The sequence below is a fragment of the Neovison vison genome, chromosome 11 (genome assembly GCF_020171115.1).
Source record: "Neovison vison isolate M4711 chromosome 11, ASM_NN_V1, whole genome shotgun sequence".
NCBI classification, from domain to species: domain Eukaryota; kingdom Metazoa; phylum Chordata; class Mammalia; order Carnivora; family Mustelidae; genus Neogale; species Neogale vison.
In genome coordinates, this window is record NC_058101.1 from 11,391,178 (window position 1) to 11,535,356 (window position 144,179).

The 144,179-nt window shown below is 38.9% G+C and overlaps 3 protein-coding genes and 1 pseudogene across 3 annotated transcripts; 1 reads left to right on the forward strand and 3 right to left on the reverse strand.

The window, feature by feature from the left end:
• Positions 1 to 16,762: 16,762 nt before the first annotated feature.
• AMBN (ameloblastin) lies at positions 16,763 to 25,643 on the reverse strand. Its single transcript, XM_044224899.1, has 9 exons — positions 25,559 to 25,643; positions 24,208 to 24,255; positions 23,597 to 23,707; positions 21,944 to 22,183; positions 21,017 to 21,055; positions 20,693 to 20,752; positions 20,555 to 20,599; positions 20,109 to 20,153; positions 16,763 to 17,777 (listed from the first exon to the last, which is right to left on the reverse strand). Exons 1-9 carry the CDS (start codon positions 25,577 to 25,579, stop codon positions 17,241 to 17,243), a joined length of 1,146 nt encoding a protein of 381 aa, XP_044080834.1. The 5' UTR covers positions 25,580 to 25,643; the 3' UTR covers positions 16,763 to 17,240.
• Positions 25,644 to 41,255: 15,612 nt separating this feature from the next.
• On the reverse strand, positions 41,256 to 81,116 carry AMTN (amelotin). The gene is made up of 8 exons (XM_044225919.1): positions 81,063 to 81,116; positions 79,009 to 79,095; positions 77,180 to 77,245; positions 75,953 to 76,042; positions 72,028 to 72,063; positions 70,510 to 70,536; positions 68,337 to 68,601; positions 41,256 to 41,446 (listed from the first exon to the last, which is right to left on the reverse strand). Exons 1-8 carry the CDS (start codon positions 81,114 to 81,116, stop codon positions 41,256 to 41,258), a joined length of 816 nt encoding a protein of 271 aa, XP_044081854.1.
• On the forward strand, positions 57,429 to 57,556 carry LOC122890663 (annotated as a pseudogene).
• Positions 81,117 to 136,239: 55,123 nt separating the features above from the next.
• Positions 136,240 to 141,704, reverse strand: MUC7 (mucin 7, secreted). Its single transcript, XM_044225768.1, has 2 exons — positions 141,651 to 141,704; positions 136,240 to 136,950 (listed from the first exon to the last, which is right to left on the reverse strand). Exons 1-2 carry the CDS (start codon positions 141,702 to 141,704, stop codon positions 136,240 to 136,242), a joined length of 765 nt encoding a protein of 254 aa, XP_044081703.1.
• Between the last annotated feature and the right edge of the window lie 2,475 nt (positions 141,705 to 144,179).

The window sequence follows — 144,179 nt, forward strand, 5'->3', positions numbered from 1 at the left end:
ATTTGTGTGTTTGGGTGTAAATGCTTTTTTTTTTTTTTTTTTTTTTTCCGTGAAGGAGAACCCATACCCTCCAATGGTCTCTGACCTCCCCACTTTTTGTTTTGTTTTGCCTCCAATTATTAAGATTCTCTCATTGTCCTAGATGTGAAGCCAGTAGGAACAGAAAAGTCTTTTGGTTTCTTACTATAGATATGGTAAAAAGAGGCCAGGTTTTAGAGTTGGCAGGCCTGAGTTTAAACCTTCCACAAATACCCAATTGTTAGTTTCTCCGTTTAGCAAAATGGGGATAATATGTTTCTTCTAAGAAGTAATTAAATAATGCATGCAAAGGGCCTAGCGCTTAGTAGGCACGGAATGATGATCAGTGACTGATCAGTACATGGTTCTACATTATACTTTGTAATTATTTATTTTATTTTATTTATCTTATTTTAATTCTACTATCATTAACATTAACCTTGTAATGATGTACTAAGGACTCAAGGAATAAAGGCAGTCGGAGTTCTCATAGAAAATAGATTGTCCTCTAAGCACTACCGTGGACCTGAAGTTCTATGAATTATTATTAGTAGAACATTCTAACAGTGAAGGATTAGTGAATGAAACACTTGAGATGAATAGAGCTTTAGACATTTGTTACTGGTGTCCAGATAATCTCTAAGTATCCATAACCTTGACTTCTCTCTGGAACGGCTCCTATAGCATACACACAGGCTCTAGACGTGAGACACTCTTCTGTCACAGCAGAAGAGGAGCTGCTGTTGAACTCTTGCAGATTAAATGGCTGACAGTATTTTATTCTACAAACGTTTCCTGAGTGGCCTCTTCATGGGAAACCCCAGCTTAGGTGCCCACTCTTCCCGCACAAGATACCAGGGTGGGAAATTTTCCCAGTCAAAACTCAGCATCGACTCCAAACTTCCGACTTCTATGACTTTCTTGTTTTAAAAAACTTGGTCAAGTGAATTAATCTTTTCTTTTTTTAAAGATTGTATTTATTTATTTGTCAGAGATAGAGAAAGAGCGAGCAAGCACAAGCAGGGGGAGCAGAAGGAGAGTGAGGTTCCCCACAGAGCTAGGAGCCCGATGTGGGATTCGATCCCAGGAGCCTGGGATCATGACTTGGGCCTAAGGCAGCCACTTAAATGACTGAGCCACCCATGTGTCCCTGAATTAATCTAATTAAGCATTAGTTTCTTCATTTGTAAGGTGGAAGCTAATAACAGTGTTTCCTTCATTAGTTTGTTAAGAATTCAATGAGATAATTCCTTGGAAGTTCAAAGCATAGGGGATCCTGGGTGATTCAGTCATTAAGCGTCTGCCTTCGGTGGTCATGATCCCAGGGTCCTGGGATGGAGCCCTGCATGGGGCTTAAGTCTGCTTCTCCCTCTCACACTCCCCCTGCTTGTGTTTCCTCTCTCTCTGTCAATAAATAAATTTAAAAAAATCTTTAAAGTTCATAGCATATAGCTCAAATAAATCTGATAAGTAGATAGATGTTACCCACGATCATGATTAGAGCTTGCTTAATAGCTGTTTTAATACCAACCACTGATACATTTCTTGGAATTTCTGAGGCATGTTTCACCTCACAAGGCTTATTCATTAAAAACAAAGCAAAGGTGGAAAACAAATACGCCCCCTCCCTACCCTTGCTCCCCCCAGAGCAACCAAACATTCATAAATAAATATAGAAAAAAAAATGGGATCGTAAAGTTGACCAGATTTATCCAGTTGAAGTGCAGCTTTTGGCCTTCAAGTACAGGAGTTATTCTGTGATTATCCATGAGTTCCTGCTGGTGGGTGCCTATTTATTTGGACCACACTCTGAGGTAGTGTTTACTTCTTGGAACCCTGAGTCGTAACTGTCTTGTATGTACTCAAGATCAGTTTTAAAATGATTCAGAATCTCGGGGAGACTATCTTGCTCTCCATCATCCCTCTTCACCTGGAGAAGAAAATGTAACCCAGTGGCTAAGAACACAGGCCTCGGTGTTCAAAATACTGCATAATGTCTACACTGTGCTTAAGAACAGCACCTGACTCCTACCCAAATGCTTCATATGGGTTAAATGTTTTTCTACTTCTTATACCTCATTTAAGCTCGTTGTGATCTCGTCTCAGGGTAGAAATAATTTATTTGTCGACCATTTACTGTGTATGTTGAGAGCTGTTTTAAGCACCTTTTATGGATTAACTTATTTATTCCTAACCACATTCCTATGAGATAGCTTCTATTATTACACGCATTTTACTATAAGGAAACCAACATACAGAAGGATCAGAGTTTGTTCATGGTTCCACAGCCAGTCGATGCCTAAAGCCAGATAGTCTGCCTCCAGGGCCCCTGTTCTGTCCTCTACTCTGTGCTGCATTGGCCTGAATTGAAGCGATAATGGGAAGATAGAGATTTTATAGTTTTTCCTTCCAAAACAAAGGTTGCCAGTGTCCTTATTTAGATGTCTCAATGTTAGCTATGGAGAAAAGTCACAGGAAGTCAGACTATCTAGCTTCTAGTTCTTGAGAGATGACTCACCAACCCTGAGACTTTGGGAATGTCATTAGACTTTACAGTGTTTCAGTTTCGTTAGCAAAAACCTATTTGTTTTCCTAAGCATATTGTTCTTTCCCAGTAGAATAGAATATTAGTGGGCTGGACATTCAGTCTAAGAGAATCCTAAAATAGTTGCAGTGCAGTTGTGATGAAATGCCTGATTGAGGAAAGTGGTTTTGGAAAAAGAACTCTCAAGGCTCCTGGAAAGTCCGAGATCTGTCCCTGGATCAATCATACTATCGGTAGCCCATGCTTTTAGATTAGCTTACTCCTTTAAAAAAAATCACCTTCATTAAGTAACACTTACTAAAGCTCACAAATGAGACAGACATAGGAAATATGGCTTTATTGAGTGCCCATGTATGTTGGGCACAGTGCAAGTGAGTGGTGTTAGAATGGTGGGCACCACAGATAGTTTATACCTCCCAGGAGCTGTTTACCCAACAGTAGATCTAGACACTGTATTATCAGGGGGCATACTGCATAACGAGAAATAGAGTTGGGAGATTCCGAGCACATAAGAGCGATTTTATTATGGAAAGCATCCCAGAGGAAGTGAGATATGAGCTGTTACCTGGTCTCTGAGTTGAAGGTGGCCAGAAGAACATAGGAAAGGAGGCAGGGCAGAGAACAGCAATTGGTGAAGTCTGGAGGAAGAGAGAGAGAGCTGAAACACAACTGAGGGACCACAAGAGTCAAAAGAAACAGCAGTTTCAGCTAATCTTGTGCAAGTTTAAAAAAACGCTCAGGGTCATGTGAACACATTGCCTGGGCCCCTCTAAGGGGGGAACGGCCCTGTGCTTCATAAATGTAATGGTGAAACCACCTGTGACCCGATGTTGAGCCTGTCTGTACTTCCTTTCTGCTTGTGTCTAGACCTTCTAATTTTACTAACCTTCCTACTATTTCTTGCTGTTGTCTAAAGTATCTTTTGAGAAGAGACAGTTATAAAAATTTAATTCATGAGATAAAATAGTGACCACAAACCCAGCCTACTTACCATTCTTTTATAGTAATAAAACTTTGGAATAGAGATAAGAGTAATCACTTCACTGACTACGTGCTGAGCACAGTGCTAAGTGCTTTAGATGATTTTTCTTATCTAATATTCACAAAAACCCTCTGAGATAACGACTATGATCCTCCCACCAAGAGTTCACCATTGAAAAAATGAAATCTTAATGAAATTAACTCACTGCCGCAAGACTAAGTGGTAGAATGGGGATTTGAACCCAGCTCTGCCTGTGGTTAACCCTGTCACTCTAAATATAGTATAGACTTACACAGTATGCGTGTTTTCACCCATGGTGTCAAGACACCAGGACCAAGATTTTATAAAGGACTTGTCTGGAGAAATGAAGTGGGGTGTGAACTTAAATGAAGTGGGTTTGTGAAGTTTCAATCTCAAATACCAACACAAATTATGGCCTTTTAAAGTTCAATTGCATGGAAAGTAAACAAACAAACAAACAAACAAGCAAAAACAAAACAACAACAACCAAAAAACCCCTTCTCTTGACAGCAAGAGTCTGTCTCTTTGCATTGGGAATGTAGTGCATGATGAGCGAGATGAATCAGCTTTTAAATGAGCAGTTGGAGCAGACTAGATAATTGAGTTAAGTTGAAGCTTATTGAGTCTATCACATCATTTCTTACCAGACATCATCTAATCACTTTTTCCAGAAAATGCTAGCATTTACACGGACACGACTACATTGAAACGGTGCGTATCTTTCAAACTCTTCTCCCTAAACTGGCTCGTATATATGGGGTGCAGCCCTCTGTTCGTGGCTTTTGTATAGTGTGGGTTCCCTTCCCACCCATCACCACCCACATTCACCCACCTGTTCACAGTGAAATGAATCTCAGAAGCCCACCCACAGGATGTTAGATCAGCTCCTTGGATCCCAAGGGGTTGACACTCGTTTGTTTGGTATGGGACTTAGGGATCAATTATGTACTTCAGATATACTGTTTTCTGCTCAAACTCTGAATGGTAGATACTTAAGATTACAGGGACTGAGGCTCAGGGTGATTAAGTAACAAACATGAGCTGAGGCTCCACAGACAGAGCGTCGGTTTTTCACGGAGGTCGGTCTGTCCCCATTTTCCATTTGTCATGAACCATCATCCCAGGGCTGGGCAAACGGCAGCACAAGGGGCACCACTAGAATGAGGCCACCAGAGTTGGTAAGTATTATCCGCAGGCAACTTCCCCCTGGCCTTAGGCCTATCTTGGTTCTTTTACTTTCTTCTTCTGATGATGAGATCATTCTAGGTCCAGTAGCAATTCAATACTTGCCATATCTACAAGAAATGTAGGGACCCAGTATCGTTTAGTGTTCACAAGATAAGTAACTAGAAAAGACTGGGGTTCTAAACAATGGATATTTTCCTTTTATTATTGTTAAAGAAAGGCTTTTGCCACAGTTTTTTTTATTATAAGGCTTTCTGAAGAGAGAAAATAATTTTAAAAAGATATCATCTATTTTCAGTTTTTTAAGAACTAGTTTCTAGTTGAATGGTAGTTTCCAACCGCAGAAAAAAGAGAAGAAGCGTCTCCAAATCATAGAGTTTCAGAGTCAGAAGATACTTTAGAATCACCTGCAGGGATGTGTCTGCATCTTTCTAGTTTCACAAACCTAAAACCTTGGGGTCATCCTTGACCCTTCTCCAAGTCCTGGAGAAATCCTGTCAGCTCTACCTTCAAACTAGATCCAGAATCAGACATTTTGTACCACCCCCTCCTCTCTGGCCAGGTCTAACCACCTTAGCAGTTGCTCTGCTTCTTGCTCCCTTTCAGTTTGTTCTCAAACCAACAGCCAGAGTGACGCATTACGTATGTAAGTCAGGTCATGACTCTCCTTATCGTAGCCTGCATTAAAGATAGTCCTACATGGCTACAAGTTCTCATGTGATCTGATCTCACTGGATGTCCATCTCCCCTAGTCTTCTATCCTTCCTCTGCTCTAGCCATCCTGGTCTTGTTACTTTATCATGCTACAGGTGTGCTTCTGCCTCAGGACCTTTGCACTAGCAAACCCTTTGGTTGCAATGCTTTTTCCCAGAGTTGACATGGCTCACACTCTTGCTTCCTTTAGGTCTTTCACACAAATGCTACCTTCTCAGTGATGGTTTATCTAATGAAAACTGTCATCCCATCACCTTCCCTAATTCCCTTTCTGATTTATTTTTTTCTATTGTACTTATCGTCAATTCACTCATATTTTCCTAACTTAAATTTTGTTGTCTGTCTTTCCTTTACGATAAAGGCAGGGACCTTTGTCTGTTTTTCCATTACTAAATCCCTGGCACCTAGAACATAGCAGGCCCTCAGTAGATACTTGTGGAATTAAATAAAATCTAGTAATGTATCCCCATTATCGACCAGATGAAGGAACTAAAACCTAGAGAGACTACGTGATTTTTCCAGGGTTTCATTGCAGGTTGGTCTCAGTGTTTGGGTGCATTGACTTTCAATGTGGTGCCCATTTCACCACATGATATTTTGTTTTGAGCAACTCCTAGCAACTGATGCTATATTCTGTGTTTGAGCCTCAATACATCAAATAATGACAATGGGAGAGACAGAGCGATGGAGAGAGAGAGCAAGAGAGGGAGAGAGAGAGAATGAGAGAAAGCAGAGAGCCAAAGAAAGCAAGAAGCAAAGAGAGGTATACAACCCAGGCTTTGTACACGAACACACTCAGCAGTGCACATTAGGAAGACAGAGAGACCACAGACAGGAAGAAAGACTCAGAGGACAGAACAACCCTAACTGGATATGTGCCTCCAGCCATGCCCCATCCAAGGACACCTCCGCCTCCCACCCAACTACCAGGGTGCATTTCACTCAAGCCTGTTCCTGTCGTATAACACCCTTCTCTGGGAGCTATAGAACAAAATAAAAACTCCTTAGCTTAGCATAAAAGTCACCATCTGCCTTTTCCTGTTTTTCCTAACATAGCACAGCAGAATTTTTCCTGACATCATGATCCTTCTTGCCATATTGTTCTATTTCTTCTCCACAGATTTGCCCATCTGCAAATGTGGTTTCCTGAGCCTAGAGCTCCTGCTTTTCTCCCTCCACTTGGAAAACTGTATCTTTCCAAAGCCAGCTGAAAAATCCCCTCCTCTGTGAAACTTCCCTTTTCTCTCCCAGCAGGGTCAACTTTTTTGTCCTTTGAGTCCTTTTTCTAGATCGGAACGTTTCCCACAGCATCCCACAGCGTCTTGGTGCCATTGCATCTCTAGGGGCTAGACAGAGTGCCAGGGCCGAGAAGGTGCTCAGAACATCTTAGCTGAATGGATTTAGAACATTGCAGCAGCTTAACTAAGCTTGCTTCTTCTGATACGTGGTTGTGGGGAATATGAAGTAGGGGCCACATAGACGAAGCTGCTTGTGTAAAGTAAAGCCAGGCTATGGCCTACTTAAAGCCCTCTCTTGTGACAACAAATAACAAGTTCTACACTGAAGCCTCATCCAGTCAAAGTGGGATTTGGCAGCTTTTCCTGGCAAAAGTCTCATCCGCTTTACTTCCTTTCCAATGACTATGGTAATTGTGCATTTTAAACTCATTAATTTATTCAGTATATGCTTATTGAGCACATTCTGAGTCAGGTACTGTTCTGGGTCTGGGAACACTGAGGGAAAAAGACAAATATAGTCCTGCCACCAGAGAGCTTATCCAGCAGAGAGTTAGCAGGGGAGGCAGATTTTAAACAAATATGAAGCACATAGTTCATCGTTCTAGTAGTCATGATAGATGATATTATATACATCAGCAGTTCTAAAAAGCACAGCAATACCTAATATTTATTGGGTTCCTAATATGCAAGTCATTACCTCTTTTACCCTTGAGTGTTTTGTTTTCAATAAGGAAGTTGTGGCACAGAGAGGTTAAGTAGTGGGGTCACGGTCGGGAAGGACAGAATTGGGATTTAGACTACTATGTTCTATTGCTGTATAGTATTTGTAAGAACTAATGTTTTCAAGTTCAGATGAAATCCAGGCATAAAGTGAGGGTTAATCTATGTGTTTTCTTTCCTCTGTATAACGCCCAGACTAGGAAGGTGCCCTAGACTGTGGTAGAAGGTAGCGGAGGGTACCAGACTGGAAATGCTTCCTTCAGGCTCGCTTCCAACTGTGGGTCCCTAGTCTTCTCTGTGTCACCTTGAGCAAGTGACTCAGCTTCTTTAGAATTCAGTGTTCTATTTTTAAGACTTTAGAAGTGTGTGTTTGACTAGTTTTTCTCTAAGGACCTTTCAGTTTTGAAACCATGGCATTCAAATGTTACCTCCTCAGGGAGCGCTCCCCGACCACCCTGTCTTCCCTTCTTCCTCTTTCTTCCCTCCCCCTGCTTTGGCTTTCATCACGAGGCTTGTCATTGCTTGACACTGTATCACACGTTGGACCTTCTGCTCACTGCTGTTTTCCTAATGCCTAGAACAGGGCTTCATGCATGGTGTTCGCTGGAAGCTTCGTGGAGCAAACATGTTTTCCAGAAGACTGGGCTACGGTACAGTCCTTCGACCTGCTGTGGTGTCATCCACAAAAATGTATGCTTTGTGCTAACGTTTCTAAAACTGAAAAAAGAAAAAAAAAGCAAATACTATGCTTTTGAGAATCTGCTGTTAAAGGGAAAAGTACATTTCATAAACTTGGCTTGAAAGTAGCTCACTTGGCGTATTCGTGCATTGGGCGGATACGAAAGAAAGCCCTAGAAATCCCAGACAGAGAGACCCTCTCCGTCAGGGTTTCTTCCTCCCTCTCTCCATCCCTTCCTTTTCTCCTTCCCTCCTTCCTTCCTTTTTCCCTCCCTCCCTCCCATTCTCTCTTTCTCTGTGTCCCTCTTTCCTTCCTTCTCTCTTTCCCTCTTCCTTTCTGTCTTGCATTTTGGCCAGGGCTGCTGCCTGTGTCGCTGCCCTAGCTTTGGTTCTCCGGGACGCAACCCTCCTCGCTGCACAGAGACCGCATAGCCCTAGACGGTCGTGTTGAAATGATGTGCAGAGTGTGCCAGACACTTAACTCTAGGGTTGACCTTTTTTATGTCAGTTTCTCCAAACCCATCTTTAAATATCACCTGCACCTTTCTAGTGTGTGAATAAATTAGAATGTAAATCCCCATCCACTCTGGGAAACCCACACTCATTTCCTTCCCGCGCTCGCTGCAGCTAATCTTTAAGTCATTTTCAACCCTGTTGTTAGGTGGGTCTCTGGGCCGAAAGCTGCTGAAGCCTGGGGAAAGATCAAAGTGCAGCGCAAAGCTGAAGGCATCAGCAAGCGTGTTATGACCAACGGCCCCATAATGACCGTTTCTCAGTGCTTGGGGACTGTGTTTCTAACGTCTGGCTTCCGAGCCATGTGGTTGCCGTGGGGGGACTTCTGCTTTCTCTCCAGTCTCTAGTGCTTATGGAAGAAAGAATTGTTTAAACTTCTGGTTTGGTTTCCTGCTTTGCCAAACCCAGCACCGTCTGTGTTGACATCATTTGGCCGGTCGCCGCACGTTGTCTGTACGAGGCAACCCTTTAGTGCTGAGCAGTTTCAGATGGAAGCGGGATGTGTTTAGGGATTCAAAGCTTTTCTGTATTGGAGATTTATTTTCCCAAAGAGAAGTATGTTCAAGTTCTAAAGACATTCAGATTGTGAGTCTGGGGCAGTGGGAGTTTTCGCTTCTGCTCATGCACTACCATGTACTGGTGGGTATTTGAATGATTACACTTTGGGCTATCGGAGTAATCACTGAAATTTTTGGCAGAATTTTACGTACTCTTTCCATTTACTTTTTTTTTTTTTCCTAAAGGAAAGGTGTCTCATATCTCTTGTTAGATTCTCAAATGAATGCTCAGCTGCTCTGAGGGGTGTGTGGGGGAGAACCCTGAAGGGAGCTTCTGAGGCCTGGGTTCTTTGGCCTCTAATAGCAACTAAAACTTGAAAAGAAAACATTACTCTTCTGGGCACCGAGTCTTCTCATCCATAGGTGAGAAGAGTGAATTAAATCAGTGTTTTCCCAAACTTCATTCATGTACGTAGTCATTTATGTACTGCCTCTGTGATTATTATGTCTTATTATAACCTGTGCTATCTACTCAATATTTTTATTTGAACACTGAAACAATTTATTTTTAAAGGAACCTCATTTTTGCATCTGTGAATGGGAAACCAGTATCGCTTGATCTAAGTAAAAATGAAGTTATTTATGCACTATGTAAAAATTATTATTATGTATTTACTACATAAATATTTTACCATTGGTAGGCATGTGACCCCTGAGACACACAGGCACCGTGGATCTGTCATGTTTACCTCTCCAGATGAGCTCTCCTCCCTTCTCTCCCCAGGAAGTGCCAGAAAACACTTCCTTCCCTAAGGCATAATGAAGACCTCTGTGGTTTTTTCCTCTGGAGGGTGGATGCGTGGATGGCGGAATGCTGCTTTGGGAGTCTCAATGCGAAATATAGGATTCTGGGACAGGAGGGGCCAGGTGAGGGTGATGGGATTATCACAAGAGGCCACAGGCTGGAATGGGAATCAGGGTTCTTTGATCAACAGCTCGTGATGATGACTAGTAGATGATGGGTTTCTAGGTAAAACTAGATGGACATTCATTAAAATATTACTTGATGTGAAAAGACAAAAGGATATTATTCACTGAGCCTAACTCAAATCACCTGGTAGGATTCATGGTGTCTTATTTAGTTCCCAATCCCTCACCTGAGGGGACACCGGGTCTCTGTGAGAAAAGACTACATATATATGCCATGGAAGATTCCCTAAGCCTCCTCCAGAACCTGAAGCAGTTTCCTAGGGTGTGTGGGATGGGGGCGGGGGGGAGAGGGAAAATACCCAAACTGCAAACAGGTTATTAAATGGTAGTTCTGAACCTGCAATGCCTTCATAGTTTATCAATACAAGCTTAAAGAAGTCAGATGACAGATGGAATCTTAGTCCATATCCATCTGGCAGTGGATCCAATGGATCTATCTTATAATTATTTTTCCAGTCCCAGAATGTACAGTGAGAATAGGTGTATGTGATCACTGGCAGAATTCCACATAGTTTCCTACATCAATGGAATGAAAGCTATAATGGTAAGAAGGAAGCTCCTGGAACTGTCCCCCTTCTTGCAATGACCCCAACAAGACAATAAGTCCTGTAGGGGAAGTTGCAGAGATTAGTGTCACCACTGAAGACTCAAGGGGTACAGGGAAGGTATCTCTCCACATCCCCATTTAATTCACTTGTTTGGCTCTTGCAAAAGGTTTGTGGGTCATGGGAAATCATTGCAGATTATTGCAAACTCGGTTGGTGATGATGCTAGTTGTAGCTGGCTGTAGATATGACACCTTTATTGGAGAAAATCAGCATAATCAATGGCATCTAGTATGTAGTTATTGATCTGGCAGATGCTTTCTTTCTGTTGCAATCAGTAAAAAAAATCAGAAGCAGTTTGTTTTTAAAAGTCAGGGACAATATCACAAAAGCCATATATAAACAGCCCACAGTGAATACCATTCTCAATGGGAAAAAACTGAGACCTTTTCCTCTAAGGTCAGGAATGCAACAGGGATGGCCACTCTCACCACTGCTGTTCAGCATGGTGCTAGAAGCTCTAGCCTCAACAATCAGGCAACAAAAAGAAATAAAAGGCATCCAAATTGGCAAAGAAGAAGTCAAACTCTCACTCTTTGCAGATGACATGACACTCAACGTGGAAAACCCAAAAGACTCTGTCCCAAAATTGCTAGAACTCATACAGAAATTCAGCAAAGTGGCAGGATAAAGTGCACAGAAATCAGTTGCATTTCTGTACACTAATAATGGACAGGAGAAAGAGAGATTAAGGAGTCAAGCTCATTTGCAATTGCACCAAAAATCACAAGATACCTGGGAATAAACCTAACCAAAGAGGCAAAGGATCTGTACTCTGAAAACTACAGAACACTCATGAAAGGATTTGAGGAAGACACAAAGAAAATGGTAAAATGTTCCATGCTCACGGATTAGAAAACAAGTATATAAATGTCTATGCTACCTAGAGAAATCTATACATTTGGTGAAATCCCAATCAAGATACCATCAACTTTTTTCACAGGGCTAGACCAAATAATCCTAAAATTTGTATGGAGCCATAAAAGAAAAGCCTGAATAGCCAAAGGAATGTTGAAAAAGAAAACCAAAGCTGGAGGCATCACAATTCCAGACTTCAAGCTCTATTACAAAGCTGTAATCATCAAGATGGTATGGTACTGGCAAAAACACAGACACAGATCAATGGAACAGAATAGACAGCTCAGAAATGGACCCTAAACTCTATGGTCAACTAGTCTTCAACAAAGCAGGAGAGAATGTCCAGTGGAAAAAAGACAGTCTCTTCAACAGATGGTGATGGGGAAATTAGACAACCGCATACAGAAGAATCAAATTGGACCATTTTCTTACACCACACAGAAAAATAGACTCAAAATGAATAAAAGAGCTAAAGGTGAGACAGGAATCCATCAAAATCTTTGAGGAGAACACAGTCAGGAACCCCTTTGGCTTCACCCAGAGCAACTTCTTATTAGACATGTGTCCAAAGCCAAGGGAAACAAAGGCAAAAATGAACTATAGGGACTTCATCCAGCTAAAAAGTTTTTACACAGCAAAGGAAATAGTCAACAAAACCAAAAGATAGCTGAAAGAATGGGAGAAGATATTTGCAAATGACACATCAGATAAAGGGCTAGTATTTTAAATCTATAAAGAAGTTATCAAACTCAACACCCAAAGAACAAATAACCCAATCAAGAAATGGGCAGAAGACATGAACAGACATTTCTGCAAAGACCTCCAAATGGCCAACAGACACATGAAAAAGTGTTCAATATCACTCGGCATCAGGGAAATACAAATCAAAGCCCCAATGAGATCCCACTTCACACCAGTCAAAATGGTTAAAATTAGCAATTCAGGAAATGACAGTTGTTGGAGAGGATGTGGAGAAAGGGGAACACTCCTACACTGTTGGTGGGAATGCAAGCTGGCGCAGCCACTCTGGAAAACAGAATGGAGTTTCCTCAAAAAGTTGAAAATAGAGCTACCCTATGACTCAGCAATCGTCTTATTGGATATTTACCTTAAAGATACAAATGTAGTGATCCAAAGGGGCACGTGCACCCGAATGTTTATAGCAGCAATGTCACAATAGCCAAACTATGGAAAGAGCCCAGATGTCCATCAACAGTTGAATGAATAAAGAAGATGTGGTGTATCTATACAATGGAATACAACTCAGCCATCAAAAAGATGAAATCTTGCCACTTGCAACTATGTGGATGGAACTAGAGGTTATTATACTAAGTGAAATAAGTCAATCAGAGAAAGACAAATACCATATGATTTCACTCATATGTCGAATTTAAGAGACAAGACAGAAGATCATGGGGGACGGATTGAAAAATAAAGCAAGGCAAAGTCAGAGAGGGAGACAAACCATAAGAGACTCTTAATCATAGGAAACAAACTGAGGGTTGCTGGAGGGGCGGCGGGTGGGGGGATGGGGTAACTGGGTGATGGACATTAAGGAGGGCACATGATGTAACAAGCCCTGGGTATTATATAAGACTGATGAACCACTGAGCTCTACCTCTGAAACTAATAATACACTACGTGTTAATAAATTAAATTTAAACTTAAAAAATTATACATTTACAAAGCCAAAAAACAAAAGTCAGGGACAACACAGACTTTTACTGTGTTGCCTCAGGACTGTGTCACTTTTCTTACAGTCTGTCATAACACAGTCCTAAGGTCGCTGGACCATCTTTTTATCCCATAGGAGCCATGCTAGTCCCTGACACTGAAGGCACAGCTCATCAGGTTCTGGTTGGCATAAACCACAAGCCAGAAGGTGGGAGATAAATATGGCACAACTTCACAAGGATGCTGACATTTCTGGAGGTCGGGTTGTCTGGGCCATGTCAGGAGATCTAAAGTGGAGAGCAAGCTGCCGCTGCTTCCACCACCCTGCATGGAGAGAAACCAGAGTGCTTGTTGGACTTCTTTGTGTTTCGAAGATAACACATATCACTTGAAAGTCTGCCAGTTTTGTGCAGAACTTAGCGCAAGAAAGGGGTCCATGCCATAGCCTAGGTGTCCCTGTCCCTGGGGCATTGTGACTCAGGAACCCACATGGATGGGAACTGTCAGTGGCTGTAGGGAATTTTCTGCCCTGGCAGGGGAGTAACAGCACAGAACTTCGGAGTTTTCTTTGTGAAAAGAAGTTCTTGCCTTGCTGCTGGACCCTGATCGAGACAGTCTGCCTGACTATGGGAGGCCAAAGTGATAATGTTAAGTTGCTTGTTGAACTGGGTGGTGTATGTTCCACTGAAACCGTAAAACAGAATACGGGCAGCAGCATCCCTGGTACGTGGAGATGGTGGATATGATGCCAGGTTTCAGCAGGCTCTGGAAGGCTCTGGCAAATTGCACAAGCAAGTGAGTCAGACTTCGAGTATTTCCTCTTTAGGACCTTGATGCCTTTCCCTCAATGCACACCGCTAGCTTCATGGGGATTCCATAAGACAGACAAACCAAAACAAAATAAAGACCTGAAAACAGGCGTCCTGCTTTGCCCTAGGTAGTACTGGTTTATACCTGCTGTCAGCATTCATTTATCATTCATGACACCACTTTTCTTTCTTTCTTTTTTTAAAAATGATTTTATATATTCCCTTGACAGAGAGACAGAGAGAGACATAAAGAGCGAGTGCACAAGCATGGGGAGTGTCAGGCAGAGGGAGAGAGAGAAGCAGGCTGCCCGCTGAGCAGGGAGCCCAGTGTGGGCTCCATCCCAGGACCATGACCATGACCTGAGCTGAAGGCTGATGCCCAGGGACTCGGCCATCCAGGTGTCCTATGACACGTCTTTTCATTATCAAAAGTATCCCAGTTTGGAGAATGAATTTCATGGCTTCCCCATCGACGATCGGTTACTGGAGAGGAAAAAGTGTGGCCCTGGTTTGTGGATTTCTTTTTTTTTAAAAAGATTTTATTTATTTATTTGACAGACAGAAATCACAAGTAGATGGAGAGGCAGGCAGAGAGAGAGGGAAGCAGGCTCCCTGCTGAGCAGAGAGCCCGATGCGGGACTCGATCCCAGGACCCTGAGATCGTGATCTGAGCCGAAGGCAGTGGATTAACCCACTGAGCCACCCAGGTGCCCGGTTTGTGGATTTCTGCATGGGATTCTAGCATCAGCTGCAAGTGCGCGGTCAGGGCGCCACCATCCTGCTCGTGGGCAGGACACTGAAAGGTATGTCTGGTTGTCTATTTTGTTTGGAAGGAGAGATGGCCTGAGACAGATTCATCCTGCCTCAGCCTCAGTGCCATATTGGTCAGCGCGTTAGGGCCTTGAAGAGTAAAATTGGAAAATTGGCCATAAGGAGGTCTAGACGGCAAGCTATCAGCATGGGCCTCCCGCGATGGGATGTATCATGGAAATATTTGTTTCTCATATAAATGTCTGATAGAGGGGAGCCACCGTGGAGGAATTCTCAATAATTAGGGTGGCTCCTGTGGGTGACATGTAGCCTCTATCCTTGGCCAACTTGGTGTTTGCTCACTGGACCCGTGTTTGAGGTGGACGTGGTGGCAGGGAGAGAGGTTATTCAAGGGCTCAGGAACACTGTATCCCCCCGGTCAAAGCTGATCTACCTATCAGCGCTGTTCAGTGCCCGGCCTGCCAAAAGGGAGACCTTGGTATGACAACATCCACCAGGGAAACCAGCGTGTACGATCTCACAAATGCTCACTCTCAACTGCAAAGAAGCAGCCGGTGGTATGCGGAGTTTCCGTGGAAAAGCCCACTTCATCAGAGAACGGGAACAATTCGGTTCCCTTCTCATTGTTGCTCTCTTGCACGGTTCTCTTCGTGAGAAGGACCAGTAGGAAAAGGAGGAAACTGCTGGGACTCAGCGATTTTCAATGAGAACTTCATGTCCTAGAGTTCTCACAACAACCTTGGGAGGTGGGTTGGGTCCTAGCTCCATTACAGAAATGAAAACACAGGATCAGAGAAGTAAGTCTCACTTCCAAAGGCTCATAGATGAAGGTCGAACCCAGATCCGTCCGTACGTCTTTTACCGCACTCTTGGTCGGAGAACGTCTAGCTTGCTGGCTCATGTGGACCTCGTTTTCCTACCCTCGCGCCTCTGCCGGAGCTGCTACAAGGCACACACTGAACTGTAATCTGCAGGTCTCCCGCCACAGAGTGGGGGTGAGCGGAGCTCTGCCTGAAAAGAGGGAGACAACAGGGGGTGCCTTGTGCTCCTGCTAAAACTCCTGAAGTGTCCAAGGTCTGGAGGCCTCAGAGCGCCTTTCCTGGACTGTATCCCCAGAACCCATAGGGGATAGAGGGGGGTCTGAGTTCTGTAGAGTCTAAGAGCTGGCCAGGCAACTGGGGAGGAGGTGGACAGAATGGGGCAGGAGGCTACTTTCCACAGGCGACCAGATCTGGTCTCAGAACCTCTTCATTTAGGCCAATGGTCCTGACTGACCCATACCTAGCTTCGGTGACAAGTAACAATCATTTTCTGGTTCCCTTTTTATCCAGAACACTTCACAGGAATGAGCTCATTCTCACACGGCACCCACATGATTCTTCTTGGGTTTCTTCCTCCTGGAGGCCTTGTTCTGCAAATGCTTTCAATACTGTCTGAGAAAACTCATCTGACCCGTCCCAGGCCCTCCAAGGCTTCTTAGGCTTCTATGGCTTCGGGGACACCCAGGGCTTGGCATTGTCATAGCATTTTTCACACGTGCTGTGGGTTTGGGAATATCTACCTTGCAGTGTTGTTGTGAGATAATATATGTTAAGTAGGTGATTTCGTCCAGAGTGGCCGTTTCTATAGCAGAACAAATTGCGATTGTCCGCTGTTCAAACATTCCCACTATAAGCACTAGGGAAGGGGCTGTGTCCCTGTTGCCTAGCCAGGGCCCGGGACATTGGTAGTTACTCAGTAAACTTTCCATGAAAGAATGAACAAATCAAATAAAATGGGCTGAAGAGTAGCATGGAGAGGGAATGCATATGCCTTTCTTAACCATTTGAATATATGTAAATAATGAACATATAATTCCTGATATTTTCCAATGAGAAAAATTCTTTATTTAAAACAGGCTAAGTATTTTTACTAGATTAAATAAAATGCTCTACAAATGAGAATTTTAAATCCAATATACCAAACTCAGTAATACCAGTCAGGGATTGCTCACCAATCCCTGTTTAATAATGTTTGAATAATATATCTCATAATTCTGCAAATATGTGCCTTGGCCTAGAGAAACATGTTGAAGCAATGTCACATTTCCTGGATATAACAGTGTCATGCTAGTTAGAGAAATTCTGTAATACCAAAGACAGCTGAGAAACAGTGATTTTCCAATGCAGAGACCCATAGACTTGCTCTAATATCATTAATAGTGATTCTAAATCATAGAGATGGTCGATACATTTTACTTCAGTAAGAGAGTGAAAGCAAGAAGGGGACCTACACTATTTCTAGCCACTTATATTTATTAATATATGCTTAGCATTTTCAATGCCTTTGCTGCGGAAGGGTAGTGTGTTAGCAGAAAGATACACTATGGGGACAAAGCTGGGGAGCTTGTGCATACAGAAGGAAGCTGATAATCTCCAGGCTCTCAGGGCTCTTGGAAACGCCACACATCGTGCATAACCTGAGGCTGCTGTGCGTTGTTTTCTGGCATCAACGTTTGCTGAGTGTCCGGGCTCGCTGTGGTATCCGTGGGCGTTTCTTCCAGAGGTGTGGTCACATCAGCACCGTAATTCTCATAAATATCAGCCAATCCAGGGGTCATCAGTGGGTCAGCGTCTGCTGGGGTGACCCTGAGGGGTCCCCCACTCTGCCCAGCTGGGCCTCTTGCCATGTTGGGGTCGTTGCCCTTTGGATGAGCAAGAAGCCCTCCCAGGGCTCCAGGTGCTACCTCTGGCAGGAGAGCTGGGCTTTCTGGATTGGCTGGGTCGAGCTCGGTCAAAGGGGAGCCTTGGGCACCGCCTTCTCCCTTCTCAGGGCCTTTGGTTCCGGCGACTGGGGAGTCAAATTCCAGAGTAAAGTCTCCACCCATAGCTGGATTGCGGGGCATCCCTCCAAGGTGAGGCCTCATGCCTCCAAATCCTGGGAAGATGGCTCCATAGGCCATGGGGCTTCCTCGGCCTCCCTGGGGAAAAACCATTGACCGAAGACACCATGATCACATATGATGAAGTATACTATGCAATCGCACGTGGTCAGCTTCGCCGAGAAACCACAAAAAGCTGATAGGAAACAAGGAGTTGACTGAGACTTTGCGTGAGCACACTTCTCACCAAAATGGCTTTGACGTAGAAAGGAGAGGGCCTTGGACTTTTCTGGTTGCTCACTTCTGTGAAAGATAGGGGGACACCCTTTGCCATGCCTGGATGAAAGCGGGAGAAGGAGACATGCGGGGAAGCAGGGCAGAAGCAAGGCTATAGGCAAATGTGCTTTTGGGTAAATTGGAAGGGGAGATGAACCATGAGAGACTATGGACTCTGAAAAACAATCTGAGGGGTTTGAAGTGGCGGGGGCGTGGGAGGTTGGGGTACCAGGTGGTGGGTATTATAGAGGGCACAGCTTGCATGGAGCACTGGGTGTGGTGAAAAAATAATGAATACTGTTTTTCTGAAAATAAATAAATTGGAAAAAAAAAGAAAAAAAAAGAAAAAATATGTAAAAAATATGAAATATGTAAAAATAAAAATATGTAAAAAAAAGAGAGTTTGAATTTAATGTTAAGAATACAATAAGCAGGCAAAATAGACAATACCATCATAAAACACAGAAAAATGGATCCGTTGCTGAGTTTGTTGAGGGATGTTTTAGAGAACTAGGTCAACATCATTTCTAAAATAATTGAAGCCTCTCATAAGATTTCCTTCTTTCCTTCCTTCCTCTCTCTCTCTCTTCCTTTCTCCCTCTCTTTTTCTTTCTTTCTTTCTGAACATGTGGAGAAAAAGAAGCTTGATGTCTCCGGAGGGGTGGAAATATTTTCTTCCTCTGGACAGTTAGAATTGTAGAACTGACCATATTTCCTTTTTCTGCCTTTGCTGTTAAAAATGCCCAACCCAACATCTTGGGCTATTTACAGTATCTGTGCAGAATCTTAAAACTTGCATTTTTGTAATCTCTCTTACAATTTTGACTCATTTAAAATTTTATCTTCAATTTTTGGTTATATTTATTGTGTTTTTTTTTTCATAAGCTGCAGCAAAATCTTTTGAGCAGACTATAAACTGAGGCAAACTATAAATTAATTAAGATTATAAGATGATAATTAACACTCGCTTGAATTTTTGGCCAGTTGAGTTGGTGGTATGTGGATCCAGTATTCTTTGTTCCTACCTTCCCCTGGATCTCCACTGTCTACATCTCCCCTCTCATATCATCTCCTGGAGCCCCTAGGCTGGGCTAACTTCCTCTCCCTCCTCCCTCTCTCATAGCCCTGTTGCCCTTTATCCCATCATTTTGACACTATCTGCCCTTATATCTACATTTTCTGTTGGTGAGACAGGAAGCTCCTTGCAAACAGAAACCTTATCTAATTTGTGTTGTCTCTGTAGCGTCTTTCTCTGCATCTCGTTCACAGAAGGCCCTCCAGAATGTTGGGATGCCAGTGTTCTGTCACTGATAGCGTGTATCTGTATTTATTCATTTGATAGGACTGTAGTGGATAATGACTTAATTTAGTATGGTGCTTGTCTTGATTTGTGTTCTAACAGATGTAACTGGTAGAAATCGCTGAGGGAAAATATAAAATTGTGCAAGTCTATCGGTCTCAAATTTCAAAGTGGTCATATGCATGGATAGTAGAAAAGGAATATGCTCACATGAACTCATTCATGCACTTGGGTTTTATACTAATCACTTTTTAAATTTTGTTGGTTTTCTTTTCTTTTTTTTTTTCTTCCAATCTGAATATAGTTGACACCCAATGTCACGTTAGTTTCATGTATATGACATTGTGAAGTGTTGTATGGTGACAGATGGGGAACTACACTTGTACTGAACATGACATAATTACATAAACTTGTTCATTTTCTTCTTCTTTTTGACCTCTTGATTTTGAGGTCTAAATGACTTGCAATGCTGTTGAATTGTCGTCTCGAGGGGTTAATAGTCCAAGAGGAAGCAGGAATTCTGTACTAATGATAAATCTCTTCTTTTGGTTTGAGCATATGCTATTCAGTGATAATGGCTTTTCAAGAGTGGTTTCTCCCCTGCTCATATTCAAGAAATGGGGCAAATCCCATGTTCTAGAATGGTCATTGCTCAGAAATGATGATATGGGAAACATGGGGAAATCTTTGCATGTTGCATAAGAATCAAGTTTTTGGTTTTGGAGTCAAACCATCTGGAGTCCTGTGCAGTATATTATTCAATGACATTCATGGCTAATGCCTCTTGCAGGAAGTCATCTGTGACTGCTCTCCCCAGACCACTATTTTAATAAGAATTTGAAGACATTACTCACCGCCATTTCTTCTGAACTCATGATGCCAAGTCTGGCAGGAGCGTTCTGTTCAAAAAGAAACAGGCATCAATAGCAGATTCCTATTATCCTATTAGCTACTCAAGACAAAGTTAAAAGTCACTTAGCTTTTCCTGAAGACTTAATGTTAATGCCGTGCCCAGAAGCAGAGTCAAGTGGAGAGATGAGTCATTATTGAATAAATGTGGCCAATTTGGATAATTCAGATAGAAAATGTACCTTTTCTTTAATGCTACTACGTGTGTGCGTGTGCGCGCGTGTGTCTGGCCAGAGTTATTAAAATAGAAAGTGTGGCTCCAGCTATTTCAGTTGCCCATTTAGGCATTCAGAGAATACGGGCTCTTTTGTGTGAGGCCTAGATTTTATAATTTTAGCTCTTAAGATAACATTTAATTTACAATGGTATTTTTTGTAGGATACAGACTTACCAGTTGATTTGCTCCATAGGACATGTAAAATATTCCCGGATAAAGCTAAATATAAATGCAATAATCATTATAAAATGCATTTTCCAAGATAAAATTTAAAGTAAATTGTAGACAAAGACATCTTTTTAAAAAACTTACTGGCGATGGTTTATTTTGTGGCATTGGTCCCCGAGATATCAAACGGGCTATTTGGAACACCTTTAAGTGGTAGAAATCAGAATCAGTAATTGATTTTTGCTATAACTTAGGAAAGCCTCCCATTATGGCCATTTCTAAGAGTTACAGAAAATAGCATTTTCTGGCTCATTAGCATACCAAATAAGTATTTAATATTTAAGAAAACAAAGGAAAGCATTATACTTCACATTCATGGATAAATGGGGCAATGAACATTTTGCACTCTTCTTTCTTGAAGTATAGATATTTCCCCCAAGAAAGCGTCTCACTGAGATCTGTACTTACCGATGGACCTTGCAGATCCGCAAAATCCATTCCTGGTAGCTGTATTACAGATAAACATGAAAGTTACTAACCCATAAAAATAGAACTGGATACACTCTTATCTTATTTATGACTATGAGAAAACAATCTAAAATGAGTTTCCTGATTTTCACTTTCATTTAGTCTTGGACAGTACACCCAAGAGATAACAACTGGGTTTTACTGTCATGTCTCAAGTGCACGGGCCGGGAGACAGGGCTTGTCTACCACGAATTTGCTTTGTTTTGCAGAGTAGAAAGCAATGAGTTTGGGAATCAGAGCATGCCAGGTTGGTTTGAATCCTGGTGCGGCCACTGAATTATTTGGTAATACCGGGAACATTTTATAACTTGTCAAAGTCTTCTTTTTAAAAGGGATGATAATATCTATCTTTATAAGAATATCATCAGGATAATATGGGAACTGTCAAACACCTGCCACATACTTGTTACATGGTACCTTCCTTTCTTCCCACTGCTCTGGTCTCTACGTTATTACATGATCACCTTCTCGCTACGAGACAGAGAAATAATAATCCCAAATGCTACTTGCAATGCTGTGGGATCAATCACTTCTTTCAGTCCTTCCAACAAAGAAAAACATCCCGATGATAGGAAGAGCGGGCTTCTCTGGGCTGCCCTATTTCCTCTGAAAGCTTTCATCTTTTTGCAGCTAAGGAACGATCTTCTAGGCACGGTATCTTTTAGGATCCATGCCTTGTCTCTGATGACAGAGGACAGGAATGGAAATTTCTGTACTACTCCCAGATATGTCAGCTGCTTAAAAACATATCTGTATTGTCGTACATTATGCCTGGAAGTTCCGATTATTGAAACGGGCTCCGCAAATCAGTTTTCCTTCTCTGAGTTAGTGGGGAAGCCTGATTTGACTTCAGAGAAGGGGAATTACCTCGGCTTTTGGTGGCTTGTCTGTCGGCGCCACCTGCTGTTCGAGCATCGGCCCTTCTGCCTGCTGCAAGGGCGGTTGTCCCTGGTAAGCCGGAGGCTGAGGTCCTCCCTTCTGCGGGGCGGTGTCCTGGACGTCGGTCACAAGAGCGGACTGGAGGAAGGGTTTCTGTCCTGGCTGCTGAGGCTGCAGGGATGGCTGCGATGGGAGAGGTGGGGGATGCACAGGCAAAGAATATTCATACTGCAGAGAAATTTGAGAGGCGTGTCAGGAAGGGAGCGCTCTCTGAGCTGTGGTATTTAGAAGTTCTAAAGCAAAGGGCTTGAGAAAAGTTCTGCTTGCAGGAGAGTCTCGGGGAATTGTCTTGGAGCTATGTTTATGTAGGAAGCACCGATTTATGTGCAGGCAGGGTTATGGGGGGGAGGGGGGTCTGCTCTGTCTCCCTGGCTTCCTCTGGGACTACCTGAGCTCAAGAACACGGAGAACTATTGGACTTCCCGGTGGAGTCGTCATTTCCTCCTCCGAGTTCCTACAGGCGTGTCTGTTCTACCACTTTCTCACTGGATCCAGGGATTTGTTAGTTATCTCTGCCCCCAGTCCACTGAGACACAATAATATGTGTTTCTTGTCTTTTTGGCCTTGGACTTAACACGGTTCATAACAAATGCCTGGCATAGGATAAATAATATATATTTTTCTGTTAATGAAAGGAGAATCAATTATTAAATAAAATGCCAAGTTCCTGCATCATGGAGTCCATTCTGGAAACAAGCAAGTGGAGAAACAGTCACTATTAGCATAATTTATGGTCCCGTGAAATGTGGATTAGTGAGTAATGCTGCTTGTCACAGAAGGCCTTCTGGAATCAAAGGTTCTGGTTAAAACAACCGTGTTTATTTGTTCCTTTTTGAAATTAACTGTGGTGAAGGGCTCCTTGTTATTTTTAAATCCTTTGCAAGATCCTCGAAGTGTCCTGGAAGTCTCTCCTTAATCTGGCTCTGCTCTGCCTCTCCAGCTACTACGTATCTTGAAACGCCCACGGCTTTTATTACTTATTCCTCACAATTTGGCACCTTGTCCTACAGGGTCTTGTCTTATCCCCCAGGCGGATGTGAAACTTCATGGACCTTGGAGCCATTCTTAAATGTTTTCCCTTTCACTTCCACTCTACAGTTGGGCGCATGCGTTTCTCAGTCACCTAACAACTAACGGTGAACTGAAGGATGTATTTTTGATGGCTCCAGGGTCTGTGGTATTTTACCCAGGGATTTGGCATCATTTTAAGCACAGTTTTGAATAATTATCTGGGGAATCTTGACTAAAATGAGAGTTGTCCAAGCCATCGTCTGCTTCCACCTTGAAGACAGTTTATCTGTTGTTATTGTTCGTGTTGTTAATGTAAGTCTCTTACTATATTTTGGAGGCCGTATCTTCCTATGTGAAGTAAATGTATAAATAGGTCGAAAGTTTGGGCCACTTTATTTAAAAATTTCCTAAGTACTAAAAACAATTATAGGATTTGATCTATTAATATTTGGATCACTTTCTGTTCATTAGTATGATCTGTCTGTAGCTAGTTTATGACAATTTAGAGAAGACCAAGAGGGGAATATTTTAAAGCTTGAAGTGTCAAGCACATCGATGTAAGTAACCTACCTGTTGAGTTTCATGTTCCCTTGGTCTCATCCATGGGAAGGAAGAATGTGGTGGGAGGAGACCATGCATCCACAAAGAATTAAATGATTTTCCAAAACCAAATCTTGAATACTAAAGGCATGCAGGGAAAAAAAAAAAAAACCACATGCTTTTATTTCAGTATTGGCTTAAACTTGGTTATCATTTTCTATAAAATCCACGGAAAGTGTAGAGATAGCAAAAGTAAGCGTGGCATCAGTGAATTTCGTATGGGTGGGTAAATATTCTCTTCCAACAGACTTCCCTTCCATTCTGAGCCAGACTGCAACATTTCCATAAACTTACTTAAGATTTAGCTTTTTGAGCCCCCTTATTTTGGACTGTTTAATAAAACTAATGGCACAAAATTTGAGCTTTTTTTCTTACTCAAGAAAATTCCATATTGTTTTACCTACCATCCCATCCCAGGATCTTATTTTGTTTTAGATTATTTCAGTTAGTCATTTTTTCTTCCAAAATTTAGGATAATGTCTACTCACTAACACATTTTAAGAGTTATGATGTTGTTGTTAATATCACTACCGCCACCTCCATTAATTCTTGCAATAAGAGATATTTGAAACGCGGTTTACCTGAGAAAGCATGTTTAGTCCCTGCAAACTTCCCAGCTGTCTCATTGTCTAACAAGAAAAAAAGTGGGTTAGTGTTTGCCACATATATTTTCTGTATGATACAACTATTTTGTCAACATATGGTATTATTAGCACAAAGTTTGTGGTGGGTCATTTTGAATAAAATAAAAATAGACACAAATCATTATTGAGAAGTAGAAATGTTAAATGTGGTTTTGCTATTGTTGTTGTTCTTGCCATTAAATTAGTAAGCTTGCTTTTTAAATCACTAATCAAATAAGAGAAAAAGTATCATTTAAGTGGGGCTCTCATTGAAACATTGGAAAATAGCTCATTCAATTGAAATAGAAATTTAACTGCAAGAATATTGTTTCGTTGACTCCCTCCCACTTAATTTATTTTGCCTTTTATAAATCCAGCCCCCAAAGAGGAAAAAAAAAAAAAAGACAAATCAAAATGAAACAAAACAAACCCTTCCTCCTTTCCAAATAAAAAAGGCCTCAAAATAATGAATACAAAAAATCTTGGGGAAAATGGTGACCATCTGGATAGATGACCAAGAATGTTGACAATTCAACGAAAAGTCAATCTCAATTTAATGGGAAGAGATTTAGAGGGCTTTAAGTTGATTTTTAAGCTAGAAAGTGAGAAAAAAAATAACTCAATGAAATTAGCTTCCTTTCAGAATAAGCTTCTAGCCTATGTAAGTATTGATTCCCCCAGATTGTCATGCTACAAATAAATTCTGCTAGGTCTTATGGAAAATTTGTGATCTCATAAATATTTTTCTACTCAGAACTGTCAATATTTTCTATTGATTTGGTCAAATATTTCTATCATGTTGAGATTTTTCTAAGCACTATTATTAGTTATGAGAACTACAGGAAGGTAGACACAGTAGGAAACAGGTACTATAGAACTATAGAACAAGGTTAGTGTGATCCATTGGAGTTCTTATAAACAGCTACATTTTGTAAGGTAAATTTTCTTCATGGGAATATTTTCATATAAAATACCATGAGGTGATGGAATTAAATATAAACCATGTGTGGCTTCAGGACAATGTTTTAATTAATGTAGTAATTATGTTAATATAGTTATTAAGTAGATATAATATATATTAGGTATTAAATATTAGTATTGTTCTGATTCACACACAGATGACATTCCTAAGATACCTGAGAGTTTAAAATTGCAGTAAAATGATAATATGAGGCTCTAATAAATGTCATACACTTCTCTGAAGTTTCTCTAGAAAAGTCCTGACTTCCAGCTAGGAAAACAGAACCAGCCCATGGTGTTTCTCTTTCTAGGACTATACAATTAAATGTAATACTCTGACAATACATACCTCCAGGCTCAAACTAGCCATGCCTGGTGTCCCAGGTTGCTGAGGAAACACCTAGATGGAAAAAAGAATAATTTTGAGATCTCTGTTGAGAACCTTTTTTAAATGCACTCTGGGAATACAAAGCTAACCCAGTGCATAGAGGTCAGCTGAGGGCTTTTGACTTGAGCCTTTAAGTAGGAGAAAGAGGAATTTAAATCATTTGGGAAATTCACACCATACTTAATAATTTTGTTTCCACATGAACCATCTATCCTTTGTCTGTATCTTAATGTAGCAAAATTTGATTTAGTTGGAGGTTACATTGAAAACAAGAAATAAAATAAAACTACAAAATAGAATACCAAGAGTACTTTGTATTCTAAAAATTTATCCCATGGAAAAACAAAAGGGACAAACTTAAGCTTAAGTTTCTTGCACATTTGGCAAACTTACCTGCTTCTGGTTAATGGAATGTGGCTGAGATCATGGTATTCAGCAAAACCAAATGCAAAACCTAACTTGCCACCCATTCAAGGGGATTCAACAATCATCTGTCATCTTTCATGAAAGTTTATTTTATGTAAAAATCTATTGATCTGTGTTTGTATTTTGGGGTTCATATCCAAGATACAATTTTTAAAATAAATTTTAAGTAAAATTTTAAAAATTCTAGTTATCAAGTGTCATTATACTTAATGTGCTCATTTAAAAGTTTTTAAAAGTTGTTAAAAATACAGTTATACTTACACATTTTTTAAAGTGGGAGACATTTTTCTTTCTAAGGCAATCCTTAGTAATACACACAAATATTGGTAGAAAAACATGAAGAATGGAGGAGTAAGAATTAGAGTACATTTTGACGGTCTCTGGTTCTTTGGAAATCCTTATTATTGAGAGTCACAAGTTCTTAACTCCTTCCTTCCTCCATTTATACCCCAAATGCTGACAGAGTGTCCACTAAATATATTGGGATTATTTATTTTTTATGAGTAAGAAGTTCGGGGTTAGATTCTTGAGTATCTTATCTATACTCCACCTTTTGCTTTTTTATACAGATAAAACCTCACCCTCTGGTGCAAATTTCTCCAAAGAATTCAGTTTTAGCAATGGATCATGGGAAAGGAATTATAAATGTGCAACAAATACTCCAGGCAGAGAAAAAGATCAGGTGTGTAGACAGGAAGAGTGATGTGTGTGTTTGTGGCGGGGACGTGAGCAGGTTGTTCAGCATTTGAGAGGACTGCGAGAGGAAAGTCTTCCATCCTCTCACTGGCCAGTACACAAATAGGGTACCCTGGACAGATCCAGCTACAGGGCAAAGTCTACTTTGCTTTCCATTTGCTCCAAGTCAGGATTCAGACAATATTTACATGAATGTAAACGGACAGAGGATACATTTCCAACAAGGAAGTCAAAGGAGAACACCTAACTTGACAGGCAATCAGTTGGCAATCCCAAGCAATTGTGTCCCTTGGGGGTACACCTGATTGACACGGGTGTGGACCAGCATAGGTTTCAGAGGTGTCAAAGGAATCAAAGTATTCGACAGATAGTTGATGGCTGAGACTGACCCCGATGTCAGTATCACAGAAAAGCAAGCTAGGGTGGCGGCTTCAATTTTTCTTTCACTTCAGGTTCATGTTGGGTAATAGAATAGAGCTCTTTTTATTTGTAGAATTGAGATTTTCATCCTTGTAACCAGTTTTATCCCTTTCCTCCCAGACATTTAACTTTAAGAAACCCAAGGAGCTAAGCTCTTTTCTCAGGGAACTGGAATAGTTTAAAGTTCATTGGAGTCCAACTATGAGTTAGTTCCTCAAGACGGGGAGACCACGTCATATGTACCTTCATCCCTCCAGTGCCCAGCACATTGCTAGGTACACGGCAAGTGCTCAATCAGTATCAGCCACATGCACATAGAAGCTGAAGAAAGTCTTCATGAACACAGAAACACATACTACTGGCAGAGTACTTCAGGACTTAGAGGACTGCATTCGTAGGAGATCAGATCAATAAGTGATAGAGTGAACCCAGCGTAGGACTGTAACAAACAATTAGCCCCATTGCCGTGGCACGTTTTGACTTAAGAAACTTAAGCTGTCAGTCACACAGTATCTCCCCCATAAAACAAATCTGTTGATTAATTACTAGATTCAAATGGATCTCTTTAGCTCTGTTTAGGATCATCATAACTTGGCTAATATTCTTTTAAGAATGAAGAAAACATACTTCGCTTTTGTGGAGGAATTTCTTCTCCATTTCAATCACATAAAGGTAGCAAGTAGTTGACAATGAAAGGGTGCCTTGGCCCTGTGGAGGCTACGGAAGTCCTTTATCTTTGAATGAATGGAGTAAGACTTCAAAATTGCCTTTGGAATATTATAATATCTTTTTGAATAGAAAAGTTATATATTTGAATTAGTCCTTTTGGATGGTAAGACTGATGTCTGGGCAACTATGACTGACTCAGTAGGAAGTCTGCCACTGGGTTAATTCAGATGAGTTCATGCACGGACTTCAGGCCACGTCCTTCAGCACTGCCTAGGATCCAACAATGTCCCTCTTAGGGCGCAGTCTAAAAAACTTTGACTTACCGGCACAGCAGAACTCATTTCCAGGACGCATAAGATCAGTATCAGGTCCTTCATTTTGAAAAGTGGGATCTGAAACGGAGTTAAGTTGGAGAATTAAATCAGATGCATTTTTATTTCAGAGTGGTTAAAAGACAATATTTCAAATGAACCGCATCTCTGTTCTGCTGCCACGACAGTTTCAAAAAACAAAACAAAAAATACAACTAAATGTTTCTAAACAGCTTGTTTGTATTTGCTAGTTTTTGGAATGAATTGGCAATCAATTAAGAAAATCTTAGTAATTTTTTTTTAAATATTTTATTTATTTGTCAGAGAGAGGAGAGAGAGCGAGCACAGGCAGACAGAGTGGCAGGCAGAGGCAGAGGGAAAAGCAGGCTCCCTGCTGAGCAAGGAGCCCGATGTGGGACTCGATCCCAGGACGCTGGGATCATGACCTGAGCCGAAGGCAGCCGCTTAACCAACTGAGCCACCTAGTAATTTTTTTTAATGGAGCTGCAATCTAAATGAACCTGAGGAACAACCGTGCTGTGCTCTTTTTTTTTTTTTTTAAAGATTTTATTTATTTATTTGAGAGAGAGAGACAGTGAGAGAGAGAATGAGCGAGGAGAAGGTCAGAGAGCGAAGCAGACTCCCCATGGAGCTGGGAGCCTGATGCGGGACTCGATCCCGGGACTCCAGGATCACGCCCTGAGCCGAAGGCAGTCGTCCAACCAACTGAGCCACCCAGGCGTCCCCGTGCTGTGCTCTTTAAATGTTGTATTTCCATTTTGTAAAATGAATTATGATTTTGAAAACCGTTTCCACTATGTGAAATTTTGGTCTATTAAATATCATCCATGTACTTTCTTTCCAGAGTAAATTTTGAAATGCATTCAAAATATAATACAACCAATTATTTTAAAGCAAACTTTTATTTGCAGGTATGTTAGAGCATCTGACTCTAGGCTTCAGTTACCAGATAACCACGCCAAATCTATCTTTTTGAAAATAAGAATACACTGATTTTTTAAGTAGCCTTTGACATCAGTGGGAAATATGTCTCAAAACTGAGCTTTTCTCTTTCTTTTTATTTTTCAGAAGATTTTTTTTTTAATCTATGAAAGAGAGAGTGAGAGAGAGCAGGAGAGAGAGTACAAGCAAGTAGGAGCAGAGGGAGAAGCGGGGTCCCCCCCAATGCGGGGGTCCCAGGACCCTGGGATCATGATCTGAGCTGAAGGCAGATGCTTAGCCAACTGAAACACCCAGGTACCCTGACTTTTCCTCTTTCTAAAATGAATTATCTCTTGAAGTTTATTCTGTAAGTTGAAAGCCTCTTTACTCTTACACAAACAGAAATCTGACTAGCCAAGAGATTTGCTCATTCTTTTAATACCTTTCTAAATTAGGCCCTCTCACTAATAATAACAGTTAAAAAAAAAAGTCTATAGATTTGTTTTCCTTAGCTGATAGGGTATAAAGGACATGTCTTTTCTGGAATATGCTAATGGTTTACAATAAACTATTATTCAGCTTCTAGTGACATATAAAAATTCTCTTTATAAAAGCTACCTAGAGATAGAAAAAAAGAATGTATAAGAATCACATGGAAATCATAAAAATCACATTTTACCTTCAATGCTGACATGCACTGTGTTCTCAGGGCCTGGTGATGCCAACCAAGACAGTTCTAAGAAGATTAAATTTTTTTCTGGACTGTGCCTAGGACTCGCTCTGTATCTCTCATTCTGGGAAGACCAGAAACCTTTATTTAAAGTGCCAATCCACCAATCAAAGTGGAGAGAAACAGGGAAAAAACCAAACTCTGCTCCTGTAATTAGCCCACACCCTTTTATTGCATGCAAGGACATTGGCCCCGTGGAAGCTCATTATTTTTAACTGTAAACCAACCCTTGTATATATTCAGGGAACTCAACTGCAAGCAAGACAGTAAAGGAATCATGGACATAAGTTCTGAAGACAATCATTTTGGTGAGCTGAAGGGAATATATACAAAAAATAGGTGTAAAATTAACCATTATCCGTTTGTGCAGGTTTTTATCTGCAGATAAAGCTAGTGAACCTGCGCCTGTTTTCAAGATGTTCACCCTCATATTTGTTGTCATCGTAAAAGTATCCTCCCTCCCTTACCCTAACACACACATAGTCTAGAAGGAAACATAAAATAACGTTCTGAGCTTGAAGGAGAACATGGAAATATTAGACGGATAATGAATACATTGCGATTTTTTCTTCAGATTTTCCTAGACAGTTTTATATCTGAAGATACTAGAGGAGAATTAGCAGGCTTTTTTTTTTTTAAGATTGTATTTACTTATTTGACAAAGAAAGAGAGAGATCCAAGGAAGCAGAGAGGCAGGCAGAGAGAGAGGGGGAAGGAGGCTCCCCACTGAGCAAAGGACGATGTGGGGCTTGATCCCAGGACCCTGAGATCATGACCTGAGCTGAAGGCAGAGACTTAGCCCACTGAGCCACCCAGGCGCCCTAGCCAGGCTTTTGTAAGAAATTTTAACTAGATCCTCTGAGGGTATCACTTCAGGTAAACCTTTGGTGCATGTTCTTTGCAGGGAGAGGGTATACATCAAAACATTCTCCAGGAAACAGTCAAGGCAATGGGCACTCATCTGACCTCACTCATCTTCAGACAGACCCACTTCCACACATTCAGCAGGAAGCCGGTTCGTCAGATTTGTGTCACTTAACAGGCTAACATCAACTTGGATGGGTTTTTCTTCATGAGCAGATAAGAATGTCTTGGATGTGGATTGAACTTTAACTTCTTTTGTTATTTCTCTGCCCCTCCTGATCTTTCCAAAGCTGTGATTTCAGATATGGTAGGGATACGAATTTAAGATTCGTTTCTTAAGAAGGGATGAGTCAGTACAGTCTTTAGGGAAGTAGGGATGTTGCCAATTACAGGGAACACTGCAGAAGCTGGTATTTTGGGAGAAAGATGTCTTCATACCTAAGTGTAGTCCTAACATCTTCAAATAATGTTATCCAAGAAATTGTCCCTGAAAAACCCCATCTCTTAGTGATAACAGAATTATTTTTGGGATGCAAAGAAATAAGGAATGTGGATATGCTTTGTAAAGAGCAAAGTGCTATTGAAATAAAAAGTGTTATTTTTGACCCCATCCTCCCCTTCTCTTTATTCTGGTTATGGTGCTTAATCAAATCCTTTAATCTTTCTGAGCCCTCGTTTCTTCCTCTGTAATATAAAGACGATCATTTACTACCATTGGTTTGTTTTGAAGATTTGGTGAGATGATAAAGGTATAGTAGTTGCCACACAGTGGGTCCTCAGTAAATGGGTCATTGTCCTTTGCATGGGAGAAGCTACATGAAACATGGGACCACAAGACAACGTTCGGTGTGTGTGTGTGTGTGTGTGTGTGTGTGTGTGTGTGTGTGTTAAAGGAGAAGCAGTGGCAGTTAGGTCTATGAGCTCTAAGAAGAGTAGAGAAGGGACCTGATGGAAGGCATTTCCCCTGCAGAGGTGATGTAAATTCATGGGACTAAGATTCCTAGTTTTTGATTAACCAGGGAGATGGGATGTGTGTGTATATATCTTTTACGGTTTATGAGCATGATCGTGACATGCTAATAATCATGTTTTGGTAGAATTCACGTATTCTGCCTTTCTCTTAAGCCAGGTATCTGATATATTATAAATGATGTTGCTTTTACCAAAAATGACCTTCACACTCAGTCCTAGATTATTGTGTTCCAGATGTTTACTTGTTAGTTTCTTTCTCCTCCAATTTCCTGTATAACCAACTTACCTCCCTAAAATATTGGTTTCAGCATTTCACAGCTCCACTCAAAGACTTTTTAAGATTCCTAAAGCTATAATGTAAAGTTTGCCCTCTGTAACTAGACAGCCAAATTAACATTTCAATTCAGTTCTCCAATATTATCTCCCATTTTACATGAGACTATACATGGGTATATATACATATAATCATGATTGTTGTTATCAGTTGAAGTTGGTTTCATTTTGCATCTAGTTAGCAGTTTTTTATTTTTGGTTTATGTTACAGGAAAGTTAGCAAATATAAAATATAATCCCATTACATCTTATGTTGTAATTAAAAATTTTAAATATTTTAGTTACAAAGAAATATGGATTTTATTATCAGCATATGAATGAGTGACAGTGATTGTAGACATTAAGGAAATACCACAGCTGACGAAAGCTATGTTATGCTGATCAAGACCGTAACTGTATAAAGAAAAATGAGAGCACCAATTAGAAAAATGCCGTGTCCAGCATTAGGCAAAAATAAGAAAGCTCAGAATGACAGAAGATCTAAGATACATAAGGGTGCATGTACCACAGAAAAAGTTATAAAGAAAATGCCAGAGAGAGAATATCCTGTGGAAAATGTCAGTACAGTAGCTGAAGCACAGCTTTTGAAGCCTTTATGTGACACTGATCATGTCACATTGGGTGAGCTACTCAACTTGAATATATATAGTATTTTCATATAATTATTTAATATGTGAAATGTGGTCTACCATAGGATGGCATTGATTTAATTTAATTTATTTAAGTTAACCACACTGATGAATGCTCAGCATGCTATCTGATATGCAGAAAATATTCAGCCACCATGAGTTATTATTGTTCTTGTTGAAAGAAATAGATGTTGCAGATCTGCTTCATATTGGACTACGGGTCGTGCCACAAATATTTTAGTCACCAAGGGCAATTATAACAACTAACTAAAATGTGTAAGAATGATTTTGATTGCTAATGAGCATGTCAATTGCATGGGACAAAACATGGACTTGGAATTTTGCTTTGTTCTCACACATGGTCCATTTCTTTCTTTTTTAAATTTTAAATTCAATTAACAAATAGTGTATTATTTGTTTCAGAGGTAGAGTTCTGTGATTCATCAGTCTTATATAATAGCCAGTGCTCATCACATCACATGTCCTGCTTAATGTCCATTACCCAATTACCCCTTCTCCCTACCCCTTCCCCTCCAACAACCCTCAGTTTGTTTCCCATGAGTAAGAGTCTTTTATGGTTTGTCTCCCTCTCTGATTTTGTCCTTTTTTATTTTTCCCTTCCCTTCCCCTATGATCCTCTGTTTTTTTTCTTAAATTCCATATATGAGTGAGAATATGTGATAATTGTCTTTCTCTGATTGACTTTTTTCACTCAGCATAATACCCTCTAGATCCATCCATGTCATTGCAAATGACAAGATTTCATTTTTTGATGACTGAGTAATATTTCATTGTGTGTGTGTGTCTGTGTATACATATATATACACCCCACATCTTCTTTATCCATTCATCTGTTGATGGACATCTGGGCTCTTTCTATAGTTTGGCTGTTGTGGACACTGCTGCTATAAATATTGGGGTGCAGGTACCCCTTCAGATCACTACGTTTGCATCCTTGGGATAAATATCCAGTAGTGCAATTGCTGGGTCATAGATTAGCTCTATTTTCAACTTTTTGAGGAACGTCCATACTGTTTTCCAGAGTGGCTGCACCAGCTTGCATTCCCACCAATAGTGTAGGAGGGTTCCCCTTTCTCTGCATCCTCGCCGGCATCTGTTGTTTCCTAACTTACTAATTTTAGCCTTTCTGACTGGTGTGAGACTATCAACTATCACCTGATAGTTGAGCAATGTGAACATTTCACATGGTCCTTTTCAACCTTCTACTGCAGCCAGACTTGTTTGTTCACTCTGTCTAGAATATGACATGATGTTTCCCTTTTTGAGTTTTTGATTGAACCTTTCTCTCCTAAACTCTTTTCTTACCTCTTCACAAATGGTTTTCAAAGTTCCAGTCAAATTCTACCTCTTTTGTGACTCCTTCCCCCGCCCATTCTATTCCACTGTGATTTTCCCTTCTCTGATACCAAATATTTTTTTAGTCATTTGGCCATCATTCATACACTACATTTTGACAAACTGCTTGTTACAGATCACTTTTTGCATGTGATCCTCTAATTTTTTGGATAGATTCTCGTATTTTGTACGCCATATCAAACATTCTTGTGGGAACAGAAATCACTCATTCCACTAAATTGCATCCTTTGACTTTATATGTACATTATAATAGGTAATATTCAGATAGTGTTTACTGTGGGCAGGCATTACTTTAGTGTTTTACAGATATTAATTTATTTAATCCTCTCAATGAATTTATGAAGAAGATACTATTCTCTTTTTATGCATGATAAAACTGATCTATAGAGATGTGAGCTAACTTGCCCCAAGTGATGGTCAGTGAGTGGTGGAACCAGGATGTAGACACAACCATCTCACTCTTATGCACCATGTCAAAATGAATGAGTCATCCAATAGCAGGCGACACTGACCATTCAATCATTGGCAGATGCAGTGAAGTACAGTATAGTGCGCCTGTCTGTAGGGGATTTATCAGCTATTTACTCAAAGAAGAGAGATTTACAAAAAACAGTTAATGAAAATATGGCACACCAACAATAACTTCATTAAAAATCATATATTATATCAAAAGGCACAATCCCACATGGATTAACTGCTAAAATACGAATGCTACAGAACAGTGATTCTCAATCAGGGATGGTTTTGCCCCAGCAGGGAAGATTTAGAAATGTCTGGGAGATAAAGGGATATTTCTGGTTCTCGCAGTTGGCTGGCAGTGAAGGCGGGGGAGGGATTGGCTATTAGCATCTAGTGAGTAGAGACCAGAGATGCTGCAAAACATCCTATGATGTACAGGATAGTCCCTCATGAAAGTAACTATCCAGCCTGAATCATCAATAGTGCTGAGGTTGGGAAACTGCCATAAAATTTTTGAGGTTGGAGAAATCCTTTGGATGCTTTGGGGTCAGGCATGAGGGACAAAGGTTCATGCTGAGCCCTGAAGGAAGGATATTTGTCAAAATGCTCAATCAATAGCTGATAACTGAGTGAACTGATAAGAATTAAGTTTTCCAGGGAAAGAATCTGACGGCGCGTCACGCATTAAGCTTTATTGGAATGGAACAAGGAGCGGCGAGTAGCCTCATGTCAGGGAAGGCCAATTTTTAAAGTTGATTTTTATATGTTAGAATAATAAGAGGAATAATAGAGGTTTCATGGATCTTCTGCTAAAGTCTACTATATTTTCTATTAATGGCTTATTTTATTGACAAGTTACCATGTGCCACATGCTGTGCTTTATATTCTTTCTCTTACTTCATTCTCATGAACCACCTCATGAGATAAGTTCTGCGAAAACAGGAATTTGGGAAGGGTACTCCCCTTCTAACTCAGTCCTTCAGAGTTAATAGCACGGCTGGCGGTCCATCTCCAAAGACGGTGCTCCTGACTCAAGGCCACCACACTGACAGGTATTACTTAATGTTTTGCAGAACGCATTATCATGTTGTTTTGGGCTAATGTTTATGTCTGATTTTTAATCTTACAAAATATGGATAATAAGGTTTTGTGAAATCTATTGATACTTTGTTACCATATGGTCTTATAGGAGTCAAATTTGAATTATTTTTGCCAGCTAGTCAAAGTTATTTTGAAAGTTGCAGACAATAATAGAAATTTGTATTTTTATGGGCTTCTATTTATTTCATAATCAAGGACAATAACCAGAAAAATAACATGATGATGGTAATAATTATATATATATAAAACAAAGACATATTAGATAGGATTTTACTACCTCACCACCTGATTTCATTTTTTTCCTCTGACATTACTTACACATCTTACATTCATATTTAGCATAGTTACAATGATAGTGTAAGTATAGTTTTATATCAGGAGTTATGCTCTATAAATACTAACTAGCTACAGAGATAAATCTTATATTTTAAGTTGTCTGAGTAAGAGCTCTTTAAACTGATGCTCAAGATTCCTTTTTTTTTTAAAAGATTTTATTTATTTATTCATAAGACACAGAGAGACAGGCAGAGGCAGAGACAGAGGGAGAACCAGGCTCTCCACAGAGCAGGGTGTCCAATGTGGGACTAGGTCCCAGGAACCTGGGATCATGACCAGAGCTGAAGGCAGATGGTTAACCGACTAAGCCACCCAGGTGCCCAAGACTCCTGTTTTTTGATTTTTGATCATTTCTGATTTTTCACCATAAGTAAAAATTAGTAGATACTTTAAAAATTATATTTTGAATTAATTTCTTAGTATAATTTACCATGAATATGGTTCCCTGTTAAACACATGCATATTTATATGAATCTTAGTAAGTATTGCTGAATTGTCCATGTTGATATACTACCAATGATTTACGCAGAGCAGTTCACTTGTCAGAATTTGTTCATCTAATTGATTTTTCCCATAATTTAATAGGTTAACACAGTTTTTATTTTTTTTAACTTTCTTTGTTTTGCTCTTTTTGTAGATGTTGATTGAGGTATAATTGATATGGGACATTATATTAGTTTCAGGTATAATATATAATGATTTGACATTGCAACTGATCATGATAAATTAGCATCTGTTACCATAGTTACATAATTTTTCCTTGTGATGATGACTTGGTGTTTTAATATATATTTATTTGATCATTATCAAGTTTAAATATTTTCCTCACATATTTGTTTACTACCATATTTCCACTTTTTAAATTGTTCATGTTTTTGCCTATTAACCAGAGGGAAACTGATAGTCTTATTAACTTGTATGTGTTTCCGTATATCATTGAGCATTTATTATAAAACATTTTATATAACAAATTGATCTCTTGCCATGTTTGATATAAATTTCTTGATAGACCTTTAAAAAATATGTAAGTTAAAATGCATTCCATATAAAGGCTTTGTATTTCGCAGTCATTTCTCACTAGTTAATTTCAAATATACTTACTAGAGTCAAGTTGAGCTCATTTTCCATTCCTTTTGCCTTCTTTGCATAGTGGATTCCAAAGTCACTTACCTGGAAACTCTTACAGTGAGTAAATTTGGCATTGGTCCTTTGCAAACAAGGGAGCTTAAAGCAGAAATATGTATAACAGCCGCAGTAGTTCTTGGCAGCTTGCCAAGTAACACACCTGCTTGCTTTGTATATTAGAATGATGATTCATTTGTTTCTCTTCTGGATTATTATCTGCCAGTTGACAACAATTATAAACCCACTTCAGAAGGATTTTTGGAAGAATGAGAGAGGTGACCACAAGCCAATACAGAATGACTTCAGCTCTTCAAAACTTGACCTTGCCTGATGACATCAGAGTCAGTTTTCCCACAGAAATGGCAATTTTTTTTACCCTGCCCGAAGAAGTCTCTGGCAGATCATTGGAAAACAAGTCAGGAAAATGTTCTGTGCTGGTCACTTAGTTGCTGAATTTGTTAAAGAACATTTATTAAAGTCTCACTATGAACAGACTGTCACATTAAATTCAGTGACAATAAAGAGACACCCAAGCTCTGTTCCTCAAAAATAGTTATAGTCCAGTTGAAGAAACCATACTTGACAGTGATCCATGAATTAGCATGAGCCTTATTATGAAAGGTCTTATCATGTAAGAGGAAATAAGTTACAAAGTGCTTAATTGCAAAGAATGTGGGCTCTGGTGTTGGACTGGTGAAACTGGGTTAGAGCTTCATGATTCTGTAGCTGTGTGTCTTGGGCAAGTTACTTCAACGTTATGTGGCCCAGTTTCCTCAACCGTGAAAGACTGTCAGTAAAGGAATTGACACAGGAGAAAATGAACAGTGTCTGATAGATTGCAAACATGCAATTAATGCAAATTATTCCTGATGTAGCATAAATATTAAAGGAATGTCATATAAGGATGTTATTAGAGCGGGAGAGACTTATAGATGCATTTTTGCGGAGTAAACATCTAATATTTGGATACACACATGATAAAAATTAATGCATACAAAGATAATAGATTATATTTATTAAGTCTTTTCCATGTCCAAGGCCCTGGACATTTATTTCATTTGTACTTACAACAACTCCATTAGGCAGGTGCTGTTGTTGTCAACATTTTGCAGATGAGGAAACTGAGTTGAGTGGGATTAAGTAATCTGCCCAAAGTCACACAGTGAGTATGTGGCAGTTCGGATGCAGTCCATAGCTGTCTGATACTGGTGCCGAACTGCACCAAAACATTTAAAACTTCTCAGTGAAAAAGAGCTGAATATAAAAGATGAATTATTATTAATTGGATGCTTGAATTCCATTGCAACTTCAATGAGAGGTTGAAATCGCTCACTTACACATTCAACCACTGAGCATCTAACGTGTACCAGGCAGTGTTCTGGGCACAGAATGACCAAGTCCAGCAAAAACCCCTCACAGAGCTCACCTGTTAGGGGGTCAGTCATACAATCGGATAAGTGTCAACAAGAAAGAATTAGATGTTAAGCAGGAAAGGAGCATAAACATTGCTAAGAGTGTGTTGGCATTTTAGGTAGGGTGGCCATGGAAGGTCTCCATGTGAGGAGGCCATCTGAGGAAGAAATGAGGAAGAAGGAAATGAGAGAGAAGTCCATTCTAGGCAGAGGAACAGCCTGTGCACAGAGCGATTTTTCCAGGTGTGTTTAAAGATGGGTGACAGAGGCCAATGTTGGTTGAGTTGAGAAAGAGTCGCAACAGAGAAAGTCATGTAGGACCTCATAGGTCATGGGCTTTGCCTATTACTCTGAGTGAAGTAGGAAACCATGGGAGGTTTTGCGCAGACGAGGGGCGTGGTCTGCCATCAGATTGGGACTGTTCTGGCCAGGTTCAATAGACAAAGGCAGAGGCACAGAGAGAGGGTAGGAGCGATTGCAGTAATCCAGGCGAGAGCTGGTGGTGGCTTGGGTCACAGTCGTAGCTGTGGAGGTGGTGAAACATGGCTAGGCTCTGGATATTTTTCAAGGTAAACCTTACAGAATTCTCTGTTGGAGTGTATGTAGGGTGTGAGAAAATGAAAGGAATCAAGCAAAGGGTAGCGTGATATTTATCCAGTGAAATCATATCTCACTAACTCAAGCATCTTTTTTATCTTTAAATGTAACTATCTATAACATATTCAAGAACGGAGAAATAAACAGAAAATTCTTCAAAGCCACCAAAACAGAGAGCACGTAGTGCTAAAGCCCATGTACTTACGAGACATTTTGTTGGCTCCTTTTATCCTAATTTGAGTTACAGTTCCAATACAGGTCACCATTTTATCATGTTTAGATCGTAAGAAAATCAGAAGGGATGGAGAGGTATTTCTAGTTTTAGAGACACTCAGAGTCACCAGAAATAATAGCTGAGACCAACAACGAAGATAAAAAACAGACAAAACGAAAACATAAAAACACAGCCCAGGGACACCTGATACAGAGTCTACTGTTTCTTTTTTTTTTTTTTAAGATTTTTTATTTATTTATTTGAGAGAGAGAGACAGTGAGAGAGAGCCTGAGCGAGGAGAAGGTCAGAGAATGAAGCAGACTCCCCATGGAGCTGGGAGCCTGATGTGGGACTCGATCCCGAGACTCTAGGATCACGACCTGAGCCGAAGGCAGTCGTCCAACCAACTGCGCCACCCAGGCATCCCTGATACAGAGTCTACTGTTTCTTAATGCTTGAGAAGCCCCTGTTGAAACAGGAACACGTGTTTGTAATCGTCACTGTGACGTACAATTAGGTTAGATAGTATTTTTATTTTTTGGTCTAGGAAGCAGAGAGGTAGAATTATAGATGTTTTGCCTCTAAAATAGTGGAATGTGTTGGAGTTCTTATCCATTTCAAGGGCAACCACTAGCAACATTCGCGTAGATAAAAAGAGCTTGGGCCTCCAGTTACGATCTCTTTTCCAACCCCGGCTGGCTTAACAGACCAGAAGAAGGTGATGAGACACTTTTAACTCCCCCTTTCTTTAAAATTGGAACTTGGAGCAAGCAGATCAGTGAATTCCTTGTTTCCTTTGTTCTGCGTCCCTTACGGACACCTTCTAAAGGACTGCACATGCCCCAGAGACTCGTAAGACTAAGTTCTTTAAAATCTTTCAGTTTTGGGTCAATAACTATAGACGAATATGTCACAGAAATTTCCAGCTTGAAACACCTCTTTTTTCAGCCTGTCTACACTGCTCTGAATTTGGAATGTCACGTTTGCCCCTCTTCCCCCATGTCTGCATTTTCTTCTCCATTTTCTAGAACTCACTTCTGAATAAGTTGGGGTGAGTGGAGCAGGAAGTGGGACCACTGTAAATTCCATTTATTTGAAAACACACTCATGTGACATAACTCCCTCTCTGATAAGCTTAAGGAATGCAGCATTCCTGGTTCTGTGATGTATATGAGAACTTGCGTTTCACAAGATGATTTACTCCAGATTTAATTTTAATTTAAATTAAAGAGAAGTACATTTCTGAGAAGTGACTTCAACTATTTCCAGACAGATATGGATTACGGTAGTGATTCAGGAATCTTATCCTGACTCTGAGACACTATATTTCACAGCATGTATGAAATGTTGGGTTAAATGTCATTAAAAAAAAATTTTTTTTTTTTTTAATTTCTTGACCATAGGAGTCCCAGGGATGAAGAGTTTGGAGGATTTTATTGAATTGTAGATAGAGATAGGTAATGTTTGGTTGATATTGGTAAACGTGTTGGCCCCGAAACCGATTGACCTTCAAGTGTAAGAATGAATTTTTCCAGAGGGCAACTAGGGTTTTGTATTCAGACAAGACCGAGATCCTGTTGCTTTCCTTCTGTTGTCTCAGCGTTTCTGGCTGAAACACAGAAGTGCAGAGAGATACAAAACTGCCAGCAAAAATAATAGAGGAAGTACACAGTTTGAATCACATGTATTTGCTCCTTAAACCACAGGATGTGTTTATCCCTGACCCGTTGTTCTGTGCTTCCCAGGACGTTACAAAATCTAGCATCAAGTGAGGGGGGCAGGGGAAGACTCTCTGTTAGATTTGACTTCCACTCTTCGCCCCGTACTGTCCCTATATTATTATATTCGTTCTTCACGAGAACCCCAGGAGACAGTATTATTATGGTCCTTGTTTAGATATAGAAATAAGCATCAAGGAGCTCAAGGCCATGCAGATAAATTATAGAATCAAATTGCTGATTCATCTGGGTCCGAAGCCCACAGCTCTCTCACTGTAGATATGTAGCAGTGACTTAATAGGGCTTGATATTTGTTAAATAAATGATTTAGCCAATAAATAAACTAATATCTGGCCACTCTGGCTGCTGCAGACAGATCTGCCTCAGATGAAGGGGCGGCAAGGCATCAGGGCGAAGGTCCTTCCCCTTCATCCTCAGCTTTCTGTCTAAGGACGTTCCGGTCACTTCTCCTGTGTCGTCACCTGTGCGTGTGCAACCGGGTTGATCCTTGCATTGCACTGGGGGAAGGGGGGATAGAAACGAGAAAAAGTACCACTTGTTAAATGTCTGCTCAATGATGGAAAGTGGACAGGTGCTTTCCTAGGTTATTTCGTGTAATTCTCATACTGGCTCTCTAATAAGTAAGAGAGTAAGTAAGTTAAGTTAAGTAAGTAAGTTAAGCTCTCTCTAAGTAAGCCTTATTTTCCCCAGCCTTAGAGATGGCAACATGGGCTCTGAGAGGTTAAGGACTTTCTAAAGATACATTATCTGATAAGCATGTCAGAATTCGAATCCAGGTCAGTCGGACTCCCAAATTCACACGGTGCTGTTGCCCCAGAGGAAACTGGACCTCAAGAGGTTATATTAATGCAGCATTATTTACGTTGAGACTTTAACATGCTTTGGAGGTGTTGTATATTAATTCATAATGTTAATTCACAATATGAATTCATCGTAGTTATTAAAACAGAAGGAAGCCTAGGGCATTTGACTGAATTACTTTCATTTTGGTAATGGGCTCCTCCTTTTTTCCTTTCTTTTCTTCTCTTCTTTTAAGAAAACAAGGCAAAAGCAGGCAGTTTCTACCACACTAATGCGTGGAGTTGCAGGTGATGGCATAGAGGTCTGCAGGTGTGGACTCTGTGTTGACATACTAGTGTTACAGGTATGGGCTCCTTGTCCATTTCCTCCTTTCTTTTTAAAAAGATTTTATGTATTTATTTGACAGAGAGAGAGATCACACACAGGCAGAGAGGCGGGGTTGGTGGGGGGAGCAGGCTCTCCGCTGAGCAGAGAGCCAGGTGCAGTGCTCGATCCCAGGACCCTGAGATCATGACCTGAGCCGAAGGCAGAGGCTTAACCCACTGAGCCACCCAGGTGCCCCTCCTTGTGCATTTCTTAGCTAAGCTTCATCATTTGTACCTATCATTCAGAGGCAGGAAAATGTACTGGTTTGTTTTGGAAGAGCTGGTCAGAACTGGCCGTCTCTGATTAAAGGCCTAAACCGAGTTGGAAGATCACATTATGTTCAATCCACATTTCTGTCTGGTAGGCAATGTCTGAAGGTGTCTCTGGGGGTAATTACCCGGGGAAAACATAGGCTAGAGAAACCAAGAAATGGATAGGCCATCTTTCCCCAAAAAACCAAAGAAATGGTCATTAACAGAGAGTAAACCAGTAGAGTCAGCACACCTTAAATATTAGGCTTCTTGTGATTCAGTTAAGAAACCCATTAAAACAGGAGCAGTATTTCTCAAAGAGCATGGCCTAAAAATATTTCTGAGATAGACATTAAAGAATTCAAAAATGTACATTTGCCATGTTGTTTCATTTCTCCAGATGATTCCCAGAGAAATGTGGTGGCTGATAATGATTTTAAAGGACATAGAACTATAATGAATATTCATGAGGTCTTGCAATACGCTAGGCAGACGTAGATTGTTGGAAGTTGTAGCAAACAGTGTCTCTCCTTCTGAATGATCGCTCTGACCTAAGATGGGGTGAGGCAGGACAAGCACCTTCCTGTTCCGTCTTCCACCTGGCGGCCTTCTCTCGTGTATGCTACCTATCTTGCCTACAAAGCATTGTGGTTTGTGATGCCTGTTCTAAACCCGAAGAGATGTTCACGGCAGCATGCAGGGTAACTATAGCTAAATTGGTTTGGACTCTCATGGAGCTTGCAGCATAATGTGGCTTACACCGCTGTAAACCATAAGAGCAAAATATGCTTTTTAAAAAAAAATATTTTGTTTATTTATTTGACAGAGAGAGAGATCACAAGTAGGCAGAGAGGCAGGCAGAGGGGGAAGGGGAAGCAGGCTCCCCTCCCTGATGCATGGCTCGATCCCAGGACCCTGAGCCGAAGGCAGAGCCTTTAACCCACTGAGCCACCCCGGTGTCCCCCAAATATGCTTCTTAAGTAATGAAAGCAAAGTAGGAACAGATGTATTTTCAGGGCTCACGGAGATGCGCTGTCATCCTACAGCCTGTGATTGCTCTGGCTTCTGTTGGCAGTTTTAAGACTTTGTGGCACTCTAGCTCTTTCTTCTAGTAGCCGTCACCTGGAGGGAGACACAGCTCTAGTCTGAATGATCTGGCCGCCACCAGCCCTCTCTTTCCAAAGTCTCCAGCGTGGATTTCCTGACAGGACCTGATTCCATGAGTCATCTCTCCATACGGGAGGTCTGCATTGGGCAGAGCTTTTGACTCCAGTTCACTCCATAGATGGCCAGAAAAGGACCCATCCCTAGTCTGATCAGTGCTGCCCCAGGAGGCAGGGAGAAAGAGGGAGGCGCGCCTGATGAAGGAAACTTTTACAGGGGGAGGTAAGCCTGGCAGACATTTTGAAGAAGCGCCCAGAAAGGGTTATGACTGTCAGAATAAACTTGTGCAGACCTTTAGGATTATTATTATTATTGTTTTAAAAGATTTATTTATTTATTTGTTTGAGAGGGAGCAGTGGGAGGGGCAGTGAGAGTGGGGAGAATCTTAAGCAGACTGCCCACTGAACATAGAGCCTCACGCAGCCCTTGATCCCAGGACCCTGAGATCATGACCTGAGCTGAAACCAAGAGTCTGTAGCTCATATGACTGAGCAACCCGGCAACCCTTATGTATTTCTAACACTACAAAATTCAGTTTTACAAAAACTCTACAAAATACATTCTTCTCGTATTCAAATAATGAAAGCTTTCTAACCCGGGGTGGGCTTTTCCTTTTTTTTTTTTTTTTTTAAAGATTTTATTTATTTATTTGACAGAGAGAGATCACAAGTAGGCAGAGAGGCAGGCAGAGAGAGAGGAGGAAGCAGGCTCCCCGCTGAGCAGAGAGCCCGATGTGGGACTCGATCCCAGGACCCTGAGATCATGACCCGAGCCGAAGGCAGCGGCTTAACCCACTGAGCCACCCAGGCGCCCCTCCTTTTTATTTTTATTTTAAAACTCTATTTTCATACTGCACGGAGCACTGGGTGTTATATATGAACAATGAATCTTGGAACACTATATCAAAAACTAATGTATGGTGACTAACGTAACACACACACACACACACACACACACAAAACCCCTCTATTTTCTTTCAGATTTTTTCCGAGGAGTTCCCTTAGAAAATTTCTGCAGAGGAAAGGGCTGAAAATTAGGCATGATATCATGACTAAATGATACTGAATCTAAAAATAAAATTCTGGGAAACTCTATTCTGGAATTTGTTCTGTGGCAGTGACCTTAATTGCATTCATTCCCATTCAGTTGTTTCCACATAATCTAAAATCACGCTGGACTCTGTTTCGTGGACTTAATGAATGCTTCCATCTGGTCATTTGCAAACACTCCCTGGATGGTTTCTACGAACCAGTCAGTGTGTTCTGATGCTGAGTGACTAATGTCATCTCTCAGATCGCTCGTCTCACCTCAGATGCTGAGGTGACGAATCACGGTCCCTTTCCTCAAGGAGCTAGTGAGAGCCCAACATAAAGAACTAATTTGGTCTGGTAAGCCTTACAGCAGAGGGACGTGCCAAGAGCTAAGCTACCACGTACGGTTTAGAAGTTGCTTTATTTACCGAACCAGAACTTATTGAGTTCCAACTTTGTGCAAAATATAGTGCTAGTGGGTGTAGGGAATGGCAATTAATTTTGTCTTCTAGAAGCTAACTGTCTAGTTGGAGAGGTAATAATGCACACGCACATACCAATGATCACAGTTCACAGCAGTGTGAGGTTAAATTCTATTTATTGTAAATAGAACCATAGTGTTTCAGAGGAGAGACCTCCATAAGCAAGAGCAGTTTCAAAAACCTAATTACAAAGCCCCTTGAATGAGCCCTGAAGAACAGATAGGACCGCAGGATGGGGAGGAGGGATAAGGTATCCAAGGGCCAGGGGTGGCAGACAGTGTCCTCTCACTGTTCTCTTCAGACCTGAAGGCCCCTTCCTGTAATAAATATTTCCTTTTCTGAAATTACATTCATTCCGTAACCTATAGGCGTGCAAGTTTAAAAATGACAGTACACTCAATACAAATATAAGGTTCCTACTGTAATTTGAAGGAGAAAGAGAAGTGTGATAAGTGGTATACCTTTTAATGTATCACCCTTGAGCAGGACTCCACAAGTAGCCAAAATGGAGTCGTCAGAGGTTTGCAGCCACTTGTAATGACTAAGAGAGAAGGTAGACGAAGCAAAATTAGAAGCCAGGCTGAGCGAGAAGTGGGGGCAAATGAAAGAGCAGAGGTAGAGTTGACAGAGAATAAAAACTAGTTCTCGGGTAGGTAATGACAGACCAGACCTGTCTCTATAGGATACGAGAAAGAGGGAAATAACCTTAATTGCAGGAGGGATAACACGTCAAGACAAGTCATAGATTGTTGATGTGAGAAAATGAGGAAGTGCGATCCTCTTGCAAATGAGCAGGACCTTACTTATAAGCGTGTGTGTAAATAATTCCCTGTGTTGCGTGCGATGGAGGCGAGACAGAATCTTGAAGTAAATCAGTTCTGTCATGGACCACATGCGGAGGTGTATGTTCTGTCTAGGATATCCAAAGAGACCGCAGAGACCAGATGCTCTGAGAGTCAGTAGGAAATGAGAGATCTGTTGAAAAAAGAAACAGCAATTCAAGCGACAATCCACATGTATTGTGGTGGGTCTCTGGGGCTGTATGTTTGAAAAGAAAGTGAGATCGAAGACAGCAAGCAATTTCAAGAAATTTCAAGTTGCAATTTTCATAACATAAGTAACAAGAAACCATTATCCCCAGAATTAAAGTAATAGACTTATTATTAAATGTGGTGCGGCCTTTACATTTCATGTATTTCTTTCTTTTTTTTTTTTAAGATTTTATTTATTTATTTGACAGACAAAGCTCACAAGTAGGCAGAGAGGCAGGCAGAGAGAGGGGGAGGCAGGCTCCCTGCTGAGCAGAAAGCCTGTTAGGGGGCTGGATCCCAGGACCCTGGAATCATGACCTGAGCTGAAGGCAGAGGCTTAACCCACTGAGCCCCCCAGGCGCCCCCATTTCACGTATTTCAGTGTAATGTAAATATTTGCCTCAAATCATCCCTGTAAAATATTTGTGACCCCCCCCCCCAACTACAAATGCAAATGGTACAAGTGTGGACCTTGGGTTCAAATGCCACGAGTGGCGCTTGTATTTAGGGACAAGATTTCCCACGTGGTTAGCAACCTTGGGACAAATTTGAACAAAAAGGAAGTATACCATTTTCATGCCTAAAAGGAAGCTGCCAGCCTAAAATGGTCTGTGTATGTTAACACTGTGCAAAAAATACATTGTGCTATATATCAAAAAGAGTCGACTCCTAAGCTTAGATATGCAAATTGTTTTATTTACTCCCACGAAAATCTGGTGGGGGGCTGGAAAGTCCTGTAGTATGTGAACATAATCTCCTGTGTTGGGCACGTCCCCACATACTGCGGGACGTCTAGCAGGACTTGTCCCCTGATGCTGCCCAGCAAGAGCAGTTTCAATCGTACGACAGTGAAAAATGCCTGCAAAACTGCCAAAATACCCTCACATTTCCCATCTCCATTACAAGATTCTGTCACTAGACAGCAATGGAAGGGCTTAGGCTGAGTTATGTTATACTTAAAACTAATGCAGTGCAGTGGATTTGAAGGGGAACAAGAAGGCCTTCTGTTGGGTAGCGCCAACTGGGAGAGACTTTAAAAGTCTCCCAAGGCTACAGATTTTATTCAAAAGTCTTGAGCAGTCGGGCGCCTGGGTGGCTCAGTGGGTTGAAGCCTCTGCCTTCGGCTCAGGTCATGATCTCAGGGTCCTGGGATCAACCCTCCCCCCCCCCCCAATAGGTCTCTGCTCAGCAGGGAGCCTGCTTCCTCCTCTCTCTCTGCCTGCCTCTCTGCCTACTTGTAATCTCTGTCTGTCAAATAAATAAATAAAAATCTTAAAAAAAAAAAAGTCTTGAGAAGTTATTGGAATGTTCTAATGCCTTAAGTGGTCTAAAATTCGTTCATCTGTAGTTTTTCACGTTTTTGTAATTATTATAGTATCACAGCTCCAAAGGATCAAACTCCTTGGATAAAAAACAATGAGTTTTCAAGTTCTATTGACTCGCTAATAGATGTATGCAGAGTTCAACGCCCAGCTGTCCGCCATGGGCACCTGTGGCTAAAACATCAGTTGCAGGGAATGTTCATCTCAGGAATGTCGTTCCTACAATATCATGTCTTCTTACCACATCAAATCGATTGCTACCAGCCAGGTAATGAAGGGGTTAAGGAGACAGTGCTAGAACTTTCATTTTGTGAAATTTTATAGCTTTGCAACCATGCAAATATTTATGTCTGAGTTTGGGGAAAAAGAACATACCCAGTTTTTCTTGGGACGACTGAGCACATTTTTACCCCAGCCTTCCATGGTTTGCCATCCCTTCCTTTAGGGTCTAGGTCTTTTACTTCATGCTGACTGCTATCATTTGGAGAAATCGAAGCTTCAGTATTTCCGTACCTTCTAGAGAGTATTGTAGAAGGCGGTCCCTGATTTTCACAGAGATGTAAGTTATTTTCATAGCCCAGCATGAATACATACCAATCTTCCTTTCTAGGCAGAGAATGTTGCTTTTTCTTGAGTCTATGCACAAGAAATCTTCTGGGATTGGTAATTTCTTGGAGAAAAGTATAGGAGGGTTTCAACGACAGGGATTGCAACTTATTATTATTATTATTATTATTATTATTAATGTTTCCAGCACCTAGCTGGTACCTAGTAGGCATTCAATCAGTGTCTTTGGATTGAGTGAATGAGGGAGAAACCTGTAGGGTGGTTAGGGCGCTTTGTGATTTTCCAGGTTTGTTCTCAGTTCCGTCGTCTTCTCCGGTGCCATCTGGCCACCAGAGGGAGTCCAAGATCCATGTCAGGATCAGAATAAAAAGGGGAAAGGAGGACATTTTTAGTATAGGAAAGCAACAGTCAAACAAAGGAAGCATAGTTTGAAGTTCCCAACAGGGGTTAATTGAAATCTTTCAATAATATATCACTCTTAGGGTGCTAAATAATCTTGATACCATGTGGATAATACATTAGAGGAAAATATTATTATCTGATTTTGAAACATGGAGCTCCCAGAGAGTTTAAAGGAGAAAATAAAGATTGCTTAAAACTAATTTTGACTCACATTTAAATGTCTCTGATTTTACCTTTGCTACATACTACATAGAATGTATGCTTCTTAAGGAAAGGGATATTTGTATTATTTCCTGAATTATTCCAAGTGCCTATTAGAATACTGCCTGGCACATATAGGCATTAAATAATTAAGCTGTTGAGTTAATTAACCAGTAATTAAAATTATACTATAATATAGTTGGTATTAAATTGTCCATCAATGGATGGATGAACAAAGAAGATGTGAGATGCACACACACAATGGAATATTATTCACCACGAGAAAGAAGGAAATCCTTCTTACTTGCATTTGCAACAACATGGATGAACGGGAGGGCACTATGCTAAATGAAATAAGCCAGACAGAGAAAGACAAATACTGCATGGTATCACTTATATGTGGGGTCTTAAAAACCCATCAAACTCACAGAAATAGAGGGTAGAAAACTAGTTGCCAAGAGGTAGAGGGAGGGGAAACTAGGAGAGCTTGGTAAAAAGGTTCAAATTTCTAGCTATAAGACGGATAAGGTCTGATGATCTAATGTAAAACATGGTGATTATAGTTAATAACACTGTATAATTGAAATTTGTTAAGAGAGTAAAGGTAACTGTTCTCAAAAAAAGAAAGAAAAAGATAAATATGTGAGGAGATGGATATGCTAATTAACTAGGTGGGGGGAATTCTTTCACAATGTTTGTGTCCACTAAATCACCACAGTGTACGCTTTAAATATCTTACAATTCTATAGGTTAATTCACCTCCATAAAGATGAAAAAAAATCATCTTTATATTGTAAACACTTTCCTACATTATATTTTTATCACCTATATATTTCATTAATTATCCATAGAATCACAATTTTATCTATTCAGCAAAATATTCCTTATCTTTTGGACTGAAAATACTCACTACTGGGGCACCTGGGTGGCTCAGTCAAGTCAAGTTAAGCTTCTGACTCTTGATTTCAGCTCATTGGTGATGTCGGCATTGTGGGCTTCAGTCCCACAGTGGGCTCCCCACTCAGCAGGGAGTCCACTCAAAGATTCTCTCCGACGGCCCCTCCCTCCACTTATGTGTCCTCTTTCTCTCTCTGTCAAATACATAAATAAACCTTAAAAAAAGAAAGAAAGAAAGAAAATACTCACTTCTAGTCTCCATTCCCAGAGATTTTGATTTAATTAGTTTGGAATGGGACCTAGGCATAGATAGTTTGTAAAGTTCACCAGGAACTTTTATTTTTTATTTTATTTTATTTTTTGAAGATTTATTTATTTACCTGAGAGACAGAGAGAGTGAGCAAGGGAGAGAGAGACACACACATGCCTGGGGGAGTGGGAAGCAGAGGGAGAAGCAGGTACCCTGCTGAACAGGGAGCCCAATGCATTCAATCCCAGGTCCCTGAGATTTTGACCCAAGCTGAAGGCAGACTGAGCCACCCAGGTGCCCCTCGCCAGGAAATTTTCATGTACAGCTAGGACCTGGGAAGCATTGCTGTAAGGTACAAAGCCAAACTACTTTCCAAAAAGGTTGTACTGATTTACAACCGAATCAGTGACAAGGAGCACCAGATGCTTCCGCGAGTCCTCATCATTCCGGTTGGAGATGGCCTGAGTGTTCCAAGTGTGGCCCCAGGCTCAGCAGCACTGGCGTCGTTTGGAGGTAATGCAAAGTAGACTCGCTGGTTCTTTCTCTGCCCCAATGAATCAGGATCTAAATTTTAACAAGATCTTCTGGTGATTTGAACACACATTAACGTTTGAGATTCACTGATGTAATATATTTTCTTACTCTGATAAGGCAAAAATAGTAGTTGCTTTTATTTGAACCTGCAGAAATTCAATTTCTGAGGCTAAACTTTCTCTTCCATATGTTTATTGTTCATTTCTAGATCATCATCCTAAATTGTCTGTTTCCATCTTTTGCCTGTTTTTAAATTAGGGCTGTTTTCTTGGATGTTTGGATATATGAAAAAACTGATGACTTAATGAGGGACATGAATGGATTATGAAGTAGAGGTCTATTGGCATTGAAATTTAAATCTAACTAGAAGCGAATGACACCAAAGACAGATAGAGGAGAGTGTCCTGAGTGAGGAAAGAATATTCAAGCTAATCCTTATTTAGGGACCTTAGCATTTGTATCTCTCTTAGCATTCATCAAATACCCAGTCATCCATTCATTCAATACATTTTTTGGATTGTCTTTATTTATTTATTTTTTTACAAGATTTTTATCTATCTATCTACTCACTCATTCATGAGAGAGAGAGGGGAGTGCAGAGGGAGAAGCAGGCTCCTTGAGGAGCAGGGACCCCCACGTGGGAATTGACCCCAGAACCTTGGAATCATGACCTGAGCCAAAGACAGCTGCTTAACTGATTGAGCCACCCAGGTGCCCCTTGGATTATCTTTATATGGTATACTCTACTAATGCTATGAGTCTATGTGGCCATAAAGAAATCTGTCTGATCATCTAGGGCTTTCTAATCTATCTGGTGTGGTTACATGTATGCAAAGTTAACTAACGATAAAAAGTTTTGTTCATTTTGGCTGACTGAGTCTAACTGGATGGTTCAGACATTAGGCTCCTCTGGGCATTCATTAAGGAATGGGTAGTGAAAGGAAGGGGACACACATCCATTGAGTACCTATCATGTTCTTTCTCATTCAGTTCTCACGGTAACTCTGTAAGGTGGTCAGGACATTTGGATCATAAACCATGTGAAGAGTTGAAGGATGATTGCTCTTGGTGACAAACCAAAGTTTATTTTGGGGTAGAAAAGGACAACTTTGCCTTAGGTAAGAATTCTAATTAAAAAAATGGAGAAGAAATGAAGGAAAGAGAAATTCACCATTAGAATCTGACAGTAACCATTGCTGTGGGAAAAATCCACAGATAAATGCTGAAATTAGTGGTCAAAATTTTAAGGGGAAACAGGATATCTGGATAGCTTAAAATAATTTCCCCCAAATATTTAGTAAGGGAAAAATAGTAAATTTATGGTGGAGACACCTAACAGACACAAGTTCAACATCACTTAAGACATATTGATATCATTCATCCCCTGAATAATGCACTGAGAAGGGCACATCACCTCTGTGGCATTCTTCCTCACAATTATAAACTCAATCTGATACCTCAAAAAAATTAAAAATAGAATTAATTACCATATGACCCAGTAATTCCACTATTGGGCATTTATCCAAAGAATGTGAAAACACTAATTTGGAAAGATATATGCACCCCTGTGGTTATTGCAACATTGTTCACAGTAGCCAAAATATGGAAGCTGCCTAAATGTCCATCAGTAGATGGAGAGGTAAAGATGTGGTGTGTATGTATCTGTATATATATATATGTATATATGTATATACTATATTATATTTATATATATATTATTCAGCTATAAAAGAGAATGAAATCTTGCCATTTGCAACAACCTAGATGGATCTAGAGGTTCTAATGCTAAGTGAAATAAGTCAGTCAGAGGAAGAAAAATACCATATGATTTCACTCAGATGTGGAATTTAAGAAACATTATAAATGAACAAAGGGAAAATAGAAGGCAAACAGAACAATGGAGTCTTAAGGATAGAGAAAGTGGTGGTTACAGAGGAGAGTGAGTGGGCATTTGGGTGAGATAGGAGAAGGGGATTAAAGACTAGACCTACTGTCAGGAAAACGAATTAATGTATAGAATTGTTGAATCACTATATTGTACATCTCTAATGAATAAAGTGCTGTATGTTAATTATACTGGAATAACAAAAAGCAAATTAAAAAATTATAATGTCAGTCTAATCATGAGAAAACATCAGAAAAACTCAGTTGAGGGATAGTCTACAAAATATCTACCCATACACAGCAAAAGTTCTTTAAAGGGGCTTAAGGCAAGGAGAGGCTGAAGAATGCACCCATCTACAGAGATCTAAGGAAACAAGGCAACTAAATGAAATGTGGGGTTTGAACTGGATCCTTGATTGGTTTGAATTGAATTGAATTGGAACAGAAAAAGAACGGTAGTAGAAAAACTGGTGAAACCCAAATGAAGTCTGTAGTTTAGTTAATAACGGTGTACTAATGTTAATTTCTTAGTTTTTATAATTGTACCATAGTCACGTAAGGTGTTATGCGGAACTGGTGGATGAGTATTTGGAAACTCACTTTGTGATACTTCTATAAGCCTAAAATTAGTTCTAAAAAAACTTGCAACATAAAAAAACTGTTTATACAACAAAAGAAAAAATGTACGCATCTTCATCTTGATTCAGTTCTCAACCCGTGACTGCGACCCTAACCATCGGTATAAAAAAGAAGAAATAAAAAAATAAATGTGATTAGGTTTGCTTTTTGTGGAGAGTCATCATTTCTGTTACAGAACACAGAGGCCTTGGCTGTATATAGGATCTCCTTCCTGGTCAGGTCTGCAAAGCACTGTTTCCAGGGAACACAAATTATATAATTTACTGAATCAGTCTTGGCATAGGCATTTCCAGAATGTCTCTTTACAATCAATATAGTTGCATCTGGAACATCACATAGTCCAATCTGCTTATTTTCATTTTATAGTTAAAAGAAGAGGATGGAAATAACAAGTATTACCTTATACTTTGAAAAACAGTTTTATATTTATATCTCACTTCATACTCACCAGCTGTAAGCGATAGGGTAATCATTATTAGCATCTCTGCTTAATAGATTTCAGAATAAAGGCTCTATGATGGTCTCTAAGTTCTAAGGCCAAAGTTAGGTATTGGCTGGCACTCTTTTCTACCTCACTGACACTTTCCTATACTGTCCAGAAGTGAAAATGGAGAGTCAACTTCTCTTGCCCATACAGGTCAGAAAACAGTGTAATCCTTAGGCAATCATCATCATTGTTATCCAGACTTAACTGTATTTCTCAAAAGACTTTATTTATTTATTTAGAGAGCATGTGTGAAGAGAGGGGCAGAAGGAGAGGGAGAGAGAGAGAGAGAATCCCAAGCAGATTTGCACTGAACGCAGACCTCCACGCAGGACTCTCCATCTCACGACCCTGAGATCATGACCTGAATGGAAACCAAGAGTCTGGTGCTTAACCAACTGAGTCACCAGGCACCCCCTTTATTACATTCATACGATATGCTAGAGAGTTTGTGGAGTGTTTTCTAAATAGGTAATCTCACGTAATCTTCTTTCTGATTTTTCAAGCAGGTGGAGGCAGATGTACAGAGGGTTGGCATCTGACTGGTTATGATTGGCAGGAGAGGAGGGAAACATAAAGGGTCAGGTTGGTTATCCGCTTTGACCATCTGGAATATGGAGGTACCATTAACAAAAATAGAGGGTGCAAGAAAGAGGAATATGAAATAAGATGATTTCTTTTCTGTATGTCGTATGTGTACTCTGAACTCTACAGTGTGCCCTGATTTGACTTCTTAAAGCACTTAGACTAATTTGTTATGATTCAAAAAATCTAAATGTGCATGCCATTATAATGGTTCAGAGATTTGATCAGATAAGAGAATGTAAGCTCATAACTTCCAGCAAACCCATCTAGTAGCTTCTTGCCTGGCATGGTTTAAAACCTTCCATACGCATGTTTCTGAGGATTGCACTGGTGCAACTAGCTTCAATTAGTCTGGTGAGACATTCCTTTGAGAGGCGCATAAGCCTGCAATTACAGTGTGTGGGGCAGACGGGGCGCGGAGGGGGGAGATGATTGATAATTAACTAGGAAAAGGTTGCTGACACCAAGTCTGATTTGCGCAATGATAAAGAAACGGGTCTATAGTTATTATAGAATATGAGTTTTCTCCCTCGCAACCCACAACTACATCCCTCAGAGTGGGAGAGGGTGGGGAGAGACTGTATGTTACTGAGCAATCCGACATCAGCCAAGAAAGCACATACACAGCCTCCAAAGAATGTACAAAACAGTCCTGGTCAGAGTCAAGTCCTACAACCCACTTGTGTAGTGTGTGGGTTGCAGTCAACACTATTACTCACAGACAAGAGTCCCTCCATATTTTATGGAAATAACTGTTGATGATTCCATATTGCTTTATAGTTGTTTGTAGGAGAGAAAACAAACCTTCCACTTGGACTTAAATCTTTCCTATGGCCTCTAGATTCCTTTTATGTAGGGTTTCACCTTTTTTTGGTCCCAGGTTTGCAGAGCTGTTTGTTAGTTCCATCTGATTCCCCCCCTGGATGGGGGTAATTGAGGGGGGATCTTGTCCCATGGTGAGGGGCTATGAGCCCCTCAGACCTTTCACACTGCCAGAAAGGACCACATCATACTCTGTCTTTCAGTTCATATGATTCCTATTATCGTTCTCCTCTGTTCCCTTTCTTCTCTTACCAAATCCCCACTCTGTTACTCTTCATATGTATAATGTCACATAGGGAAAGGGTGAAGGAGAAAATTCCAACTATCATCCCACTGATAACCAGTGTCAGGTAGGGAGAAGGAGCAAAATGTGCTCACAGTGATAGGGAATTCCAACTCCACTTTTTGTGTAGGTAACAGAGATAATTAAGGATTTTCTTAAGGTACAAAGTCCCTTTAAGAATCTATGGGAACAGAGTATGGGGTTTTGGGGCAAAATAACGATGGGAAAAATATTTATGATATATATGTAAGGGGGGAAAATCATGTTACATAATTGCATAATAGCATATGCTACTGTGGCAAAAACTCAACTTTGTGAAAAAAGTACACCAATATACACAGAGAAAAGTGACTAGAAAATATTCATCAAAGTGTTAATAGCAATAGATGAATGGTAAATTTGAGTGACTTATTTCCTTTTAAAATCCATATATATTTATTTCAAAGTGGAGGAGCACAAGCATGAGCAGGGAGAAGGGCAGCGGAGAAGCAGATCCCTGCTGAGGGCCCTGGGTTCATGATCGGAGCTGAAGGTAGACACTTAACTGACTGAGCCACCCAGGCACCCCTTGAGTGAGTAATTTTCTTATAATTTCTGCATTTGGAAAATTTTCTGTCTGCTTCCACTTAAAAAAACAACAACAAAGTCAATTGGTGACTGGCTGAAAGTATCATCATTGGACAAAGTGCACAAGCTCCAAAACACGGGATATTTTTACAGTCCTGGTATAACTTTTTTAATAACTTTTTTACTTTTAAAATAAAACACACATACATATTGGAAGTAAGCAGAATAACTAGTATAATATTTGGAGTTCAATCTGCACATATACACACGCTCCTTATCAACGTCTTACTAATTTTTTTCTTTCTTCAGGGCAAGAAGGGACCATTAATGTTTAATTTGTGAGAATTCCAGACACATTGTATTTCTAATCAATAATTACTTCTCAATTGGCATCAGATGAGGTACCGTGTGGGGCTTGTTTCTACTTTATCAGAATTAGCAACTAAGCCTCAGTTGAGAACAGGGGCTGAGCATCTACAATTTTGTTTCAGGGAACCATCAGTTACCAGGACCGGCTAGCTACTCCCTTGAGAACTATACACCTTTTTAACTTTTTTTCCAAATTTTTATTTAAATTCTAGTTAGAATTTAACTATACAGTGAACATATATAGTGAACATATAGTGAACATGTAGTGAAATATTGGTTTCAGGAATAGAATTTAGTGATGAATAGAATTCATTACTTACATGTAACACCCAGTGCTCATTGTAACAAGTGCCCTCCTTAGTACCCATCACCATCTAGCCCATCTCCCACCCACCTCCCTCCATCAACCCTCAGTTTGTTCTCTATCATTAAGAGTCTCTTATGGTTTGCTTTCCTCTCTTTTTCCTTTTCCTTGTGTTTGTCTGCTTTGCTTTTTAAATTCCACATATGAGTGAAATCGTATGGTATTTGTCTTTCTCTGACTTATTTTGCTTAGCAGAATACTCTCTAGTTCCATCCATGTCGTAACAAATGGCAAGATTTTATCCTTTTGATGACTGAATGATATTCCATTGTATATATATGCCACATCTTCTTTATCCATTCATCAGTCAGTGGGTATTTGTGCTCTTTCCTTAGTTTGCCTATTGTTGACAATGCTGCTGGAAATGTTGGGGCGTATGTACCCCCTTGAATCTGTATTTTTGTATCTTTTGGGTAAATACCCAGTAGTGCAATTGCTGGGTCATAGGTTGGTTCTATTTTAACTTTTTGAGGAACCTCCATACTGTTTTCTAGAGGGGCTACACCAACTTACATTCCCAACAACAGTCTAAGAGGGTTTGCCTTTTTCCACATCCTTGCCCATATTTCTTGTTTCCCTTGTTAATTTTAGCAATTCTGTCAGGTGTGAGGTGGTCTCTCAACGTGGTTTTGAGTTGTATTTCCCTGATGATGAGTGATGTTGAGCATTTTTCCATGTGGCTATTAGCTATCTGGAAGTCTTCTTTGAAAAAATGTCTATTCATATCTTCTGTGCATTTCTTAACTGGATTATTTGTTTTTTGGGTATTGAGTTTGATAAGATCTTTATAGACTTTGGATACTAACCCTTGATTAGCTGTGTCATTTGCAAGTATCCTGTCCCATTCCATAGGCTGCCTTTTAGTTTTATTTTCTTTCATCGTACTGAAGCTTTTTATCTTGATGAAGTCCTAACAGTTCATTTTTGCTTTTGTTTCTCTTGCCTCTGATAATGTGTCTTGTAAGAAGCTGATGTGACTGAGGTCAAAGGGGGTGCTCCCTGTGTTTACCTCTAGGATTTTGATGGATTCCTATCTCACATTTATGTCTTTCATCCATTTTGAATTTATTTTTGTATATGGTGTAAGAAAGCGGTCCAGTTTCATTCTTCTGTGTGTTATTGTCCAGTTTTCCCATCACCACTTGCTGAAGAAACTGTGTTTTTTCCATTGTATATTCTTTCTTGCTTTGTCAAAGTGGCAGTATCGTAGCCAATGAGGTTTATCCGAGGCGCGATTATTGCTAATTGAAAAGTTAGTTGACCAGATAGCTGTGGGTGCGTTTCTGGGTTTTCTATTCTGTTCTATTGATCTATGTGTCTGTTTTTATGCCAGTCTTGATTACTACAGCTTTGTCATAGAGCTTGAAGCCCAGAATCATGATGCTTCCAGTTTTGCTTTTCTTTTCCAGGATTGCTTTGGATATTCAGGGTGTTTTGTGATTCCATATAAATTTTAGGATTGTTTGTTCTAGCTCTGGAAAAATGCTGGTGGTATTTTGATAGGGATCGCATTAAATGTGTAGATGAGCACTATACACCTTTTGATTATTAGTAGATCTCCCTCCTGCTGAAGATACTGTTGAATGGGTTTGTAATAAAGACTGGAAATGGATTTCTGGTTTCAGTAATGGTAGATTAAGTCATTTGGATAGATTCTCTCTGTTTGAGAAAACTAAAGACATGAATGATATATTACAAAAATTTTAAACCATCAAAGATTTAATTGCATAATGAGGAATTACTAGGTTAAGATCTAGGAAAGGGACGGAAATCTTGTGGGGGGTCCAAGATTTGGAGCCATTTTGCCCTGGGTCTAGTGGCTAATTTAGAAGTGGCTGACCTGCACGTTCAATAGACTGGCTAGGCTAGACAGACAGCAGTCAAAGTCTAGGGCCCACCAAAGCTGGGAGCCCTGGAGAGCTACTGTTTGCTGTTGTAGTGGCCCAGTAGGGGTGAGCTAGAAGGAAGCAAGTCCTAGGAGAATTGAAGTCAAGCTTTCTGTCATTTGAGTGGACCAGAAAAATCTCAAACTCTAAAACTGAACGAAGATGCTCCAAATTGACGTTCCCCTGGAAGCCTGGCAGAAACAAACAAAAATATCCTCTGGCCTTGTTTCTACAAACATTTTTAGAAACAACATTTGACATGCTATCAAAGATAACTTGATTCAACAGGAGGCAAGATCACATGAGTAAGAAAGAGAAGAAAAAATAGGAGAGACCAAATTAGAATCACTATAACTAGGATTATACTTTGTTTTGAAAAAACTAAGACAATACTCAAAGAGATAAAAACAAACCTTGAAAAATCTGTCAAGGAACTAGAAACTATAAGATGGTATAGAGGATTTCAAGAAGAGCCAAACAGAAATTCTATAATTGAAAATGTCAGTTAACGGAATTAGAAAACAATAGACGGGTTTAGCTGCAGATTAGATACACCTAAACAAAACAAAACAAAACAAAACAAAACAACCCAGCCCTAATAAATGAAACATAGGTCAGAGAGTTAGAATGTAGGGTGACATTGAGAGTTTTTAGAAATACACATGGCCATTCAGGAAGTTGCCCCCAGGGTGCTGAGGATACAGCTTGCAACACGAATGCATCCGCCCAGTGGTGACTATCCACCTGGAATGGTGGTGGGAAGGAGTGTAATTATCTGCAGATCACAGAAGGTGATCTGATATGTGCTAACTTCTTTCCATGATTGTCTTTTTTTTTTTTTTTTAAAGATTTTATTTATTTATTTGACAGACAGAGATCACAAGTAGGCAGAGAAGCAGGCAGATAGAGGGGAAGGGAAGCAGGCCCCCTGCTAAGCAGAGAGCCCGATGTGGGACTCGGTCCCAGGACCCTGAGATCATGACCTGAGCCGAAGGCAGCAGCTTAACCCACTGAGCCACCCAGGCGCCCCCATGATTGTCTTCTATGACTTTTCAAATTGTCTTATTCTCAGATACACAGGGACACTAAAATAAAATGGTATAGACTTTTTAGTTTCTAAAAATGTTTAGTAGATTCCAGAAGGACATAAATTCACGGCTTGTTGAGATGTTCTTATTGTGATGTTTTCTTGTGGTTATAAATTTAAAGGAAGTTTAATTCAAACTAGTTTTTTCTTTCTTTTTTTAATGATTGAATTTTAAAAAAAGTTTCATTTAAAGTCCAGTTAATTACTCTACATGTAATATTGGTCTCAGTGTACAAAATAGTGATTCAATGCTAACATACATCACCTGATGCTCATCACAAATGCCTCCTTGGTCCCCATCACCTATCTCACCCATCCCCCCACCCATTTCCTCTTCAGTAACCAACAGTTTGTTCTCTGTATTTAAGCATCTGCTTCTTGGTTTGCTTCTCTCTCTTAAGTTTTAGTCTGAAATAAATAATTGTAATTATTTGTCCTATGTGTTGGTCTAAAATCTATCACACTTTCATTTCATGGAAGGTATATAATTTCAGTTTCACAAATTTTAAGTTTTAATTATATTAATAATTGAAAGTTCAACCTATGCTTGCTTAGTTCTGGTAAGTTTCCTGAATGTGACTTCTAATACCTTAGATTAGATGCTTACAGGTGAGGTCTGCCAATATTTCATTGGGAGAATAAGCCTGAATTTTTATGGCTCTTTTATTTTTTTATTTAAAAATTTTTTCCTATTTATTTATTGTGTTATGGTAGTCACCATTCAATACATCATTAGTTTTTGATGTCGTGTTCCAAGATTCATTGTTTATGCTCTTTTAGTGTGATTTCTTTTCCTGACCTGCAGGGGTCTTCCTACCCAAGGGATATTTAGATAATTGGGGGAGTTATAGAATTTTGTTTCCTCTTTGCCAGGTCACACACATCGTGTTATGCCCAAGTTTTTGCGTCCGAGAGACCACCAAGGAACCAACAGTGATGCGATCACACGAGGGTTTATTTAACAAGCTTAAGCTTGGGCCCAGGTATACCGGACATAGAGGAGTAGGGACTTGGACTCTGAACCAGATTACAGTCAGAGTTTTTATTTTTATTTTTATTTTATTTTATTATTTTTTTTTTTTGTAAAAGATTTTATTTATTTATTTGTCATAGAGAGAGAACCAAGAGCAAGCATAGAGAACCAAGAGCAAACATAGGCAGACAGAGTGGCAGGCAGAGGCAGAGGGAGAAGCAGGTTCCCTGCCAAGCAAGGAGCCCAACATGGGACTCGATCCCAGGACGCTGGGATCATGACCTGAGCCGAAGGCAGCTGCTTAACCAACTGAGCCACCCAGGCGTCCCCAGTCAGAGTTTTTAAAGGCAGAGTAGGGGTGGACTCAGTGTAGATGAGGACAAAGGGGATTAGGGATGATGTAAGTCTCTAAGGAATTTTGGAAGCAAGGTTTCTAGGACCTTGAGGGGCTAGCTATTGTCTGGGGAAAAGATTATTCATTATCAGTAATAAAACCTTCTTGTGAGACCCTTTAGATGTATATCAGTGGGCCATATGCTTGGGAATGATTGTTGACAGTGTCTGGGCAGTTTAGAGATAAAGTTTCCTAAAGGAATTGCTAAAGTAGACTTACAGGACCCTGGTTGGACCTGTTGGAGTAGGGGGTCAGTCAGGCTAGGATTGTCCTTAGCAAAACCTCAAGGTGAGGGCAGTTGAGTCTCCAGGGGAGAGCCACTCTGTCTGTTTCAAGGGCTTATCAGTAGATAAGGAATTTTAATGATTTTCTTCTGCCTCTGTTTCCCACATCATTCCACCCTGAACAATTTTGACCCTTAAATCTTTAAGGTTGTTGAAGGTGGAAGGTCTCATCTTCTCTAACTTCTTCCTGCTGAATAGGAGCGTAGAGTTGTCCCTACCTACTCAGGTCAACACTGGTCAGTTGGGGAGTGTGTAGGGGAGTTGTGAAAGACAGAGGCAGCTGAGTCCAGGGGAGACTGCTCAGGTGATCTTCCCAAACGGAAAGGATCATCTGTGCAAGTTATGACAGCGAAGGAGTTGAAGTCAGGTGAGGAGACATGGGAGAAAATAGCAAAACATGATCAGTGTTACAAAAAGAAAATGAAGCTCACATAAGATTTTTTGCTATTTGACAAAAACCCCTTTTCCAGTCCAGGGTTTTAAATCAATCATTAAAGGAGAGAGGGACTGTTTAAAGTGCTAACCTGAGTAGGTCAGAACCCAAGAAATATTTTGTGATAATCTGGAACATCAAGATGGCTGCACTTACGTCAGGGCTAGACTCAAGGTGGGTACAGCCTTGTTTTTCTTGGCCTCCACAGTGGTATAAGGCATCAATCACTTATTTTGCTCATATATTCTCTGATTTTCGTTAGGTATTGTCTTTCCTCTTCCTTCTTCCTGACTATGTCAGTTCTAACATGGATTTTATGGGTGGTTATCATATTAGAGATTAATTTTTTTTCTAAAAGTGCCTTGTTCCCTAAAAGGGCTATTGGTTACCTACACTTTTAGCTTTTCTGTCTCAGGACCACTAGGGGGAGGTATTTTCTATCTCTTGGCCGGATCATTTCTAGAAAACCATATCAATTTGCAAACCTGTGGGTTAATATCTTAAAATACCAACAAATGTTTTCTTGGTATCTTTAAGACATTGATAGACCCTTTTAAAAGAAGTGGCAGGTTTATGGAGAAACTGAGGATAAAGGACAGAAATTTCCCATTTGTCCTTTTCCACTCACCCCAACCATTAATGTTATTACTAATAACTTACATTGGTGGGTGCATTTGTTACAATTGATGATCCAATACTGATACTTTAAAAAAAATTATTTATTTATTTGAGAGAGAGTGTGTGTGAGGGCAGAAGGAGAGGGAAAATATTTCGAGCCGATTTCCTGCTAAAGCAGGGCTCCTACAGAGCCCAATGTGGGCCTTAATGTTATGACCCTGAGATCATGACCTGAGCTGAAATCAAGAGTTGGTTGCTTAACTGGCTGAGCCACCCAGGGCCTCCGCAATACTGATACATTTTTATTAACTATATTCCATAGTTTACATTAGGGTTCACTTTTTATGTTGTAAATTCCATGGATTTTGACAAATGTCTAATGACATGTATCTATCATCTCTTATGATAAAGAATAGGTTCATTGTCCTAAAAATCCTCTGTGGTCCACCTAGTAATCTCTCCCCTCCTCTGAATCTCTACAATCCCGATCTTTTTACTGTAGCCATCGTTTTGTCTGTTTCAAAATGTCATCTAGCAGGAATCACATGGTATACATTCTTCTCAGACTGGCTTCTTTTACTTAAGTTTCCTTCAGAAGGTTAGCTTTTCATGACTTTATCGCTGAAGAATACTTCATTATATGGATGGTCCACAGTTTGCTTATCAGTCCTCTGCTGAAGGACATCTTGGTTGCTTCTAAGTTTGGTAATTACGAGTAAAGCTGCTATAAACATCTGTATGAAGATTCTTAAGTTTTCAGCTCATTTAAGTAAATACCAAGGAGTGCAATTGCTGGGTCATTTAAGAGTATGCTAAGTTTTGGAAGAAACAACCAACCTATCTTCCAAAGTGGCTATCCCATTTTGCACTCCCACCAGCAATGAATACAATTTCTTGTTGCTTCACATACTTGCCAGTATTTGGTATTATCCATGTTGAGGATTTTAGCCTTCCTAATAAGCATATAGTGCTATCTTACTGCTTTTTGAATTTGTAATTTCATGCATATGATGTTGAGCTTTTCCTGTTTTCATATATTTATTTGGCAAGTGTATACCTTCTTCGATGAAATATCTGTTCAAATTTTTGTCCAGGAAAATATTGGATTGTTGTCTTATTGTTGAATTTTATAAATAGTTTGTATAATTTGGATAACAGTCCTTTATCAATTTTGCTACTATTTTCTCCCAGCCTATCACTTGTCTTTTCATTCTTCTAACATTGTCTTTTGGAGAGCAGAAAATTTTAATTTTAATGAAAGTTCAACTTTCAATGAAAGTTTTATTTAATGTATTTCAACTTTCATTGAAAGTTGAACTTTCAACTCTCTCATGTAGCTCTTTGGGTGTTGTATCTAAAAAAGTCATTACCATACCCAAGGTCACCTAGATTTTCTGCTTTTATATTCTGGGAATTTTATAGTGTTGCATTTTATATTTAAGTATATGAGCCATTTTGAGTTAACTTTTGTGAAAGTTGTAAGGTCAGTGTCTAATTTTTTTTCCTGCTTATGGATAACTTAGTTGCTCCAGCCCCATTGCTGAAAAGATCATCCTTATTTACCTCAGACTTTTTTTGTCTTTAATGTGACGATGATTTTTATAGATGTGACGATGATTTTTTAAAAAAAATTTTTATAGAGAGAATAGAAAGGTGATTTGATCTTTCCTCTAGCATTATAGATGAAATTTTATTTTTGGAAATTAAAAAAATTTCTCTCAACTGTGTAACTTATTATGCAAACCCAAGTTCAAATGTCATCCCCACCAAACGCTAGCTCTTCTGTGACCTTGGATATGTGACGTCTATCAAGCTTTAGATTTCTCATCAGTTAAATGGGAGTTCCACTTTTAACCTGTGGCTCTTTCCTTAAATCTGGACTTGCACTATCCTATATGGTAGCCACTTACCACATGTGGTACTGAGCACTTGAAGTGTAACTAGTTTAAACTGAGATGTAAATGGAAATACTCATCTGGTTATAGAGATTTAGAACCTCCCAAAAGAATCTAAAGTAGATAATTATTTTTTTGTATTTCATGTATGTCAACTTGCAATATTTACATACATTGCATTAAATAAAATGTATTATCAAAATTAATTTCACCTACTTCTTTTTATGTCTTTTATGTGGCTTCTAGAAAATTTAAAATTACATGTATGGCTCGTGTTGTATTTCTATTGGCTGTTATTTCTTTAGACTTTGGTATCCATTATCATGTCAAGAGTAAGTTAGAATTCAGTTTTCTAAAATATGTTGTACTTTCCACATAGAATTCCACATAGTACATATTATTTCCCCCTTCTTTGGGCTCTAAGTAGGATTTGTCAACTAGAACAAGATAGATATTATGATGACAATTTGCCTTTTAATAAGGAGATAAGGAGGATTAATGTAAAAATAACACAAAATACAGGGCAAAGAGGTTGTCTAGATCTGAGTAGAAGTGAGGTAGCAGAGATGTATTTCTGATAGAGGTAATGAAGTTTAAGTTTAAGGTTTAGTGCTCTTCACTTGTGTGGGTTCCTTCCAAGGCCCTAAGAGGATGCGAGTAATATGTTCAGAGGATCTTGTGTTTTGCAGCTCTTGAAACAGCAAGATGTTTTCACCACAACCAGTGAAAACATCAGACCCTCTCGACCTTGGCTTTCCTTTTGTCTTACTCTACCTTCTGTCAAATGGCACCAGGGTGATCACAGGCAATTTTGGGATCTGCCTAAGATAGGTTGATTTAGGGACACACTGAAATTAGGTTTAGCAGGATATACTTATGTGATTTGTGAATAATGAAATTGCTCTGGTTGTTTCATTTCAGAAATGGCTCTTGGGAATACTCCTCACTGCCCCCCTCAAAAGTTGGGACACCAAAGTGAAAGGCAAGAGTTGGTATTGAAATATGAACTTGTCTCGTGGTGCTTGGAAGCATAAGTATGTGGTAGCTGGAGAGAAGAAAGCTCTATATAATATTTAAAGCCAGAAGCTGGTCGGTGGAAAATTCTACCAATCAGACAGTAAAGTTGCAAGTGGAGGTTTCAGTTTTCATTGGTTTCTTGTTTAGAGGGAAGATCTCTTCTGCCAAGAATATATTCTATATTGCAGTGCATACATTTACACATTTACTATAGGTTTTTCTCTCTTTTTTTTGGTGGGAATAGAATGAAAGTGATTGTATCATAATGAATTTGTAGGGCACAGACTGAAGCAATACAATAAGAACAAGAAGGCTTGTCGGAAGTCACACACATGTGACTGATCACCATGTATTTTTAGTATATTTCCAGGGAGAAGTCTTTAAAAAATGGAAGTCTTTAAAAAATGGAAGTGTGGTGAGGATTCTTGGGGGTCCCTGACATAGTTTTGGTGTATCAGTGGATTAAACTACTCTTCTAATAATGTAAAGATCATATATTGCTTTCTCATTCTCATTTCTGAAGCATATACGGTGGAATTTTCCAGCAGCTTGTGATATTGTGATAGGTACAGATTGAATGCAGAAGCATATATGAGAATCCTTTCTTCTATTAAGTCAGACATGAGGGAGAGTTCAAACATAAACCCATTTTTCTCACTAAATTTTGTTAACTAAATTAAGCATTCTCTTTGAATTTTATAAAACAGTATTTTTAATGGAAAAATGTGTTATTTGTATCAACATGCAATTTATTTATTACTGATATCTTTAAACGAATGAATAAACATTTTTAAGTTTGCATTCTTAGTTTCTACCATCAAAAATGTTCTCAATGATGAATTACCTGATAATTCCATTAGATCTTCATTTAATTTTGTTGAAAGCTGAGAACAAGAAACTACTGAGTTGCAAAAGGTTATTTTCATTCTCAACACCAGCACTGATATTTGGAATTCTTTATTTGTTTTGTGTCTTGGAGATTTTCTATGACTAATTTTCCACAGTAAGCTCTATGGTAGGTGAGACATAGGGTTTTTTGTTGTTGTTGTTGTTGTTTTGTTTTGTTTTGTTTTTTGGTGATGTTGGAAAAGAGGCTACATAAGGAGAAAAGGAAAAAGAGACATTCTTGGGCAAGGTCAGTCTTTGGAAAGTACACATATGGGGGTTAAGAATGGAGATTGGCCCTCAAAACCATCTGTTTGCCTCTAATTCTTGGATAGTCTTCAGATTTCTTCAGGAGTAGCAGATTCCTCCAGGAAGACACCTGGGCTAGATGGTCTAGCTGGTAATCATACACCTAAACTAGTAATTAAAGCTCAGTGAGGAAGTATAGGAATGAAGGGTAGGGCTGGAGGGACAGGTAATTTCAGTTGGTTAGAAGGCTACTGAAAGTCAATAAAATGACTTCGTTAGTGGTGCAGAGTTTGCAGAGCACTTGAAGGCACTACGTACTTCGGTAATTGTGTTAACTTATGGGACATTTATAAAAGGAGTTTCATTCTCATTTTATAGAGGAGAAAAATGAGGCTTAGAATTTTTTTTTGATAAAGGGTCATCTAGGAAATCTTATTTTTAAAAAAGTTTTTGTTTATTTGACAGAGAGATAGAGAGTGAGCACAAGAAGTGGGGAACAGGGAGAAGCAGGCTCAGTGCTTGGCTCAGGACTCAATCCTAAGACCCTAGGATCCTGACCTGAGCCGAAGACAGATGCCTAATCGACTGAGCCACCCAGGCACCCCTAGGAAAACTTTCGATAGCACTTTTAATTAGTAGTACATGACACTAATGGAAAAATATTTTTGGAAAATTGAATTCTGATTTACTCTCATTTAGCCATGAACATCTTGACAATTCATGAATGTGCCATTCAGATTCTGCCAATCTGAAACACTGTGGCTAACAAATGTTTAACCATTAGGAAATCTTTACCTGAGAAACTTAACATGGAATATGTTTTGTGGGTGTATATTTGGATTTGTTCCATACTGGTGGGGCTGATTCAAGTATAGGGAGGAATGGAATTAAACCTGTCCATGTCTTTCCTTGGTGAGAGTTCTACTGGAGTTGTGTCTGTCCCTTCCACTCCCTCCCACTCGGAGGGAACTGCAACTGTCTGAGTGATAAACTTAAATAAGATTAAATTCTACTTTTTAGATACATGGAGCAAGAGAATCACCTTCGTGTTTATTTCACGTCATTTCTCAGTTTTAGATATACCCAAATCAAGCATTACATGCCCAAATCACCAATTCTGTATATAAGCCACCTGAGGCCAGGCCGTGTGATTTATAATTCTTTGTTTCTACTTCCTGTCTTAGATGTGCTTATAGAAAATTAAAGCTTATGGGAGAGAGTGGGTAATTTGTTCATTTTGAAGAAATCAGAAATTCTCCGTACATTGCTGAATATCCACTCCATGACTGACCTGCTCCCTACTCCAGAGTGGGTCCTCCGTCTGCAGCAGGATCTAAGTGTCCTTGGGGAATGGAGTTTCTGCAAGGGTCTGCCGTTCTATCCCCAAAGAAGAGAAAGGGTCAGTTTCAAAATATGTTTAATATGTCTATCTTCCAGGTCCAAGGTGACATAATGTTACATTTCAAAGGTAAATTTATCCTTTTAATTATTTTTTTTCAGAAGTCGTTCATCTCTAGGAAGAGTATGTTTTCTGAACTTTCAAGAACGTTGGGTGAACTAAGAGTTTCTTCTCATACTCTCTAGTGTGTCTCCATCTTTTCCATGATATGATCAGTGAGGAAGATTCTCATGTATCACCACATGAGAGGAGGCTTAGTTGAAGAAACTTGAAACAGCTTACTGAATTCCTGGAATAAAATATAACATTTTTTAAAAGCAGGTAAAAGTATATTGGATTTAAACATTTTTACTTGAGTCCAAATTTCTTTCCTAAGAGCAAGAATATCAACATCTAATCATTCTTTTGTTATTTCCAAGGACATTTGATTCTAGACATCCCTGCATGTTAAATGATTATCTCTGCTTTTTGTTGCTTAAGGAGCTTAGTTTTGTAACATTTCTTAAGTCCCATCTCAAGAGAATGGCACATGTGTTCCCCTACTGTGCTAACTCCCATCTATGACTAGTGGCTGCTTGCAACACTGTGTTAAGAAGGTTTAGGCTCATCCCTGATCAGTGATTGGACAAGAATATAATGATTGATGAACTGTATCTGCTGTGGGTTTGCATATGTTTGGGAGTCAGAAGAAAATGAGCAAAGGAGAGCACAGTCCGTTTTCAAAGACGTCTCGATCCAACCTAAGACAGAAAACATGTTATGCCAGCAACTGAGTGTCTCCTTTCTGGGTTGATACAGTAGGATTGGTGGCCCAGTAAAAATATTCCCTCACATTGCAGGAATCAATTGTTGAGTGTTAAGTAAAGGGAATCCTTGATTTTATTAGGATCTGTATTGGGCAAAGCAAGACAGAACTGTTTCCACACTGCGGGTGACCTTCCTGAGGTATTTTCCTGGCTCAGAGAATTTACCATTTGGAGACCCAGTGGTGGTTTCCTGGGTGGTGTGCATGCCCTTTTGGATGCCTGCAGGAGCGGTCACTCCAAAGTCATCGTCTATGTCGCTGGGAGTTGTGGAAAAGCCCTCTGGAGTTCCCTGGATGGCAGGGTTCACTCCGGCTTGCCCTGCAGGAAGGATTCCATTCTGGGCATCTGGATTAGCTGGACTGGTAGGCAGGATGGATCCCGGGAACAGTGGCTGAAAAAGGAGTCCTGCGAAGATTTTGGGGGCCACCGGCTGGAAGGAGGAAAAGAAAAGGCAAACAAAGTCAAAAGGACACATTTTAATGCTGGTCAACTAGCCTTTTCTTTTTTGAGGGCAGCAAGTTGGGACAGGAATGGTAGGATGGAAAGGATAGAGTCTGAGGAAAAATAATAAAGATTGGGCATTTTTCAGAAGAAATGCCTCTCTCTCCTGAGCAAGCCTGATGCTGGTTTCATGACTACAATTCGATGCTGTATTTTATTTCTCTCAGAAAGGGTAAGTCACAATCATGGGAGAAGGAATAATGAGAGCCCGATGTGGGGCTCGATCCCAGGATCCTGGGATCATGACCTGAGCTGAAGGCAGAGGCTTAAACCCACTGAGCCACCCAGGGGCCCCAGATATCTGCATTTTTTATCAGTACCCTGAGTTGTCTCGATTTGGTGGTTCAAGATTAAAATTTGGGAAACACTGTCTTGGATTACCAGGTACTATAGCCAGAATTAGACTTATGCCAGAGAGAGACAAGAGTGGAATATAGATGTTTTCAAGCAGGGGGGTCAGGGCATTTATAGATTTGAAATAAAGAAGGTGGTAATGCCCATCATTAAAAAATAAGACACAAAAAATAAACTATAAATTACTGAGTGTATTCTATGTGGTAAGGGTAAATACTGTTTCATGAAGTGTGTGTGTGTATGTGTGTGTGTGTGTGTGTTTGTGTTAGCTGCATGAAAAATAACTTTTACTGTGGGTTTTACTTAAAAAAAATTCGATGGTTATTAAGGAGGGCACATATTGCATGGAGCACTGGGTGTGGTGCATAAACAATGAATCTTGGAAAACTGAAAAAATAAAATTGAAAAAAAAAAGTTTGAGAACCACTGGTATAGCAGATAGAAAAATGACTTTTGATCTGAATCTACTATTTCTTGACCTTGGGACCTAAGTAGCTTAAGTTCTCTGAGCCTCAGTTTTATTATCTATAAATTTGGGTTAAAAATCTGTGGTTTGTGGGGTGTCTGGCAGATTCAGATTGTAGAGCATGCAACTCTTCATCTTGAAGTCATAAGTTCAAGCCCCACGTTGGGCATAGTTTACTTAAAAAAAAATCTGTAGTTTTTAATTTGGTGAGGATTAAAGACAATGTATATAAAAGATCTACCAAGGTGCCTGTTACACAAAATTGGCTAAATAAATGGTAGATGTGGGCATTCATGTACCATTGTTGCAAAACAATCCCATTGCTTGATTTTATTTGTGAACAATCTAGCAAATCTCTACCTTTTTCACAATAGAAAGATTTAAAAACAAATCTGTCTTCCCAGATATTGCCTTGACTCTTAACTTCAGTGTCATGTTTAGGTACCACAGTAATTCAAGTCATTTTTTTCCTAAAAATGACTTATGGGACAATATATAGAAGTATCTGATAATGGTAAGATGAGTCTTATTTAGTTCAGCCCTCTAGTTATTCATGTGTGCAGGAAAAGCTCATCCATCACTATAGGATGCTTGCAAAAGAACATATTTTCCTATAAAAATAAAAAAAAAATTAAGCCAAGAAAATTAATCTTTCCTGCAATAAATACCAATATGTATATTATTCTACATTGTATGCTTTTTTAATAACTTATAATCCTAGATTTTAATTATGAACAGTTAAAAAATATGCATTGAATATCTGGATAGAACTGAAATTAATATCAATATATAGGAAAAAGGGCTAAGTCAAATTAATGGAAAAGTAGCTGTAGAAGGAGAGTGAAATCCTCAGCTAGACAAAGGTATCTTAATGCAAAGATCTATAAAAAAGGTTCAGTTTATAGTAGGCATCAGGTTTAGGGGTTGTGACCAAAAGAAACTGCGGGGGGACAGAAAGCAAGACTGTGATTGCAGTGAGAAGAATTTGAAATGCCAGTAATTAATTTTTTTTTTTACCAATTCTTCTGAGCTTATGATAGCACCCTAAAAGGAAAAAATACACAAGTATTAGACAAATTTTAATATTTTTGAAGCAAGATATGTATAACATAATTAAAAAACTTAAAATACTTGTAAAATTTTTAAAGAGACATTTTCAATTTTTTGACAATTTTTTAATTGCCTTATGACTGCTTCCCATAATTCAAGTCAGCATATGATATTGGACTGCTAATACCTAATATCTGAGTGATGTGAAATCTTCTGTATTTTAAAAGTTATACACTTTTCTATTGTTAAGTAATACATGCACATTGGAGGGAACTTGGAAAATAGAGAAAGCAACAAAGAAAAAGTACCATCCCATCATACAGAGTTTGATGGATTTTCCTCCAGATGTTTTTCACACTTTTTTTTTTTTTTTACATAATGGAAGCTATTTATATAACTTATATAGGTCATATAATTTGGGTCTTAGTTTTTCTTTTAATAATATACCCACAATCATTTAACGGTAGTAATTACAAATTCAAGTAAGTGTACTATTTGAATGTTCTCAAAATATTTGCTTTTACTTTTGCACAACCTGCTCAATCATTTTCCTTTTGTTTAAATTTAAGTGGCACTGGATTTTTTTTCCTCTACCACAGATATTATGTTGAGAGATGTATTCGTATATAGACCTTTGCTGTATTTCAGATTATTTCACCGAGAGGTGTTCCCAGCTGTGGCATTAAGAATTGATATGAACTGGGACATCTGGATGGCTCAGTGGGTTGGGCCGCTGCCTTCGGCTCAGGTCATGATCTTGGGGTCCCCGGATCGAGTCCCGCATCAGGCTCTCTGCTCAGCAGGGAGCCTGCTTCCTCCTCTCTCTCTCTCTGCCTGCCTCTCTGCCTACTTGTGATCTCTCTCTGTCAAATAAAAAAAAAAAAAGAATTGATATGAACTTTATATCTGACTCTGCTTTCAGAAGTAAAAGCTACCATCCGATGCGGGTCATATATGATCTTGACCCTTGGTAATTTTGTCAATGATCTCAAGTATTACCTTTCATAAAAGCAAATAGGGAGAGAGGAAAATGTTTGTATCATTTTTAGGGAAAAGATACATAGTTGATAAATAGATTAGAGGTTAAAAAAGAAATCCCCCAAATCATCAATCATTAGCTCAGTCCCATTAACTTATGTTTTTATTATCTGTATGCTTTGAAGGATTGACTGGTTTATCCATGACATTTACTAACTGTGATTGTAACTGAATAACTCTATCTCCAGCTACTCACCTTCAAAGTAGAAATAAAAATATTATCTTCAAAAGTTGTTTTGAATACAGAGATAATATGTAACAAATAATAAAATACCTAGAATAGAGCCTGGTGCTTAGTAAATGTTCAGTAAGGGCTAGCTCATTATTATCAGTTCACACAATGCAAAGTAAATAGAAAACTTGGCAATTATCTGGTAAATTGAGGGAGGATGACATATTTCACACTAAGATGATTTAAAATAAAAATCACATCAAAAATAATCTTACATGGGCTCCAAGGTGTGCTACAATAACTGGTAACATCTGAAAAAGAGTGAAAAATTCAATTAAAATATATCCAAAGGTAAGTTCTAGCAGACGACACAGATACTGAGATTTTCTTAAAAGTATGCGATATTCATTGAAGAAGTATTTGTCACCAATGTATCAGCTATAGTCATAGATAGAAACCCACAGAGTTGCTTGGGAATTGGAACTCAACCAATTTGTAAAAAGCAGGTTTAGACCCAGAGAGATTTAGAAACTAGTACAAGGAAACACATTCAGGAGGTAGAAGTTACGGAATAAGATGGGCAAAAAATAATTTTGGTCTCAAGCTACCTCCAAACTGAAAGTTATTACAAGTAATAATGACAGTAGAAAACAAGTTAAAAATGGATTTTTAAAATACAAAGATTTATCAAAGCATATATCTTTAGTTTCATAATGATTACTTGGATATTTTGCTGCTAAAATAGAGAACTGGTGGAAAATTATGGATGATAGTCTATCATCTTGATACTGGCAGAGTTCTTAGAACTAAATGAGAAACACTTTACTGGTCACTGAGAACCACTTAAATGTTATGAGGTTTTAGTGAAAAGGTTTGGGTGAGGTGTTGGCATGCTGTAGTACTCGAAGAACTAACTTAGAGTTTGTCCAAGTGAACTCGTGTTTTAAAGTTTATTTTTATTTCTATAGACATTCTCCTAGTGCCATGAAAGTCATCTAAATGGGAATTCTAACACTAACCAATGCAAAAGATGTGAAAGTCTTAAGAAACAGACTCTTAGTTTTGCTATTTCCCAGGACAGTTTGTTCAGTAATACCCAGAATGCCAAAAGGTACATACATTTAAGTATATACATTTAAGAACAAAGCAATCCGTCAGATCTTTGGCTACTGACAATAAAAAAAGCCAACCAGTCTTCAGAATGGTGACTGGAAAGTCGGTTGAAGGGAAGGGGCACAGAGGATTTGGAAAAAACCATAATTGAGATTTGTTCTTTAAAGCCCATTTCAAAGGAACAAGAAGATACAAATAGGAAACCACAAATGTATCAATAAAAAGTGGGATAAAAGATAATTTAGTTGCTCACTGATACAACAATAAGGAGATAATTTTTTTATTAGTTTTTGGTAGAGATATTGTTTGAAGTAAAAAAGCTAATGCTGAGTGTTTACTGTGTGGTAGGTACTGTTTTAAGTGTTTTATGTTTATTTGCTCGTTTAATCCTTGGAACAACCCTAGAGGTAGATTCTACTTTAATCCCTATTTTAAATCATGAGGAAAATGAGCCACGGAGTGGTGAGTCACTTGACCACACACACAGTAACTAGAGAGCTGGGATTTGACCAGAGTTTTGTCGTTCTAGAGTTTACCCTTAACCACATTGGCCTTGCTTTGATAAGTGAGAGCTGTGGACGGGTGCCCAGGTTTCTGACAAGGATGTAGGACACTCTGCATAGGGAGACACAGGATTGGAGGGCTGGGACTGCACAGGAGGCCAGGGAGGTGCTAGCATATGCTGGAGAGACTGAAGAATCCCCGCTGAGAATGGGGACTGATTGACGTTAGTGCACACTAATACCAGACTCTCTCTGCTCTATCTCAGTGACATCTGCAGTGCCTACTAATGCCTTGGACTCCAGTGGATATTCTTTTTTTTTTTTTTTTTTTTAAGATTTTTATCTATTTATTTGAGGGTGAGGGAGAGTGAGAGAGAGAGGGAGCAGGAGTGGGGTGAGAGGTTGAGGGAGAAGCAGACTCTTCAATGAGCAGGGAGCTCGAAATGGGGAACCCAGGACTCTGGGATCATGACCTGAGCCACAGACAGATGCTTAACCCACTGAGCCACCCAGGCGCCCCGCCAGTGGATAGTCTGCAGTGAATATGAAAGGTACTAAGTTGGACTTCAAGGTTAGAGCAGAGCAACAACTGAAGCTGAACCTGGGGAGGTAGCATGTGGATTATTCAGGATCATGTGTTAAAGAGACTCATTTTATTTGCTTGTATCTCTAGTCTTTTTCAGAGGATTACCTTTATTATTAAGATCTAAATAAGCAACAAATACTTGGAGTAAAGGCTCTAATATATCTGTAAGAAACAAGCACTGGTTGATAGACAAGTAAGTATACATCTCAATATTTTTTAAAAAATGTAAAAATTATTTACGTCACAGGATTTCCCAACTATGAAATAAATGAAGCAGTGGAGAGTTTCTTGTGTTGTTATTTTGTACAAATGAAAGCACAGAGAAAAGCATTAGTTACATATGATATAGGATTTAAATTGAGCAGCTTCAAATTGTTTTGTCAATTAAACTCAGCTTTGATTATAATTACTAATTAATGCAAGCTTACTCTTATTAAGACCTGGAGGTGTCCTTTGTGGTAGGAGGATGGTAAGAATATATTCATTCATTGCTGTATTCATGTTTCATAATTTTGAAATGTGTTTTTAAAATCTTATAATTTTGTATGTCTTTGGACCCACAAATACTGTTTCTAAGAACTGGACGTAAGGAAATAATCATTGATATGCTCCAAGATTTATTTGAAGGATGTTCACTTTAATATTATTTACAGAAGCAAAAATTTTGATGAAAAGGCCCCAATTTTTGCAACATGATGGAATACTAAGCAATCAATAAAAACAATTTTGTAAGTGAATATTTCAAAGTACAAAGACCATTCAAAATACATTAAGTGAAAAAATTAGATTATAGGACATTAGGCATAGTAAGAACATATTTCCTTTAAAAAATATACTTACACGTGTAGAAAAAGAACCGCAAGGACATACCCTAGAACGCTGACCATGTTTAGTGCTGGCTGGTAGGGTTATGGATGAATTTTATTTTTCTTTTTACTTTTCTACATTTTCTTAATTTTCTATAATTAACACACAATACACGTAATACATAAGTAGCATCTAAAAAAATTAGCCCATTTTGTGGGATGATAGGGGCTGAGTTCATGCATTAGAATAAGTGATCTACAAACAACTTAGTCTAGCTCTAAAGAGATCATTGTGTTTTTCTCCAAGCCATTAAGCTATGTAGAGACGCTTCAATGCTGAAACTTGGGCTTTGTCTGTAGTTAAGACGCAACACTTATGATAGGAGTGATGCTATATGCATTTCATTAAAATCCTAATGGGAGAGGGTTTCTCAGGGTTTTTCTGGAAAGCAAGTGATGATGGGAGGGAAGAAGGAACTGGAGCCTTGTTGGGAAACTGAGAGGAGGCACAAATCGAGAGCATAGGAAAGGAGATTAGGTTTGCTGGAAATAAACTTGATCCATCTCTCAATTTTTTCTTTGGGATGATTCTGGCCACTCAGAAAGTCTTTTTTTTTTTTTTTTTTTTTTACCCAGAAAGTCTTTTATAGAAAACAGCAAGGTAGAAAAGGTTCCTGCGACCTCTCGATTTCCCGCCTTATATTCTTTACCTTTTAATTTTCCCCAGCACCTCACATTTTCCCGTTACCTGTTACAAACGTATTTTAGGGAAGTTAGGAGGTGGCGGGCTGTTTTCTCTGTGAATTTTCATCACCAAATTACGAAAGATGTTCTATGTTCAGCTGAACATTCCTCTGTAAATTTCTGGGCAAAACCTTTTACTAAGATTTATTTATTTATTTGAGAGAGAGAGAGAGAGAGAGAAGGGGGAGCGGCAGAGGGAAAGGGAGAGAGAGATCCCCAGCAGACTCGCCTCTGAGCATGAAGTCAGATGCAGGGGTCCTTCCCAGATCCCCCAAAACATGACCTGAGCAGAAAACAAGAGTCTGATGCTCAACCCACGGAGCCATTTCGGTGCCCCTCTGTGTAAGAAATTTTAAGAACCTTAAAAAAATTCTTTCCTTCCCTTTTAGGCTTCTACTTGATAGAAAATGCTCCCCAGTGTTGAACTGAACTCCCGTCTTGAACTTACTTGGGATTGCAGCTGCTGTTGTGTGTTCAGTCCCCCCAGGCTCAGGGGGAGGGTCTGGGTACCAGGTGGCATCCCTGCAGCAGGATTTAGCTGTAGGGCAAAGAACAAGATCGTCATTGTGTTGTTCCATGTTGAACATTCGAGAAACTAAAATGTATTTATTAAACGTAAAATACGTTTAATAGAAGGAGGATTTGCTTAAAGGGAGGATTTGCTATGCAAATATATACATTTACTATGCACACCCAAAAATAGTATGTGATTACTACTGCACTAGGAATTAGGTGCAGAGATGAAGACGTCTGGGGACTTATTTAGTCTACTAGTATGACCAGGACTAACATTTCCCATATGAACCCATTCTCTTGAGGATTACTTGGATGATTTTTATTCTCACTTTCCACTTTTGGCTATCATAACTATGGTTCCTGAGATTTTCTGATAGCTTTCTTACAAAGAAATTAATTTCTTCATAGGCCTCCCCATAAAAATGGTGAGGGTCACATTGAAATATCTAGTCTGAATACAGTCTAGTATTATGCATAAATCTCACCACCTTAACCAGGAAAGGTATTTATTATGTTTCTTCTCCCAAATAGAGTAAATTATACAGATAGTCCACGAGAAGAATGAAGATCTTTCTTACCCCTTATAGTTTGCTCTTGTTGGGGTGATGATAGCGGTCATAGGTTTTGTGTGGGTGTGTGGACATTTTAGGGACAGTGAGGAAAATATGTTGGAAGAATGTGCAGAGGAGCCAGAAGAAGAGGTAAGAAGAACTAAAGCAGTTAAAGATATGAGAATTCAATTCATTTCCTTAGAAATTCTTCTGCTAAGAAAAACTTTTTTTTTTAAAAGATTTTATTTATTTTATTTGACAGACAGAGATCACAGGTAGGCAGAAAGGCAGGCAGAGAGAGAGAGAGAGAGAGGAGGAAGCAGGCTCCCTGCTGAGCAGGGAGCCCAATGCGGGGGCTGGATCCCAGGACCCTGGGATCATGACCTGAGCCGAAGGCAGAGGCTTTAACCCACTGAGCCACACAGGCGCCCCTAAGAAAAACTTTTTATGATGTACCGAATAGCACCCCATGCTCTGACTTTTCTGTGTTCTCTTTCAACTTATCTACAATAATAGTGTGTGTGTGTGTGTGTGTGTATTTGCGGATACACTCAAATTAGGTATTGTATTTATCAGTGGATATTAAAATGATATAAAAGAGTACTTACCAGCTGCAGATCTGACCCCAGTGTGAACATCTGCATCAATGGTATCAGACTTAAAGAGGGGAGTACCTGTAGGGGCGTTGAAACTGATGTGAGCCCAGAGCTTGTCTGTTTCCACCATGCTGTCAGTGGCAGATATCCTCGTGTCTATACCCCCAATACAGGTGGATTTAGGATGAAGGTAAATGGAAGTAAAGTTTTGGGGCCTCTCACCAGCTTTGCCTCCCCTTCTGTGGCCCCCAGTGGCACGCTAGCAATGTGTTGAGCTTAAAAATGTGTAATTGGCTCTTATTTCTTATCTCATAGTAATTATTCACAATGAGATACTACCTCACATCTGTCAGAAGAGCTAAAAATAACAAATTAGAAACAAGAGATGTTGGTGAGGATGTGGAGAAATGGGAACTTTTCTTACACTGTTGGTGGGAATGCAAATGGTACAGCCACCCTGGAAAACAATATGGAGGTTCCTCAAAAAGTTGAAAATAGAGCTACCCTATGACCCAGCAATTGCACTACTGGGTATTTACCCTAAAGATATAAACATAGTCATTCGATGGGGCACGTGCGTCTGAATGTTTATAGTAACAATGTCCACAATAGCCAAACTATGGAAAGAGATGTCTATCAACAGAAAAATGGATAAAGAAGATGTGGCATATATATATTTATGTGTGTGTGTGTATATATATATATATATGAATACTACTCAGCCATCAAAAATTGAAATCTTACCATTTGTAACAATACGTATGGAACTAGAGGGTATTATGTTAAATGAAATAAGAGAAAGACAGAGACCATATAGCTTCACTTCTATGTGTAATTTAAAAAACAAAACAGATGAACAGAGGGAAAGGGAGGGGAAAATAAAATAAGATGAAATCAAAGAGGGAGACTCTTAACTTTAAGAAACAAGCTGAGGGTTGCTGGAGGGGCGGGGGGTGGGAGGACGGGGTAGTTGGGTGACGGGCATAACGGACGGCACTTGGGGTAATGAGTACTGGCTGTTGTATGCAACTGCTGAATCACTAAACTCTACCTCTGACACTAATAATGCATTAAACGTTAACCAACTGATTTAAAATAAAATGAAATAAAGATAAATTATATACTTTAGTACTTAATTTTACATATCTAATTCTATCTTCCCTTTCTTAAACAGCATCCTCAAATTGTATAAGCTTCAGTCAGGTTCCTTAAGGAATGGGACGGAGTCCTGTCTTGAGTGCTCCCTAATGCCCACAAACTAAAAAAGAGAACTTTAGACTTTGGTGTTGTACTATTTCATAAAGTCTAGATGTAGATAAGGAGGGATTCTTTAGAGCAGAGCAGGTGTTGGAGTTGTAAGAAGGGGTAGCCAAGAGATAATACCGTTTTCAAAAGTTCTTACATAAACAAATTTTACAACATTAGCTCATTGGTAACAATGGAATTTAAGAAAATTACAAGGAAATCCGGTTAGTTTTCTAGAGCTATCTTAAACCCTGCCAGCTCTGGCAGACAGACCACATACGATTATGTCACAGTATTGCAAGGGCACTGATGACCAAGCTTTGTCATTAGGTGTCGCTCTTGCTTTCCAGGTTTTACTGTTGGTTGCTAAGCCAAATTATTATGAGACAAAAAGAAAAAGAATGAAAATGCTTTGCTTTTTCTGCTCAAAATTTTCAAAAAATGTGTTGGTCCTTTTTGGTTGTTGTTGTTCCCAGGAGAAAGTCTTTTTTTCTTGTTCAACCATGAGACTGTATGTAAATCTCGATTTTAAATTCACTATTCTTACCATGTTTCCTTTGTTGGTCTGCAAATGTTCCCCACGGTAGGACTCTCACCTGATTTGGCTGCTGCTGGTTTAGAAGTGTTGCCTGGTGTGGAGCCGGTTTTGTTGGAGGAAGTCCCAAAACAGGGTTGAGCTGCGTCTGTAAATAACAAATATTAGATCAGGCAGTGATGGGTCTGAGGTTTTGTATCCATTTATTTCCAGATGTAACAAGATGTCCCAAATGCAGAAATGTCTGCCTTAGGCTCTGTGTGTTTCAGAATTTAACTCCCTGGGATGTTTCGTGTATGACAGGAGATGAATTGTAGAGTGGAAAAATGCCAGAGCAGAGGGTAGTGTGGGGAAAGATGTAGGGTGGGGTTGGGCACGTGGACCTCAGATAGTAGTTCCTAGGCTTCTTTCTCTTTTCTGTAACTGCCTCCCTCCTTTTTCAGGACATGGAATACATCAGCTGCACCTTAGCTCTGTAAACTTTTGCTTTTCCCCCATGCCTGAAGGTACACTGCCATAACTTACCTTCCTAGTTGTGTCTGACAAGTCATTTCCGGTAATGGAAATTCAATCTCCTCCCTGGCCGGGGTATTTTCTTAGTGTATTAAGAATAACTGAACTCTAGGGGTGAAATTGTCCTTGACATCGATATTAGCTATCTAATCATTGTTGATTCGTTTTTATGCCTTCATAATTCAATAAATTCATTTACAAATAATAAAAAATACCTTGTCCATGTGTCCCGAGTTTTCATTTGATAAATATCACTACTACATCTTGTAGACACATCAGTGTTACACCTCCCATCTCCTCCTCCACTAACTTTCTGGCTGCTCTCACATCATTGGCTATTATCAGTCTGCATTAACCTGCAAATCACTCCGTCGTCAACCCTGAATGATGGCTGGGCACCTGGAAAGTTTTATTTTTCTTGAGTTTTCACAAATTGTATCGCAATTTAAACACACTAAACACCTTATTTAGAGGAACCATTGAGTAAATTTGTTTGAAGTGGGAAATTTTACAAAAGGATTACTAATTTGCTTTGTTTTAAAATCAATTTTTGCAGACAACGTCTTTAAAGGAGGACATAAGTGTGTTTGGAGCGAAATAAGGACGACAGTGGTTCTATCCTGTCCCCATAAGATCACCTTGTTCCTCTTCATAGAACTAATCATAGTTACAATTTATAATTTAATGTTTCTTTAAAAAGTCTTCATTTGTATCTACAGTTCTTGCAAACACCATGAAGGATCATGTCTTTTTCTTCCCTGCTCACCGTTGTATTTTCAGCACGAGCACAGTATCTGGTACATGGAGATTTCATTAAGTATTTGTTGATTGTATGGGTGAATATAGACGTGTCAAGGGAGTTCAACTAAGAATGGTCTCTTTTTGGTCTTCTATTTCATAGAAAATTCCTTCTAATTTTTTCTGTATGTCAAATATCATCTCAGGTGGCCAAAGGGAAGTCTGCTTAGAGATGCAAACCACCCACATCTATGTCTATAAAATATTGGAGGACAATTGGAGGACGTATTCAAACACTAGTACTCCTTTCTTTCACCTGTTACATGTGAACATTTTTCAATGTTCTAAGGAAAAAAGTTGGCCACTTTGTAATATCCCTTCACTTTTGTACACTTTGATCAGTTTTTTAGGGTTTATATAGTCACACAATTTGGTAACCTTTTTAGGCTTTATAAGTCTACATGTTTCATGCTTCCAATTAGGAAAGTCATAAAATGTAGTTTACCTCTTTAGTCATGAGAAAATAATTGGTTGCCAAGAAAATCTTCGTTTTGGAGAATGAAATAATTATCCTCTTTAAGTAGATACAATGTAAGACATTTTGTGGTTTCTACCCCACTGTTCTGCCAAAATAATTGAAATTCTATTACATTAGAGTGGGTTCTTTTTAAAAATCCAAGTATGTTAAAATATGCTGACACCTTATTAATTTGTCATTTTTCGCGTTGGAAAATAGAAACAGAAAACTGAGGGGAGGGGTCACAGGACAGAGCAGGGTTGCTGGAGTGCTGGGAGAAAGCTAGGTCTACAAGCAGAGGGCGCTATCGAGGCTGCTTGGTAACAAAATAAACCTACCGCACTTACCGGTAATGACTGAGTTGACCCTAGAAGATAAAGTAGCAGAATCATAGTCTTCATGTTTCAAAAGGATACCTAGAATAACAAAATAGTGTCACTCTTTCACTCTATTTTGTTCCCCTGTCCAGAGAAGACATTTTTAAAAAAATTCTATTTGAAATAAGACCAATTAATGTTACCTTTCTCTCCACTTGGCAAAATGTACAGGTGTGATGATATTCAAAGTCCTGTTGATTGCTCCAGTGTCTGTGGTGGATAATTTTACCCTTGGATGAGTTGTAAGTTTGTAGGGGAATTTAAACTCAATTCCAGGAGGCTGGCAACTGAGAGGCCAATCAGGACTTGGCTTCTGTGAAATCATTTGGTTTCTTTCATTTCCCAACACTTCATTAGGTGAGTTATTAGCTGCAGACATCATATTACCCAATGTCTACCATTTGAATAGAGGGTATTTCAGGAAGACATACTTTGTGCAATTAAGAAAAGTGCGGACAATAAAAAAAAAAATTACAATCCTCTTTTACCTCCTCTTTCCCAAATGACTTCCCAGATGTACCTGTTTTGTCATGTTTCTATGAGCATGCAAATCAGACATCAGAATGTTCAGCTTTGTGCATAGTTAAAAAAATTAGGCCTGTTATGTATTGCTTTGCAACTTTATTTGACAAATAATGGATAACTGCATGTGTTAGTACATACAGCTCTATTTCATTTATTTAATAGTTTTATTATATTACATAACATTTCTTTTTGATGGACATTTCATCCATTTTCATTGTATTTTATAATGATAAAAATGGAACAATGGACATCGTTATAAAACTTGTCTCACAGATGTGGGGGTATTTCTAAAGGTTTTATTCCTAGAAGTGCTGAATTAAAGGCTATCTGTTTTAAGTTTCAATAGATAAGGCTGAATTGCCATCCAGAAATGTTGAATGTATGCTTTATTTTAAACAAAGAAAAAGATACTGAAACTTGAGCAAAACACAGATGCTCACTGAGGTCTGTTTCACAACAAAAGAACAACTAAGTGCTCACCATAGGTTTTCAAGGCCCCAGGCTGCACCTGGAGTTTTTGAGATTTGCTACTTCTTTAATGATGTTTTTAATGGACCTGGGTTGGGTCTATTCGACAACTTCCGAGCACAAATCAATGATGAATTTATGTCATGCCAGGATTTCATGTGGAAGGACACCATAGCTTGGGCTTGTTTTAAGGTCCAGAAAGTCTATCAGTGGAAAATTGTCTGAGATAATGAGGCATTCTGTAACGACTCCTTTTATGACACAATCAATTTTTGTTATTGTCAGGTGGGGATGGGAATACTGTCGCGGTGGGGAAACAAAGGCAGCAAGGTTGGTAAGTGACAGTGATAAGACCACATGCAGGTAGGAAGGAGCACATGGTTGACTTTGGTGGGGGCGGAAAAGCAGAGTAAGTTTCACAGGGAGGTGGCCCTCAGCTGGGTTTTGAAGGATAAGAAAAAATTCGTTAAGAAGGCGAACAGAGCATCTAGGCAGACCAAGCGTCCAGGTATGGAGGGATGATGTTATTGGTTCCCATCACTAGAACAAAATGGAGTAAGGGTAAAAGTAGGGGATGGGCGTGGAGAGATCCTAATTTTAACCTTCTGTAACATTTTGTTAGTTTCTGTGACTAATGGTGGCACTTAATTAGACATTATTTTATAGGGCTCCTTCATTATTGCTCAATTGTATATTTCTCTTGAATTGGAGAAAGAGTTCTTAAGGCCTTGTCTTATATTTGTTTAGCGTCTTCTATGTGAATGACATTGCAAAGCACTAGATGGTCACCACATGTCAATGAATATATGGTAGAGGTATATGCTATTGGGAGTTGGAACAAGGTTGAGGTGAAAGAAAACTTCAGAGAAGAGATGGGATTCTAGGGGCGCCTGGGTGGCTCAGTGGGTTGAAGCCTCTGCCTTTGGCTCAGGTCATGATCCCAGGGTCCTTGAATCGAGCCGCTTATCAAGCTCTCTGCTCAGTGGGGAGCCTGCTTCCCTCTCCCTCTCTGCCTACTTGTGATCTCTCTCTGTCAAATAAATAAATAAAATCTTAAAAAAAAAGAGAGATGGGGTTCTAAATGGATTTGAAGAACAAATATAATTGGTGATACAGAGAATAACCTGAGCAAATTTATTTATGTTTTCACAGGGTTTCAATACGTTCATTGATTCCTTTACTAACTCAACTCATTCTTCCAACCCATAATTCAGATATATTCACTCTGTGTTCTGCTAACATTGTTTTAGTCCCTGGAAATGCAAGTGGCTGGAAGGGGCAAAAATCCATGTCCTCATGAGCTTACATTTTGGTGGGGGGAAACATGAAATATTCAAGCATCCCATGTGACCCTAGGAAATCCACTTTCTCCGGGGCATTATTTTCAATGAATGTGTGGGAAGTTGGGCTTCCTTGATTTTCTTTTATTTTTCTCTTTGGTGGAGGCAGAGTTGAATTTTATGGCACTGTTGTTTCTGGAGTTAGGTGAGGAGACTCATGCTCTATCTCTAGCCTAGAGCACAGCGCTAGGGAACAGCTCCTTGAAACTGAATCACCGTGACTGTCTGGGCATCAGGTGATTCAGGGAACTGACAATGCATCCAGTTCCCTTTGTAGACGTGCCTCCAACCCCAGGTGGGAATGGAACACGCCCTAGCTGGCAAACTGAGCAGTGAGGTTTGATCCAAATAAACACGGGAATTCAGAAGGCTGAGTAATTTCTTAGACAAGAAATTTTAAGTCTGTAAGCAGATAACTTGCAATAATATAATTATGGAGTTTAGTGTCAAGAAATATGCACTATAAAAGGAAAGAAATCCCTAAATCATTATAAAACAGAGACATGAGCAAAAACAATGAGGTCACTTATTTTTCTGAAACAACTTAGGATATTAGGATTCATTAAAGTATTTTATGAGCTGCAGATGACATTTTTGGACCAGTAGGTCTAGACGTTTCTTGATCTTTCTAATTGGTTTTAGTTTCATTTCTTTTGGTTATGGATTTCTTTGAGAATCTGATTGAATTTATACACCATCTTCTCAGAGAAGTATATATATGCTCCTGAACACAATGTGTATTAGAAAACTTTAGAGACTTCATGGGTCTCCTGATAGCTCAGGTTAAGAGTCTTTGGTTTAATTATTTTATTTTATTATTATTGTTTTTTAAGAGAGAGAGAGAGAGAGAGCGAGCATGAGCAGGGCAGGGGGAGGGACAAAGGGAGAGAGAGGGAGAGAATCTTAAGCAGGCTCCATGCCCAGTGTGAGGCCCAATGCAGGGCTTGACCACATGACCCTGAGATCATTAACTGAGCTGAAATTAAGAGGCAGACCCTAACCGACTGAGCCATTGAGGCACCCCAAGAATCTTTGGTTTTGAGGGATCTTTGTGGAAACGTTTAGTGATCCTTGAACCCATACCCAAGGTTCTCTTTGTGAATCCCAATGAAAGAACAAGGCAAATTGGAAACCTCTCTCTCCTTCTACCACTTGATAATTTGGCCACAGAGATAAAAGTATTTGAGATACATTGTTAGTCATTAGCTATATTGATAGCTTGACTGGATAAGCCACATAAATGAATAAACAGAAACTGTAGTCAGCATTCCCTGATTCAGGGTAATTTCAGTGATACCTTTTAAACATAAACATAAATTGTATGGGGCCAAGCATTATACTAGATGTTAGGACAAAAAAATGAATAATAAAGAAGCTCTGGTTGAATTCTTGTGGAAAATACTGTGAGTATCTGATCACTGTCCAATGTACAGGTGAAATGGAAGTGTGTACTAGAGGTCAGAAGACAGCCCTAGTGGATTCCTTTCCCACATTGAGGTCCTTCATCCATTTTGAGTCTATTTTTGTGTGTAGTGTAAGGAAATAGTCCAATTTCATTTTTCTGCATGTGGCTGTCCAATTTTCCCAGCACCATTTGTTGAAGAGACTGTCTTTTTTCCACTGGACATTCTTTCCTGCTTTGTCGAAGATTAGTTGACCATAGAGTTGAGGGTCTATTTCTGGGCTCTCTATTCTGTTCCATTGATCCATGTGTCTGTTTTTGTGCCAGTAATGTACTGTCTTGATGATTACAGCTTTGTACAGTGTGGAGATTCCTCAAAAAACTGAAAATAGAGCTACCCTATGACCCAGCGATTGCACTACTGGGTATATATCCTAAAGATATAAACCTAGTGATCCGAAGGGGAACATGCACCAGAATGTTTATAGCAGCAATGTCCACAATAGCCAAACTATGGAAAGAACCTAGATGTCTATCAACAGATGAATGGATAAAGAAGATGTGGTACAGATACACAATGGAATACTATGCAGCCATCAAAAGAAATGAAATCTTGCCATTTGCGACGACGTGGATGGAACTAGAGGGTATTATGCTTAGTGAAATAAGTCGTTCAGAGAAAGACAACTATCATATGATCTCCCTGATATGAAGAAGTGGAGATGCAATGTGAGGGAGTTGGGGGTAGGAAAAAAAAAAATGAAAGAAGATGGGATTGGGAGGGAGACAAACCATAAAAGGCTCAATCTCAAAAAACAGACTGAGGGTTGCTGGGGGGAGGGGGAACAGGAGGATATGGACATTGGGGAGGGTATGTGCTATGGTGAGTGCTGTGAAATGTGTAAACCTGGCGATTCACAGACCCGTACCCCTGGGGATAAAAATACGTTATATGTTTATTTAAAAAAAAAAATAAATTTAAAAAAAATAGTAGGGGGAAATAAAAAAGAAGAAGACAGCCCTAGTGCATTTTCATCTTGTTTCTCTTCATTGGTTCATGGTATTTCTTCTGCCTAGGGTCTCCCTTTTCATCTCTGCTGTCGATGTTGTATTCATCCTTAAAGATCCCTCTTTATGCTACAATCTCCATTAAGTCTCTCTTTCTTCCCTAATCTGGAGTCATCCTTTTCCTTTTCTGAGAACTTCTGGGAAATTGTGACTTTCTTATTTATTTAATTCTACTTTGGCTGATGTTATTGCTATTTGTGCTTATGTTCTGAGATACTAGATTTCAAGTTAGATCTTGTAACTGTAGCATTCAGCAAAGTATCTTGCATGTGGTAGAACAATTAATGTGAGGTGAGTTGAATTAACTCTTGCTTGACTTTGTCAATTTACAAAATTCTTTAAAATTGTTGACCAGTTTGGGGCACTAGATGACTCAGTTCTTAAGTGTCTGCCTTCAGCTCTGGTCACGATCCCAGAGTCCTGGGATTGAGCCCCACGTCGGGGTTCCTGCTCAGCGGGGAGCCTGCTTTGCTTCCTCCTTCCCACTCTCCCTGCTTGTGTTCTCTCTCTTAGCTGCATCTCTCCCTGTCAAATAAATAAATAAATAAAATCTTAAAAAAAAATTGTTGACCAGTTTGTAGGATCCCAAAGGAAATCAGAGCATATACTCAGAAATCTGCAGAACAGCCACTTTTTTTAAAAAAAAGATTTATTATTTATTTATTTGACAGAGAGAGAGAGAGATTACAAGTAAGCAGAGAGGCAGATGGAGGGAGAGGGAGAAGCAGGTTCCCTGTTGAGCAAGGAGCCCGATGTGGGGCTCTATCCTGGCCCCTGAGATCATGACCTGAGCAAAACGCAGAGGCTTAACCCACTGAGCCACGCAGCACCCCAGAAGAGCCACTTTTTAATGGACTAGTTTTGTGAATGTCAGAAGGACAGCCACTAAATTAAATATACCTAAAATTCTGCTAAATAGAATATAACTATATAAGTTTTTATTAATCTTTTGAAGTTCTGTGCAGATTAGGCATCAGAAAAACATGTCTAGACTTCTTGGCAGAGTGGGTTGCCCCTTGTCAGAGGTGCTAAAGTTCAGTATGTAATGCCATTATAAATGCTGGATATATTGTATCAGTTTTCTCCATTCTACAATGTGGAGCTCAATAGATTGTGGTAACATTGTACTCTGTTTATGTAGAAAAATTTCAACTCAACATTAAAAGTATATATTTATAGATTTAAAAAAAAAGTAAGCTTGATTGTAGATGATTTTCTAAAATGGAAAAGAATGTCCTGCAAATGGCAACAATTGGGTGGGGATGCTGTGGGGAGGGATACAAAACAGAGTACGGCATCATGGATTAATTCGTAATTTCAGTGTTGGATGATACGATGGTTTAGATAAGGTTCTGGGATTGGAAATTTATATAGTCTCAGAGTCCATATGATACTGCCAATTGGGTAGTGACTTATAGTTTTGTCAAAGTAATTAGAGAAATAGATAGTTTCAAAATCAAAGGGGATGATTCTGTGGGGCCATATACAGATTCTGTGTTTCAAAGCTAGATGCAGGGACAGTGTAGGGTCGGGCGCCATCACAGAGAGATGCTTTGCTTCAAAGTAATTGTCATTGGTGCCAGGTTCTGGGCTGCTGTAGGATGGGGCGGTTTGCTTTATGGTTATAGCAGATGCTAGAGTGGGAATTATAGTTGGAGCTGAGTTAACCATGTGGTGGTGATGGTAGAAGTTGCTTCAGAAATAGTGGTAGCGGGGGTGATGAAAGCTATGGTTGTGGTTTGGTTTGAGGGTGAGAGTTGAAAATGAAAACATTAGATGTGAATTTCAGTTTGGATAGAGCATCACAGGAGGGAAAATTTCTTTTTGATAATGCTCAGTTTGTCTAAGTCTGTTGTTGATTAGTGGATTTGGATGGAGTTTGGTGAGACTGACCAGTATTTTTTGAGATAGCTTTGGAAAAAATTGAGATCTATAAGTTTTTTAAATGAATAACAGGTTTTAGAAAATATTTTGGTAGGTGAGATTTTGACCGACTACAGGGGTTTGTATGAGTTTTTGTAGTGCAAGCGCCTGACCAAATAGCTGGTGTAAGAAGATCTTTGAAAAGACAATTATTTTAAAAGCTAAAGTTAAATTCTTAAAATAAAATTCTATTTTAATTTATTTTAATTCTTAAAATAAACTTCTGCTTAAAAGCTGTTCTTGGATGAAAATAAGGAAAAGCTACACCTGACGAACCTCCTGACTTTTGGGTGCATTTTAGATGGGTCAGCTCTTTGCTTATCAGTTATTCTCCAGTGGTTTTGTATACATCCAGGCCTTAACTAAACACTGCGTTTGGACCAGCTATGGACAAGGAAATGTTTTCCGGTAAGCTAGTTTTAGATGAGTTTATTTAGAGGCAACAGTGTTTAGGATAAGTTTTGGACGGTACACCTCTTTGTATATTAGCTTGTTTCAGAATTTGTTTGGGGTAGCTCCTTGCTGAGTAACTTCTTTGGGCAAGAGAATTCTTTGCAGATCAGCTTGTTTTAGACAAATATGTGTTGATCCAGGTCTGGGCTAAACAGCTGCCTTTGGATGAGCTTTGGACGGGAAGCTCTTTCCTGACAAGTTAATTTTAGTTGAGCTTGTATAGAACTAGATCTTGAATGAGTAGTTGTTTGAGGGTGAATTTTGGGTGGGGTGGTTCTCTGCTGGTGAACTGGTCTCCAACAAATTTATATAGAGCCAAGTCTTGGCTGACCAGCTATTTCTGAATGAGTTCAGGTTGGAGCTATTTTCTTCTCATGAGCTGGTTTGGGGTGGGGGGAAACCCTGAATTTGATCAGGCTTGTATTGAGTTGAATTTAGACTGAATGCAAATGAATCAGATTATGCCCTATGTTTGGGTCTAGCTTTCCTTTGCTGATTGTTATGGGACTGATCAGAGAAGGGTAACCATAAAAAACTATCATTAAATCTTAGAGGAGAAAAAGGTAAGTAAACTGATGGCAGTGTTTTTTATTTGACCCTCATTTTACTGGGAGATCTAAGCTAGCTCTCATCTGTCTATATAACTTAGTTGTAGGGTCTTCTTGATTCAAAACTCCAAATAACTCTTTAACTGTGTTTTTAAATCACTAGATGTCAAGGAGGTGCTGATGTGTCAATTGTTAGCTTCTTTTTTTTTTTTTTTAATTGTTAGCTTCTTGATCAATTGTTCAGTCCAGGTAATTTATGTTAATTGGTTTGAGAAGCTATCAGTGGGGGATGGGGAGGAATCTCTTGTTTTAGTGGCTAGTTTCACTCTGCGTCCTTACCTCCTTACCCTAAGCCCAAATGAATTCTAGTCTTCTAACTAATTATTTAAAAATATCTGTTGGGTATTTGCTATTTATCAGACACTGCTAGACAGGAGGATTGAGCTGGTAGTTTGTCAATTTGCTGTCTCTGATGTAAAATGAAAATAGATGAGGCCCAAGATTCAGTCATGCCACAGGCCAACATCTTGAAGTGTGGATGGAAGTAAAGTATGAGAGATGAAGAGGGAGCAGTGCGTTAGGAGAAAAACTGGTGAAGAAATAAAGGAATAAGGGCCATAGGAAGGCAGGATTTTTTTTTTAAAGATTTTATTTATTTATTTGACACACAGAGAGAGAGATCACAAGGAAGCAGAGAGGCAGGCAGAGAAAGGGGGAAGCAGGCTCCCTGCTGAGCAGAGAGCTCAATGTGAGACTCGATCCCAGGACCCTGAGATCATGACCTGAGCCGAAGGCAGAGGCTTACCCCACTGAGCCACCCAGGCACCTGGCAGGATATTTTTGTATTTAGAGCACAAATGGAGAGATTGGTCTTTACTGGGTCATTGTAACAGAAATAAGGGAGAAGCATATGGAAACAGACATGGGTAGAATTGCAGATATAGTGGCAGTAAATTGAGGGAACCAATTTGATGAATTCTTCTTGCTCTGTCAAATAGTAGGCAAGTTCATTAACAAGAGTTGGGAGAAAAGGGATAGAGACGGAGATTTTAGGCTGGAGAACATATAACATAATCTTTCGGCGTGTGAGTGAGCATGCTGACAAGAGACTGGTGGTCTGAGGCATTGTTGGTGTTTCCAGTGGGTGCCTGCATGACTGCGGGCACTTAGCCTTGGTGCTGAGCACAGTCATAGCTTTAGGGCAAGTATGGAAGTATCTAGGGATCCTCACTTGGGATTCTCCTACCTCTATCTCTTCCTCTTTCCCACTCCTCACCTTCCTTAACTGACACAACATGGGGAAAATAAGAGCCATTTAGGAGAACTCTCTTATTTTGTTAACTTAGCTGCACCTGGACCTATTTTCTTCTTATTATAATACTCTTACTAATGGACAACTCCTCGACTTTTGTTCTGGGTCCCATTCTTTTTTAAACTTTCTTAAGGACTTCCCTTTTCCAGTTATCTTCCCATCTCTTTTTCTCGGATCATTTCTATGAACACACCAACATGGTCCATGTTAAGAAACACAACACAACACAGCTCTCTTGACTCGACATCTCCACCCAGCAGCTGCCTTCCTTCTCGACTCTCACAGGACTCTGTTTCTTCATCTCCCATTTCCTCATTTCACAATGGCCTCCATCCCACAGTCCATGGAAACTGCTCCTTCTTCACATCTCTAGTGACCCCCATGCTGCCAGTGCTAAGGGACAGTAATTGGTCTTCATCTTCTCTAGCCTTTTGGTGGCATTTGTATCATTAACCATTGCCTCTTTCTTGAAATACTTTCCCATCCTCTCCTTTGCTTTCTTGGCTTTCATGATGCCACTCTCCTATTTTTCCTGCTATCTCCCTGACTGTTCTTTCTAACTTTCTTTATTGTCTTTAGAAAAGTTAGTGTGCCTCAAGGTGTAGTGCCAGGCTTTCTCCCCTTGCCTTCTCTTTCACTGTCTTCCTTTTGCTTCCCTTCTCTTCCCCTACCTCCCTTCTCATGTGATCTCGCTCATTTCTTCGTCTTTGAATACAATTCAAATGTTGATAACTCTCAATTCTATGTTTTTGCCTAAATTTTCCCGAGTTCAAACCCCTATACCTAATGGTCTACTTGAGATCTTTATCTGATAGCTGATAATTATTCGAACATAACTGTTCCAAACTAACTACTTGATTGTACTCTGTATTCTTTTAAACTACTTTTTAAAAAAATCATTGCCATCTTGGTAAGTGGCACCATTACCTACCCAGTTTATACCACCTAGGATTTATACTTTATAACTCAATTTGTCATGTACCATCAGTACCATTTCAAAAATATATCCCAAACCTCTCGATTTTTCTCCAGTCCTGTTCTTCCCTCCACGGCTCATCTAGTTCTGGGTCTTACAACTGTAGCACCCTTGCCATCATGGATTAGATACCATCATGGATTAGATTTTTTTTGCAAGAAGAAAATCTTACGCCTTGGCCTCTTCCCACTAGATGACAGTAGCATCCCTCCAGTTGTGAAACAAAAATGTCTCCAGGTGTTGCTAAGTGCGTCCTGGTGGGGGCACTGTTGTACCTCAGTAAGAGCTACTGACCTAGTCTAAGTCCCCATTATCTTTTTTTTTTTTTTTTTAAGATTTTATTTGTTTATTTGACAGACAGAGATCACAAGTAGGCAGAGAGGCAGGCAGAGAAAGAGGGTGGCGGGGGTTGGGGGGAGCAGGCTACCTGCGGAGCAGACAGCCAGATTTGGGGCTCCATTCCAGGACCCTGGGATCATGACCTGAGCTGAAGGCAGAGGCTTTAACCCACTGAGCCACCCAGGCGCCCCCACCCCATTATCTCTAACAAGAATTGCTGTGATAGTCTCCAAACTAATCTCTTGGTTCTTACTGATTAAGTTTTAGAATATAAGTGAGGTTTGGGGTGGGGGCGGGGGGTGGTGGTGAGGGCTGGAGCCGATGACCAAGAAAGAATTCTTGAGACATCTTTGGCGCAAAATGGTGGTTTATTAAAGCACGGGGACAGGACCTGTGGGCAGGAAGAGCTGCTGCCCCAGGCGTTGTGAGGAGTGGTCCATTATATACTTGCAAGATGGGAGGGGGTCAGGAATAGTGTAAGTCTCTATGGAATTTTGGAAGCAAGGGTTCCAGGATTTTGAGGGGCTAGCTGTTGTTGGGAAAAGGTCATTTATTACCATCTAATGAAACCTTAGTCACGAGACCCCTCATATATATATCGGTGGGCCATATGCTTGGGTATGAATGCCAGCATCTATCTTGGAGGATTTAGAGATAAAGCAAGTTTCCAAAGGAATTTTTATATGTTAAAGTCAACTTACAGGATCCTGGTTGGGGATAGGCGTCAGTCAGGCTAGGATTGCCTTTTGCCCTTAGCGAGGTGTTAAGGTTGAGTCCCCAGAGGAATGTCACTCTGCCTGATTCAAGGACTTGTCAGTGGGCTCCAGATAGTAAGGAAATTAAATAACTTTTCTTCTGCCTCTGTATCCCACATCATTACCCCTGCCTCTGGTCTCAGGTACCATTATCTGTGCATGGACTACTTCAATAGCTTTTCCACTACCCGTTGCCGCCTCTCGGATTCCCCTCTGGGTCTTTCTCCCCACGCAGCCCCTAGAGAACATGCTGATACTCTCTTGCCCTCCTTAAAAATCCCCACTGGCTTTTCACTGAATTTTGAGTGAAGTATAAGCTTGTTACTATGGTCTATAAAATCTTTCTAAACGTTTAAACCTTTTAAATTAGAGTAAGTCTTAAAATAATTGATTATTTTTTTTTGTTCATTTCACCTGGCACTAGTTTTCCTGTCGTTCACTACGTCCTTGCCACTTTGGACTCCTTTTTGTTTTCCACAAAGGTGTCGGAACTTTGCCTTCGCTTTTCCACCTTCTCAAATCCTTAAACTCTAGATGTTTGCCTGACTGGTTTCTTTTCAATCTTCAGCACTTGGCTTACATATCTCCTTCTCAGAGAGGCCTTTCCCCCAAACACTATAACGCCCAAGGAAGCCCTCCCTCCCCATCGCCTTCGGACATACCACTTCCCTTATTGCCTTCAAAGCACTACCTACCACCTCAAAGGACATTGTTTACTACAACTTACTTGCGTATTCTCCTGACTAGAGTAGGATATCAGGATCAGACACATTTGCGTTTGAATCCTGACTTCAGTACTTGATGGCTGGATATCTTCAAGTAAATTGAGGAATATTGTTCGTCTTTAAATTCTTCATGTATCAAATGAGCATTTTCATCTTCACCTTTTAGAGTTGAAGGTTTGACGGCTCTGAACACTTAGCACTATTCTTGGTACGCAGTAGATACTTAGTATTTGTTTTCCATTTAGGGTCTGAGACCCAAATGCAAAGCTGACAGCAGATTGGCATCTGTGGGAAGGACATGTGCCATGGGTCCCTTCGCTGCTGGCTTTAAGCAACACTAGCCCACTTCCCCAAAGTGAAGAGCCCCTCCCCCTCCATCCCCTACCACTGCGGGCTCTCCAGGTCTTGTTTGCAGGGATCCATATGATGAAGTTCTCGAACCTAGGTGAGGATCAGTGGGGTGAGGTTCGGAGCCGACGGCTAAAGAAAGAATTCTTAAGACGTCTCTGGTGCAAAAAGGTGGTTCATTAGAGCACGGGGACGGGACCCGTGGGCAGGCAGAGATGCGGCTGCCCCTAGCCTGTGAGGAGTGTCTGGTTATATACACAGGAGTTGGGTAGGTGAGGACAAAGGGGGTGATGTTAGTCTCTAAGGAATTTTGGAAGCAAGGTCTGCAGGACCTTGAGGGGCTAGTTATTGTTGGGAGAAAGGTTATTTATTACTAGTAATAAAAATCTTCTTGTGAGTCCCTTTAGATGTGTATCAATGGGCCATATGCTTGGGAATGATTCTTTGGTTGCCTAAGGAGGGGAGGGTGGCATTAGGGCTTGAGGAACTGAGTTATGTGTCCTTGGAAATTGGGCTATTGATAAGGTAACTTCTTTGTTTGTAAATCTCAAGGACATTTGCAAACAAAGGGAGACTCCTGCCTTACAGGATTGTGATCTCTGCAATATAACCATTTGTTCTTTTAGGGCAGTCAGGGGTGCCTGAGGAATGTCACACATATTACTAAGGGGAGTGGGAGGAGAGGGGGTGCAAGGCGCCAGCCCTTGCTCCCTCCTCAGCCAGCCTCCTGCTCCCTCATCACATATTCGAAGCATGTGTAGGTTCTAGACTGTTGGTATTCCCAAACAGTTATTCTGGGGACTCCTCTATTGCCTGGGGCTCAACAACTCACTAGAGAAGGTACACACATGAGATGGGACTGGGAGTAGTTTAGCTAACCCATCTCCAGGTCCCCACCCTCTCTCTCTTGCAGACTAGTAGCAGAAAATTTTGATGTTTCTGATATATTTGGTAAAGTTTTAGAATACAAGTGAGGTTCAGTGGGGGTAGTCTGGAGCCAATGACCAAGTAAGAATTCTTGAGATGTCTTTGGTGCAAAATTGTGGTTTATTAAAGCACGGGGACAGGACCCAGGGCAGAAAGAGGGCCTGCTCTGGGGTTGTGAGGGGTGGCTGTTTATATACTTTGGGGTTGGGGGAGGTAAGGAAAAAGGGAGGTTTCAAAAGAACTTTCATATGCTAAAGAGGACCTACAGGATTCCAAGGGCCTTGCCATTGTCAAGTAAGGTTGTTTTTCCTTTTAGTAAGGCAGTAACAGTAAGATAGTGGGGAGCTGGAGGAATGTGACATTCCTCCTTTTACAGGTCCTTGCCAATGACCTTTAGGCTTAGAAGAAATTAACTTTATTGACATTTCCCTGTGCCTCAGCCTCCCTCGGTTTTATGGAGGGGAAGATGATGTTAGGGCTTCAGGAACTGAGTTATGGGTCTTTGAAAGTTAGGCTGTTGATAAGAAAGCTTCATCTTTGTAGATCACTAGGACATTTGTAAACTGAGGGAGATTCATGTCTTATAGGATTGTGATCTCTACAAATCAACTCCTTGTTTTTTTGTTTAGGGCAGCCAGGAATGCCTGAGGAGGAATGTCACACATATCCCATGGGCGTGGGTGTTGTGGGGTGTCATCTTCTGCTTTGTCCTCACCTTGTCTTCTGTTCCCTCATGATATTAATATGTAGAGTTATTTTTCCCTTTTTTTGCTCACCTTCCAGGATGCAGATCAGCTCTCAATTCTATTTTTGCAAAATCAAGTGTTAAAAGAAGGACCAGTTCTTTCTCTAAACAAAGGAATGTTTCTTCCTCGAAGGCTCCCACTGTAGTCAGATTCGAAAGTGACACATCTTTCCCCTTCTACCTGTGTAATTCAGTGAAGGGATAAAATGCATCGACCAGTGATGCGTACTCTTCCTGATCCCATCACTAACTTAAAGTGGAGAAAACAAGAAAAGAGACAGTAAAATATCCACGCATTCTCCAGGACTGGTTTGGAAGCTATCTGACGAAGTTACCACATTTGTTCAGGGTTGTTATTGTTTCCTGTTCAGTAGTCCTTGGTAAAGCTAAAGGACTTTTTACCCCCAGGTGGTTCCTAGGGTTGATCTGCTTGTCTTGGAAGACTATCTGTAACCTTCTGCTTTGACTCTGGAAAAGAAAACCTTCCTTCTAACATAGTCAATCTTCAAAAACTGTTTCCAGATAATGTCTTTATTTGTTTAACCTCTGCTGATGATATCCACAATCTTAGCACAACCACACATTTCTTTATTTTTTGTAGGTGCTACTGTAGATTAGTAATATAATTAACAAGTTAGGGGCACCTGGGTGGCTCCGTGGGTTAAAGCCTCTGTCTTTGCCTCAGGTCGTGGTCCTGGGGTCCTGGGATGGAGCCCTGCATCAGGCTTTCTGCTCAGCAGGGAGCCTGGTCCCCCTTCTCCCCCCACCTCAATCCCCCTGCCTCTCTGCCTACTTGTGATCTCTGTCTGTTAAATAAATAAATAAAATCTTTAAAAAAAAAAACAGTCAACAAGTTAAAGGATGGGATTAAAGCAATCCTATGTCACAGGTACTTAAAATATGATGCAGCCTGCTGTTTGCTGTCACTGCTAAACGACAGGTTAGTAGATTTACTTAGGGCGTACCGTTTAAAGAGACACAGTGACCCCTCAAATAAAATAGCAAATAAAGTAACAAAGCAAAGGAGCCAGTGAGCAAACCACTCACCCAGTACCGGAATCTGCACTTCAGGAAGGCTGCCAGCAGAGGGCGCCTCTGCCAAGGCCAAGCTTTCTAAGAGGATGGTGGGTTGTTTTTCTCAAGTCATGAGCACTTGTCCCCTTCTTGTCAATGGTCGGAAATAAAATTCTCTACAGAAAGCGAAATAAAAGCAATAGTGGTCAGCCTTTTTTGTAAATAAAAACGATGCTGAAGAGAATGAACTTTCAAGGAAGATTTGTCCCTTTTTACCAATATTCTGTAATGGTTTCTGACTCCAAATCAAATTTTCTGGAACTCCTTGATTAGAAATTTACTCTATTATTTTTAACCTACTTCTCTATTACTTTTAATCCTAGTAGTGAATAAACTTGACGTTAAGGGCCCCAAACCAGACAATTTACTAAAAAAATCAAGGATCGCTTACTCAAGCATGTTTTATGATTATTAATTTGTTTAGAAACTTTCAACTACAAATTACTCTTCAGTTTTAAAGCTCAAAAGTCACAAGAGTGCCTCTTTAATTTTATTTTGCAGTGTTTCAAACAGAGCATAACTTCAGATGCGCATTATAGTGCTAGTCTCATGGAAATTGGGCAAATGAATGGGCTGTAATGTTTTTTCTTTTTCAGTCATTAGTTACTGCTTCCACAGGATGCTCCATGAAAAAGGGATCCATGGTGGTGCATAAACTGAATTCTGGTACACTGAAAAGAAATTAAAAAACAAACAAACAAACAATGGGATCCATGGTCATAATGAGTTCAGGAGTGGCTACAGACTGCAAGGCGTCTTGGAGGGTCACAGTGCTCCAGAGTATGTTCAAGTCTCTCTCCCAGAAGTCCTACAATAAATGAAGATACTTAACATACTTTAAACTTATTTGATTGGAAAATTTATTTTCATGCAACTACCCTTCTATGGAATACATTTTGAGAAGTACAAAGCACATGATCACTCAAAATTTACTTGTTTGTAAGTCTGAATGATATATATGTAGCTTAGATTGGCTTTCAGTGGTTTTAGAAATGACAGAAACATGAGTTTTTTAATAAATTTTTTATGAATTACATTTTTAAGTGTGAACAAATTCATAGCTCTTTTACATGTATTAATTAGAATATAGAGGTTGATTTAAACATACTGGACTTTTCCTGAATGTTGCTTTTCCTGCATTACATTTTTCTGAAAATAATAGTAACAAATGTCATGGGGTATGGACTGACAGAAAGACCCAACAGAAGCATGTGTAAATTAGGCAGTGTTTTCTCGTAGGAGCGAGTCAGCACACTCAGGGTTGTCAGCGGAGAGAGCAGCAACTTTCTCTAGGAGGGATATGAACTTGGATGTCAAAGAAAGACTGTGCTGGGCAGAGCTAAACAGGCAAGGAAGACTTTATTCAAAACTACTGCAATAGAGGAGAGATTGAACTTAACTCCACTAAAACAATGGGTGGGAGGGTTTTTAAGCCCTGGGATGAGCCAGTGGAAAAGCCACAGAAGCTGGGGAGGGCCAGTCAACGTATCTGTTACTTGTCATTAGGTAGCTGGACTTGTTAGGTACTTAGGTAGTTGGATCCTACTTTCCCACAGAGAATTAGGAGATAGGAACATCCTCATTCTGGATGACTACCTTTCAAAGAGATGCTTCCCCGGTTCTAGAGAGAGAGAGACAGTCCCTGGGATGTAAAATTGGCAAAGGGCTGTGAGATAATTTGACTAGTCTTCAAAGGGGGAGGAAAAGAATTGGTAATTTTAAGTGTTGTGAAGTAAGTGCCAAGGGCCTGTGGTCAGGGAAAAAACCAGTCTAGAGTCTAGTCAAGCTGAGTGGAATGTTAAGGCCATCTTTGTCAGCACCCAGAGCTTCACAGCAGGAGCAGAAACATGCAGATGATAATATACTAATGTGTGAGAATTGTATCCACCTTCTGGGAACTTATCCATGTTTGTCTAGGTCTAGATGTACACACAGATACGAAATGCTGAACTAGTCCTGCATATAGTTAGCATGAATAAATGTTGCAGGCTTCCTTAGGTGCACCAAGTACAGCTCAGTCTCCTGTAAATTAAACATTTGTCAGTATCACTGCTAAAATATAGCACAAAGACCTTCAGTAATACATAAACTTTTTACTCATCCACCTCATCCTTCTCAGATACCACAGCCTGGTCCAAGTACAATTTAAAAGTTACTTGCTATCAAACTAAACAAGGGTTAATTCTCCAGATGTATCCAAAAGTCGTGGATAACAAACTCAGAGCATCTGAGGAACTCATCCAACAAAAGGTGAAAAAGTAAAGATAATAATATTTATAGGTTTTCTGATATTTTAATTATAATCATCACCCTCATTTTCCATATCACCATCAAAAATATTTGTTGATTTATAGTATATAGAACGTCATGTCATGCACAGGATAGACAGAAAGTGTAAAAGAATTGAGAGCCTCTAAGGGTGTAGTTTGAGGATAGACTTAACTTATTTTTCCTCTTCTCTGTGGTGGCTCAGCTAGAGAATTCCTATCTCCTAATTCTCTGTGGGAAAGTAGGATCCAAATACCCAAGTACCTAACAAGTCCAGCTACCTAATGACAATCCACAAAGAAGTGATCTTTGCCAAAAATAGGATCAATACAGTTTGTTGAACTTCAACTATGAACTCATAAATTAGAAAACTTCTTGAGAGGGATACAATTGAAAGTAGAAGGTTAAATAGATTTTCTGGAAAAAGTGAAGCTTAACTTGAGACTTGGCTTTGGTGAATCTACATGTGGTTTCTTTTGTCCATAGATGGATGAGCAAAAAAGGAATCTCCTTAAAATGCTTTTATTTTAAAATCTATTTTTATTATTAAATTCTCCAATCATAGAAATAGGGCATGCTCATAGCAACTATTTTAAAAATAATCTGGATATTAGAGACGTATATAATGTAGAAAGTTGAAAGTTGAAGTCTTCCATAAGCACCTCCACTTCCCAGGATAATTTTTTTTTTTTTTTTTAAACATGGGGCATGAACTTCCAACACTGAGATCAAGACCTGAGCTGAGATCAAGAGTCAGACACTTAGCTGATTGAGCCATCCAAGCACCCCAGGATAATTTTTAAAAATCTGATACATATCCATACATACTTTTAAATACTTTGACCACATTATTAACATTGATATCTTAATATAATATAAGATCAGAGTACACATGTTATTTTTAAACTTTTTTTTTCATTTCACAATCTTTTGGACTACTTATTTGAGTATGTAGCTAAAACCTGACTCTTCCTGAGTTATTTTCAGATTATTTTAGGTGTATGGCTTTGCCTTGATTTCATATTCAAGTCTGTTGATAGTAGCATTATCACTTCACTTTTACATAGCTGAAGGGAGCTAAGACTAAATGAACATCTACTCTGTGTCAGTATTGTTCTAGGCTATTTAGGTACTATTATTGCTCTTTTCTGTCAGAAAATTTCTGAATCAGAGGAATCAAATAATTGTCCAAAGTAACTACATAGCTAGTGGCTAATGCCGCTTCCAGGCAGCGACGGGAGAAGAATTAGGCACAGACCAGTCAGCTGCAAGAGACTGGGAGCAGGGGACAACAGTCGAGAAGGACCGTGGCCACGAGCAACTCCACAGTCTCACTTTTATTGGATAGAAAACAATAGCCCACAGAAGGATTGATGAAGGTCAAAGGTTAATCCCATCTTGCAGACAAGCAAGGAGGAGGATAAAGTTTATTAAACAAGCACATTCAGGGGTGCCTGGGTGGCTCAGTGGGTTAAGCCTCTGCCTTCGGCTCAGGTCATAATCCCAGGGTCCTGGGATCGAGCCCCGCATCAGGCTCTCTGCTCAGCGGGGAGCCTGCTTCCTCCTCTCTGACTGCCTCTCTGCCTACTTGTAATCTCTCTCTATCAAGTAAATTAATAAAATCTTTAAAAAAAACAACAACAACAAAAAAAACAAGCACATTCAAAGGACTCATCTAACTAACAACAGGCGCTTCTGGGGAGAGAAAGGAGCCATAGCGGAAAAGGGAAGCAGGTGGTTTTCCTTCCACCTGAGCTGACCGGGCGTCCTGGCTGCCCGGCTTCACGTCGCCCGTACATCGTCCTTCTCCCCAAAGACCTGTTGCCGGCATATGTATTTCTTAAGGCCCTATCTAAATGTGCTTGGTAACTAGTAAAATCCTCCAGGGGTTACAGTTTTAGTAACAAATTGTTCCGAGGGGCAGCAGCAGGTAATTCCAACCTATACGACCAGAAAGACTTTCATTTTTCTGTTACATATTTCAAAGTAGGTTGAGTACTATTTTAAATACAATTTGTTGAAATAGGTAATTCAAATGGTAGGTTATGATCTACTCAAAGCTTTTAAAGTTCTATTTGCTAGAGATTCTATCATTTTGTAAAACCCCATTACCTTTCTCCCCATGACTTGCCGGAACTTTCAGTGGGGACAACACAGTTGATAGGGTCTACTACATACGTAGCTAATGGCTTTTATTACTAACACTACTTTCACCCAGTTAAAACTTAAGGGTTGAAAGAAAACGTTCCTAGCTAAAAATAAGAAATCCTTGCCTTAATAACTCCTTTAAAAATTTTAGAACTTTCCTATTTAAATACACACTATGAATAGCTTAATTAAGAGGTTCAAGATGATTTGTTGGTAATCCCTATGTAGGTAAAATTTGTGGTTACTAATTTGATAACACAGTAATCTGATGTCTTCTTAGAGTATCTTAACTGTGGGGTAGAGAAGGTTTCTTGAATTATAATGGAAATTGAAAATTTAGAAGATATACACAAATACTGGTTTTCCTTACTGTGTAAAGGAAGATCAACCCTTATCTTCAACAAAGCAGGGCTAATGGACTGACAGTAACAAATGTTGGCATTTCAATCATCTTTGATGAGTACGTTAATAAGAAGGTTAGATAAACACCCATGCTTTATAGTAAATGGCTCACTTGTGATTTTCAGTCTTTTTGGTCTATTAACCTTTCAACTGACACTAGTTTGCTTTTGTGTCAGGAAGGAGATCTGAGTTTTATTTGCCCATGTAGATTCTTTGGGATAAGATAGTGAAGGTCAAAGACAAAGTGTTCTTGATTTAAACTTTCAAATGCGTCATTTCCTTCTTGCTTTTACAACAATGACTTAATTTTAAAATGGACTCGAATATCACATGTGCTCTTGAACTAGTAATGGTTCTCATTATGGGAGCTTCCTGGAAGTCTGAAACTGGACTGACACATGGAGGGCATGGAGAGACCAAAGTAAGAGGCAGGTCACTCTGGACTGGTAGCGGCAAGTTTAATAAGGGAACTTACATATGGGGCTGCTCTCGGGTGGTTGCAAGAAAAGGAGACTGCCATGCCAGCCTACCTGAATTTTAAAAACATTTATAGAGGTCTTAACTGGGTTTAGTCATGTATACTGTCAAGGTCATCACAAAAATATATTACTGTTTCAAGGCTGTGTCCTTCAGTCAGCTTCCAGTGTGGAAAAGGCAAGCAGAAAGCACATTTCAAGGGTATGGGAGAGGTTGAGGAGTCTAATTGACCCAGGTCCATCTCATGGTTCAGCGAATTGTCACAACCCCTTGGTAACCTCTTCCAGTGACTAAATTCAACAATAAATTTGAGTAATCCTAAATATATATTTTAATGTTCTTTCATCATGGAATTCTGTGGTTCTGTGAAGTATATGGATTACATAAAGGATCCAACATTAATATAACACTTTAAATTTTTGCCATGCTTATTTGAGGTAGATCTGTTACTTTGGCCGCAGGGTCCAAACCACAGATGGTACCAGGTATCTTGGTTGAGAACAGAGATGGAGACAGTGGAACATCTGGAGAAGGAGACAGCATTGGCTTCTGGCAAAAAAAATGTAATATTTGTGAGACTAACCAAAGAACATGGTGATTCAAAGGGTAGGGGAATAGAAGGAGAAAGTCTGCAATCCTCTTTTTTTAATTTCCTAATTTTTTAATTATTTTGATGTTTTCTCTTGTGGTAAGTGCTCGTGAGAAAATAACAGGTACTATGAGAGTAACAATCCCTGTTTTGTTCTGTAAATTATGCTCAAGTTCGCTAATCTGTCCTCATGGTTTTATGTACTTTACACAGATCGAATATCCATTTCCTTTCTAAAAATCTTAAGTCTCTTTCCATCTTCAGCTCTTCAACTTCCTGTGAACATCTCCATTTGGATATACTATCAATACTAAACATAGTTTTGTAAACTCTCCCATAAGCAGGGCTTGTATCCAATAGGGAACTACCATGGATTTGTTGGGTTTACTGAAAGATGTTTTGTCCTTTCTCCATCTCCAGTCTTGCTAAATTTCCCCAGTATTTTCTTGCTCTAGACCTTGTTTTGTGTTTTGGAACTCCTTTTCTTCTTCTAATCTTGCTTTACTTTCCATCTTGTTTGGTTAACACTTTTATTCTTTTCTCATACTATAGCTATAAAATACACTCAGGTGGTGGAATTATTGTTCCCAAGTTCTATTTTTTCCACATTATTTTCCTGTTAAAAAATATACTTGGTTTTTTGACTAATATCCATGGGTCAGCAACATTTATGGACATGCTGCCTTCAGTGAAATTAAGCAATAACACTGGTATAACCACAAGGTTCAAGTTATAAACACAGGAGAATGTCTTGATAGATTTTATTTTTTAGGTCCTTTATGCCTAATGGTTCATCACACTCTGGTTGTGATGTACATGTGCCTGGAATTTTATGAATTAGAAAAGAAGAGCATATGCAGTCATGTTGAAATTCATCTTATGTTTGTGCAAAGTGGGGGTTTTATGTAAAAATATGCACACATAAAAGAAGGAGTTCAGTGTATATAAATAAAAAAATATTATATTAATGGGCTGTAAGTTGGATAAGAAGAGAAAGAAGAGAAAAAAGGGACAGGAGGAAGGGGATGGACCTTGATCCAGCTGGGAGGTGAATTGATTAAAGGACAGATATAAAAAGAATTATTGAGATTGGTAGTTCTGGAGCTGGGAAGATAGAAGATGGTGATTACAGGATAGAAACCTAGAAACTGGGATTTTTGGCGGAGGTCCAGTATATGATTGCAAGGGTTTGACCACGCGAAAGGGTGGAAAAGTGGCATAAAGGAAAGGATCATTGGATATGAGGTGGAAGAAGTGAGGCCAGGTTCAAAGCGAATTGCCTATGTGATTGTTAGAGTCACCAAGCATTATAAAGCAAGAGATGGTGGGGAGAAATATGGTGAGCTGGGAAGTAAAATATTCAGTGACTGGAGGAGTGACCAGGAGAAGAAGAGGTAACCGCAAAGCAGGAGAACAGTGTGTGTAAACTCTGACAACAAACACTTTAAGAGAGTGACAGATTTTGAGGGAAAAGGAACACAAATAATCTAGTTGAAGCTATGAGTTGTCCATGTATCCTATCTCCAGGTCCTGTGCTTCATGAGGGTGTGAGAAAAAAACATTCAATACTAGAAATTCTACTTTGAGGAAACCAGTGCCAGCTAAGGAAATAGGATGACAGGAAACTTCTGAATAGAGACTGGAGACCCATGGTATTGTGCTCACAACTTACCTGCCCTTGAGTCACAGTGGAAAGGCAGAGATTGAGAAGAAGGTGGGAGATTTGGTTATAATAGGGCACATATAAACCCATATGGGGATAAAAGTCCGGATGGTGATCAATAATTTGGGAGTCCTAAACATCTTTCATTGATTGACATGAAAAAGAGAAATACTTTAATTTCTAGAGGGGAAGCAAAATCATTTGTCTCTTTAAATGACCACTATCCAAGTAGAGAACATTTTAAATACAAATAACCCCAAGGAGAAAGAAATGTCTTCAGAAATAAAAATAATTTTATGTCTCTCTAATTTAGGGGGAATTTACGTGTATTTTTTCTAAGAAATTAGGTAAATATGTCAAAAATGAATTTTTCAGTGCCTGGTGGAGCTTTGGATGCATGTACTGACATTTTAGCCCCCTGTTTTCAGAAATTCTGAAAAATTTAGAAAATTTAGAAAAATTTGTTAGTACTGCATTTCATCCAGTTTTCAATAACATGTGACATAACAACATGACAGAAATCTTTTCCAAAATAGTTCATTTTATTGTCCTTCCTCAAAAGCAGAGTCAACACCATAGAGGGCAAATTTGATATAGTACAGGTTTCAAGGGTGAAGCTTAAATTCATATGATCTGAATTCTTTAAGTGATATTTTACCATAATATTCAATTTTGCATTGAATCTCTGAAAGAAAATGATAAAATCAAGAGCTTATGAAGACTGAAGAGTCTATCGATCTAACTGAACAATTCCCTGACTTTTAATATGGAATAAGGCAGCATGGTTTCCCAGATTTAATAGATGCAAATGAATGGGTTCTAGGGAAAGCAAGATCAGGAACAACCTTTCCCACTGCAGGGATAATACCAGCCAAGTGCTAAGCTAATGTGGAATGAGAAAAGGAGAGAGAGTTCTAATTCATGTGTTGGAGGGCAGTAAAGAAGATCTCTACACAATTTTCTGACAACCACCACCGTTTAGTGGTTACTCTGTGTTAGCTATCTATGTCAGGTACATTATTCATTTTAAATTTCTCAACTATTTTATGGGGTGCCTAGGTGGCTCAGCGGAATAAAGCCTCTGCCTTTGGCTCAGGTCATGATTCCAGGGTCCTGGGATTGAGCCCTGCATCGGGCTCTCTGCTCAGCAGGGAACCTGCTTCCCTCTCTCTCTCTGCCTGCCTTTCTGCCTACTTGTGATCTCTCTCTGTCAAATAAATAAATAAAATTAAAAAAAAATTCTCAACTATTTTATAAGATGAGGCATTATTATGATTTTAATACATGAGGAATTTGAAGACTGGAAAGGTTGCTCAAGGTTATTCCAGCAATAAATGGCAGGAATAAGACTTAACATGAATCTGACTCCCATACCTATACTATTAAGCAGTTGACAATATTTCTGTTATCCTTTTCTACTAGAACAAATTAAATGACAATTTTCAATGAAATCCATGAAAGTCTATTAGTTTCTTCCCCCTCTCCAATACCCTAATACTAAGCTTTGAGGCTTAAGGATGACTCTAGAAGTGTTTGTATTTGTACTTTAAATTATCTAATTCTCTCATTGAGGGCTTAGTAGAGTCATGCAGTGATAGAAAAGGAAGGTAGTGCTTTAAAATGACCAATTAAAGAGTTCTTTTTAAATGAAATCATAAAATACTCCATAATCTCACTTGTTTAATCTTTATTGTCTTTCTAAATACTCTGGAAATAGTTTAGAGAAAAAAAGGCACACTTATGGAGTTAAAGAGCAATATAGTTTGAAAATTGTGGTATTCGGTTGATGGTAGAGGTAGGTTTTGGAGTGGTGTGGGTAGTTGATGTAATTTCAGGATTAGAGACATCGAATTATTCATAATAGTAATCAGATTCTGTAGTTTCAAATATATAGTTATCATCAGGGTTGGGGCTGCTATAGGGAACTTCTGTTGTTTCATATCCTGACTCAGTGGTCATCCTCGTCCCTTCAGTATCAGCTGCGGATGAGGTGTTGGTGGAAGCAGTGGTATTTTGCACAGTAATGGCAGACGATGTGGTGTTAAAGAGTGTTGCAGCTGTGAATGTGATGGTTGTGTTGGAAAGTATAGTTGGATCTCCAGCAGTTGCATGTACAGTGGTAATCTCTTGTGTGGTAAGAGGAGTTGTTTGCGTGGTGGCTATGAGAGGGGTGGTAGTAACAAGGGGAGTTGAAATCTCAGTAGCTGGGGCATTAGATGTGGTTGCAGCTGTGGGTGGAATGGTGACCGGAACCTGGATTTCAGGACCGGAAACTGTGATATCAGAAGGACTTGTCCTTTTAGAGATGAGAGCAGATGAGATTTTGTTTGTGGTTGTAGCTGAGGTTGTGTGGGAGCTGATAGTCTGGGGAGTTGTGGAGGCAATGGCAGAAAACGGAGTTGTGTTTAAGACTTGGGTTCTGGTGCTTACCACCTTGCTAACTGGCTGCACCTGAGGTCGTGGGCTGGGAACAAAGGGAGGTGGATATAGCCTGCCTGGAGAAAGAGATATATGTGGATGATAGTGGTGTGATCCAGGTTTGTTTTGAATGTGTGGCCTAATACAAGGCTTAATTTGTCCCGGTATTTTAATTGGTGGATTTGATATCTTCTGACCAAGTGGATGTGGGTGTCGTCTTCGACTAGATGACTGTGGACGTCTTCTTTGACTCAATGGTTGTAGATGTTTTCTTGGATCAAGTGGCTGTATATATTTTCTTCCAGCATGTGGCTGCAGATGAGTTTTGGTGTGGCATGCAGTATTTTGGACAAGTGCTTTTGGATTAGGCTTCCTTTGTCTAGCTCTTGGAGCAAGTTCATTTGCATGTGCCTTGTTTAGGCTAGCTTTTTGCAGCGTGTGTGCATTAGGATTACGTTTGGTTAGTTGAGGTTTTTGCTGAAAGATTTTATTTGAAGGAGATTTGAACGGCCTGATCACTCTTTTAACAGATGAATTTGGAAGAGATTGGGATTTTTGAGACTGTGTTTTAGAGTATGATAATGGACCAGGATGTAATGAATTGGATCTTTTGTGAATAGGTGACTTGAAAAAGGAACTTTTTTGAATAGGGTTATTTTGATAATCTTGTGGCAGCCTAGACCTACTTTGAGTTTTTGAACTGTGCTCAGTTGGACCTACTTTTGGTTGGCTAGCTTTATTTGAATGAGTTTGTGGTTTTGCTAGGTTTTTTGGGATCGATGATTTTAAAAGCAATTGCTTTGTAGGAGGAAGTAACTTTGAGTTGGTTGATCTACTTAGTGACTGGCCAGCTAAGTTTTGGTGATATTGAGGCAAGATGGATCTTGGTGGATTTGGATTTGGAAAACGCTTGACTTGAGCAGATTGTGAACGAGCTAGCACTTGACCAGATGAACGCAACAGTCTTCTTTGATTGAACCCATTATTCCTTTCTTGACTCTGACTGCCCTGAAGATAGACATAGGCAAAATCAATCATACTTAATACCTCTATCGCAAAATGTTAAATTACAAAGAATTGAGAACATTTGTTCCTAAAAGTTACAGTTCTGGCTCATTAAAAAAAAAAAAAAAAAAAAGCCTGCATTTAAACAAGTGAACATCTTTCTTTCCATCCATCCATCCATCCATCTTTCTTTCTTTCTATCTCTTTCTTTTCCTTCCTTCCTTCCTTCCATGTTCAATATCTCTTAGTGAGATTTAGAAGATCTTATCACTGGTACATATGAAGATGAAGCCTTTGGCCATTCATGCATATTATGTGCATGCATGTACTCAATATTATTTTTCCAGACAATCTTAAAAGAATCCTTCAATCTGAATTAATTTCTCCCTCTTCTGTAGAATTTTTGTTTTTATTTCTATAATAGTAATAAGGACCTCATGTCAAAAAATTAAATATTTATCTAAATTATAAACTTCTAAAGATTCTACAATAAATTTAAACTCCCTGAAAGAAATAATTGTCTTTTTTGTATGTCCTCATGTCATTTTAAGACTCAGTATAATTTTGGGCGCTTATCAGACCCTGAATAACTTAGTCTTGAATAAGCTAATCTTTTTTTACTGAAAAGGAAATTTAATTTAGGATAAATAAATCATATTACTTAAAAACAGTACGATATACAAGAAACTCTTATTTATAATTCTCAAGAAAATTGCTGTTGATATACTTGGGCCTTCAGAAAGGAACTCATATATGTTACTACAGTCATCCACAGTTCTCCAGTCAAAGCTTTTTAAAATTTCATACAATCCTAGTCCAACTCATTTGTTAAATAAAATTGAGGATAGGCAATTTTTCTTAAGTAGAGCAGTAGCTGAGAGAGATGTGAGGGGAGTTGGTAGGGATTTTCTTTATTAAAGTAGAAAAACAAACATTCATATTGTTGAGAGAAATCTAATTGAGAGTGAGAAAAGTGATGAGAGCAGAGGGAGGAGGGTTTTAGGGGTGATGTCCTTGAGTAAGCAAGATGGTGTGAGATCAAGTGCATGAGTGAAAAGATTGGTTTTAGCAAGGAATTTGGGCTGCTCAGAATATATAGGTGTGGCTGAGAGTAGGTGAGTACAGATAATGGTGATAGGAACTTGTGAAGGTTCGTCTTTAGTTGTTTTTATTTTCTTGGTGAAATGGGAAGTAAGTCATCAGCGAGAAAGAGGATGGAGGAAGAGGTTTGGACGTGTGAGAGGAGAGGAATGGTGCTAGTTATCTAGAAGAGTGAAAAACTATATGGATGGGAGGAAAGAAAGGAGGGGTTAATACTGGGAGACCATGAACTCTAATTCAACTAAGGAGAAAAGTGAGAACACAAGGGAAGTTAAGACAATGAAATAGGCTTAGAAGATTTAGAGCACAAGAGGGACAGGCCTGGAAAGACAGAAGTGTTGGTTTGGTGAGTGATAAGATCTCTTCAGATGGCAGTATCAGCAACTGAGAGGACAGCGTTTTGGAAAGATTATCTATGGGGATATTGAAATTACCAAGAATTAAGATGGGAATAACATCAGAGAGTGATAATGAGCAGGTAATAAAACCCTTGAGGAATGAGAACCAGCAACCTGGGTCAACTGATGACTGAAGCTGGACAGGCTGGTGGGTCCTGTACTAGGTGATGGGAAATTCAAAGCTAGAGGTTTTCAAGAATGTCAGAGGGAAGAACAGGCTGGAGGCAGTGATCAAAAGCAAGGAGGTCAACCATGCAGGAAGAAGGAAGGCACCAGCCCCCACTTGAGAGAGGTACAGGGGAAGCCAGGGTCCAAGAGAAGAGCCTGATAGCAGTTAGCTTGAGAAAAGACTGGGAACATTTAGAGAAGATGTTTGGGATGTAGGGTTGATCAAATTCATAACTTCTACTACGATTTCTAGCCCATCTGCTACATACAGTATTTTAAATCTGAACGCCCTCACCAGCTTTCTGAACTACGGCCAATGTGATGAAATGAGGACAGGTGGGAAAAAAAAAGAAAGAAAAGAAAAGCACTTAGAGGGATGGCTCAGTCAGTTAAGCAACTGCCTTAGGCTCAGGTCATGATCCCATTGTCCTGGGATCGAGCCTAGCATTGGGCTCCCTGCTTAGTGAGGAGCCTGCTTCTCCCTCTCCCTCTGCTGCTCCCCCTGCTTGTGCTCTCTCTCTTTTTGTCAAACAAACAAACAAATAAATAAAATCTTAAAAAAAAAAAGAAAAGAAAACACTTGGATGTTTTTCCCTTAAATAATTATATCAGAGCATATATATCTAAATGAAATTCTGTTTTAAAGTGGTCTTTTGATACTTTATGTTCCTGTTTCAACAGGAACATAAATTGTTCCAAAATAATTTTTGGAGTCTTTTTTTTTGGGCTAATTGCGTTCATGGCTGATGTATTAAGCCCATGCAAAAATTTGTATCTTTTTAAAAACTCATCATATTGATTATGCATCCTTTTACTACAGTGTTTGGAGTCAAAGATCAACTAGAGTGAAAATTCTACAAAGATGATTGCAAGTCATTGTCCACTACTAGAGTCAGATAAGCATGAAGAATCTTTCTGATTAATGGAACTTACCAAGAAGCAGAGGTTTAGAACCCAAAGAATTTGGAATATGATTTTCATGTTTAATTGCTGCAAAAAGCCAAAATGATTATTCTTTTAGTCACACTGATGCAAGACTGGAGCAAAAATTTATTTACACAACAGGCATAGCTTAGAAAAGTTTTAATATTTATATTTATATATTTATTTATATTTATATTTAATATAAATATATTTATATTGTTATATAATTATATTCTTAATTATTAAATAAATTATTAATAATATTATTATATTATATAAATATAAAATTATATATTTTATATTTATAATATTATTTATTTATATTTATTTATATTATATTTATATATTTATAAATAAATGCAAAAAGCAGCCCTTTATTTTCTTTTTTAAGGCTCATGAAATAAGAGCTCAAATAATTAAAATACTGATATTTTATAAAGAACATTTTTTTCCCGCAATTAAAGCCTGTCTGTAAATTATAAACTCCTTTTATCTTCTGAGGATTCCTGTATGTTTGCGAAGAAATATCTTCCAGACAAAGTTAGAGGATATTTGTGCAATATATCCAACCCATGTATAAACAACAACAACAACACAAAGTCTTTACAGGAAGTGTTTAAAATCCTGGAAGACTATTAGTATTGATTTTACTGTGTGGTATAATTTTAAATTATGCATAATATTTCTGCTATGCACCAGATATTTCTAGGCAGATAAGGCTATATATTACATAAAAAAGGAAATGCATCATCATATTCTTACTTGGGTTGAAAATGAAAAATCATACTTAAAGACTGATACTGGAGTAAGAATTTTGGAAATAACTTTCAAGCAAATTTACCTTCCTATGTTCTCCCAAATTAGTTTAGATTTTTACCCATATAAAAGACAATTTAGCTAATTTTAGACAGAAAAAAGTAGAAACTGAAATGCTCACCTACTTTTAAAAAAATTATTTATTTATTTTAAATAATCTCTACAACCCAATGTGGGTCTTGAATTTGCAACCCAGAGATCAAGAGTTGCAGTCTCTAGTGGGTGAGCCTGCCAGGTACTCCTGCTCACTCCTTTTTAAAAGTTATCTTAGGGGGTGATGTGGAGAAAGGGGAACCCTCTTACACTGTTGGTGGGAATGCAAGTTGGTGCAGCCTCTTTGGAGAACAGTGTGGAGATTCCTCAAGAAATTAAAAATAGAGCTATGACCTATGACCCTGCAATTGCACTACTGGGTATTTACCCCAAAGATACAGAAGTAGTGAAAAGAAGGGCCATCTGTACCCCAATGTTTATAGCAGCAATGGCCATGGTCGCCAAACTGTGGAAAGAACCAAGATGTCCTTCAACGGACGAATGGATAAGGAAGATGTGGTCCATATACACTACGGAGTATTATGCCTCCATCAGAAAGGATGAATACCCAACTTTTGTATCAATATGGACGGGACTAGAAGAGATTATGCTGAGTGAAATAAGTCAAGCAGAGAGAGTCAATTATCAGATGGTTTCACTTATTTGTGGAGCATAACAAATAGTATGGAGGACATGGGGAGTTAGAGAGGAGAAGGGAGTTGAGGGAAATGGGAAGGGGAGGTGAACCATGAGAGACTATGGACTCTGAAAAACAACTGAGGGTTTTGAAGGGGTGGAAGGTGGGAGGTCGGGGTACCAGGTGGTGGGTATTATAGAGGGCACGGATTGCATGGAGCACTGGTGTGGTGCAAAAATAATGAATACTGTTATGCTGAAAATAAATTAAAAATAAATTAAAAAATAGTTATCTTAGGGGGGTTGAGGGAGAGGGATAGGGGGGCTGGGTTATGGACACTGGGGAGGGTATGTGCTATGGTGAATGCTATGAATTGTGTAAGACTGATGATTTGCAGACCTGTACCCCTGGGGCAAATAATACATTACATGTTAATAAAATTAAAAAAAAAAAGTTAAACACAATGACAGCGCCTGGGTGGCTCAGTTAAGTGTTTGACTCTTGATCTCAGCTCAGGTCTGGATCTGAAGGTCATAAGTTCAAGCCACGCACAAGGTGGAGTTTACTTAAAAGTTAAACAAAATGTATATAACAATTCTTACATAGTTAAGGAATCATTAAAACAAAATTTAGTTCCTTATAATGGGATCTTATCTAAGAAGTACAGAGATATGGAAGTTGTGAGAAGGGGATAGAGGAACTGCAGGGAAAGCAGAGCATGGAATAGAAAAAGAGAACAGCGCCTTCAGGAGGGTCCTGTCTTCTGTTGCATGTGTCCCCCTTGAGCAATCTCACCCGAGCGGGGACCTCAGTGGCCAGCTCCATGCTCTTGCCTCCCAAATCTCTATCTCTACAACAGAGCTCTCTCTGAGCTCCCAAACTGTGTATCCCACAACCACTGCACTTTCCCTTCACATTTCCGACAGGAACTCCAAACTGACACCTGCAAAACTAGACTAGTAACACGCCTGTCTCACCCCACCTCTTGTCCTACTACAATCCCTTCTGAATGAGTGACGCTACCATTCACACACTTGTTTAAAGGAGAATATGAAAGTCTTTTTTTTTTTAAAAGATTTTATTTATTTATTTGACAGAAGAGATCACAAGTAGGCATAGAGGCAGGCAGAGAGAGAGGAGGAAGCAGGCTCCCCGCTGAGCAGAGAGCCCGATGCGGGCCTCGATCCCAGGACTCTGGGATCATGACCTGAGCCAAAGGCAGAGGCTTTAACCCACTGAGCCACCCAGGTGCCCCATGAAAGTCATTTTTGACTTCTCTTGTCAAACTCCTCTTCACTCCACACTCCCACCTCACATTTCAACCTGTTGAATTAATCCCAACTGTGACCAAATCTTTATTCAGTTAATTAGATTTCCTCATCCTTTTTGCCTTATTCCATGTCCCCATCTATAGTTCAGTTTTTTTTTTCACAATTTCTTAAGGTACTATGTGAGAGCCTCCAAGCTTCCTGAAGCCCTACTACTCTGCCTTCCACCCTTCCTGCAGTTCCTTTTTTTCTGTAACCGGAATGTCCTTCCAAAAATCTGCTTAAAATCCTTTGTTTACTTTCCACAGCTGCACAATGAAATCCAAACTCTTTGGGTGTACAGGTCCTCTGCATTCTGTCTAATTTTTTTAAAATGAGCTATGCCAGCATAAAGAACCGGCAGTTTTCCAATTACTCTATGTTCTTGCTACCCTTGGTGCTCTTACTTGGAATCTGCATTGGCTTCTCTGTCTCCCATTGATCTCGTGGGCAGATGACTTCTATTCATCTTTTAAAACTTCGTATGGCTATGACCCCTAAGCCTTCCTGTGTCCTCACATTATGCCCAATACTATCCCAAGTTAAACTGTATTATCTACTCTTCTACCCAGACCACCCCCTACATATGTCCAGACTGAGGGTTTCCTCTTTTTTTTTTCTTTTAAGGTTTTATTTATTTATTTGACAGACAGAGATCACAAGTAGGCAGAGAGGCAGGCAGAGAGAGAGGGGGAAGCAGGCTCCCCACTGAGCAGAGAGCCCGATGCGGGACTCGATTCCAAGACCCTGGGACCAAGACCAGAACCTAAGACAGAGGCTTAACCCACTGAGCCACCCAGGCACCCTTGAGGGTTTTTTCTTAAGACTGGAACTTAAAAAACCCAAATCTCTGTATCCTCAGTGCCTGCCAAAGTGCCTGGCATAGCTAACACAAATAAATATTTCCTCACAGAGTGCAGGTTGAGAGCGAGAAAAAGAACTGGTAGGTTAGGAAGCAAATATTTTATTTTTTTTTTTAAAGATTTTATTTATTTATTTGACAGAGATCACAAGTAGGCAGAGAGGCAGGCAGAGAGGGAGAGGAAGGGAAGCAGGCTTCCTGCTGAGCAGAGAGCCTGATGTGGGGCTCGATTCCAGGACCCTGGGATCATGACCTGAGCCAAAGGCAGAGGTTTTAACCCACTGAGCCACCCAGTGCCCCACAAAGCAAGTATTTTAAATGCTCTTGTACTTTTTATTTGAATAATGTACACTGCTCTTTGAGATAAGGTTCAACTCTAGACTAAACCTTAGTTTTTCATTTTTATTTTTACATTGTAAGATGTTCATTATTTCATTTTAAAGCTGAGTTTTTTTTTTCTTAAAATTAAATCCTGAAGATTTTGCACACACAAATAAATGACTAGGCTCTTATATACGACTTTCTAACTCCAAATATTTCAGCTAGTTCTATTAGTTTGAAATCACATTTATTATTATTATTTTTTTTAGAGATAATGGCTTCCTGAAGATTATATTTACATAGGATTTAATTTTCCAAGTGTCTAGTTAACTAAATTCAATTTTGATCTTGTAGACATAATAAATGATGAGAGTAAAAAGAAAATCACAATTTTAAAAAAAACAGTAAAAATAGAAAATATTTTGCTCCTGTTAAATTCATGTTAGGCTCAGATAAAAGAAGCCATGGGACATATTGAGGGTTTTTCACTATGACATTTATTTTGACAAGTGCTAACTTAATTTGGTTTCTATTACCTCTTCTGGTGAACATTACAGAAAATTAAGCTATCCTGGGAGGAACATTTTATTTAAAGGAAAATTGGACGGAAGGTTACTGTAAGTCTGTCACATGGCAGGGGTATGTGGGGCACTAAGAATCCAATAGTGAGCAAAGCAGAATTCTTTCATCTCATAGAACAAGTTAGGGAGCCAAGCCATAATTAAATAAAGACACAAATACCCAATTAGAAATGGTGATAAGTGCAATGAAGAACAAGTACAGGTGCTATAAGAGGGTATAAAACAGGACAATTCTGATTGAGAGGGATAAGGAATGCAAAGGTACCACTTTGGTGAAGTGACATTTATGCTGACATCTGTAGAATGAATAATGTTAGCTAGATAATGCGTATGGAAAGAGGGTTTAAGGCAAACACACAGCCAAATTTCAAGAAGTTCAGTGTGGTGGGAGGATAGTGGTCAATGGGATGAGTGGTTGAGATAAAGCTGGAGAAATTCCAACAGCAAGACTTATTACTTATTACACGGGTGTTATGAAACCATAGTGAGGTCTTGGATTTTTGCATTTTATCTTAGTTTCAAGAGTTGTTCCAAAATAACTATTTCAAAATACAATAAAATCTCTTTTCTTAGCCACATTCAATTGCTGAAAAATTTAAATCTTAAAAAAAAAATCATTTATTTAAGTAAACTCTACACCCAACGTGGGGCTTGAACTCAACCCCAAGATCAAGAGTTACATACTATTCTGACTGAGTCAACCAGATGCCCTGAAAACTTTCAATCTTAAAAAATACTATGTCCCACCTTTTTATCTTAAGGCACATTTAAGTTTTTGGATCAGCTGCAATTAATATCTTCTGGAATTTCTTATATGTGCCCTTTATTAAGAACTCTATTGTAAACTGAGGAATTGTAGGTAAATTCCAGAATGGACTGGATATTTCCAAATATCCATATACTTACCCTGTTAGGAGTTCCTTCTCGTCAGGTAGATTCTTATCAGCTACTGTATGTGAACATCCTCTTGATGGTAACTAGAATTAAAAATGATACTAAGAAGAAGAATTCATAGGAAAATACTGGTGATTATATGCAGCCTTTTTGCTGGATTTCTCCTAGTAACAAAAAAAGTGTGATGAACTTATTTCTAGTCTGATGATCTTTTCTTAAACAATGGGTAGTTGTGAGTAGATATTGGCAGGCACCCTTTTGCATATATTCTTTTCTTAGGCAGATAGAGACTCATTTTCTTCTGATGAACAGATTGAACATTCAAGTCCATTTTGAAAAGTTTCTCAACTCTTTGGGATTTCCGAGGGTGTGTGTATGGGAGGACTCCTAATTGATGGAAACTTATTGTCCTTGGTGTCTTTTAATATTATTTTATATAGTATCTAACATGCTTTCAGGAGGAACTAAACTACCAGGAGAATTTAAGATTGTCCATTCTCTGGAAATGATGTCAAGGGGTTAGGGTTCATTGATATTTAACATTAGTAAGGTAAGCGTACTTAAAAGGGATAGTAAATATAAAAAGGAGTTACTTACCTGTCTCAGATCTTCAGCCATTACTTCAGGCTAAATAAATTCCAGGAACATTATAATGTCTCATGCAATGTGATGCAGGGTCTTGACTCTCTAGTCAAGTGTTTGAACATCCAGTACTGTGAAAAATTAAAGGAAAATGATCTGAGTGAAATAGGTGGATTGTTTTTAATATTATGATTATATGTTTTTATTATGTTTATAGCATTAAATGTCTACATTTGTTGAGACAGTTGTTTGAGAGTGTTAAATTCAGATAGATTTTACATTAACACAAGTTATTTCTTCCAGCTTAAGAAAGTGTGATTCTTAAGTATAACTTTTAGAATATTTTTAAGCTATTTTTTTTTGTGTTTATATGCATATCTCTAGCACTATAATGAAACTTAAATGGAACAAATTCATTCAGTTATCCATGTTTTGATTTAGGATGGATTATTTTGAGAAAAGAGCCGAATCATTAAAATAAGCCAGACTATTTTCTATCCTGTGATCTTCGTTCACGGAGACATTGAGAACTGAGGATAAATTGTAGGGAACATCATGATAGTTTCTATTCCACTTCCCATGATAGAGTGGATTGTAGAAAGGTTAGAAAAACAATTTGCACTTTAGAGGAGGTTCATTTGGGACAAACATCTTAGTTATTGATGGATGCTAATATGTCTTTGTGTCAAATGACTGTTGAACTTGGAAAGGCTATTAACAAAACTTTACAGCTTTACAAAAATTTAACCTTCACATTGGCATTTCCTTTTTTTCTTTTCTGTGCAACTCCAAACCTAGGAATTCTAAAGTTTAGACTGGCCGTCCTTCATGTTATAAGTGGTTTTAACACTTAAGTGCCATATTTCAGTGTTTGTTCCATTCATCTGTGTTCAGTTGAGAGAGAATTTTCTTAAACTAAACAGAGGGACCTCAGAGAAGTCGTGACACTAAGTGCACCTCCTTAAAATCTCCAGGATGGAGCACACCCACCTGGGGATATGTATAAGATGATCAGTTAAATGTGGAAAGAACATTCTAGAACTTAGTCTTTAATTAAAAATAAAAAATAAAATAAGCATTACTGGTATCTAATGTAAGTACTGATAGATCCAAATGTCAAACATTCATATGTCATGTTTCTACTTAGGAGCCTTACTTTTTGCTGGTAGACTATTAAGTTAGTATAATGGGAGCATGTCAAAATGTTTTGTTTTATTTGATAGTCTGCATGGTGAAGATATCTGTAGAGAAAAGAAAGGGAGTTTCAGAGCATGGAGTGACAAATTCATTTGCAGTATGTTTAGTTGTTTAGGTATGTTAGTTGAAGAAATTTATCAATTATATTGTTTTAAATAATAAAATTTTTTTAGTTTAGTTTAGGTATGTTAGTTGAAGAAATTTATCAATTATATTGTTTTAAATAATAAAATTTTTAAAATGTTTTTTAAAAAAATGAAATAGAGTGACAATGAAAGTATTTTTTATGGGGCATCTTGTTGGCTCAGTTGCTTAAGTGTCTGCCTTTGGCTCAGGTCATGATCTCCGGGTCCTGGGGTCAAGTCCAGCCTTGAGCTCCCTGGTCAGCGGGAAGTCTGCTTCTCCCTCTCCCTCCACCTCTCTAACCCACTTGTGGTTGCTGTCTCTTTCTCTCTCAAACAAATAAATACAATCTTAAAAAAAAAAAGAATATTTCTTATGGCACTGAGGTTCGATAATAAGGTTTTAGTTATGCGTTTTAAAAGGCTGTTTGTTTTACAAAAGTCTTTAGATTTTCTAAACTTTTTCTAGGTTGCTGTTGGCAGTAAGCAACATTTTGATTCTTTGAAAAATCAGAAGCATTAACAAGTCTCTATAAAGTAATTCCTAAAATAAACATACAATGATGGACGAAAAAGTAGCTGTTTCTTGAGTACAACTTCTTTTATGAAAAACACAGTTTGTTAAATATGTTTTAGAAATATTTCTATAAGTTTTGTTGTCAAAAACTATTTGTGTCTCCTACATAAACTCTCATATATATATATATATATATATATATGTATATATATATATATATGCTTAAAAAACTTGGAATCTAAACTATTTGAAAACCATCCAAGGAAGAATTTCAGTGGGTTTTGAAACAGTTTGTTAAAAAATACAAGACCATCTGACTAGTTTATGAGAAGAACTGATTGATATTAGGAAAAGGGATATAATTAAACACTTAAAGACCTGGTGATTAGATTGTGGAAAATAGGTGTTATGACTTAGCAATCATAGCCAATCCAAGGTGGGTATGATAATTTGGTAAGTACAGCCCAATTGTTCTGTTTGGAGCTATACTTACTTGTGAGGTCATATGTGCAGCTGTGACTTCCTATGAAATTGATTATTAAAATAAACTGAACACAAAAGCACACTTTTGAATTTCCATATTGTATAGTATTAAATAAGTATTTTATAAAACTAATGAGTTAATTTAATTGCTCCCAGTAAGATAAACTTCTTAAAATTAAATGTATTTATGAAAAGTATTTGTTATAACTAACAAAATAAAAATTTAAAGCTTTGGGTTTTCTTCCTCAACTTTATCTCCTTTGTCTTTAATTTCTTCTACCTTTATTCTCAAAGGAGACTATTACCATTATCTGCCAGGTTCCTCAACTTTTATAATTCAGAATCAGGAAGCCTCTTAGAGAGAAAAAGATCAGAAAAAGGAGTAAGGGGAGCTCAAAATGAAAGGTTACCTGAGATAATATATTGGGAAAAGATTTCTGGGGCTGGTAGAGAGAGTACAAGAGAAGCCTGGGGTAAGGATGGTATCTTCCTCAAGTTTCTTCTCAGAGCTAGCTCCGTGCCTGGCACATAGTGAGTACTCAGTATATATTTGGATAAATGAGCCACAGTTAACTTGTAGATCAAAAACAAAACAAAATGAACACTTTAACATCCTCTTTAGTCTAATTGAATTCTAAGAAATTTTATAAAAAGAAAGTCTAGAATTCAATGTTGTGAAAAATCTGGTGCAAAGAACCTAAATAAAAATCTGCCTCTGAGTAGATGTGTGTCAGAATTACCTTGAAAGCATTTAAAAATGCATGACAGCACTCTCTTCTGTTCAATAGAAATTCTGCTATGCAGGGGTGCCTGGGTGGCTCAGTGGGTTAGGTCTCTGCCATCAGCTCGGGTCATGGTCTCAGGGTCCTGGGATCGAGCCCCGCGTTGGGCTCTCTGCTCAGCAGGAAGCCTGCTTCCATCTCTTTCTCTGCCTGTCTTTCTGCCTACTTGTGATCCTTGTGATCTCTGTCAAATAAATAAATAAATAATCTTAAAAAAAAAGAAATTCTACTATGCATTATTTTTGATGCTCTTTCTAAATAATATTTGACTTTTCTAAATGAGAAAAATCAGGAAGATACAACAAAGGAAACATTTTCCCTTGCATAACCTAGTTATCTCTACAGTGCATTACTTTGATGTAGCGGTGCCTTCTTAGCACAAACCAGAGGTCTCAGAATCAAAAAACTCTTAGACCAAATTGGAACATTTGAATCCCGTGGTTTAGTAAATCAGTTCAAAAACACTTGTCAAGGGGCACCTGTCTGGTTCTGTTTTACCTGTCTGGTAAAACATGCAACGCTTGATCTCAGAGTTGTGAGTTCAAGCCTCATATTGGACGTGAAGCCTACTTAAAAAAAAGTTGTAAAAACATCCAACCCTCTCATTGAGAAGTAAGAAGAAAGAGGTGCACTGCTTTGGGTAGGGTTCAGGTGGGTGGATTCCCGTGTTGCGCAGCACTCATCTGTCCTGTCTCTCTCTGACACACTCTTCCCACTGATGGCATCCTCACAAAACCGGAGTTGAAGTTTGCTCCAGAAAGCTCAACACGAGAGTGATCTAGGTTGGTTGTGTCTCCTTCTTTGTCAAAGAGAGGCAGGGGAAGTATGCTTGGCTTTTGTTGCAGCTCCCCGATTAGCCTGTTGAAAAACTATGGAGTTTAGCACGTATGGGGCCTGAATGGGATCATATAGTGTCACCAATGGGTGGCTGAGGAAGAGAAGACAGGGGTCAGCCTGGAAATACCATTGTCATGACTTGGTCTGTACATCTTTTTCTATCTCTAAACATTCTTGTTTGTTCCTCATTATTTCATTTATTCTACCTTTTAGCATGTCTCACAGGCTACAAAGCTATTTGCGCTATATTTAACACATTTTATGAATTCTGCCTATCCGTCACAAGCCATTTACTTACTCTTTATCTATATTTAATGTATACAAGCATACCTCAGAGATATTGCAAATTCGATTCCAGACCACTGCAGTAAAGTGAATATTGCAATAAAGTAAGTGAAATGATCTTTTTGGCTTCCCAGTGCATATAAAAGTTATGTTTACACTCTACTGTAGTCTATGAAGTGTGCAATAGCATTATGTATAAAAAATGTATATAACTTAAACAAAAATACTTCATTTCTAAAAAACACCATCATCTGAACTTTCAGTGAGTTGTAATCATAAATCACAGATCACCAATAGCAAACACAAAAATAATGAAGAAGTTTGAAATATTGCAAAAACTACCAAAGTGTGGCACAGTGCTCACAAAGTGAGCAACTACTGTTGGAAAAGTTGCACTGACAGACTTGCTCCATGCAGGGTTGCCACAAACCTTCAATTTGTAAAAAACACAGTATCTGCGAAAAGCATTCAAGCGAAGCACAAAAAAGGAGACATTCCTATACTGTTTTGCCTGCGTCTCATGAGCTATTATGCTGAACACTGCTTACAGATTTCATCCATTTGGTTCATTTTTCTTGTCTTCTATGGCAAGAGTGAATATTCTCCAATAATGCAGAAAACACGGATTTCGCAATCCCTTTTTTATGGGCCCCAGATATCTATGCAGTTGACCTTGAACAACATGAGTTTAAACTGTGTGGATCCACTTATTTAATGGATTTTTCCCTTTATAAGTACAGTACAGCATTGTACATGTCTTTTCTCTTTTTTTATGATTTTCTTAATAACATTTTCTTTCTTCTGGCTTACTTATTGTAGGAATACCATATATGATACCTATAACATATATAACATGTTAATCAACAGTTTATGTTACTGGTAAGGCTTCAGGTCACCAGCAGGCTAAGAGTAGTTGTTCCTGGGGAGCCAAAAGTTATAGGTAGATTTTGGACTATGAGTGGTTGACATCCCTAACCCTTGTCTAAAAGTCGACTGTACCTTCCTTTATGTTCTGTAATAACTAATGTCTGTCTGAAAAGGGGCCATTAGATAATTTTAAGACTATACCTTTGATTATTACCTCATTGTCAAGAAAAACTGTTTTAAATAAGATGGTTTAGTTTACTAAAAAGTTTTGGTACACTTCGATAAATGAAAACCTATTTTAATGGCTGCAAAGATGTTGGGATTTGCTCCTCCTGTGAATTTTATGGGTGAGTCGCCTTCTTGGGCAATCCACAGATCCGCATGGAGCAGGTCCTGGTTCACCATTGCTTGGGATTCAAAGTTTTTCTTTTTCTTCCTGGCTCAAGGGAACGTCTTCCGGCGTGGGCCAAGCTTTTCTCTTTCAAACCCCCCTCACAGCGACTTAGGCTTCTGGAAGTCAAAGCCAGCGCGACCTAGGGACTGTTCGTGCTGTCTGGCCACACACGTTGTTTGGGTGATGAGTCTCACAGCGGGCTGCCTGACCGAATATACAGCAAGGGAAAAGGGAAACGAAATATAAATTGTTATCTGAAATCACGTCTAGCTGGTGTCCGCGGAGGTGAAGCTGCGATCCTCCGGTCTGCGGAGGCTTCTCTCCGTGTCTGACGGCCCAGCAGAGCGGGCTGTGAGGCTGGGCCGTCGACGCGAGAGCCTACATTTCATTTAAGACCTCTCCAGCATGGTGGTCTCAGGGTACTCAGATTTCTTTATTTCTAGGTAAATACTTTCTGATATTACTGTAAACTTCATTTTCTTTTTAATTGCCATATCTTCTCCATAGCTGCTGCTTTTTTCCGTCTCTGGCGCCTCAGTGACAGGCAGGTGCTGCTGCCTCAGCCGCCCATCTGCAATGGAGGGACGCACAGAACTAATAGTTTCCTCATGAGGAGAAGTAAGCCGACTCTGCACAGCACCCAGCCCAATAATCCGCAGGCCTACACCTCCTTCCGCTTCAGCGGGCTGCCTCACCGCAAGACAGAACTTGGAGCCGGCAGCTGAAGGCCAAGGGGTCCTGGTGGTCATAAAATGGAGACGCGCCCGGAAGTCCTCCACCTCCCATTTTAGACCATCATCCACAAGAACGCCTGCGCAAAGCTGGCAGCACTTGTCACGTGACCTGCAAGATGGGCGAGAACAGGGAGCGCCCCCATCTGCGCATGCCTGCTATCGGTGCTGCGCAGCCTGCAACGTCCTGCGTGGCGGGAAGCTGGGGGTTTTGAGAAGAGATCGCCCACCTTCTGAGAGTCGGCTAATGCTCTTGCTTCCCCGGAGCAGTAAGGGTGTCAGGCAACGTTTTTCGACAAGAACAACATATTTGGAAACGCAGGTAAATTTTACCCTGAGCTTTCCCATTATTTTAAATAATTTGCCCATATTTTAGGGGTTTTTTTTTTTTTTTTGGTAAAAATGACTGTGCGGGGGCGCCTAGGTGGCTCGGTGGGTTGGGGCCTTCTGCCTTTGGCTTGGGTCGTGATCCGGGTTCCTGGGATCTGGCCCCGCATGGTCGTTGGGCTCTCTGCTCAGCGGGGAGCCTGCTTCCTTCCCCCTCCCCCGCCCCCTTCCCTCTCTGCCTACTTGTGATTTCTGTCAAATAAATGAATAAAATCTTTAAAAAAAATATTTTATTTATAAAATCTGTGAAAAAAATCACTGTGCCGTATGTAAATAATAATAATTTTATTTTTCCCTTTCAGACTTAGGTCTAATTTCCCTTTCTGCCTTGCAGCACTGGCCAGATCTTCCGTGCAGTAGCACATTTGCATAAGACTGAAATACCAAGTAAGTGTTTCTAGGGGTGCCCGGGTGGCTCGCGGTTTAGGTGTCTTGACTTTTGATCTAAACTCAGGTCTTGATCTTAGGGTGTTGAATTCAGGCCCCTCACTGGGCTCCAAGCTGGCTGGCGGGACTGTACTTAAAAAAATTAAGTTTAATGTTTTCCACTTAAAATGATTTTTTTTCTAAATTAAAAAAATATTCTTCAGCTTAAGGTTGTTCCTTTCTACGTCTAATTTAATATAGATTAAAAAAAACAAGCCATCTTGAACTTATTAAGTGCTTTTCTCCATACAACTGTTGGAATGAACATTTGGCCTTTATTTAACTTCTCTGTTGCATTGAATTACATTTACAAAATGAGAGAAACTCATTTTGGTTGTTTCTTTAATAGGATTTTGGTCCCCAATACCTACTGTTCCTAATACTCTACTCTTCCCCTGCCCCCATCAGTTTATGAGTGAAATAAGACCATAATTTTCCTTTCTCTATTTTGTATCGTGGTTGAGTTGAGATTTCCTTCTTTCTATCTTAACGTCGGCAGAGTTTATATAAAATTGTACTAATCTGTATACTGACAGTTTTGCAGATCTGCTTTCTTCCCTGTGTAACCTCTGGGGCTATTTTTTTCTTGAGCGAAGATTTTAGCTACCTCTTCAATTTATGTAATAGTTATAGGGCTATTTGAGTTTTTTCTTTTTGAACAAGTCTATAAGATATATTTTTTAGGAATATGTCCATCCATTAAGTTTGACATTGTTAGTATATATTTGTTTATGCCATTTTCTTACCTTACTTTCAATGCTCACTTTATGGGTAAGTATACTGTTAACTTGTGCCTTTTCTTGTCTACTCTTGATCTGTCTTACTAAAGATGATTTTTTGTTTTGTTTTGTTTTTGCTAACCTTTGGCTTTTAAATCTTCTCTGTTCTATTCTTATGTTCTGTTTAATTAACTTTGATTTCTATTTATTGTCTTTTTTTCTATGTTATTTGGGATTATACTGTTGTTCATTTTATAACTTCTTAAGGAAGGGTATTTAATTCATTTTAAGAGTATAAACCTTACTACAGTATTTGGGCACTTTACTCCCTATATCTTATATCTCTTGGGTTTTTCTCTATTTTTATTTATTTATTTATTTTTTATTAACTCTTTTTTGGCTGTGTTTTGTGTGGCAGAACTCTGTGTAACAAAGCCTTTGAGTCTTTGAATGCCTGAAATTAATGGCCTCATATGCTGATGACAATCTGTTAAATATAAAATTCTGGGTTCTCTTCCATTAGTACTTCGGAAACACCACTCCATTGTCATCTTACATCCAGTGTTGGTAATGAATTATATCAATCTAATTTATATTTATTTTGAAAACTTTTAGAGTTTTCTCTTGATTTTAAATATTCTTAACTAACTTAATTTAGTATACTAAATATGTTTAGGACATTTCCTGTATCATTTCCCTTTTACTCTGAGATCTCTCATCTTTTTAAAGTTTTTTTTTTTTTTTTTTTAAGATTTTATTTATAAATTTGAGAGGGAGAGAGAGAGAATGCTCACATGAGTGGCCGGGGTGGGGATGGGATGGGGGGTAGGGCAGAGGGAGAGGGAGAAGCAGGTTCCCCGCTGAGCGGAGAGCCCAAGGCTGGGCTTTATGCCAGGACCCTAGGATCATGACTTGAGCTGAAGGCAGATGCTTAATTGAGTGATCCACCCAGGCATCCCTCTTGTCTTTTTAAATCTGAAAAATACATTTGTATTTTCTCTTCAAATACTGTTTTTTACCCGTTTTTCTTTTTTTCAGGGAATTCTTTTAGTTGGATATTAGCACACTACTTCTTCATATCTCATACTTTTTTTTTTTTTAAAATACTTTCTATTTACATGTTCTTGTTTTTTCCATCTGGGGGATTTCTTTCATTTATTCTTCCAGTTTGCTAATCTATTCCTCTACTGTATCCATTCTCTTTATCCCAGTGTTTGGACTCTTTATTTCAGTTATTATATTTTCACACATAATATTTCACTTGCTTTTCTGTTTTTTTAAAAAATTTATTCATATTTCTAACATCATTATTTCTTTTAGTAATTGTATCAAGATAGCTATTTGTCTATTGTTCTAATAGTTCTGCTTCTGATAGATGCAGTATTCCAACATGTATTTTCTTTTGAGGTAATTTGTGCTCTTCAAATGTTTTGTTGATTTTTCTTATGAGCTCAGTTTTTCTGGTAGTATGAGCTTCTTTGCCGGTCAGTGCTCAGTCTCTGATGGCCCCAGATTGCTCAGTGTGTTGGGGGTGGGGTCACTGGCCTTGGAATCTGTCACTCCTAGTTCATAAATCAATTCTCAGGCGAGAGAGCCATTCTGTATCACACAGAGAAGCAACATTAGGAGAAAATGCATCTCAAATTGTATTTTAGGCCCTGGGACTTGGAGGGGGAAGGTGCAACTCCCCAAAGTTACTTAGTTCCTTTCTGTTTTCTTCTAACTTTCCTAAACTGCTTTAGATTGGATACCCTAGGTAACAGACTGAGATGAAGATTTATTTATAGGAATATATTGGAGTGTGGTCTCAGGAACAATACCTTTAAGGAAGCAGGGGAAGCAGGGTTGGACAGGGGGTGGAGTGAACTGTGATGCTGTTGCAGCAGGGGTTTCACTCATCCCACAGAACTCTGGAGTGAGGGGAAACCTTCAAAGTGTCTAACATTGAGGCAAGGGGACTGGAATTTGGTACCATCCTCTCATCCCCGTTGATCCGTAGTTGAATGCAGGCTATGCCTATGTTTTTCACGTTCAGCGCTGTTTTCTGGGGTGGTTTCAAGTTTGGTTGTGGTCATTGAGATGGCTTTAGATGGAGTGGTGGTCTCAGGGTGGTTTGGGTTCAGTGATAATCTTTTTTTAATTTTGTATTTATGTGCTACATCTTTGCTATCCTTTTATTTTTTAATCTTTCTGAATATCTTTGTTTTAGTTATTCTTTGTTAATGGTTCTCTTTTGGATTTTGCTTTGTTAGCCAATCTGAAAATCTTTTTCTTTTTGTAGGTAAGTTAAGTGCATTTGTATTTATTGATATGATTGACATGTTTGGATTTAGCTATGTCAAAAAATATTATATATATATACATATACAAATCATTCTGTGTTCTCTTTTCTAGATCTTTCCATGTTGAGGAAGATTTTAATTTTTTCTTTATTCTGGTATCTTATATAACACCCTTAGTCTCTCATTTTTTGAATACTGTCTATTATTCACTGCTAGGAGCAATACTGAAATCAGTTACTAGTTTTTTTCCCCAACCCTTTTTCTCTATACTGGAATTTAATTTGAATTACCTATTTACTCTCTGATAATGTCTATAAAGCATCAATGAGCTTGTACTTTCTGTATTTTCTCCTATTAGCAAGTAGTACAATTTCTGAAAGTCGTACTGTATCTACATTATGAGAGCATATAACCATTACATACTATATCTTTTTCCTATTAAATCTTAGTTGAACAGGAAAATATGTACTCAGTACTCACCATGAATCCATTTTTGATATCTTGTGTAGCATTTATTTTTTTTCTTTTTTAAAAAAATTAGATGTAGCTGACATATAACATTGTATTAGTGTTAGGTGTACAGCGGTGATATATAATGCAGAATGCTTATTACAGTAAGTTTACTTAACATCCATCATCATACATAGTGATAGTTTTTTTTCTTATGAGAATTTTTTTTTAAAGATTTTATTTATTTATTTTTCAGAGAGAGAGAGAGAGAAACAGAGAGATCCACAGCACAAGCAGGGGGAGAGACAGGCAGAGGGAGAAGGAGAAGCAGGCGCGGGGAGCCCGGTGCAGACTTGATCCAGGATCCCAGGATCCTGTCCTGAGTGGAATGCAGATGCTTAACTGACTGAGCCACCCAGGCATCCTGAGAACTTTTTTTTTTTTTTTTATGATGAGAACTTGTAAAGATCTACTCTCTTAGTACCTTTAAAATACACAATACAGTATTATGCACTGTAGTTACCAGACTGAACAGTAAATCTGTAGGACTAGACTTACAAAGGGAAGTTTGTACCTTTTGACCATTTTACATATTTGTCATCCCACAACCCTGCCCTACTTCTTCTCTGTTCTAAACACCAATCTGATATGTTCTCTGTCTCTGTTAGTTCTGTTTTTTTTTTTTTTTTTAAGATTCCACATATAAGTGAGATCATATGGTATTTGTCTTTGTCTGACTTATTTCACTTAGCATAATGCCTTCAGGATACATCCTGTTGTTATGAACTTCTTTCTTTTTTAATAACTGAATAATGTTCCATTGTTTGTGTGTATATATATATACACACACATACACACACATTTTATTTATCCATTCATCCATTGATGGATACTTAGGTTGTTTCCTTGTCTTGGCTATTGTAAATAATGCTGCAGTGAATATGGGGGTTTCCTTTCTGTTCTTTTCTTTTTTATTGTACAGATCCCAGTATGTGAGCCACAGACCTCACCTTAAAATAGTTACAGAGGTGAGACAAAAGAGATAAATTAAACTGCTCATTTAAACTTTTCTCAGCAGCCATGGATAATGTGAATTTGTGAGATGTGTAGGTGTAGACATGTAAAGGAAAAAGAAAAGAAAGAGGAAGTTTCTGTGCCAGCTTTTTCTGATTGCTTTTGTTTCCATGTTTCTGAAATGAGCCAAGAAAAGCTGCTCACTAAAAAGGTATAGGATAACGAAATGGATTTAATATGTATAGATTCTTAGTGTCTAGTGAAAAAAAGAAAGGGACTCTGACACTCCATTTCCAAATTACAGAACAAGTGTTACTCTTGTTTAATTATGCGGTCCTTTCTATTCTTTCAAATGTTGGCAAAATTTTCTGTGCACCATTTTAATGTTTTGTGTTGTAATTGTTTTACGATTTAACATGTCACTTAAATTTATATTTTCTGCCTCTTTCCACACTGATTTTCATCATACAAAAAACTTACACAAAAGAGAAAATTCATACAGGACAAATAAGAATATTGTATTGGGGCAGTTTTCATTAAAGTTAGCATTTTACATAACAATATAGGATAGGGCAGAAGTCAACTCAAAATGTGGTTATGTGCAACTGCATTATAATGAACCAAGTCCATATTAAAATTTTACACCAACTGTAAATTATGGGCTAAGATAAAACTCAGTAAAACTCATGCTTGAGCCAGAGTTTGCTTTCCTTGGCTCAATTTTTTTTTAAAATTTAAATTCAATTTAGTTAACAGAATAGTCTGTTACTAGTTTCAGGGGTAGAATTTAGTGATTCATCAGTTACATATAACACCCAGTGCTAATGTCATCAAGTGCCTGCCTTAATTCCATCACCCACTCTCTCCCCTTCCCCGACTCTCTCCCCTTCAGCAGCCCTCTCTTTCCTCTAGTTGAGTCTTTGATGGTTTGCCTCCCTCTGTTTTTATCTTAAATTTTCCTTCCCTTCCCCTGTGTTCATCTTTTTTGTTCCTTAGATTCCACAAGTGAGTGAAATCATAATGAGTGAAATCCTATGGTATTTGTCTTTCTCTCACCGACCTATTTTGCTTAGGTAATACCCTCAGGTTCCATCCACGTCCTTGCAAATGGCAAGATTTTATTCTTTTGGGTGGCCAAATAATATTTATTTCATCTTGTATATATATGTATGTACATATTTATGTGTGTATGTGTGTTTCTGGATCTCTACTGTATCTTTGTTCATCTGTTGATGGAGATCTGGATTCTTTCCATATTTTGGCTTTTGTGGACATTGATGCTATAAACATTGGAGTGCGTGTGCCCCTTTGAATCACTGTTTTTGTTATCTTTTGGATAAATACCTAGTAGTGCAATTGCTGGATCATAGGGTAGTTCTCTTTTTAACTTAAAAATTTCATTTTTATTTTTATTTTTTCATCTTTATTTAAAAAAAAAAAAAAGATTTTATTTATCTGTGGGAAAGAGGGAGCACAAGTAGGGGGAGTAGCAGGCAGAGGGAGAAGCAGACTCCTTGCTGAGCAAGTAATCCAATGTGGGACTTCATCCCAGGATCTTGGGAACATGACCTGACCTGAAGGCAGATGCTTAATGCTTAACTGACAGAGCCACCCAGATGTCCCTATTTTTAACTTTCTGAGGAACCTCCATACTGTTTCCCAAAGTGGCTGTACTGGTTTGCATTCCCACCAAGAGCTTAAGAGGGTTCCCCTTTCCTTAAATCCTTACCCTTGTTTTGACAACAAACTACTGACTTCGTTACCCTTGTTTTGACAACAAACTACTGACTTCGCATTGGATAAGCAGAGAGAAGAAAATAGTACATTTCTGTGAACCAATCCATAGTAATAAAGGATAGCTGATTCTCTTCTGGTAACCAATTAGATTTTTAGCAAGATTTATTTATTTATTTTAGAGAGAGAGCTCTCACGCATGCACGAGTGGGAGGGGCAGAGGGAGAAGGAGAGAGAATCTCCAGCAGACTCTCAAGCAGAGCACAGAGGCTGCTGCTGAGCTCACGACCCTGAGATCATGACCTGAGCCAAAATCAAGAGTCAAATGCTTAATGGAATGTACCACCCAGGTGCCCTACCAATTAAATTTTTAAATAACAAATCCAATAGAAACAGAAATGCATCCCAACAGACTGTATCCAAAGATCACTATGTGAACAGAAACTATGTTCTAAATGACATTAAACTTAGAGAAAGAATAAAACCAGTCAAACCTATCATTTATTAGCACCTAGCATGTGCTAGTTAGTAGGCTAGGTAGTTTTTGTACCTCATCTTGTTTAATCTTCTTAGTGAATTTTATGTATTTGTTTATTAAAGTCCATAGTTTACATAGGGTTCACTCTTTGTATTGTACATTCTGTGGATTTTGGCAAATGAAAAATACCTTGTGTCCTCCATTATAATATCATACAGAGTAGTTTCACTGCCTTAAAAATCCCTTGTCCTTTCTGGTCACCCACAGCCCCCCACTCCTCACTCTTGGCAACCATTGATCTTTTTTACTGTCTTCAGAGTTTTGTATTTCTTAGTGTGTCACACAATCTGAATCATATAGTATGTAGTCTTTCCAGACTGGTTTTCTTTACTTAGCAATATGCACTTAACGCTTCCTCTATGTCTTCTCATGACTGGTGATTGATTTCTTTTTATTACTGAATTAGTACTCATCATATGGATGTACCAAAATTTGTTTATCCATTCAGTTATTGAAACACACCTTGGCTGCTTCTAAATTTTGGCAATTTTGATTAAAGCTTCATGTGCAGGTTTTTATTATATAGACATAATTTGTCAACTCCTTTGGGTAAATACTTAGGAGCAGGACTTCGGCATCATGTGCTAAGTCCATTTTTAGCTTTTTAAGAAACTGCCAGACTGTCTTGCAAAGTGCGTGTACTGTTTTGCCTTCTTGTTGCTTCATCTTTTAGTAGCCCTCTGATGTATGTATTTTGCACTTGCTACTTAGATAGGAAAACTGAGATTCCAAGAGGTTACATAATTTGCCCAAAGTCACACAGAAGAGAAAGGACTAGTGCTGGATTTCAAATTTGAGTTGGTCTGGTTTTAAAGCTGGTGGTCTTTCTGTTACACTATGCTGTGTCTTTGAGCAAATCAAGCAGTAAGCTGGGTAGTGTCCTTTAATGGTGCTTGTATATGTAGCCAGTTTCTACTATGTATGTATGTGTGTGTGTGTGTATTAATGCCTCTGAGTTTAAAGCTAGACATGAGGAAAATATTCTATTGTGTAAGCTTAAAAACTTTCCTTATTTCCCTGGGCCAGGGAGTCACTCTTCCCCCCTCTTGTGTCACAGCTTTTAGAGGAGCAGCAAGGCCCTGTGGATATGGGCTAGAGGTAGCCATTCCTCATTACAACTTTGGCTACAGCTGAGGAAACAGTTTGCTATCATTAAACTTTGCATTGACTCCATAAAAGCACTTTAAGTAATGCAAATAATCAAAAGACTTCTGAATTCAAGGCTTTGTTTTAAAAGAACTGGAACACTAGCTGCTATCTGTTCTAGGATGGAAGGCTGGGGGAAAAAGTCACTGGCTGTCACTTACAATTGTTTTGCCAGAAACAGCTTAACGTGACTATTACCGACTCATACTTGTAAGCTATCTAGGCTATTTAGTCACTTAAAATTTTTAGCTCAAGACAGGGTAGTTTTGCATTGTACTTTTTTTTTTTTTTGAAAGATTTTATTAAGTTATTTGACAGAGAGAGAGAGAGAACACAAGCAGGAGGAGTGGGAGAGGGAGAAGCAGGCTTCCCACTGAGCAGGCAGCCTGATGCTGGCTTGATCCCGGGACTCTGGGATCATGACCTAAGCCAAAGGCAGACATTTAACAACTGAGCCGCCGAGGCGTCCTGCATTGTACTTTTAACGTGGGATCTGAAATATTCCTCATTCTCAACACGGACATAAATCCAGATGGACTTGTACCTCATTTAACTGATCATGACAACATACAGTGTACTTGTTGGGGCGGAGCGACAGGCAGAGATGGTCGGGGGTGGGGGGGGACAGGAGGCTTGGCCAGACTGTGTACACTGATAGTACAGGGTTTGAGGCCCAGCCTTGTCTTTTACCTAGTATAATCTTGAAGCATGATGTGGAGACCGTTCCCCCATTGGGAATAATATTTTCTATAAGGTAATACACATTTCAGCCATATTGTATTCTGAAAAGTATCTAGTAAAATTCCCTATTACCAAAGCATAATTCTTTCTTTTTCTCTCTTCTCCTGCCAGCAGTTCCAACAAGAGTAGTCACACCAGCTTTTAAACAGGGTGCAGAATGTCTGCTCAGGGGGCACCTGGGTGGCTCAATCAGTTATGCATTTGCCTTCAACTCTGGTCCTGCGATCAAGCCCCACGTCGGGCTCCCTGTTCAGTGAGGAGTCTGCTTCTTTCTCTCCCTCTGCTCCTCTCCCTGCTCATGCTCTCTCTGTCACTCTCTTGTGCTCTCTTTCTCAAATAAATATATTAATTTAAAAATAATCTTCTTCAAGGGGAAGTACAATTTTTTACACCCTAGAGAAATAGCTTAAGAAGATTAAGAAGATGCTGGGGGGAGGGGGGTTGGGAGAAGGGGGGTGGGGTTATGGACATTGGGCAGGGTATGTGCTTCGGTGAGTGCTGTGAAGTGTGTAAACCTGGCGATTCACAGACCTGTACCCCTGGGGATAAAAATATATGTTTATTTAAAAAAAAAAAAGATTAAGAAGAATTTGACACTTGTTCTCACCGATAATATGATCTGGCTAATTTGGGAAATGTGTTTTATACTACGGTTTCGATAAGTTTAGAAGGACTGTTCTTTGTTGATGGTCCTTTGTGTAGGAAGCTCATATAATTTTTCACCTGTTGAAGTTCTAGGAGAATATTTCTCTGGCTGCCCCTTGTAGAATTGGCTGGAATTCTCTCAGGGAGGACACAGGTTGAGGGGAAGGAATGAAATTGTTGAATATGAAAACAGGCTAAGTTCTTGGAAATTTTATGAAAATTTGGGAGCTATAATCTGTTAGAACCTGAGATGATATGCTCAGTACTAAAAACTACACACTGTACTGTCTCAAACTCACAAAATGCTTTGAGATAGTAAATATCTACTTCCTTATTTCATCTTCATTTTCTTAAAAGACAACAACAGACTGCAAAAGTTTCTGGGATCTGTTTTATTAGTAAAACTAAAAGCATCTGGGAAGAGTATTCTATTTGTATAAAATAGGAATAAATAGGTCATGTGTATATGTCTTAATTCTTCCATTTTTTTACACAGCACCAACTCATGCATTTATGCTAAAAGGTCATAAAAAAAACAAGTGTCAGTCTAGTTTTCAGAGCACCTCAGCCCCATTCTTTCCTTGTCTCTGGATCTATTTCATTCTGTTTTTTTTCTAGGTCTGGACCCTTTGCTTCTGTTCTTGGTGCTTTGGAATGATCTTGGTTTCCCCATCTTCACACCTTTGTGTTCCTATAGAAGACTGTGGCTTGTGTTCAGGCCTGTAGTTTTTTGGGCTCTGGGCTGCTTCGGATGGGATATCTATTACCCTGGCACCCAAGACACAACCAACTCTGCTTACACTCTAACTTCTCCCCAGGAAGAATGCAGACCTTGGAAATTTTATTTCTTCCATACTGACACAAATCAAAGGGCCTCATTAGGTAATTTTTTGTTGTTCTAATCAATGGCTAGTAACCATATCTTTTTTAAGACGAGGAGAAGCTTCAAATATATGTTGAAAAGTTTTATGGTAATAATTGACTCCCAACACAGACACTTCAGAGAAACATCAAAGTTTTAAAAATTCTAAACATTAGAGTTACTAAAATCAGTGGGGAAAACAATACTATTTTAAGATTTAACCAGATATTTTCCAAGGTAGTGATTTTGTTTTCCTTGGATAAGTATCTAGCAGTGGAATTACCGGATCATATGGTATTTTTGTTTTTAATATTTTTTAAAGCAGTCTCTGTGCTTTGTGTGGAGCCCAGTGTGGGCATGAACTTATGATCCCAAGATCAAGACCTGAGCTGAGATCAAGAATTTGACACTTAACCACTGGGCCATCCAGGCATCCCTCTGTTTTAAATTTTTTTTTTTTCCAATTTATTTATTTTCAGAAAAACATTATTCATTATTTTTTTACCACACCCAGTGCTCCATGCAAGCCGTGCCCTCTATATTACCCACCACCTGGTACCCCAACCTCCCACCCCCCCCGCCACTTCAAACCCCTCAGACTGTTTTAAATTTTTTGAGAACCCTCCATACTGTTTTCCTAGTGGCTGCACCAATTTACATTCCTTCTAGCAGTACACAAATGTGCCCTTTTCTTTATACCCTACTCCAACACTTGTTATTTTTTGTCTTTTTGATAATAGCCATTCAAACAGTTGTGAAGTGATATCTCATTTGTGGTTTTGATTTGCATTTCCTCATGATCAGTTGTGTTGAGCAAGTTTTATGTACCCATTGATCATTTAAAAAAAAAAAGATTTTATTTATTTATTTGACAGAGATCACAAGTAGGCAGAGAGGCAGGCAGAGAGAGAGGAAGGGAAGCAGGCTCCCTGCTTTGCAGAGAGCCTGATGTGGGGCTCGATTCCAGGACCCCGGGATCATGACCTGAGCGGAAGGCAGAGGCTTTAACCCACTGAGCCACCCAGGTGCCCCCATTGATCATTTTTATGTCTTTTTCAGAAAAATGTCTTTTCAGTTCCTCTGCCCATTTTTAAATCAGATTGTTTTTTCTCCATTAAGTTGTATAAATTCTTTATGTGTTTTGGTTATTAACCCCTTACCAGATACATGATTTGTAAATACTTTCTCTCAGCCATAGGTTACCTTTTCACTTGTTGATGGTTTCATTTCCTCTGCAGCTTTTTAATTTGATGTAGTATCACTTGTTTAGTTTTGCTTTTGATATCAAATCCAAAAAAATTCTTTCCAAGAGCAGTGGCAGAGAGCTTACTGCCTATGTTTTCTTCCAGGAGCTTTATGGTCTCAGGTCTTATGTTCATTTTTAATCCATTTCTAGTTGATTTTTGTGTATGCCGTAAGATAGTGCTCCAGTTTCATTCTTTTGCGTATAAATATCCAGTTCTTCCAACGCTGTTTATTGAAAAGAATACCCTTTCCCTATTGTATATTCTTGGCTCCTTTGTCCTAAGTTAATTGACCATATATGTGCATGTTTATTTCTGGGTTCTCTCTTTTGTTTTGTTGATTTTTGTGTCTGTTTTTGTGCCACTACTGTGTTGTGTTGATTAGTATAACTTTGTAATACAGTTTGAAATCAGAAAGTGTGATGCCTCTAGCTTTGTTTTTCTTTCTCAAGGTTGGTTGGATCTTCAGAGTCTTTTTTGGTTCCATACAGATTTTAGGATTGTTTTTTCTATTTCCGTGAAAAATGCTACAGGAATTTTGACAAAGATTGCATTGAGTCTGCAGATTGCTTTGGGTAGGATAGACATCTTAACAATATAAATTTTCCCAGCCCATGAGCAGGGTGTATCTTTTCAATTATTTGTGCCTCCTTCAGTTTCTTTTATCAGTGTCTTACAATTTTCAGTGTATCATTATTTTACCTCCTTGTTAAATTTGTTCCTAGGTACTTTATTATTTCTGATGCAATTGTAAATTGAATTGTTTTCTTAATTTCTCTTTCTGGTAGTTCTGAGATGTAGACTGGTAGAGCTAGTCTGAGATGAGACTGAAGGAACAAATTAAGTGAGAAAAATGAGGGTCTTTTATTGTCAGTCTGGGAAGCATCAGGCAAACAGCATTTGGCTTGGAATGTATTTTTAAGTTAAGACTTAAGTAAAGATTAAGTTGATCTAAGTAAATCAGTCACTTTGTTTAAAAGATTAAAAAAACCCCCAGTGTTCAGAGATACTGAGTATCCTACCCAGGTCATTGGCTAATTAGTGGCAGGGTTGACAAGAATGCAGATGTTTATTTTCACTCTTCTCGGAATCTTCAGTGGTAAGGGTCTTCCAGATACGCACAATGAAAATAGATTGCCATTTGAAGTCTTTATTAGTTGACAAAAAATCTGAATAAAATCATCAGAGTTCTCAGTAGTAGTAACACAAAGTAAAGATACCTCTACATTCCAAATTAACATTATCTCTCTATACCAAGTAGGTAGTTTTTATTCTTCTGTTGACTAAAGTCAGGGTTTAATTTCAGAGACAATTTTGCACATCAGGGCAGTAGTTTGGTTTGCTTTAAAACACATTTAAATAGATGGTTAAAAGTTTTAGAAAATATTCTGCTGCTGAATACATTGAATTAATGTGAATTAATTGAATTAGTAAGATAATATTAATTGAATTCATACGAAAATATGACAACAGCTATGTGAACATACACAAAAAGTCTTCTTGTGATTTACAGAGGCTAGAATGAAATACATTGGATCCAAATTAACTTACAAATACAATAAATATCAACCACAAAGCCTAAACAATTATATGCTCTCAGATATGTAGTGCCAGAGACCTGATTTGTGTTTTGCTGTCAGATTTGGTGTTCGCTCACTTCAGATCTTCACTTCACATCAACTTTCCTCCTCCTTGGTTCACAATTTGTGGAATAGGATTGGATTTCAAGATTTAAGATGATTGTTTAAAGGACTTTTGTTTCTAGTAACACCATGATAGGTCTTTCTAGATTTACATGTTTTTGTTTACTTGAGAGACCTAATTTTATCCCTTTATATTTGTGGGATTAGACAATTCAGGTGGGTTCTCACTTCAGGTACAGAGTAGTGACCTTAAGGTTTGCAACATTTAGGGAGAAATAAATAGTTCTCAATCCATATAATTTTTGCTGTTTAGCTATTATCTTCCCTCTCCTCAGTGGGCTATCTCTGTAGGTTCCACAAAGTGATCTTAAATTACGGTTATGCACCTGTTTTGTGGGATAGAGGTGGTTTTTCATGTTAATAAGTCATGTGAGGTAAATCGATTCAAAGATTAGTGATAGTGCTTTAAATTTGAGGAATATTGTAATTTCACTTTGAGATTGGTGGTAAAAGTAAAGGTGGTAGTTCTGCACTCATAAATCCTATCTGACAACAGAACACTTCATAATGTATCATGTACTATTTCTTTGGTGGAACACCAGAAATGTACTTTAGTAGCTCATAAATATATTGCCAGAATTGAGAATTTGCATTTGGGATGGAAGGTGAGGTTGTTTGTTCAACAGTAGTATTTTGAGTAGTGGCCGGAGTGGTAATTTCGATTGTGGGTGCAGCTGTAGTTTGGTTAGTTTCAGGTATAGAACTGGTTGGGGAAGGATTAGGTGTGGTATCTTGGGCAGCTGTGGTGCCCAGTGGAGTTGAGGAAGGTTCTGGTGCTAGTGTAGGTAGGGAAGATGTAGGGGGGGCAGCTGTGGTGTCTGGCGAAGTTGGGGAAGGTTGTGGTGATGGGGTAGCTGCAGGGGAGCTCGTGTTACCTTGTCCTGCAGATGTGGTTGTAGCAATAAGTGGAGTCACACCTGGAGATGTGGGACTGAAAGATGGGATTTGAGTGGTAGCCGCTGAGGTGGTAGTCGCTGAGGCGTTACTGTCCACAGTTTTACTTTTCTCTGGACACTTAAATGGCAGGGGACGTTTTGGCTTTGGCTTTCTCCTTTTTGTATGTGAAGGCTTTGGGTATTTGTATGGAGCAGAAATTAAATGCCTTTTAATTAATAGATTCCAGTTAGTTGGAAATTTTGGAATCGTTAGTAATTGGCGTTCTAATGTAAGTTGTTGGACATCATTCTTTCTGTGATATATTTTCCGTGGCTTTTTTTGACCTTCACTGAGCTGTGGAAAGAAAGAAAATGCAAGAGCTGAAAACATTCATTGATTTATCAACTGGGAGATTATTGTGGAATGTTGGATGGGCAGTATTTGTGGAGTTTTGGGAATGGAAATTGGATTGCAGTGGGTTGATTGATTATTCTAATTTTGCCAAATCTCAAGAGCAAATTGCTATTGAAGAGTTTCATTTTGTTAAGCATTTATTTCTGAGCTAGCTACAGTGGATGTATTCCTGTGGGTTCAAGCTTGGAGGATTAACGAGATCTGCCCTTTGTGTTTATAGTTTCTCTCTTCTTCCACTGTAGAAAACGATCAGGTTACTGCCTGAGGACTGAGCAAAAAGGGTACCCTGTTTGCTGCACTCTAGACTCATGAAACTTCTGTCAGAGACATTCAGTTGAGATCAAGGAGTCTTTTCTGAATCACACCTTTCACATCCGCCATCATCAAAAAAAGGAAAACAACAAAATCCTAAACAACCAACTTAACAAATACCCCACTTCACCTTTTTATCCTCCACATTGAAGAAAATTTAGTTTTTAGCTTTTGTAAATTGGAAAAAGAACTTTGGTCATTCATATTTAGTTTATTTATTTAAAATAGGCTCTACACCCAACTTGGGGCTTGAACTCACAACCCCAAGTTCCTGAGTCACAAGCTTTACTAACTGAGCCAGCCGGGCGTCCTGGCCACTACCTTTTAATTGTATCATTATAAAAATTATAATTATAGAAACTGATACATCAATTAATCCTATGATATTATAGGAAAATATTGCATGTTTATGCATTTTGTCTGGAGGAGACCTATAGCTTTCATGATTTCTCAAAGATACTCACATCTGAAAATAGCACTGATTTACTCCATTTCCCCAACAAATACTTGATCTTTATTTTCCAGTACACCTGAATGGCTTTCTGGCCTATGCTTGACAACTTCTACTAATCAGGTATTCTCTACCTATCTCACAGGTTGCCTCATAGTTCTTCTTGATACTAAATGGATTTTTTTTTCTGGGGGTCCATTCTTAACAGAACCGAGATTTGGTTTTTTTAGGTATTCATTCTTGGTCCAAATTTTGTATTTTGGCAGCACAGAGAAGATCCTGGAGATGTTCAAAATTTGAAAATATTTACCATGTCATTTGGGTCTTATATTCTGCAACATTAGCATTCTTACTTCTGAATGACATTATTTGACTTAGAGTACCATAACTGTTTCAATATCTTATCTCTAAACATACTGTAATTTATCTATATTCTCTTTTCCTGCATTTCATCTCCTACCGAATTTTAAATGATCAGTTGTATTAATTTAAATTAGAGAAAAGAAATATAACATAAGGATAAGGGGCATACTCAGAGTTCCAAGCAAGTATGGGTTATTTTTTACCTTCTGATAACTTCCATATAAACCCTTTTGAGACCACCTAATAGATAAATCATTCTAGTCCCCCACTAAGGCTTGGCATAGACAAAGGTGACAACCTTGAGAGACTGGCAGTTGTCCAGCTAAGATAACTTCCTCAGAGACTAATATACACAGCCTTAAAAATAACTTTGGAAAGAATTAATCCTTTAAAAAAAATTACATTATCCAGGACATTTCAGTTCATAACTGTGAATGTTCATGTATTAAAATATTGGCTTATGATCCATATAACCGGTATTTTTGCATAGCTGTCTTATAAATGGGCATAGAATTCCAGAGTCTACAGCTCTGAACCCAGGATTCTTCTCTGATCAGAAACATCTGTTATAGGGCAATATTTTTTTAATATAAAATAAGTAGGTCACCTTGTTAAGCGAATTTTTTCTCAAGATTCACATAATCACATAATTGCTTTGATTGCAGCAGGATTAGGGGCCTTGAATTCTGCCAACTCGGTGTCTACTTTTTTGTGTGGCATTTGAGGATGATGTGAAGAACTCCCAGATCTTCGAGGAGGATGTTTGAGACACACTGCCGCAGACCATCAGGAGAGCTTTGGGTCTGTCCTGTATCTGGCATTAATACTGAGTGACTTTCGGCAAATCACCTAATTTTACTAGATCTCAGTGTACTCATTTCTGAAGTGATTCAGATTAAATTAGATTGCAGATCCGAAGTCTAATTCTATGACTTCTTTGCTTTCAAACTATTTTCAATAATTAACTCCTGTTCATTCCCTTAATCAGATGATTACCTTCATGGGGGTGGGGATTTTGTTTTGTTAATCTCTGTATGCCCAATACCTAAAATTCTGTCTGGCTCATAATAGGCAGCCACTTAGATATTTGCTGAATGAACAAATTCATAGAATTGATAATAAAAAAGCCAAATTTCTCATCAAATAAAATCTTAACATTTATAAGTGTTTGTTATGTGAAAAAGTGTCAGCTCTTTTAATTTAGATGACCAAAATATATCTGTGATCTCTTGATGAAGACAAATTAATTAAAATCTTACTAGCTTTAATGTTAGCTTAGCAGACAACATGTATTCAATGGCCAGTTTGACTAGTTCACTTAAAATATATTGGCTAATAATTATGATTGGTAGTCATGGATAGCTCTGACAGAACTTTCTGATTAGAATTGGGATTGAGGAAGTTTGAGAGAGGGTGGTGTTGGAAATGCCTCTGAGAGTTTGAGCTTAGATTGAAGGATGGAAGTAGTTATAATAAATACAGGTAAGCCAGGAAGAGCATATTTAATATATCCTCATTTGCTTGTTCACATCTGTCAATTATCTTTGTAAAAAAGTCCTTATACTTTTTTGTGCACTTACTTTGTGTCAGGCCCTATTTTAAGTGGTTTACAAATGTAAATTTTCTTAATTCCTTAGCAACACCAGAAGGTCAGTACTATTATTATCCTCATTATAAAGATGAAAGAACTGAATCCCAAGGAGATTAAATTTTAGGAAAATATATAACAATTTTAGGGGAATTTTAGGAGATTTTAGGAGAATAACAATTTTAGGAGAATATTTATGACAATTTATAACAATTATAAAATTTACAACAATTTAGTCTCCTAAATTATATATTTATGTTATAAATATATAACAATTTTATAGTCATGATTTTTACATCTGTACTCAGTTTTATAGTTTATAAATACACATGGTGCTTATTACTCTTCAGCAGCTTTGTGAGGCATTTACCGTTACTACTTTTTCCCTATTGGGGCCCTATAGATAAATTATAGTTCAAGATTTATCTGGATGTTCAGATGATGAGCATAAGCCGACATTTTCTGAGCACCATTAGAGTGCACTTTTTGCTATAACCATGGAAATCAGTGCTAGGGTCTGGGCAAAGCCCGAGAGAGAGAGAGAGAGAGAGAGATAGATAGATATTTTGGTGGGGGTATGGGTATTATGTGGTAAGTGGGGAATAGGAGATTACCCAAGAGTAATTCTGTCTACTTTAGCAGTTCTCCTGTCTTCTCTATTTTTTATAGTCATAGTATTCTGAGGCTATTCAGTCTCACTTAATAAATCTACATGTCACTTCTTAACCCTCTCTTCCAATTTGTCAAAATAAAAGTGAACAAGTACATTCAGGTATATAGCCTTAGATATAAATATGGTTCTTTATTACATCATGTATGCTCTTGAGTCACTGCTGATTTTAATTTTACCTCCCTAGTAGACCCTGAAAGTTTTTTTTTTTTTTTTAAATCTTAATTTATTTATTTGAGACAGAGAGCACATGAGTGGGAGAGGGGCAGAGGGAGGGAGAGCGGCAGAGGAAGAGGGAGAACAAACTCCTCACTGAGCAGGAAGTGCGATGCCGGGCTCAGTCCCAGGACCCTGGGATCATGACCTGAGCTGAAGGCAGATGCTTAACAAGTGAGCCACCCAGGTGTCCCAGACCCTAAGTATTTTAAAGGTAGGGTCCATTTTTGTAATCTTTTCCTGGTTTTGGAAACTGGACTTTCCTCTTCCCTTTTGTGCTTCCTTCATTTTCCCTATCCATATCCAGACTACCTACATTTTTTCTCTAGGTGATTCTATAAGGTTCCATGGCTTTGGTAGCTTTAAAATATAAACTTCACTCTTAAACTTCTTTTTGAACTTCAGACAGTGTATATCCACTTGTCTATTGACATCTCGTTGTAGAAGTCTAAGAGCCATTTCACATTTAACTTGTCTAAAACAGAACTCTCAAGTTCATTCCCTTTTTCACTGTACACCTAAGCAACATAAGTTTGGTAGATTTAATCACCAAACTACATCTTAAATCCACCCTAATATTTTGTTTTAATTGCTGATATTTAGTGCAAAATACTGGCATCTTTTATCTGGACCACTGCCTTAGCTTCTTGCCTGGTTTCTCTTAGTTTTTGTAACCTGAAATTTGTTTTCTCCCCAGGACCCAAAGTCTAGTCCTTCCCCCGTGGACGGTCTAGTCATCCTGAGGCTTCCGGATATACTGAAAATGAAATCCATGTTCTACGCCAGTGAGACCTTATGTGATCCATTTTTTGTATCTCTGTCTTATCACACCCATGGTAAAGTGAGTGCTGTGAAAATATTAACATGAATGGAATGAATCGTTTCCTTGTGCTTTAATTAGCTGTTTTCTTATGTTTCACAGAAAACAGAATATATTAAGTGTCTTGGAAATAGGAATTGCACATACTTTTCAAGTCTCAAGTATATATACTAAATGTTACTGATATGGAAGAATAACAGTTATTTGGGTGGATACTTACTGAGAAGCAAGCACTCAGTGTGCAGATGCACACCAGCAGTGTCAGAGGCTTCATCTTTTTCTGTTGATTCTTGGGAAAAGCAGAAAAGTTGCTCACTGTTAGTTATATTGTGAGAGATGGGATGCATTTTGATTAATGACTTAGCTTTGTTAGAAAGTACAGTTTAAAAGATGGCAATGGTTTCTGACAATTATGTGTATATTTTTCACTCCATAGTGGTAAGGCAAAATTACTTCAAACTAAAACACATTCTTTAAAAGAAAACAATGGAGGAGAGTCAAGAATTACTGTTATGACTAGTCTGTAGTATGGGCATTTTTCACTGATAGTAAAGATTGCCTAGGAAGGGCGGGATCTTAAGAAGTTTAACAGGAGAAAGAAATATTTTCCTTCCTATTTCAATTCTGATTCTAGGAACTTCCCTGTTTGAAAAACCATTTTACAAATTATCGGATATTTATTGAGCAGCAAATGTTCATGATCTTGTAAATGTTCCACGATGTTCTTTTAAGCAAGGAAAGTGTTCCTTATCTCTGTGTTACAAGGCTGTTACTGGGGACCAAGGACCATACCAAAGGGACTCTTTCTCAAACTACCTTCCACTGAAGATTTTGCTATTTTATGCCCTTTTTCTAAATTCTAAAGGGTGGAATTATGTTATACTCATTTTTATATCATCACAGTCCATACAGAGTATAGATTTAATCAATTAAAATGCTTCCAAAAATAACTATTCTTGGCTTTAGGCTATAGGAGGGGAGAGTAAAGGAGGGACATGGCCTTCTATATTTCTTATTTTGATCCTGTATACCATATGTACATATCAGTTTGATTTCAGAAAACAGAGGTAAAATCATTATTTAGAATGCGTACTGTTATGGCAAGTAAATTTGTGTGCACACATCAATGTAGCGTGCTGTCAGATCAGATACATCTCACAATAGAGCCCTACCATTTATCACACTGGTGTCACAGTCAGTCATACTTGGTTGAAATCGCAGCTCTGCCACTTACTGCATTACTTTGAGTGAGTTGCAAACCTGCATTTTAAGGTCGTACTGAAGATTGACTGGAATAATATATATTACAGATTGTCCTGGGCACAGTGGTCCATGATAAAGGCTTAGTGGTGGTAATTACTATAGTACGAGTATACCAAGAAGAAAACCATCTGGCCCAGTTAGAGAAAGGAATGTTAATATTACATTAACAGATTCGTAATATCCTGTTAGTTTCTTTTCAAGATTAAAAAAATATTCTCCACTGATTATATTTTCTTCTGATAACATGCGAGTTGAGTCTGTTATCACATAGTTTAGCAGTTCACAAGAAGAGAATAACTATTACAGCAACTGGTGCCATTAGTCAATATATGCATATAACCTGAAAGCTGCTTGATATGTTAGTCCCCGATATATCTAAAATATTCATATACCTGGCCTGGTGTGAGTCTTTCTTCTTAGGATGTTCGATCCAACTGGTGGCCTTCAGCTGATCCTTTTAGGATGGTAACTGGAAGCAAAGGAGGAGAAAGCACAAGAGAATTTTCAGGTTTTATAGCTCTTCAGTTGAGTTTTTTTGGAAATAGGAAATTTATTGGATTCGGGATAAGGTCACTTCTGTCAAGGAATTTGATTTCGGAGACAAAGAGAGGATAGTTGTAATTTGCGGGGTTAACAGCAGTCCTTTGTGTATCAGTTCTTCCTGATCAATATGGTAACAATAAGAGCTCAGTGAATAATTTTACTTGATTGATGAGAATTACGATACTGAATGATGACACTTAAGAAGACTTGGACAGCTTTGGCCCAGGTCTTTCCAGCAGGAACAACTCTTACACATTTTCCTGTTGGCTTCTCAAGGTAAGCTGAGTGCCTTCTGACAGTTTCATGTAATGGAGCACCCCTTTTCCTCTGTCAAAAAGTATGATTTAGCTAAGGTCAGAGGATTAGAGAGAATAGCAAGATGCTAAATACCGGTAAAGAACAATTGTTTCAGAGCTGAAAGATAAACATTGACTTCTTTCATGTGAGCAGTTTTGAAATTTTGTCTTTTTATTTTGAGAAAACTTCAAATATAGAGGAAAGTGAGGACAGTAGTAAAATGTACAGTCATACACTTCTTCCTTAGAATTCTGTTTTTAACCTTTTGCTATAGATGCTAAATTGATTGTTCTACTATAATTTACTATAATTTTCAGGTAAATTACAGAACCCATGAGAGCTGATCTCTAAATATTTCATTATAATATTTCTTTAAATAGTTAACTCCAAAAAATCCTTTCTCTTATAACACAACAACGATAACATCTAACAACTTTGGTAATTCACAGATAACCTAAGACTCAGTCCATATGTGAATTTCCTGAATTTTGCCGAAAGTATTTTTAGTTGTTTTGTTCTAACCAGTACTCAGGTAAAGACCATGCTACATTTACTTCTTTTATCTCTAATTTCTTTTATTCTAAAACATTCTCCTCTCTTTTCTCCCATGATATGATCTCTTGAATGATTAGACCAGTTGTCTTTT

What these genes read in the sequence shown, in the direction of transcription:
- AMTN (XM_044225919.1), bottom strand. Translation starts at nt 81,116, where the DNA reads ATGAAGACTATGATTCTGCTACTTTATCTTCTAGGGTCAACTCAGTCA. An exon ending in AACAGCAGCTGCAATCCCAA is followed by an intron (nt 72,064 to 75,952) that starts GTAAGTTCAAGA and finishes ACTCTTTTTCAG; the next exon opens with ATGTTACCAGTTATTGTAGC. An exon ending in CACCACTGGGTCTCCAAATG is followed by an intron (nt 41,447 to 68,336) that starts GTAAATTCTCTG and finishes CCCTTCCCCCAG; the next exon opens with TGCAATGCAAGGATCAACCC.
- MUC7 (XM_044225768.1), bottom strand. Translation starts at nt 141,704, where the DNA reads ATGAAGCCTCTGACACTGCTGGTGTGCATCTGCACACTGAGTGCTTGC. An exon ending in CACTGAGTGCTTGCTTCTCA is followed by an intron (nt 136,951 to 141,650) that starts GTAAGTATCCAC and finishes TTCTTTCCACAG; the next exon opens with CTCAGTGAAGGTCAAAAAAA.
- AMBN (XM_044224899.1), bottom strand. Translation starts at nt 25,579, where the DNA reads ATGGCTAGTTTGAGCCTGGAG. An exon ending in GGGAACATGAAACTCAACAG is followed by an intron (nt 22,184 to 23,596) that starts GTAGGTTACTTA and finishes ATTTCTCTGCAG; the next exon opens with TATGAATATTCTTTGCCTGT. An exon ending in CGGATCTGCAAGGTCCATCG is followed by an intron (nt 20,753 to 21,016) that starts GTAAGTACAGAT and finishes TACCACTTAAAG; the next exon opens with GTGTTCCAAATAGCCCGTTT.